This window comes from Heterocephalus glaber, unplaced genomic scaffold, assembly GCF_053883595.1.
Source record: "Heterocephalus glaber isolate CG9 unplaced genomic scaffold, H.glaber_assembly_v1.0 deba00000594, whole genome shotgun sequence".
NCBI lineage: Eukaryota > Metazoa > Chordata > Mammalia > Rodentia > Bathyergidae > Heterocephalus > Heterocephalus glaber.
Genome location: NW_028258151.1, coordinates 22,485,190 through 22,600,627, shown reverse-complemented (window position 1 = coordinate 22,600,627; position 115,438 = coordinate 22,485,190). Strand labels below are relative to the sequence as shown.

Below are 115,438 nucleotides of genomic sequence, written 5' to 3'. Positions count from 1 at the left end.
CCATGTCTGAAATGAGTTTTTCTTGAATTTTTGCTGGTCTCACTGCATTCAACGAAGCAGATCCATTTCCTGCTTCTGTCACTTTATTCCTTAAGATTGTAGCTGTGGTGGAAATGACTGGTGTGCAGTACCCATCAGTGATCTGCCAGCTTCATGGTCCTTCACCACTTTCAATTTCATTTCCAGGTCAATCACTTGATGTAGCCTCTTAATGGCAATATTAGCACTGGATTTTGTATGTTTATGCGCCGTGATGGGTAAAATAATAGGAGACTAAATCAAGCACAAGAGAAAATGATACATTCAAGACATGTGGTAACATGCAATGTACAAGGCTGCTGCTGGCCACTGTGGTATCCGTGGTCTGTTGTTGATTGCAACATCAGTCTGCAGTGCATGGCTGTACTGTGTTACATGAAAATAAACAAGAAAATGACTCTTTCAGAACATTCTGACATGCATCAGTAGGTAAGTGTGCCTTTATTTTCCCCCATGGCAGGCACTTAACCTGAAGACCACTCCCTCTGCCTGCTGCTCTATGAAAGAACTGCTCTGGGTGAAACGGAAGGTGGCGCACAGCTGAGGCTACAGTCAAAGCCAGGACAGGATCATGGGTCATGGGTGGGCCCACTGTGCTCTGGCTTCTCAACAATGAGTACCAATCCCATTTACCATCTGAAGAACCAAAGCCTCTTAACATTTACTTAGGGCAAATAGCCGACTACACAAAACACAGGATTAGAACCCAAATTTGTTTTTAAAGTTTTGACACTTGAAGGATTTCATTCCAAACTCTCAGTTACAGAATTACAAAATAAAAATCTATGTTTCTGGTAAACATCCTTAAGCCTAACATAAGATTCATGTCACTTATCACAAAGTTAAACAGTCAAGTGTATAAAGGAGAAACAAAACAGAAGCAGTATTTACAAGTTTAGACTCCATGAGACATTGTGAAGAATCTTTTGTTAATAAACTCCACATTGCATACTTGTATACACTACATTTCAATAATAATAATTTTTAAAAATAATGCAACTAAATAATGTGATAAAGGTCCTAGTGTGAGGATTTTAACTTCTATTCAAAGTCACCATGTAAAAGATTTTAAATTCAAGGTCTAAATGATAGTGTGTAAATTCAAGTTTAGATTGTCAAAGAGAGCATAAGCCATTTGCATTCAAGTTTAGTCAGTTCCCTGTGAGTAGCAAATATTAGGAATCACTAAATAGATTAGCCTATGATTTACAACTATAAGTCTTTCCATAGATCATTCAGCACATAGTATGGCTATCCACGTGGAGGTATTTCTGCTACTTTTTAAGCCTTTATTCAAAAGAATTTTCTTCTCATTTCTGTATTTTTAAGTGGTAAATATTTTAAAACAAGGAAGTATCTCTTCCTTAGCCAGAGAATGATTTCTGCACTAACTCCTGGGAGAGGAAAACAAAAAAACAAAGAAGAAAAGATTCGTTTCTTTCTCTACCTCCAAGCCACAAAGCAAACCAAACAATTCCACCTCCTAATGTAGTGTCACCCAGGGCTCAGAGCCAGAGACAGTATTCCATGCTAGTTGCCTGCTATATGCTGAGCACAGTGTAGTTATTTACATTAAGAAATCTCTTAAACAGGCTGAGTCATCCCAGTGCTTCCCTCAGCAGAAGACAGGCTAAAGCTGACGTGAGCAGGGGCATCTGCAAATGAGAACATTGAAGACTCTCCTCCACCCCTCCTCCTCTTCTTCTTCATCTGATTCATCCATGTCCACTGAATCATCATCGTCGTCTTCTTCCTCCTCCTCTTCTTCTTCCATCTCTTCGTACTCATCAGGACCCATCTCCTTGAAAGAGGAAACAATCTTTTGATAAGAAGAATGTCCAACAGGTTTTTATAGTAATTTAGGGCAAATTTTCATTGATCTAGAATACCAACAACCATACAAGCCATCTATCAGTTTTCATAGATTTCAACAGTGCAGTTTCATACTGCGGGTGCTGGTGCAAGGTTCTCAGATGTACACTGTATCACATGTTCAATAATGCTCAGTATGCTTCTAATGGTAAACATAGTTCATTATGACTGTACTTAGGTTTTGTTGTTTTGTTTTTGGTACTGGGGATCGAACTCAGGACCTTGTGCTTTCGAGGCAGGAGGCAGAAGCACTGAGCTAAATCCCCGGCCCTATACTTAGTTTTTATACAGTGGTTGTTCATTCAAGGTAGCAAGTAGACTCCTCATAAAAATCCAAGATAAAGTTTTGCTGAATTTATCATACTAATACATTAAATAACAATTCTTTTATCAACCTACATGCTTCCAGAAAAGAGGTGAAAATATTAGTCAGGTAGGACCTCTACTGGTAATTTTTATGTACTGTCAGCAAGAGGCCAGAAAGACTTTTACTAAACTCCTGTTACAAAGACATGTTTGAGTTCAAACATCAGTAGCTCTACTTAAAAAGAATTATTTGTATTGTTTCAGGGACCCCAAACAACAGTCATTTATTATCTCTCCTGGTTCTTGTGTGTTGGGTATTTGGGAAGTACTTGATGGGGCAGTTCTGGCTTGAGGTCTCATGATGTCATACTCAGGTGGCTGAACTGGCATCACCTCAAGGGACTCTTCATTCACACGTCTGGTACCAGGGCTGGGGTGATCTGTATATCTGGAGAAGGAAATAGCTGGGGCTCCTGTGCGACTCCTTTAGTCGATGCAGTGACTTTACATGCTTGGTCTAGCATGGTGGCTTCATGGTAGCTGGCCTTCTTACACATGAGCGAGCCCCTCTCCCCCTCACTTGCTGCACTCCAGCTATGCCAGCCTCCTGTTTCAAACCAAGCACAGTCTTATGTTAGGACCTCTTGTGTTAGGATCTAACTCTTGTGCTAGGACCTCTGTACTTGCTGCTTCCACTGAGCACTCTCCTTCCAGGCATCTATCTGGCTCCCTCCAACTCTTTTACATCTTAGCTTGCAGGGCACGGAAGCCTTTTCTAACACATCTTTATATCAGAACCAAACAGGCTCTGCTCTTCTCCTGTACTTTGATTTTTCTCCATCATACTTGTGACTGCTTCAAATAATAATAATAATAATAATAATAGTGGTTATTTGTCATAGTTTGGCTCTTCCAATTAGAACATAAATTCCAAGACACAGGTTTTGATTGTATTGTTACTACAGTACTCAGATATTTGTTGAAGGAACAAATAAATTAATGTCAGAGAAAAAAAATGTGTCACTTAGAATTTATTATAATGCAATAACAACAATCTGAATATACACACGTATGACATAAGATATTCCATTACTTGTGTCTTTGGTCATAAATATATATTTTTTAATCTAAGGAATGAAAACGTTAAGATTCAGTAAGAAGTCCAAAAACTGGGAAGGCCAAGATGTTGGAAATTCTAAAACATGATGTCCAGGTGGTATGACTATTAATTACATTAATGAGGTTAGAGGAATCAATGTGTTAAAAAACAAAGGTATAGAGATAAAAGTTTACATACACTAACAGCAGATGGAAAGAGGAACACAGACAAGAATGGAAATAAGCAGCAGAAGTCTCTACAAGGCCCTCAAACAAGCACAATTAACAACCCAGCTAGACCAGGAGAAGGCATAGGACTGACCAAAAAATGCACTTTGAAGTGGCAAAGCACAAAGACAAATAGTAAAGCATACTAATGAGACTGATAGACTCATCGCTTCAGTTTTTCAACACATGAGGCTCTCTCACTCTTATTTCCATCAAAGTACTCGAGCCCTTACCTCTAGCTTTAACCTTTTCAGATCATGGGAATGTCATATTGTACAGTCTTGTCTGACATGCCAAACTTTACCTACATCAGTCCCATCAGAAAGCTGTAATCCCTGAGGCCTTCAGGCAAGTGATCTATGGCGAATGGATATAACACATATATTCCAATTCAGCAGACGTCAGTATTGCACGTTAGTATAGATACTTATTCTCATTTTATGCATGCTACCTCCCTTACAGGTGAGACTGCAGGGCACATACAGCAACATTGTCTCTCGGTATTTGCAAAGATGGGAGTTCCTAAGAAAATAAAAATGGATAATGGCCTTGCCTATACAAGCAGGAGCTTTCAAAGATTTTTGCAGCAATCGGATGTTAGACATTCCACGGGAATTCCTTGTAATCTACAAGGACAAACTACTGTTGCACATGGACATAACATTGAAATGGCAATTGGAAAAACAAAAAGGAGGAATAATAAGTCACAATAAGCCACAAGATCACCTTGATTTTGCAACATTTACATTTAATTTTTTGAATCCTGTTGGTAATATAGATAGCACACTGGTAGAATTACTTTGGTCAAAAGTACAAGAGCATGAGATAAAGGAGAAGGCACAAGTTTTGTAGTCCCTGGGGATGGGAAGATGGGAGGGACTGGTTATTCTGCTGGCATAGGAGTGGAGATTTGATTTGCTTGTGTCATTGTAGGAAATGCACAGATGGTGTGGGTCCCTCTAGGACCTTATGACACATCCCTGAAGGATCTGGATTCCACTCTCAACAGTGAAAACCTTCCCTCAGATGACAACTGAAGAAAACTACTCAGGAGACAGAAAGACTTGTTCATTGTCAGCACCTACCCAAGACGAGAAGGTCTGGTATCTATCAAGAGGCCTTTGAATAGACCCTCTGGAGGGTATCTCTGACTGCTCATCACAACTATGCCGCTCCTCAGAAGGAAGTGGTTATAGCAGTCTGTGCCCAATACCCACTCTCAGCAGTTAAGGGATCCCTCTCCAGAGGTGGGGAGACACTTAAATTAGTCAGAGTAGAAGCAGTCGGTTAGGGTTAGGCCCTTGAAAAGAGCCAGAACAGATATATTACATCTGTAGATGGAGGTATAGTCATTACTTACACCTACAAACTTCCCATAGGGATAAACAGCAGTGATTGATATTGAAACTGCTGTTATTATAAAATAAAAAGGGGGAAATGTGAGAGATCAAATAGGAAGATTGAAGCCTAACTGGCTTCCTTGGTGAGCACTAAATAAAGAGGGCATGAAAGCCTGCTGACACACTGCAGGGAAAAGTAAAAACACCTGAGATCCTGTTGTTTACCTGGACAAGTACCGTGGAGGGTGGGAGACAGATGAATACTGTGTAACTCGAATTGCTTGTGCCTGTGTCTGAGTGAATAAAGCCAAGGTACAGCAATCACTAACATCTCTATGTCGAAGGGAGACAAGAGCCCCCTGGGCTTCTGTTTTCTAATCTGATACTGTGTCTTTTTACTTTTCATCCTCATCACCCTGTGGTCAGGTTGGAGCTTGTAGGCTGGTTCGCACAAGATGTTATACAGTGGACCCTTGATTTATGACCTTGATTGGTTCCTAAGGGCTGGTTGTAACTCAGTTTGGTGGTAAGTCAAGATAGCTGAAATCTGGATGTTTACCTGGGTAGATGCTATCGATAACAAGAGGCAGATGAATCTTCCATTAACCTAGTTAACCCAAGTTGTTCATATGTCAGGCCAGTCAACTTCAGGGTCCACTGTATATAATACAGTGGTAACTTGGTGATCATTAATTGGTTCTGGAAGACACAATAAGTACCACAAACGATGAATACTAAACAAATTGTTTTGGCTGGAAAGGGTAGTGAATCACAAGGCAATTGAAACTAAGTTCTAGCTTATGCATTGAGTACCAAACAAAAGATGAGTACCAGGACAAAATTTTCTCATCAAAATGCATAAGTACCACACTGAAGGAGTTTCAGAGCCATCAAGTACCAAGATTTGCAAAAGTTCTGAAAATGCAGGAAAGCGTAAAGAAGAAAATAAAGATCATTTATGTTTTTTCCAACCAGAAGCAATGAACCCCTTGCCAATGGTGTGAGCTCATGTTCCAGTCCATGGTCAGCTGGCTTCAAAGAAGAAACAGCATGGCAGAGGGGCCTGTCATAGAAGCTGCTCACGTCATGGTGGACAGGAAATAAAGAGAGTCAAGGGAGAAGCCAGGAAGGGAGATATAATCTTTCAGGTCATGCCCCCAGTGATGCACCTTTTCTAACAGGCCCCACTTCCTAAGAAGCAGTCCACTATAATGCTTCTATAATCCATCACCTTCCAAATTTCCACCTCTGATCTCATGAAGATTTGGAAGGACATCTAGATATAAACCATAATATGAGTCCATCTCCCACTTACTTTTATCTTGTGCCTCTGACCCTGCTATTTCATTAATCTTTCTCATTCCCAGCCAGTACTAGTATGGGAGTTCAACTGTGTCACCTACCTCTGAACACTCACACTCCCATAGAGCCAGGTCCAGATGCCTGCACCTGGTCCATGTGCAGACAAAAAGTTCTGTCCTGAGGAGGTCCCAGCCTATAAGAGGTAACCAGCTGTTATGGCTTGTATCTAGATATCCCCTCAAAGCCTCATGTACTCATAGGTGGAGCTTTTTGGAACTAGCCGATACTGGGATTAAGGGTGTATGGTACTAAATCTGTCCACTGATTGGTTTAGCATGGTTCTGGGTATGGAACCATAATGGGAAGGCCCACCCAGAGTGTGGGTGGTACCACCTAAAAGGTTTGTAGCCTAGATGAGATAAAAGGGAAAGAGAGGCTTTCTGCTTCCTGCTTGCCCTGCCATGGACTGTTTCTCCTCTGCAGTGCCCCTCTGGCATGCTACCCTGCCTTAAATCCAGCTGACAGTCGACTGAAACCTCTACAAACTGTGAGCCAAAACAAACCTTTCCTCCTTTAACTTGTGGGTGTCAGGTATTTTGTCCAAGTAACAAGAGAAATAATTAAAACACCAACAGATTAAGCAGAACCATCATGAAGTCTGCTTGGTACTTCAAAGCTGTACAAAGATTCATTCATTCATATCTTTATTCACTTACTGAGCATCTGTGTGGGGATGAGGGGTAGGTGCTTAGGATTATAAGTGATAATCACTCCTCCAGACTCCTAAGCTAACAAGAAATAGCTCCTCTTTGACAGTGGAATAAATTCTAGAGGATCGATCATCAAAGAAATAAGATCCAATCAGTGGAGTGAAGAGAGGAATTCAGTAGATATATCTTTTGGGCTGGCTTTTCATGGATACACTGGAACTCTTGAATTGGGTTCTGGGGAAAGGAATTCTTGGGCAATGGGAAGGCATCTATAAAGACTTAGAGGAATTAGAAGTGGTAACTATCTTGGGGTATAAGCTTTGGGAACAGAGGAGTGATTAAAATAAATTCTAGTCCAGTGATTCTCAAACCTGGCTACACATTAGGATCATCAGCGGTCCTTTAAAACATACTGATATTCAGACCCTGTCCCTGGCCAGTTAATAGGAACTGCAGAGGAAGGACAGGGCTCAGGCACGGGTGAATTTACTAGTGCTACCAAGGTTGAGATGTATTGCTCTTGGCATCCAGCCTTAGATGGTCAAGGCCATACCCTACCACCATGATTTCTCAATACCTGTCCTGCTATAGTTTGGTTCTAAAATGTCCTTCAAAGGCCTTTGTGTTAAAGGCTTGGTTGACAGCCCAGGGTGATTTTGCAAGGTGTTGGGGTCCAGTTGGAGAAAGTTAGGCCATTGGAGGGGATAGTGGAGGCACAACCTTTTCCTCTCTGTCTCTTCTTTGCTTGGTGACTGCTGTGAAATGGGAAGCTGGCTCCACTCTGCCCTCTTGCTACTGCCTCACCACAGGTGCAAAACAAATGAAACCCAGCAACTATGGACTGAAAGCTCCCAAACAGGGAACTGCTGTTCAGGAAGTAGTTGAATAATGTATCTCAATTTGTCCTATGCTGCAGAGAATCACATTTACACTCCAGTGTCTGAACTGTTGCATGGTCATACTTGTGTGTGTCATTTTCCTGGGATGCCAACAAGGTAGCAGATTAGTGCCAGAACAAACAGAGCAAACATGGTAGAATGTGTCAAAGTTCATAAAAACCCAGAGGGCATGCATAGAACACAGGATCCAAAATGACTCTATGGCTCTTGTACCCGAAACCAATTAGAAAGCCATATTTTTCAGTCTCTCATTGGATCTGGTGGTGTTTGCAGGATGAATCAAAAAAGTGCTATTTTCAATCCTTCATTTACATCTGGTGGGAAGCCGAGCAAGTCTTCCCATAGGACAGTTTAAATCTCGAGCAATACCAAGTGAGTTTTTAATAGGACAAATGTCCCAATACCTTATTTGCATGGGGAAAAGCCAACTCAGGAATTTTGGATACAAAAAAATCTCTCCTCTAATCCTTAGGGCTGCTGTGAGCCTTTTCACCAGGCCACTGTTGCCCTGTAGACCATAATTCTCTTCCACCATCAGTATATGTACACCTTTGCTACCTTTTCTGTGTGTCTTGTCTAATTCTTTGTTCAAGACATCAAAAACCTAGAATGAAACCCCACAGGACCTTCCATCTGGTAACATCAGGGAAATGAATTTGTAAGTCTTCTCTCCTGTTAATGTGTCTATTGTCATTGTCCTTCGGGAGACTTACCAAGGGAGGCCCAAGGAGTAGCTTTCCCCTGGCTTCTACAATGCCTACCCTCCACTTAGGAATCTTCTCATGGAGACATTCTGCTCCCAACCCCTCAGCATTAGCCCAGTCATCAACTTTCAAGGATTGAACCATTAATAAGTATAATCACATGCTTTAGAGTGTGAGTTCAGGGCTAGGAGTGTGGCTTATTGGTAGAACACTTGCCTGGCATGCTACTTACTGTCATTATTATTTTCAAAGTTCGTACTTTCTCCTTATAACTACTGTCAGTCCTAGTTCTGGTCATCCATCTCATACTGAGAGAGAGAAATAAGGGAGTATGATCTGATTGCCCGAGAAGAGATGAAGCTCTGTCAGGGGAAGTAGAAGGTGAGGGAATAGTGGCAACATGCTCAAGCTGGACAGTGCCATGCATGGGCCATGCTTTCTGTGAGGTTGGCAGGGCAGACATCAGATTCTCAAATTTGGGAGGAAGGGAGATACCTTCCATAGGCTCTGGAGAGGCAAAGGAGGCTGGGAATGGAGATGAGCCTGGGATTCATAGATGGGGCTGAGATGGCAAGAAAGAGCTAGAAGGCAATTGAGGGCACTCAGGGAAGATCACAGAGAAATGAGCACTTTCCACAGGAGAGGTATGTGGGAGCCACGGGGCCTGGGTATTAGTGCCTGTTTGGGGACATCAGGGAAAGGATTTGGAGCCAGTTGGGAACTGAAGCCTGATGGCCATGGTCTAAGGCAAGGAACTGGGAATGAAGAAGTGGAGAGACCATTCTCAGGCAGCACCCTTTCAGGAAGGAGTTGAATGATGTAGACTCAACTTGTCCTGTGCTTCAGAGAAATGGTGTTTGCTCTCCAGCACGCACTGTTGGTTCATTGAACTTGTGCGTGTGAACCTTCTAGACGTGCAGGTGCAGGGAGTGAGGCGGGGCCAGGTCAAGGATGGGTATGAAGAGGGTTATTCCCAAATGAAAGAATTATTGTAGTCAAAGTTGTCATTTGAGCTCATATTCAAAGAATTAAGTATATTTTACCCATTTCTAAAGAAGAAGGAGGATATGAAGCATGGTCATGTTGGGCTCAATGAAAATCAATTAGGAAAAGAAATTTACTTGAGTGTGGGTCTATTTTTATAATACGCATAATTAAAAAATAGTTCCTTCTTTTATTCACTATGGGCATTTTTTCACATATATTCTCATTTAGGAGAGGAGAGCTGTTCTGGGAGCAGTGGGTCTGGCAAGATATATATGAATTTTCTTAATTATAGAAATATAATTAGGCATAAGGACCTGAATTTTTATTTTGAAGTATTGTACATATCACTTATTCATTATTGCTCCAGGACATATTAGTTATGCCAGTATTGCTGAGGGTCATGTATATTTTGAATTTTGTAATCTGTGTGTATCATATATATTTAGCAAAAATCTATATTCAATCACATTCATATAAGTAAAACATTTTTCTCTCATTTAGGATTTAATAAAATCGAATCCCACTGAGAACCCAGTACTTCTGAGCAAGTATCATTTGATGATAAAATATGATTCTCTAATTTACTTTAAGAAAACATTATTATTTATAGCACTTACATATCATGCATGTACTTTTTCCTAGAAACACATTGAACGAATGACCCACAGACTTCTTTCCAGGGGACAGTTTTTATAATTAATTGGAATATAGAAAACATATTGTCATCAGTAATTTAATCTTTTACAAAAACATTAATTCAAGTAGGAGAAATATAGAACAGCATGACTTTTTCATGCAACTATGTAATACTTTAGACTTTTCTTTGATAATGATGCTCCTTCTGAATGTTATGAAATGAACACTTTTGAATGAAATGACAAACATAATTCCTGGGGGTTTTTTGGTAGTGGGGATCAAACTTGGGACCTTGCACTTGAGAGGCAGGGTGTAGCACCACTGAACTAAATCCCCAGCCCCATAATTCCTTTTAAGAGATGTTCTCCTATGTAAACATTAGGATCACACAGAAGTTCTTACCTATCCAACAAAGACTAAAGGTGGACCTGGAAGTAGTTTACCAGTGTGAATGGAAGCTGCTCTTGTATTTGAGATGAACAAAAAAGTTGACATGAAGTATTGGAGGAGCATGGTGTGGGTAAGGCAGGATGTTTTTCCTGGGTGATGTTTTATTTTTGCACCTTTCTTCTTGGTTTGATGGTTTTTTTCAATAATTTGTTTGTTTTCTATGTTGCAAAGAACTTCTTTGAACTTTGCCTTCAGAAAACCTAAATTTCAAGTGCAGCTGGACAGCTGTTTTACCTAGGGAGGCTAGACCATTGGTTCCATTAAGCCCTTTGTGGCATTCAAATAATACACACAAAATGTCAAAGGGATAGTTTTGAAAATGAGAATAAAAACATCTAACATGCTGGGTAGCTGGGTATGTAGTTCAGTGGTACAGCATCTACCTTGCATGGGCAAGGCCTTGGGTTCCATCATCAGCACAAGAAAAAAAATAAAATAAAATGCTGGATGTAGACATAATCTCTGAGGAGACTGGAACAACACACAGTCAAATATTTGCCTTCCTCAGACATGAAGGGCACGCCAGTAGCCAAATTGATGATGCTATTGATCATTTAATTTTCCCAAATCCATTAGAAGGAAGTTATTAGTGCCATGCAGTGTATATGGTTTGCTTTTCCTAAAGGCTGCTAAAGCTCTGGAGCCAGATCTCTTTAGAACTCTGTGAATGTTTCTCCATTGTTGTCACTTAGTAGGAGGAATCCAAGGCAGAATGCAGGCTGGCACATGAACTGCCTGCATTCTTACAGCTCTGATAGTTGTTGCTGATGAACTGCAAAAGCAAATCCCATTTCCAACTTTTTGCCTGTCAAGCACTTCTTTGAGAAATTTATGACAACTGAGAAGTCTCCTGTGTGCCAGAAGTTATTGCAAAATGAGAAATACAGATTGATGAGTGAACTAGAAGCTGAAATTACTTTGAAAGCATGCATTTTAACAACCTACCTAGATTAGCAGCAAGGATGTGTATCTCTTAGATATGATATTTCGAACATTTCAAAAATAATGCATTATATTCTCACATTTTATTTCCCTGTTTCTAAGTCAATTGTTTTGCTAAACTTGTAGTTTATTCCAAAGATAGTGCTGAGTTTCAGAATTAATCTGCAACCATTGCAAATGTGGACTGTTTGGTATTTTTTTCCTTAAAAGAAGTCCTTAATGTTTTTGAATTTTTTATTAAATTTTACAATGTTAGTGTCAAAGGAATAAAAACGTTTAAGTCACACGGAGCATTAAAAGTTAATGGAGGGAGTTGCTAACAAGGGATATTGGCCTTTCCTACTGGAAACATTTCAAAATAGTTTATGAAAAAAATTTATCATTTCATTTATTCTTATTCACTGTCCATGCTGTGGTTTTAGTTTCTATCAAGTGACTAAGTTAATTTTAAAAATTATTTTTATTATGTGGTCTGAGTATGTGCCATAGCTTACCTAGTGTAGAAGTCCATGTGGAGTTCATTTTGTCCACTTCTTTTTAGTTTGTTTTTTGGTTTATGTAAAGTTGAAAACACATTTTGATTCCAGTAAATTAAAATATAAGGCATGAGAGAGCCAACTGTCATGATCCGAGTTGCTTGATATTATTATAGTAATAATAATAGTCCCCTGTGGAAGCCCTTAGGATGGTCAGAGAGTTCCCTTAACCTCAAATGTGGACAGTCCTTTATGACTAGGGCTCTTCACTTGGTATCATGTGAAAATGCAGCTGGAGAAACATATGTAAAAGTAGGTGGTGATTTTCCCAAGTCACACACCAGGTCAGAGGTAGAGCATGGCCCAGGGCCCAGTCTGCTGTTAGCCCCTGGTATGTTCTTCCCATGGCCTGGGAGAGCCAGTGATCAGGATCTGAGAGGTTGGTTCTCAGCCCTTCCACCCTGAACAAGCCCTGGCTGGCAGACACATACAGATAATTAATCACAAGAAGCAAAGTAGAGCCTTGCCCCAAATGTGATTAATTTGCTAACACAGCTCACAGAACCCAGGAAAATGCTTTATGTGCATTTACTCATCTATTTATTAAAGGATAAAGATAAATGGGCAAATGAGGAGATACATAGGGCAAAGTCTGGAAAGATCCTGAACACAGCAGCTCCAGCCCCCATGGATGTGGGGCACACCACCCTCCTGGCACATGGTTGTGTTTTGTGTTTGCTCCGGAGGAAGCTCTTGGAACCCAGTCCTTTTGGGTTTTTATGGAAGCTTCATCTTGCACACATGATTGATTATATCATTGGCCACTAGTGGTCAGCTCAACTTTCAGTCTTTCTTCCCTTCCCAGAAGGTTAGGGAGGAAAAGTCCCAACCCTTTAATCCTACCTTGGTCTTTCCAAGACCATCAATGAGCCACCAATCAGCTCATTTCCTTACAGAATACTCTTATTTCTCTTTTCTGAGATTCCAAGGATTTTAGAAGCTGTTTGCAGAAAATGAGCAAATATATTAGACCTTCCAAAGGGTATGACACTTTCCTTCCTTCCTTCCTTTCTTTCTTTCTTTCTTTCTTTCTTTCTTTCTTTCTTTCTTTCTTTCTTTCTTTCCTTCTATTTTGTACCGAGGGATCAAACTCAGGACCTTATGCTTTGCAGGCAGGCACAGCACCACTGAGCTAAATCCCCGGCCCTGTATGACACTTTTTAAGACATGAAGGAATATTGCAATAAAATACAAAACAAATATTACCATCCATGATTTTCCTGTGGAATATACTTTTCTCCCTAAATGCCAGGAAGTGCCATAATGGAGACCTTCACACTGAGTTATATCCCAGCTCTTACTTATGTTTTATTTAGAGACACAGTCTTGCTAAATCGATAACTTGTCCAGGCTAGATTCAAACTTACAATTCTCCTTCCCGAGCCTCCCAGAATGCTGGAATTATAGGCATGTACTCCCATGCCCAGTGATTGACTCTATACTCAGGAAATTTAAGACACACTCACATACTAAAATTCGTCAGTAGATTTTGGGGGATTTTTCAAACTTGCATCTATATAACTTTCAACAGCTTTATTTCTTGTTTCCACAGTTTTATTTATTTTCCAATATGCTTTATCATGTATGTTATCATCTTGGCTTACTTTGCTGACTAAATTCTTCAATACAGTGGTGACATGGACATCCCTGTTTTCTTCACAATCTCTAAGGAAGTGTTTGCAATATTTCATCACCAAATACTCCAGACACCAAAGTCTACACACTAACTTCCATGTATAGGAAATTCTAGAAGAGACATAACCTATGTGCAGTGACAGAAAGCCAGTCAACAGGTGCTCGTAGTTAGAGCTTGAGGAGGGCGTGATAGCAGAGGCACAAGGGGCATCTCTGAGGGTGAGGAGAGTGGAGAATATTGTGATGATGGTTACACAGATTTACACATTTGTTAAATTCACTGAATTGATGGATAATGCTCTGTGAGAATTATACAATACAGTTGATTGAAGCACCATGCAAGGCTGTCTTCTCTCTGAGACCCTCCTGTATGTGAGCCAGTCTATTTCAGTCTCTTTGTTCTGTTCCACTGATTTGTCATTTTCTTCACACTGATACGGCGCAGTCTTGGTAGCTGTAGCTTTTAGTATATCTTAAAATTGAGTGTGTCCTCCAAGATTTTTTTCCCTTTGAAGATTATTCTGGCTATTCTAGATCTTTTGCCTTTCTGGCTAAATTTTAAACTGCATTTGTCAGTTTCTACATGTGAAATATATTTTTGTTTTCCAAATCAAATGGACTGTGGCTTTTCCCTGAGGAGGGTGGCTGACTCCTAGGACTTAGCTTCACCTTGTTTGCAGCAGAGAGGCAGCATGGGGGAACAGAAGGACCAAGTGCTGGGTAGGTAGACCCACATTTTATTTTCAGCCACAGCACCTCAACTTCATTAACTCTAACATTAACTTTAATATTTAATGAGTGTAGGGAGCTTTTCTGGGTTTTTTCCCCCTAAGGGTGTTGGATACTTTAGCTAGAGCTGCTTGGTTACTATTTCTTTCCATTATGTCTAGCATAGTCCTCTATCATTTCAGCTCTTGATAAAAAGCAAGTGTCAAATCAATTCTTTCTTTTTCCCTTTCTCTTTCCTGCAGCCACCTTGTCAGTTGATTGCTCCATTCACCAGTTACAGCCCTTGTCCCTTTCTCTGCATTCTGGTGCCATCTATGATACCCTGTTGAAGAAACTTCCTTCCACACACCAGTGAGACAGATGACAAGCACCTGACTTTCTCATTTTTCCAGTGCCTGTTTGAGAAGAGGGTGTGGCTTGGTCAACAGCGGTCCCGCCCCTTCTCCTCATCTTCCTTTGCTCCCCTGATCCCCCAGTGGATTGGGACAGTTTGCTTCAATGTCCTCCCTGGCTCTCTCCTAGTATCCTCCCTGGCTATCAAGCTCCTTCTCTCCACTCCAACCTGAGTGCAGCCAGACAGGCAGTGTGATACCCCTCCCTGGCTGCCCCCACTTCCGCCACTACTGATGCCTGTTTGAAGGCCAGAGTCTGGCCTGGCTACTGTCAGGAAGGGAGAGAGGTGGGACCCTTATTTGCATACCCAACCCTCACAGCAAGCCTTCCAGAAGATTCTCTGGTTTCAGCCCCGCCATTCACTGACACAGCCTTGCAGATGCTATGTAAGCAGCACTCCCCCAGCCACTTCCATAGTGGTTAGTCTAGGAGGGCCCCCTTTTGTGCCCTGCCACCCCTGAGCTGCAGCACAGGCCCTGTTTATTAAAGACTCACTTTGGTAGTCCTATAAATCTGCTCATGATTCATTTCTCAGGTAATGAGAGCTCCAAAAGTCCTGTAAATCTGGCATTTTTATTCTGGGTAGTGTGGACAGAGCATCTTTTCAAAAGAAAGCAATAAACACTCAGAGCTGTTAGCCCAAAGAGCTCCAGAGACCAGCAGCCACTGAAGATCAGCCGCAGAGACCAGCACCTGGTAGAGTTCACCTGTAGAGTCCAACACAAACTGGTACCACAAGGTAGCAGCTGGCAGCAGCAGTGGCCAACAGCTGGCTGTGTCAACAGTTGGGATCCAGCATTATCTGGTGTCATCTGGTGACATCAGGGCTGCTAATAGAACTGCACTTTACAGATTCATGATTTCTATTTGAATCTAGCAAAAGAACCCTAGGCTGATTGGCAACACTACCACTCTGGGAGGCTGAAGCAGGAGAATTGTAAGTTGAAGCCAAGCCTGGGCAACTTACTGAGATCCTGTCTCAAAAAGACAGGCCTGTACATGTAGCTTAGTGTGAAGACTCTAGATTCAATTCCTCTACCAGAAAGGAAGAAAGAAAAACAGAAAAACAGGAAGAAAGAGGAAAGCTGCATATTATAATTGTTTCTTTACTTCCATAGCAATTTTAGGTAGGGCCTTATACTATTTTGCAGTTTCATTTACAGTTCAGTTTGATGGATATACATATTTTCTGATCAGTCAGAATGGAAATGTCTTGTGATCAAGATCTCGTCCTCTACTTTCTTTGTTTCCTATATAACTCTTATGCTATTAAATAATTTCCATGTGAATGATATTTCTTTAGAGCCTTGGAGGTCATAAAAATGAATGAACAAGAGCCGTGAAGTTCAGGTACTTTACCAAACCCTTTTGGAGGTCCTAAATAAGACCTGCTGGAATAGACTACAATTTGGGATCACAGTGTTTTAGTACTGGAGGGACTTTTCATAATCAACCCCCTGCCCATATAGGAAGAAACTGATACCCAGAGCCAGGTGTGGTGGTGCACGCCTGTAATCCCAGGACTTGGGAGGTTGAGCCAGGAAGTGCTCCATAAGTTTGAGGCCAGCCTAAGCTATGTAGTGAGTTCAAGGCCAGTCTGCACTACATAGAGAGACCCTGTCCCAAACAAACAAACAACAATAATGACAGCAACAAAGAAATTGATGCCCAGAAAGGTAAGTGATTTTCCTGAGGTCATGGGTTATGAAGCATGCAAGTAGGACAAGATTCTAAATCTCTCAATTTCCTAGAAGGCAGAACCTGCTGCTGGTCTTGTTTAAAAACAACAACAACAACAACAACAACAACAACAAAAAGCCAGCCAACATAGTGCTAAAGGTGAACCTTTCAACAAGTTTGGCCATGAATAAGCTCTCAATGTAGCCAGTGCACTCTAGGATGGACACTAGCCCCAAAAGCCACCAACATATTCAGTAAACAGCAGTCTTCATGAGCCATAGCAGTCTAGTACTTAAAAAACTTTAATACTTCCTTCCAAATTATAAAATTACCAGTTATGATCATAACAAAGTAATACAAATATATAGGAAGAAATAAATGAATTGTGTCTCTTCATTCTATCTTAATTTCTTCACCTTTTCTAAAGCCTCCTCCAGTCTATTTCCTGGTAACTTATCAGCTGCCTTTTTATGTCTTCTACATTGTTTCCTATGCTTTTACATGCACATACGTGCACACATGCACACAGTGAAGGGATAACACTGTTTCTTCCCTTCTCGAATAAAATCATACTGAATTTAGAAGTTTGGTGTTTGAAACACTCATACCAATAAAAGCAATTAAAATATATACCTTTTTTGGAAAAAAGTTTTGTATACCTCATTCTTATTACACAATTATTATTTGAAATACTATAATAGGCTTGGAACATTCAACAGATAAATTCCTAAATGTTTAAAATTAATTGAAATATTTTCATTTGGTTTTATAGGCTCTCTATTCTTCAGCTACTTTCGGATCTATCCAGTACATCCTTGCCATAGTCTACAGAGTAGGTTCTGAATATATCTTTGCAGAATAATGTCATCAGCTAATCGCAGGTAAGAAATAAAATGGCATATTTAATTTCTAGAAAGTTATTTTCTGTTATAATTATTAACAAAACATGCTACTAAAAATAGATTACTTGAATCAAAGAGTTCAGCTCTAAAAGATAGCACATTAAAATTGACAAGGCTGAATAATTAGTGGTCCCATGGATGTCTAATCAGTCATAGGAAAAAAAAAATCCTAGCACCTTGAAAACAATTCCCTACTGTGACCACCACACCCAGAGTTTACTCATTCTCTACCAGCATTTTCCTTGGCAAATCCTTCCACCTTGCAGTGCTCAACTTGGCTGTCATATTCTATGCAAAGGTTTCCTTCACTGATCCACCTATCACTAAATTAATCGCTTCCACCTTTGTGCTTTCATGACACTCTACTGGCAATGATATTATCTCAGTTTGTCCCAGTTAATTCCACCATGTCAGTCAAGTTCAAGTTCCTCTTGTCTGCTGAACTGTCAGCAAAATGTGGGGTATTCCCTGTGCCTTTGAGCACACATGAATGCACACATCCATATATATTCCTGTGCATGCACACACATGTGCAAACACATAGTGCAAGATTTTTTAATGCTTGTTTTGAGGAGGTTGCGGATTGAACCCAGGATCTCACACAAGCTTGACAAGTGCTCTATCAAGATTCTGATATACTCCTCAATTGTGTGTTACTCCAAAAACAGAGTATGGGAGGAGAATGTGCCCTTCCTCCTGAAAGTGCATATATTCCTGGGCCTCAACTTCTGGGTGTCTGGTTGCATGGCCAAGGTAGAGGGCAGGATAGTGCTGTGTGACTTACGAAGAACTGAAGACACCTGAACCTGGAGGGCATGTAGAGGTCATCAGGCCACCTATGGACAAGCTGTCAGAGATGGCCAAACTTTTTCAGTAACAGTGGATTCTATGTGTATTGAATGAGTTTTTGGTTGGGTATCCTTGGTCCTTTGGGTGGTTCCATTACTGTGGTGGGTTCCAGTATAGATTCAATGGGCTGTTGTAGATAGACATGATGCCCATGTATCATGGGGAGTCTTTTCAGTCAACTGTTTTCCTCTAGCTTTTTTCTTACTACCTTTTCAAAAGCCGATGCCCCACATAGCTGTGCCTTTATTGATTCGGTCTTTGGAAAGCTCATGGCCTGAGAAAATATCTAGGCCTTTAGTGACGTTTCTGTGTATGATGACCATGGAAATGTGCTGCTCCAGTCTCCTGCTGCAGGTAGCATAGTCAAATTGCTTTCCATAGTGTTTCCATGTTAAAGCTACACTTTCCCTGGGCTGCTTCCAGGCAAAGACAGAGGATTGCAGAGTATTAGTGCAGGCCAATACTGGGGTCTCTGCACTTCTTCAACGGGCAGCTGTAGCTTCAGGACTCTCCCTCATTCTAATTGAGACATTCCAACAGCTACAGTCTAGTCTGACACTCATACTGCCAAATCCTCTTTCCTTTTTCTTTTCTTTTCCCAAGTGTCAGGCCTGTGGCATGATCTGAAGGCTCTCCTTGCTTACTCCGGTTCCCAGAGTTTTCTCACAATCTTTCCCACCCCTATACCAGTATATTTCTGATGAGCCTAATCCTATCTTGACATTTATTTCTTGGAGGATCCTAACTGACATGCTGCATGAAGGTTTTTTCCATCAATCCTCAAGTAGTTAAGTATGCTCTGGAGCCAAAAATAGCATCTGAAGTTTGGCTGATTATTCATATCAGCATGTCAGGTGTCATAAAGCCACAGCAGTTTGTGGGAGTGGCATTCTGTGGGATTTGCTAGTCTCAGAAGCAAGTTATTTCATCAGTGAACCATGCTTTCATGTCAGATGCAAGTCTTACCAAGGAGGACCCAGTGAGCCAACTGTTTAGGTTTCACAGTGAATGGATCCGTCCACGTTTTTGTTTTTGTTTTTTGGTACCGGAATCAAACTTGGGTCCTTGCGCTTGCGCAGCAGGCGGCGAAACCACTGAGCTAAATCCCCAGCCCACTCCACATTTAATGGGTGAGCAGTCACCTGTTAGTTTGTTTTTTGGTACTGGGGATCGAACTTAGGACCTTGAGCTTTTGAGGCAGGCATGGCGCCACTGAGCTATATCCCCAGCCCATCCACCTGTTCTTAAAGTTGGCTAAAATGTCAGGGATCAAACTTGGTCCCTGACTGGAGGCGCCACTTCCATATAGCTACAGAACTCTCTAGTATTTCCCATCAGACGGGCCCTAATGTGAAGTGAGAATGTGAGTGGCAGAGTGCTCATTTTCCAATTTTGGTGACATTCTCTTTTTCCAGAGAAAGGCTAGTTTCAGGCTTGGTAGCAAAAGGAAGTCCTTATGGGCTTGGCTAGTAAGATAGTGGAGTCTCACTTCCAAAGGTTTCCATGCACTGTGAGCTTGATCACTGATAGCTGTGATTCCAAGAGTCCACAGAAGACAGGAATCTCCAGGACACAGTTTGTTTTTCTGGTGACTAGCTTGCTTCCCAGGCTTCTGCCACAGGTGTCCCCTTGAATACAGTTGCTTATGTCATTGTATTCATTATTTTTCTATTGCTGAGACAAAACACCTGATACTGTATACACAACTGAAAGAAGGCAAGGATTATTTTGACTTGTGGTTTCAGAGGTTTCAGTCCATGGTTGGCTGGTTACAAGGCAGAAACAGGACATGGAGAGAAAAGCTGCTCAACTCATGACAACCAGGAAGCAGACAAAGAGGGAAAGAACCAGAGAGAAAGGGACCAGGGACCAGATATAGTCCCCAAGGTCATACCCCCCTGACCCATCTAGACACACCCAGAAATGTGTTTTACTAATCTCCTAGTTGTCTCTTGAGTCAATTAAGTTGACAATCAAGATTAACCATCATACTCACATATGAAGCCTGCAGTAAAATTCCCAGGTATTAAGAACAGGCAAATCAAAAGTAGGACTTCCATCCCTATAGCTAGCCAAAGGACTAGAACTCTGTAATAGAGAGTAGAATATCTCTTTGAAGAAATTCACATAAATTACAGAATTTTATCTTCTTCCTCAGAAACCCATCCATCTTCGGTAAACTTTTCTCACATGGGGTGCAGTGGGATGCACACAATATACCTGGTGAAGACATCGTCAATCAAGTGCAATGCTTGGCCCCAACCAGAAGTTCTCACTGAATCAGTGCTTGTTGCTCACTGACAATGTGCAAGGAGTTTGTTATAGTACTGCTTGCTTTGGTAGATGAAGGTAAATAATGTCCATCAGTCTTTTCAAAAAACAAAGCATTCAAAGGAACTTAGAATATAGAATTCATTCAACAAGGAGATTACTACAGAAATCTGACCTAGATAAAGGAAACTAAAGGATGGCAAAGTGCCCAGGGATTTGCACCAGAGGGGAGGTGGTACCAACCCTGAAAGGGCAATGGGAGGGATCAAGGTTATCAGAGACAGATGAGCTGAAGAAAGGACAGAGGGCACTGAGAGGAGCTCTCTCCACAGAGGAATACAGTCACCACCAAAGCCCCCATGGGTGGAGAGTAAATACTCTAAGATTTCTCTTTCTCTCCCTTTCCCCAATTTCCAACCAATGCTTCCCATTGGCGGAGCCCAACCAGAAGTCAGATAACAAGGGAGCCCAGGTGAAGAGGTTCGTAGTTATCAGCCTTGTGGGGCACACTGCAAAGTAGAGAAAGTCAGAGACTGATTTCTCTCTTTTTTCCTGGAGAATATTAAATAAAAAAAAAAGAAGGAAATAAATAAAAGGAAAGCACTAGCTCATCCAAGCCTGCATACCAAGTGTCATTGATGGCATATTTATAGTTCAGCCACTCTCGCGATATCAGCCACAAGATCAACAGTGGCTGCTTACCTGTTTAAATCTCAATGGTTACAGTAAGATTCCAGATGTTAGTGGGCTCCTCAGCCCTATAGGACTACAGATACTCCTTGTTTAATGACTTGAGTCATGTACCTGCGACTAGATCGTTAGATGAATTTGTTGCTAAATGAGGAATTGCATATGGTATATACATTACAATACTCAGAAAGAGAAAAATGGTCAAAGGAAACTCCAACTTGTTGGTTTTGGTTTTATTTGGCTAACTCTTACATGCAGTACTGTAATGTGTAACAGAATAAAAAACTATAGTATGGTACTGTACAATACAATCAGCAAAAATTATACTACTGTACAAAGTGTGCTATACAAAAAAGGCTTTGAGGTTCTATAAACAAGATGTACAGAACTGTAACAAAAAAAGGTTATAACTGTCAGGCTTGATCTGCTCATGAAATGGATAATGAATACTCTGCTTAATTCTAAGCTACAGTTTAACATATACAGCCCTCACTAAGACACGTCACCCGTCCCAGGTCAGATGCAGACTGTGCTGTCTCGGAGCAGACAGGACACAGGATGGGGTGTTACAGGAAAGATCACAAAGTACAGCACAAAGTATAGTACAGCACAACATCTCCCCTTTCTTGACCACTGCATGGACCCTGGCGACACATATTTGCATTGACTCCTGTATGTCACAGATGTGCCAGATCGCTCTCCCTCCTGATCCCCTATAAAAACCTCTACCTTTTGTTAGTCACTGATGGGCCTCTTGCCCTCAGTCCACCTCCACCCAAGTGAATAAAGTCTGTGCCTCTTTGCTTTCTACTAGCCTGCTCTGGTGGTTTCATTCCTCTCTGTCATTTGTTACATTTAAGTCCAAGGGCAAGTCGTAAGTCTGAACAGTAATGAAATAGATCATTAAACGAGGAATATCTGTATTAAACTGGGGGATGGTGGTGGTGTTCAGCACCCTGACCAGTACTACATGCAGGAGAATAGTGCATTTTCTCTTGGCCTAGTAGATGTTGTTCGAATGATGTGATCTTGGCAGGCTTTGGGCCATGCCTTCAGTCCACCATAGCCACTAACAAGGAGCACTTCAAATGTGTCCAGCCAGCAGGTCCACTTATCACACACCCTCCATGGGTACAAGAAAACAAGAGGCATGGTGCAGATAAAAACAAAATAACCTACATTTGTTTGGCAAATTCAGGAATTTTTAAAACCTCTGCCTAAGGGAAGGGCAGTAACCAAGTTCCAGAACCCAGCTGGAATAGTAGCCAGAACTGTGCCCATAAATCTCTTTCATCCCTTCCATGCTTCTCACTTGGCCGTGGGTTGGCTGTGGATTTGCTCATGGGAGCAGCCAAATCCTTTCCAGATTTTTCCATTACCCTGTCTACCTGGCTGCCTTTCTGAGCTCCAGTGCCACCCCCTAATCTTCACTCATCTTGTACTTTTGTCCTTCACTCTGCAGGAGCCTTGATTTTCCTGAGCTCTGCAGAAGTGGTTCTTCTACCAATCATCATCAGCCTTTTGGCCTAGGGCTTTGTGGGGGGCACCCTTGTTTGGGGGAGTTAGGGTACCATTGAGATCCTCCTTCCCCTCATCTCCTGGGCTGCCAGATGCACAGGCTGCCTCTTGGCAACTGGGATGGCCCCCAAAACACTTAGTACTGAAACAAAGTAGAGCATAGAATGTAACAATCGTGTAGTGGTATAGGAAAGAGGGAAAGGGGATGTTACTAGAATTCCTGCAGTGACTCCTAGTCTCCTGTGAGCCATGACAGCACAAGGCGAATTAATTAATAAAGACAGGAAACGAGACTTAGAGAAGAAGCTCAACTTTGGGCCTGATCAATGCTGCTCAGGGCAGCAAAGACGAAAGACCTCATGCTTGCCACATCTTCATTAGGTTCATCTGTTCATCCGGAGTAACAGATGACTCAGAGGGCTGCAGGGGCCATAATCCTAGAACAATGAGGAATTTATGCAGATGAAAATCCTAGGTCACAAAGAATTTATATTGATTAGGAATTTGTCCCTCCCTAGGTTGTCTTCAGCTGATGTAATCCTGCCCTGGAGCATCACAGCATCACAGGACCTTTGAGGTTTTAGTTGTGACTGGAGGCAAAAATGGAATTATGTCTGGACATATCATAGCTGGCCTTTAGGCAGGAAAATTAGGCCTAATCATAATTTAATTGTGAAATGATTTTTCCTCCAAAATTATATAGTAGAATTGTTCCCAACATAGTGGCAGTTCAAAGTCAAGGGCATACACTTCCAATGGCATATGGTACATATAAATTCATATTTGGGGGTTATAAGCAGAGAAAGAGGAGAGTAAAAACAACCCTCTTGCCCATTGTAGCTCCCAGCATTTTGGTCCCCCCAAGAGGTGCCCCATGTCTGGGCAAAGTAAGATAGGACACATCCCAGAAAGAGCTCAGGACAGCAGGACCCTAAACTGTGATGTTTCACATGGGAAGAAGGGTATATCTAGGCCATCGTTAGAAGTCTCTATGGTTCGGCATCTGGTGCCTGTCTGTCCTGCCTCCAGGCTAAGTCAAATCTGGTGAGGCTGCCAGTTCCTAAACCAGGAAAATGAGGGAGAAAAATAAATCTCCAGTGTCATTTGGAGTTGTTTTTCCCCAGCTGAACTGCTGGGAGTATGCCTCTCTCCTAAAGAGCAGCCCAGGACTGTGTTCATCTCTGTCCCTCACAGACCTGACAGGCAGGTGCTTCCATACAATAAAATATGAATTAATGTCTGAGGGAATTACCTGAATGGCCTGGGGGAACCTCAAAGACAATGAAGATATAATGTTATGGAAATCTCGGAAAGAAATACACAGAGACACAGAATATTTCTTCTCTTAAATGGAATGCCAGAAACCAGTCTGGTCAATATCTTCCCCCTTTGTTCAGCATTTCCCTTTTTATATCCTTTTTAGCCATTATCTCATCCCTAGTGGTCTTTGATATGTAAATACAATTCCAGTTCCTATTTACAAGTCACAGACACAAGATAGGTCATATACATTGTAAATTCACCCTGGCATAGTAACTTTGTTAGGTTAATGAAGTTACTGGTTAGAGTCAGATAATCCTCGCCTTAAACAAGGAGTTACAGGAAAAGCAAATCTTAAAAGAACACATTACTTATTTTGCTTCTACAACTACCTTAATATTCAATCTATTAAGTTATCTAAAACTTTTCTGTATCATTAATACCAAGAAGTAAGGTGTTGTCCGCTATTCATCATAGGGAAGGTGAAGCTGAGGTCCTAAAAGGCTTTTGCACATATATTCCTCAAGCAATGTCTATTCTACTTCTGGGAAAAGGAGAAATTTAAAAAATAATTCCAAGTCAGGCATGGTGGCACACACATGTAACCCCAGCACTCTGAGAGGCTGAGGCAGGAGGACTGCACCTTTGATCCCAGCCTGGGAGATTTAGTGACTTAGTGAGCTCCTATCTCAAAATTTTAAAACATTTAAAGGAACTGGGGAAGTAGCTCAGTGTGAAGGCCTTGGGTTTAATCCCCAGCCTGAAATAAACAAACAAATAAATAAATAAATAAATAAATAAATAGCTAGCTAGCTTCCACATATGAACTCTTCTTTCAGAAGCTTGTGCTATCTGACCATCCATACTAATTACAATGACAAGCCAATACTATTTTAGTGACATTCTTCAGTATCCTTTAGAGATCAGCTTCCTAAACAATTAGCAAACTTGAAAGGAGAGGTTTTTTTCCACCCAGGTCCACAGGCTCTGGAGCCCTGAGCCTACCCCTAGCCTAGGCTCACAGTGATGGTGAACTTTGCAGAGCGTTCAATGAGACAAACCTGCTGTGGCATGCATGCCATAAATTCACCACCACTGGCAAAAGAGCCAAATAACCAAATCCTGGGCTCTCTCTTCTACCCTTTTGTCCAGACATTATTGGAGTTGTGGTGCAACAGGAAGCCACTGCCCGGAAAGGAAGGGCTCTCCTGGGTCCCACCCACTTGAGTTTTCCCCTCAACCTCTTCCACCTGTCTTCTAGCATGGTGGGGAGAAAATTAATCCTTGATTGAGGCCACCTTCCTAGGCAGTTGGGGCATTCCCAAAGTGGAAAGTGGCAGAGGCTGGCAGCCTGTGGAAGAGGAGCTGAAGGCTCACTGAGTCCAGGCACATAGAGAAACAAGACTTCCACCTGAGCAACCCTTTTGGCCTTTGGATGGGGGATTACCCACAGAAAAATGAATAAAAACATGTATTCAGGGGTGCACATTTTTTTTCCTTTTAGTCCAGGTATCAATATGGCTTGGATAGATAGTGCTCTGTGATCTTGTTTTTATTTCAGATTTTGGTATTTTGTTCATCGTGGAATTTTTGGCTCATTTTTTGACTTCTACAATTATTGCATTAAATTATTTCTCTTGATTACAGGGCTTTTTGTTTCCTCTTGTTGTTTTATGGTGCTGGAATTGAACTCAGGCCCTTACAAATGCTAGGCACATACTCTATCACTGAGCCACATCCTGAGCCCCAATTTCTAAGGCTTTTTGGGGGGCATGCCTCTTAAATTTTGTGGCCTAGGCAAGTGCTTCTCTCACCTCACCTTTTTCCTGGCCCTGACAGTGGGGTAATTTCATGCTTTTGGTCTCCTGCATTAAGTCAGAACTTAGAGCCAAGGAAGCTCAAGTGCAATGGGATAGTAGAAGCAAATGTAGCATCCTCGAAACCCTTGCTAGTTTTTGGATTTAAAACAAGTAGTCTATCCTACAGTGAAATAAAGACAAGAAAAAATTAGGATCAAATGCCTTTTTAAGCATCTACCTGCATATACATATATAGTTTCCTTGAAAACAGAAATGATTGTTTTGTCTTCAGTCACCCTGAATTTAAACTTTGGACCTATTGAATGCCATACTGTTATCATGTAGCTCTTTCTAAAAGTGGCTTGCCAAATACTAAACGTTACAGGTTTCTGGGTTGCACGCCTCGCCTGGAGTTAGATTCCAGGTTCTTCTTATTGCCAACAAAGAATTGAACAAAACCAGCAAAAAGTAGTGGCAAAGCTTATTTGAAAAAGTAAAAGTGAAGAGTGAGGGAGAAACTGGCTTTGCAGAGCAAGCTTGGGTCAAGTAAATGAGGAAAAGGCAAGATAAAAGCACACTCTGGAGGAAGCAGGACAGGATATCATGGGGAAAGCTACAAGAGGCAGCTCTTCTTGGAGTCTGTGTGCTTTTATGCTTTCCAAATCTTGAGGAAACCTGCAAACTTCTACGTATGGGTCCTGAGAGGCAGTGCTGGGATCACACACCTCAGGCTGACTTCAGGTCTAGGCTAACCTATTGAAAACCTGCTCGATTTCTTGAGAGAAGTCCACATGCAGGCCTCTGGGAACTGTTCTGTGCATATGTCCTGGGATCTTGTAATTAACAGGTCATGCTTCCCCAGCCAGTTTTGCCACACCCTAATCTCCTATGTCAATACTATTCCTTGAGGTTACAAGAATGAATAAGACTGAGAGTTTACAGTTTGGAAAGACAGAGAGAACAACTAACCTGAAAACAATTCAATAAACACTCACATATACGCATAAGTAATTTATATAATTTATATTTATCTAGCCATGCACTGTATATGAACAACTTTAATCCTCAGTAGGAGGTGAGGTTTTTAGAGATGAGGAATGGGCTCATAGTACTGAGGTATGGTTAACTTATCCAGTGTCTCACTACTAGTAAAATAAATGACAGGTGTGTGAAATGCAGGTGTGCAGGACTCCCCAATTCCCCTACACCATACTGTCTCTGGAAAAGTGACAGAAAAGAAGAAATCAGACAAGTGATGTGTTGGCTCATGATTTGTTACTCTTCTCACCCATTTTTAATACCACTTTGGCAAAGCTGAAGAACAGCCATCTTCACGTAGAAAATAGTGTATTTTGCTAGCTTACAAGTAAGGCAGCTAGCTAGCAAAAGAGCCTGAAATACAGTTGGCATGACCCATTTTGATAAAAATTAAGAATAGGCAGTGAACCGACTTTAGACAAAGAATGAACTTCCTCAGGCAATATGAGATGCAGCCCACTCTGTACTAAAGAAACTTCCAGCTACTCCTTTCTAAACTCTTACGTTTTGAGAAATTCAAAGGTATTGAAAAGTCCCTCAGGCAGCACGGAATGCAGCACACTTCCTACTAAGGAGGGGTGTAGCCACTCCCTACTAAGTGCCTGAGTTCTGAGGAATTTAAAACAAAAAATAACCATTTTTTTCCTCCTAAAATCACAGTTTTCTTTAAACCCTACAAGTTGAAGAACTGGGTTAGAGAGCCTGAATTCTAATTGATCATTTTAAATCCAGAGCCACCCTTGATTTGTGGCCACTAAACAATTGAGCAATTCAGTTCTTGTGCTCTTATCTATAAGTAGCTCTGGATTGAGAAGCCTGATGGCCACCCATGCTAGACTCCTCCCAGAAATCCAGGAGCTATTCTTATTTTCAATAAAACTCTCTTAATCGCCTCCTTTAGTTCGTGACTTCATTCCTCCATATTGTGAGACCACGACCTAAGTATATCTGACATCTAAAACTCTGGGTATTATTTTCCCCATATCATCCATGCCTCAATCATTATGCTCTCCAGAGGTCTCAGTTCATCCCTTCACTGTTGGGTACTTAACTCTCCAGGATCTAATCCTTAGCCACAAACACATACACAGATAAACTCACTTAGTGTACACTTTGCATTGCCCTAATAGACTGAAAAACAGCCCAGGCAACGAAATTAAGTGAGAGCAGCTGACATTCAGACTGAGTGCATGTGTATGTTTTGCTTGGGGTGGTGGTGGTAAAATACTGTCCTATAGGATTATTTCCCAGCTGGCGAGAAGAGCCTTCTCCCACGCCTCCGGCAGATTCCCAGCCTGGCCCCTCCTGAGTGGACGGCTCAGAGCAGCCTTGCTGTCTGCTTGGGACACGCGGGGCCCGGACCACTGGGGAGGAATGAGAGTGGATTGGAAAAGGGAGAGAAATGGAGGATTTGCGGGTCAAGGGCAGAGAGGAATTAGCGTGAAGTTTGGGACGAGGATTTGAGGATATCGAGTGTAAAACTGAGCATGAGGACTTGGTGGGAAGGGACGACGGAAAAGACTTGGGAACAAAGCCCGAAAGAGCCTGGGAAGGTCTGGGAGACTGAACACCAGGACCAGGCGGGGCAGGTGCACCGCGCACTAGCGAGGAGCTGCGCTGGGCGGGGCTTTCGTGGTCCCCGCCCTCCGCCTGCCCTGGGGGCGGGAACCAGAAGTCGGTTACATAACAAACCTGAGCGCGCGCGCTGGGGAGCGGCCGGGGCGAGGCGGCCGGGGCGCGGCGGCGGGGGCGGGGCCGAGGCGGGGCCAGGCTGCACCGCGCCAGGCAAGATGGCGGCCATGGAGGCCGAGTTGCCGGTGATGACCCTGGAGTCGCTGCCTACCGATCCCTTGCTCCTCATTTTATCTTTTCTGGACTACCGGGACCTAATCAAGTAATGCGCGGCCCGCGTGTCAGGGGTGGGAGCACGTGGGAGGAGGCACTGAGGCACTAGGGAAGGAGGCCTGGAGGCCGGTGGACTCCGGATCCCGAGTCTCCAGAAGGTGACGCCTGGGTCGCCCTTATCCTGCAGAGCCACCTGGGGGCCGAGGGGCCGGGACGTAAGGACCCCGCCCTGAGGTTTTTCTCACAGGCAGCGCCCAAGACCCGGGAGGCGAGAGCGAGCCCTCTCTCCCAGGCCGCAGCGAGGCCCAGTTGCCTGGGACGAAGGTGGCTCCCCCCATGCTGCCCTGTCGCGCCCCCGGCTAGCTAAGGGCCCTGCCCTGTCTTTCCCAGCCCTGGACGCCGTAGATAAGCCCCGTCCCTGCCCACGCTCCTCCTTGTTGAGCTGAGGCCTGCGGTGTCCGCGCCGGCATGGACAGATAGAGTGCGCGGGGGAAGGCGACAGGCCACCCTGACACCCCAGGTATGACACCGACACTATGACCACTGGCAGGGCTCACTTTGGGACTTCTGTGTTTGAGAACTGTTTTGCTTTCAATCCTTTCCTCCTTACGATTGGATGTTGGATTTTGTGTTTTGGTACTGACTTCCGGTGGCGCGATACAGCTGATCGTCTTAAGCGCGCCTTGACTTTCCCACATTCAAGCCGTCAATCAAAGATAAATGTCGGTTGCTGGGAAGGGTGGTTAAGTGCCCAATTCTTTCAGAGATTGGCAGTGTTTGGGATGGTAGAAGAAATGGTGCGACCCGCTCCTTTTCCCGCCCCCCCCCCCCGTTGTCAGATTGTTTATATCCGTGACGAGCCTGGCTCTGAGTTTCTTGTACTATCATATATGTTTGAGAGGATGTCCTCTCAGGACAAATAGATGAGCTTTGCTGCTTTTGTGTGTCTGAGATTAACCATCGGATTCTAGACATTTGATTTTAGCTACTGTGTCCTGTGTTATTAGGGATTCTTTTAGGAATACATACTTCTTGGAGTTACAGATAGCTATTGGTTGGCCTAGCTAAGTGGTGACGGAGGGATATCTCAGGTTACTTGCTGCTTTTTCTAGAAAATACATTTTTCCTTGCTCAGGCTGTACCAATGCAGAAAAATAAAATTTTTCTTTACAAAGGGTTGTTCTGGCTCAGACTATTTTCATCTGAAATTTCTGTTGCTATGACCTCTTACTATCTAGAAACCCCCTCCTCCATCACCCTACCACCCACAGTTTTGATTGCTGCCATAGTGATTTTCCCAAGGCAGATCTGGCTGTCCTTGAAAACATATGATACCGGTGTTTACAGACTCTAACCTGAACTTCTGGACATTTAAGGCCTTTATCATCTAGCTTACTATTTAAGGCTTTTCAGGCCTTATTTCTCCTCCACTATCATATTTGCACAGTCCACCGTAATCAAATTAGACTTGTGCTAACTTGAGCTTTTTTATTGTGTAGCTTAGGCTCTTGACTGCCTGGAATATCTTCTTCCCCCCTTCTCAACCTGGCAAGTTGAAATTTGAGTCCCCTGTCTACCTTATTCCTTCCTCTCCAAAATATGGCATCTCAGATAGATTGTGCACTTCTCACATATAAGGACTGTCTTGTCTATCTTTGTAGTCATCATTTATTGGACAGATTTTTTGAGTACCTGGTATGTGCCAGCCCATTAAATGTCAAGGAGTACAGTAGTGAACAGAATAGATGAGGTTTCTCTCACGCAGCTTACAGACTCAAGGCAAGATGGAAAGATGCATAATTACAAGAGGTGCTAAGTACTGTGAAGGAAATAGATTGCTCTGTTAAGGAATGGGGAGGAAGAGGTGACCAATTCATAGTGGAAAGAGCTGCCATATCAGCACAGTGCAGTCCTGGGAGAGGGAACAGTGTATTCAGAGGCTGATGGGACTGTTCAACAGCATGGCCTATTGGAGGAGCTTAGTAGCCTGGCGTTGCTGGAAGTAGGGAGTGACTCACAAGCAGACTAGTGTGAGATGAAACTGGTGAGATCATGTAAGACATGAGCCAAGATTAGGAGAATAGATTTTATTTTAAATGTTTTAGGTGGTAATCAAACTTAAACAGAAGGGATATGACCCCTCCATTAATGTCTGTGGAAATCAGCTGAGGTGAATACCATTGACTGTTACTCAGATGTGTCCACTGTACTGCAGCTTCTTTCCAGCACCATACAGGCAAGCTTTGCCAAATGTTCAGCCATTGCCAAGTCCTGACAGTATTGGTACTCTTTTGCTCATCAGTATTGGTTTGGATTGGGTTAATTTGTGAGGATCTTGGCATAGGATAAGTTGCATAATTTGAATCTGAGATTATGTGCTACCTTTTCCATCCCAGTGATTCATCATATGCCATTCTCCACCTTCACTGTGCATCAAAATTAATACCCGTGGCACCTTTTAAACATAACCATGTCTGAGGTACAGTTCTCACTCCAGGCCACCTGAATCAGAGTCTCCATGTAGAACACTAGTTTTTAAACTTGATGTGCATCAAAATCACCTTTGGTGCTTCTTATAGTTGCTGGGGCAGTGGAGAGAGAGGAATCAAGAAAAAAGGAAATGAATCTTGAATTTATAAAACTGGAGGGGCTCCTGTGTTTACAGAAGTTAGTTTGAATGTTTTCTTTGCATGGCAGAAAAGGATGAGGATGGTATCTCTCTGTAAAACCTCTAAATCAAAGGCTAATAATTTATCATAGATGGATTTTTTGAACACCTTACTCATGGCCTTAAAAACTCCATGTGATTTAAAATTTAGTTAACTGTTGCCCAAATGAGATCTTTGAATACTTACTTTCTGTGCATTGTGATTTTTCTTCTGAAAGAATAGAAATCCAGGTTCATTCTTTTTGCAAATTAATTATGTATGGTAGCATTATAGGGTTGTAGCACTATTATATTCTAATATAATTAATCTCGATACAGTAGGAAAAGCATTTGCTTTTAACATTCCATGCTTTGGGGCAGCTGGTAACTTGTCATACATATTGAATCAGAACTATTATGATTTAAATGTCTTTTTAGGTGGATTTTCCAATGGTTGCTTTAATGAAAAGTGTTGGTGGCTGCAGTATTTTTTCCTTTAAAAAAATTGTAACAAAGCAAAGGATTTGTGCATTTGTAGTTTGTCTTATAAATCACGAAAAAAAAAGACCTGAAAACTATTTTCCTTATGCATAAGTAACATTTTTTATACATAGAGGTGATACTACTCTGATAATAATAATGTAGGAAAACTCTTTGATTTGAGATTAACTCTAATAGTACATATGTTTTATATATAGACTTTCTTATAAAAATTACAGTTGTAGAAGTTTCAGGATTTGTGAGTGAAAAGATTTTGGTAGTTATACTGGCTTAGCATGTTAAACAGAATCCTGTCTTAGAAAATAATGTTTTTGTTTTTGAGACAGGGTCTTGTTATTTAGTCTAGGCTGGTCTTAAACTTGCTAAGTTGCCCAAACTGGCCTAGAACTTGCTATCCTCCTGCCTCAGCCTCCCAAGTGTGCCTAGAAAATATTGGTTTGATTGGAAAATACGAAAAGTGAAAGGAATACAACAAAGTTTAGCAATGACTATTTTAATCTTTATTTTTAATATTTTTGCATTTTCTTTTACTCTTTCTATGAAATCTTGTTATTGCCAGTTGTTGTTATGTGAGTCGAAGACTTAGCCAACTATCAAGTCATGATCCACTGTGGAGAAGACATTGCAAAAAATATTGGCTGATATCTGAGTAAGTATTTGGGGACTGTTTTTTTTTGGTACCGAGCATGGAGCTCTGGACCTTGCTCTTGCAAGGCAGATGCGGTGCCGCTGAACCTAAATCCCTGGCCCTATGTGTATTCTTTTGTGTGTCTATGGAAAGGATTCATTAGAGTAAATTTTTAACTTTGAACTTTTAATTGATACATAATTAATGGAACATAATAATGGAACATATTTATGGCATACAGTGTGATAATTCAATAATGTGTACAACTGTAATGATCAAATCAGGCTAATTAGCATTTCTGTCTTTTTAAACAGTTAATCATTTCTTTGTTTTGGAATCTTTGAACTCCTCTCTTTTAGCTCTTTATGAAATATAAAATAAATTGCTGTTAACTCTACTCACCCAGCTGTGGTGTAGACCATTAGAACTTATTACTCCTATTTAACTGTACAGTATTTTAGTACTTGTCATTTAGTCTCCCTCTGACTCCCTTCCTCCTTCCCTTTCCCACCCTCTAGTGAAGAATATGTGTTTTTTTTGTTTTTTTTTTTTAAGGAATATGTATTCTTGAAACATGACTCTTGGGTACTGTAACACTAGTCTGTCCTGACTCTCTTCCCTAGACTTTGTCTCCTTTGATGGCTCTTCGTGGCCCTGCTGGGGAAACTTGGAGCTCTCCAAGATTCTGTTCTTGGTCCACTGCTCTTCTCCCTTTGTGACTTTTCAGCATGTATTGTTACAGTTCTTAGTGACTACCTAAGTTCCCCTAATTCCCAGACCTGAGTCTCTTCCCCCTTATATCCTTGCTGGACTCTAGCTTCAATGGCACAGTTGTCTGCTAGACTGTCATGCATGGAGTAACTGGGCTTACTCAGTTACAGTTTGACAGAACAGAAATGTAGATGACAAGACAGTGAGTTGGGAAAGGTGAAAGGAAAGGTAGGAATACTACTATCTTTTCTTAGACTGAGGGGAGGCAAGAAGTAGAAGTTTAAGTGTATTGTTTAAAGCTGCAAGGTTTAATTCTGCCAAACTAAACATTAATGATACAGCTATTAAAATTGGGAGGAGGAAGAACGGGGAAGGGGGAATTTTTATTAATTTGGATTTTAATTTTAAGTATTGCTATGTCCTCATCTTTCACTTTGGAGTATCAGCAGATATGTATAAAACTGATCAATAGAGAATCAGAGATTTAAACAATTAGAATTATAGAGATAACATTCTTAAATAATTTAAGCTCCTTTTGAGAAGTTGGACTTAGAACTAGTTTTTTATCACAAGTTCTTTGGTATTTTTTACATTTTTATTTTATTTTTTAAGGCATGAGGGACGCATGCTTGCTAGCCAGGTACTCTACCACTGAGCTGTACCCCTAGCCCAGTTCTCTGGTACTTTTTAGTTTTGATAATATATATATATATTGTTTAGATTAATTAAAAGATGCTCCCCTCCTGAAACCCCTGCCTTGATCTGCTCTTTCCTCGTCTCTAATCCCGTCCTTTGCATCCTTAGTCTTCATGGCAGCACCATCCATCCAGGAATCCGAGCCCGAGTGAGGAATCATCTTAGATCTCTCTCTTTCCCTACATTGACTTCATTGCCAACCCTTCTTAGTTTGAGCTTTTGTATATTTCTTAAGGCTTCCTATTCATTTCACCCAGCTTTCACAGCTTTAGTTCAGTTCATCATCTCTTAGCCAGCACCACTGGAAAATCTTTCTAATTCTTCTATGCCTCTAGTTCGCATCCGCAAACCAGAGCTGCACGTCTGCTCTTTTAACTTCCTGGTTAAAACTCTTCCATTGTTTTCATTTTCTACACAAGAAAGGCAAGCTCATCATCTTCAGGCTTTCTATAACTGCTTTATTCTCCATCACTTCTGAATCTTAAATTTACACTTTATTATTTCTTCCTGGTAAGACTATTTCTTTGAAGATTTGTTTTTAATTGTGCCGTATTTTTTGCCTTCAGTGGCAGCTAAGTGGACACTCAATAAATGTTTGCAGAATTATACCAGATGGAAATGTTGAGTCATATAATTTGCTGCTTTATGGTTCTCTGGGTAAAATAATGTATATGCGCTAGCTTAATATTATATCATTAGATTCTTTATTTTTGGCCTTTTATTTCTGCTTGCGTTTTTTGATACTGGGAATCAAACTCAGGGCCTCATGCTTGCCAGGCAGGCACTGCACTGCTGAGCTACATCCCTGGCCCTTTATATCATTAGAGTCTAAGTATTCTTTAAAATAGAACAACTATATATACCTTTTAAATTTTTACGGTTGATATATTGTTAGAAGTTGTAATTTCTACTCATATACTATTCACATTATATTTTATGAAGGATTAGAAAACCTAGAAAAAATTTGAGTAGAAAGTAAGAAAATAAGTGACTCATAATCCCACCATGCCAACAGTAGCTCCTGTTAACATTTTTGATATGTGTATCACTCTTTGCTACATAGTCTCCCTTGTAACTAAAATAATAAAATGTGTTGGTGTTGAAAATATATGCTAATATCTTTTCAAAAGATTTTTAATCTCATTTTAAAAATCTATTTAGGGAAGAGAAAACACAGAAGAATCAGTGCTGGAAATCTCTCTTCATAGATACTTACTCTGATGTAGGAAGATACATTGACCATTATGCTGCTATTAAAAAGGCCTGGGATGATCTCAAGAAATATTTGGAGCCCAGGTGTCCTCGGATGGTTTTATCTCTGAAAGGTACTGGGAATGCAGGGTCTTCCTTCTCCCATTTCGGTTATAAATAAATTAGTATGAATAAATTAGTTTAAATAACTTCGAATTTCTGTTGTTTGTGCACTTGTACTGACACAAGCTTATCTGTAGTCTACCATTCACAGCTGCCAAGGAAGTAGAACACCAGTAGAGTTAAAAGGACTTTTGCTCTGGAGTTTGCCCTGTTTTTGCTCAGCCTTGGAACCCACAAAGTTGTTTATTTGAAGAGAAAACTGAACTCCTTTTTTCTTTATATTTGTTTATATAAAGAAAATAGTACTGCTAAGATTGCTTGAGAATAACTATGGTGATTTATTATTTAAATTTTTTTTACATGCAAAAATTGAACCCAGGGCCTTTGGCAGCAAGCCATTCAACCCTGGAGTTTTTATTATGGGAAGGTTTTCAATTAAGGATTTAATTTCTTTATTAGATATTGGACTGTTCAGACTTTCTATTCTTATGTCAATTTTGAGAAATTGTGTTTAGGAAATTATCCCCTTTACACATTCAAATTAATTGGCATAAAACATTTTGTAATATAAAAAGAAAATGTATGTCTTTTTAATGTTTATTGAATCTGTAGTGATAGTTCTTCTATTCTAATATTAATTTTTTATACTGTCATGCCTTGATCAGTCTTGCTACGTAAGGGCTAATTTGTCTTTCAGAGAACTGGCTTCTTGATCATTTCTCTTTATTATGTTTATTTTTTATTTCATTAATTTCTTCATCTTCTGTTTGAGTTTTACTGTGATTTTTTTTTTTCTCTGACTTGAGATGATTCCTTGGACCATAGATTTTCAATCTTTCTTTTTTTTTTCTAATACATTTAGTGCTATAAATTTCTAAGCATATTAGCTTATCCCACAGTTAGTTATTAAACTCCCACAGAGTTTAATATATTATATTTTCATTACCATTATTTTCTGGTTTTAATTTCTTCTTTAACCCATGGACTAAATAGAAATTTATTGCTTAACTTCCAAATGTTCAGAGCTTTTCTTTAGTAATCTTTAAAAATATATTTTTAAAGAAAAATTTAAAATAAAATATATTTTAATTCATTGTGATCAGAGAACATATTCTGTGTGTTATCTCGGGGGTTTTTTTGTTGTTTTTTTTTTGGTACCAGAGATTGAACTTGGGTTGTGAGTTATCTCGTTTAAAATTGGTTGTGATTTGTGCTGTGGTCCATGAATAATCTGTTTTGTCTATTTGGGTAACTTCCATGTTCAACTGAAAAGAATGTAGCTTTGGTAATGTTTGGTTCAGTACTGTAGATATAATAAAGCAAAATTTGTTAATCTTTTTCAAATCTTCTGCACCACTTTTTCTTTTCTGCTTGTTTCTGTTAGTTACTGAGAGAAGTATGCTGAAATCTCTCACTGGGGAGGCAGACATCTGAGGTAGCCCCCAAGATCCCAATCCCTGGTGTACATACCTAAGGACAATCATCTCTTTTGAGTGTAGGCAAAACTGTGAATTGATTTCACTACTGTACTGTGATTAGGCCACATAATATGGAAAAGGTTGAGGGATTTTTGCAGATGTAATTTTGCAAATTAGTTGAATTTGAGATCTTTGTTAATCAAAAGAGAAATGATCTTGAGCGGGCTTGCCTCAATCAAGTGAGTCGTTGAAAGGGTCTGGGCCTTCCAGAAGCCTGTGAGATTCAAAGTGTCTCTCTCTGTTGACTTTGAATAAGCAAACTGGCACATTATGGGGAAGGTCACATTATAGGGAATGACATCCATCGTAGGGAATGTTCCTGTCAGAACAGAGGGCCTCCGTCCTGTAGCTGCAAGGAATTGAATTCAGTGAGCTTGGAAGAGGATCCCAATAGAGTGAGATTTTGGCCTTGTAGGACCTGAGTGGTAGGTTAGTTGAGTCACACCTGGACTTCTGACCTACACAAACTGAAATAATATGTGAGAGTCCTGACTCTGTTTCCTGGGAGGTAGACTCAGCCCCTCTACCTCCCCTCAGCTGAGCCTAGAGAAGAGGGGCTAACTGTCCTGTATGGGAGAGGCATTTAAGAAAGGAGCCTTGCCTGGGCGGTCACAGCCTTACATTTACTTGAAAAATAAATGAATGAGTGTTGTTGGTTTGGTGGTTTGTTTTGTGGTTCTAGGGATTTAATTCAGAGCCTCATGTGTGGTGGGCAAACACTTTACCCCGGAGCTACAGTCCCAGCTCATGAGTGTTATGTTAAGGTGCTGATATTGCAATAGTGGGAAACTATGCTTGTAGATAAAGTTTTTCCATTTCAGTTCATTTAAAAAATATATTTTGAAGCCCTATTATTAGGTGCATAAAATTAGAATTATAATATCTGTGTAGTGGATTTAACCTTTCTGTTATAATGAGAAATCTTCAATTAGCTATAGTAAAGATGTTTCCCTTAAAGTCTGTTTCCTGTGATTTTTAGTAAAACTGTTCTAGCTTTCTTGTCTGTATCTGTTATATAAAAGTATCTCTTGTATATAATTATGTGGTTTTTGATTTGGTTGATTTTTGTTTTTCTTTAAATGTTGCTGGCGATGGAACCTAGGGCTTTGTGCATGTTAGGCTAGTGCTGACCTCCATCCTCAGTCCTTGTTTTTCACCTCATGTGTCAATTTATCTTTTCACTAGATTATTTAGCCCATTCATATTTAGTGTATGTATTTGAATTTAAATATATTCACTGGGTTTTTTTGCATTCTTCTTATTTTTTTGCATTCTTCTAAATTGTTTTTTCCATTCCCTTACCCTTTCTTATATTTTTTTAGCAGTTACCATAGATATTAAACTGTACATCTTTGACTTAATAAGGCCTATAGTATTTTCATGACTTCCTGATGATGAAAGAAGCTTAGAATGCCTTAATTCCAAACACTTCCCTCCTGCCTTCCAGTTTTGAGGTTTTACTTGGGAGGGGAGTAGAGTACTAGAGATCAAACTCAGGTACTTGTGCATGTTAGGCAAGCCTGCTGTATGGCTGAGCTACACCCCCATCTCCTCTGTATCCTAGTTTGTGATTTTAGTTTTCAACATATTTAATATTCCTAAAAACATTATTATTGTATAGATACTCAACATTGATTTAGATTTACCTTTATATTTACCTTTTTTGGTTGTTCTTCCTTCCTACATCTTCATGCTTCTATTGAGGATCATTGTCTTTCTGTCTGAAGAATTTCTTTTAATGAGGAACTGCTGCTTCTGTCTTTCAGATTTTCTTAGTCTAAAAATGTATGATTTTCTTTTTAATTAGTTAATTTTCTTTTGGTGCTGGGGATTGATTCAAGGCCCCACATACATTAGGAAAGAGCTGTACCATTAAGCTGTGGTATCTATCTGAAAAATGTATTTATTTCATCTTCACTCTTTGGGAAGATATATTCACTAGATATGGAATTCTAGGGTTGGGGATTTAGCTCAGTGGTTCCGGCGCCTGCCTTGTGAGAGAAAGGTCCCGAGTTCGATCCCTGGTACCTGGGGCCGGGGGGGATTCTAATCAGCACTGATGTTTTCAATCACTATGAAGATGTCATTCTTCTGACTTCTTTGTTTCTGTTGAGAAGTCTGGTGTTAGTTTGACTATGTTTCCTTTGAAGGTAGTAATCATATGCTTTCTCTACCTCTGGCTGATTTTAAGATTTCTCTTTTATTTTCAGCAGTTTTTCCAGAGATTTGTGTATTCTTCATGAGGTTCATAATTGCTTCTTGACTCAAAGGTTCTTTATCTTGTCATTGAATTCATTGAATTTATCCATGTGTGGGTATTTTATGGGTACTTATGGCTTTTAAAGTCCATATTTACTGACTCCAGTAACTGGATATTTTGTGAATTTAGTTTTATTTTCAGTTAGTTTCTTTTTTCCTCTTGCTCTTTAGTCAGATCTTGTCTTTATATAGGCCTAGTTTTTAAAATTTATTTTTGATTGATTGCTAGACATCACTTGAGTTTTGGGGCAGTGTTACCTTCTTCTACAGATTTCTGTATGACTGGCAGCTAGTCAGTGGACAGATCACCTTAATCCAGTTAGGACTGCTGTGATGAGAAGCTGGGCTTTAGTCTTTGTAAGCACTATGCTAGTCTATTTTTAGTTTCCCCTGCTCCTGGGATGGACCCCTTCTGGGTTCTAGCCAGAAGATCTGGTTTTTATCAGGTCCATTTCTCCTTTGTGAACCCTGCACCTCACTTTTTTTTTTACCCTTCAGGCCTAAGGTAGTACCTAAATCTTTGCTCAGCTACCTGGCCTTTTGGCCTCATGTTTGCTTTTAGAATTGGCAATTGTTTCAAAGATGAGGTGACTCCAGAAGCCTGTCTAACCTCTCAGTTTACTTCTTCTGAACCTCCTCTTCTCCTTTGTGGTTTTTTTGGTAAGTCTTCAAACAGTAACCTGGTGGGCCATTACTGAAAGTGAACCTCTCCTCTCATATTGGTAGTTTCTTCTTGCTTTTTAAAGCTTAACTGTGTAGAAGTTTACAAATGTGCAAATTAGGATTCAAATCAGGGGCCTGCTCATAGCATGAACCTACACCTTACATCCTATCTTTATTTATCATAGAAAGACCACTTTAAAGCTGAGCAACAGTTGTGTACCTCTAGTCTCAGCAGTGGGAGTCTGAGGTAGGAAGATCACTTGAGCCTAGGAGTTTGAGACCAGGCTGGGCAACATAGCCAAGACCTCATCTCAAATTAAAAAGAGAGGGAGAGAGATTATGTTAAAATTCTAGAAACATCAGTTTAGGGAATATCTGGCTTTTAAAATAAAGCGGTATAGGGCTGGGGATTTAGCTCAGTGGTTTTGCCGTTTGCCTTGCAAGTGCAAGGTCCTGAGTTCGATCCCCAGTACCAAAAAAAAAATAATAATAAATTAAAAAAATAAAGAGGTATGAATGTATTCAATTTTTTAAAATGAGATATATCCTGTTTTCGTTATAATGTAGAAAAACTATTGTACGTCTCATTGGTGCCTTCTTTTCATGTTTTGCTGAGTGCCAGTGTTTTCTCTGCTGAGAGGAAACTAAGGACTTTGGCTTGCTCGGTAGCAACTCATTTGCCTTATGCTTTAGCAATTTATTTTTATTTTAGTTTAGCAACATATTTTAGAAAGAATTCTCTAAAATTGTTTCAGCAGTTAGCAGATAGATTCTTTTTCTGTTCGGATTGAAGTCTCATGCACAATTCCCTCTTTTGTGTGACTTGCAGAGGGCGCTCGCGAGGAAGACTTAGACGCAGTGGAGGCTCAGATTGGTTGCAAGCTTCCTGATGATTATCGGTGTTCGTACCGTATCCACAATGGACAGAAGCTAGTGGTTCCTGGGTAAGATATTCCATGGTTTGGTTATTTTTAATGATGCATATTTTTTTCTAGAATTAAAGTAATTGAATTGTTTCTGTAGTTACCCTTAACAAAGTAGTAATATAGATATTCCCTCTTCCCCCTGATAGCAGTCCATAAGACAAAATGTATAGCTTGAATTAGTTTTTATCAAAATTAAATGTCTCATAAAAACATTTCTACCAACATCCTTATAATAAGAGTGAAGTCTGTTCAGGGGTCAAGGGTATAGGGACAGAGGGCAGAGGTGCATGGAAGTATATTTTAACTAAACTCTGTGGAATTCTTATATGATTATCCTGTTACAGGCCAGGTAAACTCTTTAGGGAGCTTGTTTTGCTCAGAGCTACGTACACTAAAGAAAACATGAATTTTGTCATAGTCAAGAGTAGCTTGTAATCAAATGCCTATTTAAAACTGCTAAAAGATGACATAATTATTGTGAAAGTTTTGGTAAAAGCAGACTGTGTACTAGCCATCATTTTCCCTCACAGCTTTGACTAGGTCTGCTCTGTTTGTATGTTCATGACATTAAACCATCTCAGAGACTTTGGTATTGGAAGTGCTAATGAGGGCAAGGAGAACATTGCACGGTCCTCATTGACAGCTGGTGTTCTCTTATGCATGAAGACTCCTGTGAGACTCTGATCACAACTTCAGATGAAAGTTGAGTGTGTTCAGGGAATCTCAGAAGTGATCACACTGACATTGCAAAGCTTTTTTCACACATCAGCTATCAGGCACAAGTCAGAAATAGAAGTCAGTTAGGACTGGATAAACCTGTGCTGGTGATTTTTTTCCTTGTCAAACTGAAATGTGGCAAAGTTAAAAATTGTCATATGTTAAGAGCAAACAGGAGGAACTTTGTTTTAAGAATTGCCCTCTGAACCAAGTAAGTCATGAATTTGAACATACATGTATAGCCCAAGCAGGAGGCTTAGGATAGAAATCTTGTAGGAACCATTAGGTAGTCCTTGATACATGCATTATTACTAGTACACATATGGAGTGAGATTAATTAATTTATCCCATGTATTTCAAATTTGAACAAGATTTAGACTGACTTGCATTTAATTTCTGACTGGAAGGTAAGCTAAAGTTTGTATCTAAATAAAGGTTATCAGAGAATTTACCCCTTTAAACATTAAGTTAGCCATTTACATATATATACCAAAACATTGGCAAATCATTATATCATGGCAAGATACATTCCTTCCTTTTGCTTTTTTTTTCATACAGGGGTTGAACCCAGAGTATTCACACTGAGCTAAATCCCCGTCCCTTTCTAAAAATGTTTTTAGTCAGTCATTGTGGCTCACATCTCTAATTGCAGCACTCAGTAGGCTGCGGCAGGAGAATCGCCACTAATTCAAGGCCAGCTTGAACTACATAGCAATACCCTGTCTCAGAAAACAAATTTTTGTGGGCTGGGGGCTCGGTGTTTTCGCCGCCTGCTGCACAAGCACAAGGACCCGAGTTCGATCCCCGGTACCCCCCCCCCCCCAAAAAAAGAAAACAAATTTTTGAAGTAGGGTCTTGCTAAGTTGCCCAGTCTGGGCTCAAACTTCAAATCTTCCTGCCTCAGACTTGAAACTGTTAGGATTATAGGTGTACACCACTGAGTCTAACTAGAGGTAGATTGTTGAAAGCAACGTAAGTATATTTCTTTTTTAAAGACTGACATTTAGACTGTTTAAACACTTAACTCAATTTTTTTCATAATCTTTATGGTCACAAGTGAATTTAATATACTGAAACTTGTATTGATTTTGGTATTCCCGGTTTAGAATTACTAAATAGTCCTTCTAAAGTTGTCAGTGTGAAATGATTCATCAAGTAGATGAAGCATGGCTTCAGTTTGATGCTGCAGTCTTGTACATCTTCGAGCCTGTGTTCCCTTAGGTTGTTGGGAAGTATGGCACTGTCGAATCACTATCGTTCTGAAGATTTGTTAGATGTTGACACAGCCGCCGGAGGCTTCCAGCAGAGGCAGGGACTGAAATACTGCCTCCCTTTGACCTTTTGCATCCATACTGGTTTGAGTCAGTACATAGCTGTGGAAGCAGCAGAGGGCCGAAACAAAAATGAAGTTTTCTACCAGTGTCCAGTAAGTAGCAGTGTGTTTCAATGTGGCTTTATGGTGCCTTTTGAAGATTACATAAATGAGTGCATTAGTATTTTCAGGGTTGAAGAATAGGGATAGACTAACTAAAAAGCTAATATTGTGACATAATGGTGTGGAATGCCATAAAAAAGCTTTACCATTGGACAGAATGGTGTGGAATGCCATAAGAAAGCTTTAGCATTGGATAAACAGTGAACTCCTTTATATACAGAGGGAAAGCTGTGATTTGAAGTTTTAAGGGAACCTAATGAGGAACTCACTGAAGTACTTAATTATAACATGTTTCTAACTTGTTAAAAATTTAGCTTTTGATTGTACTAGAGTTATTTGGATCTCTTAACTTTCAACCTAAAGCTCTTTCTTCCAGGATATAACAAGGCATCTATCTTACTACCTCAACTTCCTAGCTGTGTTCTTGAAGAATAATTTCTTCATTCCTGCTAACAGTAGTAGCAGTACATAAGTGTTTATCTTCCTGAAGTGCCTGTACTCTTCCAAGGAGGTTATAGGAAGAGCCTAAACATAGGAATCCTAAGTGCAAGAACTCAAAAGTATGAGGAACACCTGAGTATTCATTGGAACACTTAAGTTATTTTTATCTGTTTTGCTTTGTTCTGGGAAGAGATCCAGATAATGAACAATGAGAAATGTATCAATTACATTCTTTTTCTCACCTAGGACCAAATGGCTCGGGATCCAGCTGCTATTGACATGTTTATCATAGGTAGGAGAAAAAGTTATTCTTTTCCCTTCTTCCTTCTGGTTAAAAAAAAGTTGATGAAACTTTCTAGGTCATGAGCAACTGGCTACTTTATACTTGGATTTCTTCATACGCATTTTTTTTTTTTTGGTACTAGGGATTGAATTTGGGTCCTCGCGCTTGCACAGCAGGCGGCGAAACCACTGAGCTAAATCCCCGGCTATACTTGGATTTCTTAAGGCTTTCTGGTTTATAAAGTACTACATCTAAGCTGTCATTAGAATAGCTCTTACATTTTCTTTGAATTTTGTTTCTATTTGGAAAAAAAGGTCACACCCTTTGCATTCTTGTGCCCTTACTGCTCTTCTATAGATTTGTGAGATGCATAGAATTGCTGTGCACATAGTTCTAACACATCTGCATTTTCTGTTGGTCATACTAGTGTATAATTGAACATATACAACTGACTTCACTCTGTCTCTTTGGTGCTAATGCCAGATACTGATGGGTCACATTAGACACTTCAGAAGCAGCGGTCTTTGAGACCAATGCAGATCATGTGCTTCATAAACCTCTTGGCACAACTAGTTTTCCTTGGTTATAAAAGCATATTTCTTATAGGTTTTTGAGAACCCATTAGTCAGTATTCAAGTGCATTCATTCAATCTCATATTGCTTAGATTTTGCCCACCTATCAGAAGCTTTGTGGCCATTCTGCTTTTTAAACGCATTGCTAACACATATTAAACATTCCCATGTATTAATAGGAAAGAGGGGGACTAGGCATGCAGCTCAGTGGTATAGCACATGCTTAGCATGCACAAGGCCTTGAGTTTAGTCCCGAGCAACACAAAAGAAAACAAAAAGGCTTTGCTAGCTGTTACATATTCTAATTGCAATCTTGAACAGGGAATAAATATCCATTTGTTCCATACCAGGGCACAGTCTGGGTTTGTGGTACACTTTGCAGTATCAAGAAGGTCTTAACTCCTACCTAGTAAGTGATGAAAGCTTTTAAATTTAGGCCCTTGCTCTCCACTCACTGACTCTTGTGGTCTCTGGTTTCTAAGTTAAGCACTCTCTGGAGGTCCTGCCCATGCTCCTTGCCCTCAGTGGCATCTCTGCATGACTTTTGGAGATGACCATTGCAGCTTGAGCCAGGCAGTGCTACTCAGCTTATAGACTGAAGGCTGCCCAAGCAATCAGGGAACCTGCTGTTAGGCTCTGAGTCTTACTCTTAGTTTAGTGCTTGTCTGCACAGTGTGGAAGAAACCACCATTACCTCAGAGGGCTAAGGCCTGATAATACTGTCCTAGAAGCTGGGAATTCTAGAGAGGTGAGCAGAGCAGGAGGTGTGAGATGCACTGAGAATAGCTGGGGTGTGCAGTGCATCCCATGGGGGAAGAATGAGAGAGCAGCTTCCTGACCTTGCGAAACACCAGCACTCTGTAAGAAACTCCCAAATGTGAGCTCGCTGGGAAACCACCTAAGATATAAATTGCGTCTTGGTTCAATTAGGTTTTGGTTTCATAGGATTTTTGATAACACAGAAGATGACATCTCCTGGTGTTCAGGGCACTATTAATAGATATTTAAGAAAACTGAAATCTGTCCTCAGATGAGTTTAGTAGTGAATGCTACCTACCTATTCTGTCCTCATCTTAAAGAACATACTTTGGTATATGTTACACTAAATGAAGGTATGCTTAAGTGTACCATGGCAATTTCTTTTATATGCACATCATTTATTTCATATATAATATTCTGTGAAGTATACAAAATGATTTTAAAAAATTCTTTAGTATGCATCTGTAATCCCAGCACTTGGGAGATTGAGGCAGGAGGATCACTGTGAGTTCAAGGCTAGTCTGGACTACATAGTGAGACCCTGTCTCAAAAACAACCAAGAAAGAAAGTACTAGTTATGAAACATAACCTGGAATAAAAATACATTAAAAGTGTAATATGTGAAAAAAGAAGTTACATTCAAGAAACATAAAAAATAAAATGATTCCTTTTGTGATGCCGGATCAAATCCAGATCCATCTATGAATTTTAATTTTCAGATAGCTCCTTCATGTCTTACTTGAAGTGGACTGAATAATGGGCAGTCTTTCAGTACATAACAAATAATGAGTCAAAATAGGCCATTAATAAACATTGAGGAAAAGAGCCAACTATTACAGTTTACCTTCTCTCAGTTGATGCTTTGAAACTGTTACAGCTTTGTACTCTCAGATACAAAACAAAGTGTATCTTCTATGATTCCTTAAATAATATAATTAGTAAATAACATAAAGTTAGCATCTGACATTTAGTGTGGCAGAGTGCAGAACTCAGTTAATTGAAAGCAGACTACAAAATATTTATTGAACACTAAGGAACTAATATGTGCCAGGCCTTGAGCTATGTTAAGAAATGGCATGGTCCGATAGCATCATGCTGTGCTACCTAGAAGTGTCAACATAATTCATGTACATAGCTGCCATTGATTCAGCCACTGCATCATTGATGTGGTCTGCACTGGACTGTTCGAGTCTTTCTTTCCTGCCTTGAGCTGGTCACTGAGAAGACGGAGGGCCACTCTGCAGCACTTTGGGGTTGGATGCTCAGAAGTCTACAATGCCATGCTTTTGCTGGACATCCAGACTGAGCTTGGCTTCTGCCAGAATTTTGTGTATAAGTCAGCACATCCCTGGGCCACAGTGTGCCCTAGTCATCTGAGAATAGATGCTGACATTTTTTTGGGTAGTTTCTTCCTAGACATAGCTAAATCTCCTTTGTTCTGCTTGCTTTAGAAATTATGAACAGGAAGTTTTTCATTATTTCCAGAACCAATGGTTATGTTTAAGAAAAGGTTGAAGGTAGCTGAAGGAGTCCCTCTCACAAGGTTTGGAAAGAGACAGAATCACAAGGAAGTGAGTGGAATTGAGAATAGAAATTGACATGATAGAGGACTAGTAGAATTGCCTCTGTAAATGTTTCCAGTTTTGGTATCACATCTTAAGCTTAAAGAAATAATAATTGTTTATTTCCTATGTATATTTTATAAAACTGTGTGTTGTTTTTCCCTCTTCCTGGTTCATAGGTGCTACTTTTACTGACTGGTTTACCTCTTATGTCAGCAATGTTGTATCAGGTGGCTTCCCCATCATCAGAGACCAAATTTTCAGGTATTTCATTTTGGGCTTTCAGAATTGAAATGATTATAGATCAGAGAAAACCGTATGTCACAGATCATGAGCTAAAATTCCCAAAGTTAGTAACAGAACCTCTCATTATCTTAAATCTCACTATTCTCACTGCAAAAGCAAAACATTTGAACACTTAATGAGTAGTTTGCTGACATGAACAATCAAGAGTAAAAACTCACTTTTTAATTTAGAAGCTATCGCTTGATAGAAACTACATAGTTTGTCTTTGAACAAAACAAAAGGCTGTTTGATAATAGAATTAGTATGAATAGCAAGTCAGAAACTATTTCCTCCTGCCAAGTATTATATATTATCTCTAAATGGAACATTCAGGTATTATGATTAGTATTAGAGATGCTATTAGTTCACAGTAGCCTTTGTGGCAGAAACAGAATAATTATACATTATGGGCTTCTAGATTAAAGGCAGGAACAGCAGACTAATTATACATTAGACTTAATATACTTACATATTTTTATAGATTTTTATTATCAGAGCCACCATTTAGCGGATGTAGCTGCGTTTTCAGATGTCTCTAAAATTTTCTTAGCTCTGAAAACTAAGATAAGCCCTTTTTAAACTTAACGATGCATTATTTGAGCCACTCTCATTGATCCTTAATTGTCATTACTGAGCCAAGGTTTTCTAGTACATTTCTAATTTTTTTCTAAATTCAATAGGACTATACCCAAATATGATTTATATTTTTGATTTTAAAGTATAAATAAACTATTGTGCATTGTAGTTTTAAACCTTTAGTCTTACGGAATTAAAGTTACTTTACTTTAGAATGTTTAATTTTTTAAACTTCCAGATATGTTCATGATCCAGAGTGTGTAGCAACAACTGGGGATATTACAGTTTCTGTTTCCACATCGTTTCTGCCAGAACTCAGTTCTGTACACCCACCCCACTATTTCTTCACATACCGAATCAGGTGAGAACTTTAAACCGGTCTGCCTTTCAGTTGATAGTGATATATTCTGTGGATGTGTTGCTTTTGTCCCACTTGATATGCATAAAATACATTTGGAGGGGGTTTTTTTTGTTTCCATTTTTTGTTTTGTTTTGCAGTGGTAGGGATCAAAATCAGCCTCATGCATTCAGGCCAGCACTCTACCACTGAATAAAATGTATTTTAAAAGATAGGTTCTTGCTGAAGTTTGGAGGAAAGTAGATACATTTTGTACACTATAGTGTTTGTAAAGGACTTTAACTTTCTATTAATCTCTATGTTACTTATCTGGTGCACATGAACTAGATAGAAAGTATTGTGCCAGGTACGGTAGGAAGCATACTAAAGTCGTAATCATCGAAGATCTGTACTAGAGTTGAAATGTATTTTAGAAATTATCAAATTGACAAACATGAAGCCTTGCATTTTAAATTTCATCTGACCCATCTATATTCAATTAAAAATCTAAAGTTTATTGAGTGTTCCATGTATGTCATACGTGGTGTGAGGCATTGGATTTGATTAAATAGAAACAAATATTTTACATTCTCTTTGCTTAGAAGTATTTTGTTGTATGACATAAGGACTACTCATGGCTCCAAGGGATTACAGATACTTTGTTTCAAAATTCATATTTATATATTTTATAATGTGGCATATGTGTACAGTATGCATGTATACATCCTGGAAATATTTTAGTAATATATACTTGCCAAGAAGCATCGTGGGATTTGGGCATTGTATGTAGCCTTTGATATGTCCAAGAACAGGTAAAAAATGTTTGTTGTTTAATTGTTCATTTTAGATCTTGCCTAGGATTGAGTCATGCTTAAAATGAGTCACATGTGCTATAGGAGAGAGTACTCAACATGAAAATAAGAGAGCAGATTTCTAGAGAAAAGAAGTGATAGTATGAGGAAACACAGTCAAAGTATAAACCCAGTAATTTGTGTCATTTTACTTTGAGCTTTTTAAAATCTAAGGGAAAAAAGAAATGGGTCAAATAGTTGTGTTGCGAATAAAAGACTTCTTTAGAAGTTTTTCATGATACTGTGTTCTAAAAAGGATTTGCCATACAGGATTGTCACTGTATTTGCACATATTTCTGTTGCCCTTTCTATTTTGCTCCTTACTGAAAGTCCATAACCGAAAGCATTTCTGTGACTAATTAAGGCAGTATCTTTGAGAACTTAGAAAAATAAATGTCTAACAGTTTGATGGGTTTTGGAAATTTTCTTTCATAGTGTTAACCCTAATTTTGTAGCTCTTAAACAAAAGAAAACCAAGCACATAGGGCAGATTTGTGTCTTTACTACACCACTCCTTCCTCCAGGATTGAAATGTCAAAGGATGCACTTCCTGAGAAGGCTTGTCAGCTGGACAGTCGCTACTGGAGAATAACAAATGCTAAAGGAGATGTAGAAGAAGTTCAAGGACCTGGAGTTGTTGGTATGTAACCCACAATTTAGGTTTGTACATCAATCACCTCAAAGAAATTTTAAAATTTACATCCATAAATGCAAAGTATAGAGGTTGTTAGGCTAAGGACTTTTTTGTTGCTTTGTCCCTTAAATGTTAATTTTCTAAAGTTATAGCAAACTCAATTATTCAGGGATTAATTTCCTTTTCTGTGGATTACCTAGAGTGTCTTATCCTTTTTCTGTTATTTTTTTAAAACTGGTTAACTATTCATCATTATGTTCTGTGGGTTAGATGCATAGGATGGAAATAAATTTCATCTTCAGCAGATTTTTAAAATTTTGGGGTAAGATTTTGAAATTAAAATCACAGATTTTTACATTTCGCTTTTATTTACTTTAAGTCCAATTATCAATGACTTTAAAAAAAAGGAAGCCTGATTATCCTGTTTCTGAACCATCATATTCTTCAGGGTTGAAAATGTGCTTCAGGAAAATAACATGTACTTCAATTATCAGTCCTAAGCATCTGCAGAATTTACTTTAAATAGTTTTCTAATTTATTGGCACGCATAGATTAGCATTCTGCATGTTTAGCTAATGAATTTGACTGAGACTTACATGAAAATCTGGTGCTAAAGAATTTTATTGAAATCATAATTGTTTTTTGTCATTTGGTGCATTGGTGGGAAGACCCTCCCCTGCGACTGACATTTTATCTGGTCCAAATTTTTAGCATGCATCTTCATAACCTGATGTTACAGTCTCTTGCTACTGTTAGACAGTTAAGATTACCCTTATCTCTGCTTGAGCTGCTATCTGTAACATCTTATTACTCATGTCTTAGAGATTATATGTTCAAGGCCTGAAAGCTCTTTGAAAAGCAAATGTACCTTTTTTTGTTTTATTTTACTAGATGTTACTCATCCACTACTCTGTAAAGAATTTGGGAAGTGAGAAAACATGTCAAGAGGAATTAAGTCATTGCTTATAATTCCATCCCTGTTAGCATATTGTTTTATCTCTTTTTGGTTCTTTTTTCTAACGGTACATTTACTTTTACAAAATTTACATAGTGTCATAGACAACATAACATTTCCTGTAATGAGCTGAATTTATACTTTGGTTTATTGTTATTGGTTACTCTGCAGGTGAATTTCCAATCATCAGCCCAGGTCGAGTATATGAATATACAAGCTGTACCACATTCTCTACAACATCAGGATACATGGAAGGATATTATACGTTCCATTTCCTTTACTTTAAAGACAAGATTTTTAATGTTGCCATTCCTCGATTTCATATGGCTTGTCCAACATTCAGGGTGTCTATAGCCCGATTGGTAAGTTAAGTTTTTCCTTTAGTGCTGATATGTGTGACTTTGTAGAATTAACTCTACAGAAGATCTTTGTTCAGGCAGATAAGTGGTTTATGAATGATATACCAGAGAACTTTGGACCTTCTGAGAAAGTATTTTGGGGGTCATGTGAATATGTTGGGAGAGGTGAACAACAGGTAAACTATGCTCCCTACTCTTCAACTAGAGAAACTCCACTATTACCTGTTTGAAAGATTCAACTTCTGCACTGTTTCCAAAACCAGTTCTGTGGCCTAGATATACTAGAATATGAGACGTACCACATTAGAATTGGCTTTCTTTTATTGCATTAAGACTAGCAAACCAATTTTCTACTTCATTTTTGCTAAAACACCCAGTTTAGTAAAATAAACAGACACCCTGTATAGAACATTACAGAGAGGATTTAATGGTTAGGCGTATACTTTTAGCAGACTCTTCCTGGGATCATTTCTCAAGTCAACTAGGTATATTTTTAACCTATTTTAGGATTACTTTTGAAAGGTATAACAATAACCCCAATCTTATGAACTAGGAAATGGTTAAAGGAAATTATGAAGCTCTTTTTACACAGTAGGAATAAATTATGAATTGTATATTCTGAACACGACTGAGTTGAAGGCATTGACTATTCAGAAAATGGTCTTTAACTCCAGGATGGTCCTAATAGGTGGGTCTGAAATAAGTGTGGGAAGATGGACATGATATTAACCTGATCCTGAGAGGACACATTCTCAAGTCCAATTTGGGAAGAAAACGATGGTGATGAGCCTCTAGACCTTTATACTGTGGGACAGTAAAAAGGGCTTACAATGTGGATTTGTAAGTGAAGTTGTAGCTCTCTTCCCCAATGGAGGAAAATTAGAAATTATATTTTTAGTTCTAGGAGTTTGCTACCTCCTGTAACAGACTTCAGTGTGCTATTTTTTTTTTTTGTAATGGGGATCGAACTCAGGTCCTTGCACTTGCAAGGCAGGCATGGTGCCATTGAGCTAAATCCCGGCCCAGACTTTTGAGCAGTCCAATATTTGTGTGAAACTGGTATCAACTTACCCTTAAGTGGTTAGTAATCTTCTAGAAAGCTATCTGGAACTGCAGTTTTCTTCGTGGGAAAAAAACCGAATTTAATTTCTTTAATATTCATATTTTCTGTTTTTTCTTGTTTCAGTTTTGATAATTTGTGCCTTTCATGGAATTTGTCCATTTCATCTAAATGTTGAATTCATTGGCGTTATTCACAGTATTCCCTTGATATCCTTTTAATGGCTATAAGAGCTATAGTCACATGTCCTCTTTTGTTCTTAATATTGGTAACATATCTTCTCTATTGTTCATCATAAGATTATTATCACTTGTTGATCACTTAAACGAACAACTTTAGATTTCACTGATTTTTCTCTATTGTTTGCTCTTTCCATTTCATTGAGTTCTGCAATTGTCTTTATTTCTCTTCTACTTACTTTGGGTTTAATTTGTTTTTCTTCTAGCTTCATAAAGTAGATGTTACTAGACTTTTCATCTCTAAGCAATGTTTTAGCTGTATCTCACAAATTTTGATATTTTTTTTGTTAACATTTAGTTCAAAATAGATTTCCTTTGTAATTTAAGTGTGGTCTATGACTTTTCTAGAAATGTATTAATTTCCAAATATTTGGAAGCTTTTCAGTTATCTTTTGGTTATTGATTTCTAATTTTATTGTGACTAAAGAACTTACTCTGTATTTTCATTATTTTTATATGTCTGTGGCTCAACATGTGAAGAATTTACATATCTTGGTAAATGATTTTTGTATACTTGAATGTATATTCTGCCATTGGGGGAATATTATTCTATAAATACAGGTCAAAGTGATTGGTTGGTTGACAGTGTTTTTCAGGTCATCTGTATATTTATGGTATTTTCAGTCTTTGTTCTGTCAACTACTGAAAAGATGATTGTTGAAATTTCCAAATGATGGCTTTGTCAGATTTAGTTCTGTCAGATTTACCTCATGTATTTTAAAGCTTTATAATTGTGTGTAAATGTGCTTAGGATTATTATGTCTTTCCAAGGAAGTAGTTCTTTTATCATTATGAATCTCTTTCTTCATCTCTGATAATATTCCTTATCCTAAAGTTTAAGAGGACTGAGGTTTGTTTAGGCAGGAAGTGGAACTCCTATTGGGTCAGCTTGATCCTTTTGAGGCTTGCTTTTATATTAGGGACAGTGGTTCTCAAGCATTCCAGCCTCATGGCCCCCTTAGGTGCTGACACTTACTAAGGAATCCAAACAATTCTTGTTTACATGGGCTATATCAGTATTGACCATATTAGAAATTAAAACTGAAAAGTTGGATAATATTCATTTACCAATTCCTTTTAAAATTACAATAAATAAACCTGTTACATGTTCATCTCTCTCTTAATTTTGTACGTGTTAGAGTTTTAGTTTTCTCCTAAACACAAGTAAACATATAAAATCTTGACCTTCTCAAAATGTCTTCTCTCAAGATGAGAAATCAATAAACAGAAATGAGAATTCTGGACTTTTAAGCAACATAAAGAAGACAATGGGGGTTGTATTTGTTAATTTATTACCTGTTCCTATATTAGTTTTCTTGATATAGAAGTTGAATTGTTCTTCTTTTTGTCTTCTATCAGTCTAATTAGTATGCTTTAATATTTCCTTTGTCTTTGTGCTTTGCCACTTCAAAGTGGACTTTTTGGTTAGTCCTATTGCCTTCTCCGGGTCTAGCTGGGTTGGTAATTGTGCTTGTTTGAGGGCCTTGTAGAGACTTCTGCTGCTTACTTATTTCCATTCTTGTCTGTGTTCCTCTTTCCATGTGACGTTAGTGTATGTAAACTTTTATCTCTTTATCCTTGATTTTTGACATGTTGATTCCTCTAACCTTATTAAATAATTAATACTCATACCACCTGAACATCATGTTTTAGAAATTCCAAAGTCTTTGCCTTCCTAGTTTTTGGACCTCTTACTGAATCTTAAAGCCTTCATTCCTTAGATTAAAAAAATATATATATTTATTTCCAAAGATACAAGTAATGGAATATCTTATGTTACCTGTTTTATAGTCTCTAATTGTTATTGTTGTGTTATAATAAATTCTAAGTAACACAGTTTTTTTTCTCTTACATCAGTTCATTTTTTCCTTCAACAAATATCTGAGTACTGTAGTAACAATACAATAAAAACCTATGTCTTGGAATTTACGTTCTAATTAGAAGAGCCAAACTATAACAGATACACACTATTTACTTGTTCCAAGCAGTTACAAGTATGATGGAAAAAAATGAAAGTGCAGGAGAAGAGCAGAGCCCTGTTTGGTTCTGATACAAAGATGTGTTAGAAAAGGCTTCCGTGCCCTGCAAGCTAAGATGTAAAAGCGTTGGAGGGAGCCAGATAGATGCCTGGAAGGAGAGTGCTCAGTGGAAGCAGCAAGTACAGAGGTCCTAACACAAGAGTTAGATCCTAACACAAGAGGTCCTAACATAAGACTGTGCTTGGCTTGAAACAGGAGGCTGGCATAGCTGGAGTGCAGCAAGTGAAGGGGAGAGGGGCTGGAGATGAGATTGGAGGGATGGTGGGCTGTTGGGTCATGAGATGTCATAAAAGCCTTAGTAGGAGGATTTTTGTTGATAAAATGCTCCCAAGTTTCCCAGTGCTTCTCAGATTACCAACTGGCTCCAATGTAGCAACTCTTCTCATTGAGTCTTCACTTGTTCCGGAGAGAAAATTGGCAGCCAGTTAAGGGAAAGCTTGATTACAGACAGTGCTTAAGCAGAATTAAAGTTTCTAGGAAATACTCAGAGATCTGGTGTTCAGCACTACTACTTCCTCTTCTAGAGCCTTCAACAAGTGACTTGAAATAAGGCTACCCTTTCCCTACAGTGTGAACTGACTGATGTTAGAGATATGCTTCTAATGAACTGGCTAAGTGACACTGATTTCTGAGGCTTAGAAAAAGGCGATACACCCTTAGCCTAGCTCTCCCTCCTGGAATATGCCTTTGGTGTCCTGAGCCTCCTACCTTGGATGAAGTCCAGCCACCATGAAGCTGCTCTATTGGAGAGAACATATAGAGCTGCTGCCTGAAGCCAAAGGAGTCACACAGGAGCCCCAGCTATTTCCTTCTCCAGATATACAGATCACCCCAGCCCTGGTACCAGACATGTGAGTGAAGAGTCCCTCGAGGTGATGCCAGTTCAGCCACCTGAGTACGACATCATGAGACCTCAAGCCAGAACTGCCCCATTAAGTACTTCCCAAATACCCAACCCACAAGAACCAGGAGAGATAATAAATGACTGTTGTTGGAGCCCCTGAAACAATAAAAATAATTCTTTTTAAAGTAGAGGCTACTGATGTTTGAGTTAAAACATGTCTTTATGGTAGGAGTTGAATAAATGTTTTCCAGGCCTCTTGCTGATAGTACATAAAAGTGACCAGTAGAGGTCCTACCTAACTGATATTTTCACCTCTTTTCTGTAAGTGTGTAGATTATTGAAAGAATCGTTATTTAATGTATCAGTATGATAAGTTCAGCAAAACTTCATCTTGGATTTTTGTGAGTCTACTTGCTACCTTGAATGAACAACCACCATATAAAACCTAAGTACAGTCATAATGAACTATGTTTACCATTAGAAGCATACTGAGCATTATTGAACATGTGATACAGTGTACATCTGAGAACCTTGCACCAGCACCCGCAGTATGAAACTGCACTGTTGAAATCTATGAAAACTGATAGATGGCTTGTATGGTTGTTGGTATTCTAGATCAATGAAAATTTGCCCTAAATTACTATAAAAACCTGTTGGATGTTCTTCTTATCAAAAGATTGTTTTGTCTTTCAAGGAGATGGGTCCTGATGAGTACGAAGAGATGGAAGAGGAAGAAGAGGAGGAGGAAGAAGAAGATGAAGATGATGACTCAGCGGACATGGATGAATCAGATGAAGAAGAAGAGGAAGAGAGGCGGAGGAGAGTCTTCGATGTTCCCATTCGCAGACGCCGCTGCTCACGTCTGCTTTAGCCTGTCTTCTGCTGAGGGAAGCACTGGGATGACTCAGCCTGTTTGAGAGATTTCTTAATGTAAATAACTACACTGTGCTCAGCATATAGCAGGGAACTAGCATGGAATACTGTCTCTGGCTCTGGGTGAAACTATATTAGGAGCTGGAATTGTTTGGTTTGCTTTATCGCTTTGAGGTAGAAGAGGAAACAGGAATCTTTTCTTTTTTCCTCTTCTGGGAATCAATGCAGAAACCATTCTCTGGCTAAGGAAGAGATATTCTTTGTTTTAAAATATTTTCTACTTAAAAATACAGAAATGGGAAGAAAATTGTTTTGAATAAGAACTTAAAATGTAGCAGAAATTCTACACAAGGATAGAGGTACTGTGACTGAATGATCTATGGAAAGACTTCATATAGTTGCGAGTCAGTGAGAAATGAACAAAATTTCTAATTAGGCTAATCTGTTTAGTGATTCCTAATTTTGTACTTACAGGGAACTAACTTGAATGCTAATTGTTTGTCCTTTCTTAGACAATCTGTCCTTGAGTTTAAAGTCTATCATTTAGACCTTGAATTTAAAGTCTTCAATGTGGTGACTTTGAATAGAAGTTAAAATCCTCACACTAGGACCTTTATCACATTATTTACAGTCACATTCGTTTTATTATTTTTGAAACGTAGTGTATAGAAGTATGTAATGTGGGGTTTATTAACAAAAGATTCTTCACAATGTCTCACGGAGTCTAAACTTGTAAATACTGCTTCTGTTTTGTTTCTCCTTTATACACTTGACTGTCTAACTTTGTGATAAGTGACATGAATCTTATGTTAGGCTTAAGGATGTTTACCAGAAACATGGATTTTTATTTTGTAATTCTGTAACTGAGAGTTTGGAATGAAATCCTTCAAGTGTCAAAAACAAACTTTAAAAACAAATTTGGGTTCTAATCCTGTGTTTTGTGTAGTCGGCTATTTGCCCTAAGTAAATGTTAAGAGGCTTTGGTTCTTCAGATGGTAAATGGGATTGGTACTCATTGTTGAGAAGCCAGAGCACAGTGGGCCCACCCATGACCCATGATCCTGTCCTGGCTTTGACTGTAGCCTCAGCTGTGCGCCACCTTCCGTTTCACCCAGAGCAGTTCTTTCATAGAGCAGCAGGCAGAGGGAGTGGTCTTCAGGTTAAGCGCCTGCCATGGGGGAAAATAAAGGCACACTTACCTACTGATGCATGTCAGAATGTTCTGAAAGAGTCATTTTCTTGTTTATTTTCATGTAAGTACAGCCATGCACTGCAGACTGATGTTGCAATCAACAACAGACCACGGATACCACAGTGGCCAGCAGCAGCCTTGTACATTGCATGTTACCACATGTCTTGAATGCATCATTTTCTCTTGTGCTTGATTTAGTCTCCTATTATTTTACCCATCACGGCGCATAAACATACAAAATCCAGTGCTAATATTGCCATTAAGAGGCTACATCAAGTGATTGACCTGGAAATGAAATTGAAAGTGGTGAAGGACCATGAAGCTGGCAGATCACTGATGGGTACTGCACACCAGTCATTTCCACCACAGCTACAATCTTAAGGAATAAAGTGACAGAAGCAGGAAATGGATCTGCTTCGTTGAATGCAGTGAGACCAGCAAAAATTCAAGAAAAACTCATTTCAGACATGGAGAAACTTCTAGTGACGCGAATTGAAGACCAGACACCGAAGTACATCTTCAGCATCCTGAAGATCATGACTAAAGCAAAGTGTTTATTTGCACTGTTGGAAGAAAAGGCTGGAAGAGACTAGGATGTTGAATTTACTGCTCACTATGGCTTTATAGGATTCGTGAATGATTCATAACAATGTGAAATTGAGCGTTGAGTCTGAGTGCAGATATAAAGCCAACTGAAGAACTTTGGGAAGAGAGAAGATTAGTGGAGGGAAATTATTGCCAAAGCAAATCCTTAATCCCACAGAGGTTTGTAGAAATATACTGCTGTTTGCACAGGGGTGAGATCACCTGACAGTGCAGTCACCTAATGGCATGTCTCAGAAAGTTTCCCCTCCACTAAGTCAGACATGGTTGCTTCATCAGGCTACCAAATCCTATTATGTCCTATTTTTCCCTGAGTCAACTGGCTTCTCCATTTAGGCTGCCATAATAAAACACCGTAGCCTGTGTAATAGCCAAACAGTAGAAATTAATCGCTCACAGTTCTGGAGAATGGAAAGTCCAAGATCAAGGCACCAGCAGATTCGGAGTCTGGTGTCTACACTGTTCCCTAAGATGGAGCCTTCTTGCTGTGCCCTCACATGGTGGAAGGGGCAAATGAGCTCTGCGGTCTCTCTTCTAAGTGCACTAATCCTATTCATGAGGGCCAACTCCTCAGGACCTGATAACCGCCTAAAAGTCCATCTCATACTCTTGCTTTGGGATTTGGATTCAACATTCAAGTTGTGATTGAGAAATACAATGTGTATGTAAATAAAACATTATGATAAAAGTGACATCACCATTCATCCCTCTCAGAAACTCCCCTCTCAGATTAAACACACATTTCTTGCCACTTCCTGAAGCAGTTTTGGACTCTTTCATGAGTATCTAGTTGCCCTGTCATATCCGTCTTGATGTCCCGAATTCATTCAAAATGTTTCCATTTCATGGTCACTTTGACTTGAGGGAGGAGCCTGAAGTTGCACAGTGCCAGATCCAGTGAGTAAGTTGCATGAGGACACTAATGTTTTTATGAGTCTGTCTTTCTACTGTATGTGACTCGGCACTGTATTCCCTATACTTCTGATCACACTTCATAAAGACACTTAGGAAAGAGGACATTGATAACTGCTTAAGAAAATAGCAAGAATGATGGGACAGGTATATTTGGAATGGGGGCCAGGGGAGGTTTTTTGATGAAAATCAATAGCAATGTGTCTTACTGAAAACTTTTAATGTAAACATTCACTCTTTTTCAACAACGCTTTGGGAGAAGCACACATTCAGACCCCAGTATCACCCAGTTATTTAAGAAACTAAACTTTAGAGTTAAACTAAACCAGAGACCTTGTTATTCTTTGCATCCTTTTTTCTGGATGACTTCCTGTTTCTAAAGTACCCCAAATCACCCCTGAATCTCTATCTGATCCTTGCATCCTTAGAATGCTCGCTGCTTGTTCTATCAAAATTCATAGTATTGGGCCAGGGATTTAGCTCACTGGTTCCACAGCCTGCCTTGAAAGTGCAAGGTCCTGAGTTTGATTCCCGGTACTGAAAAAAAAATTCAATGTCATGGTTACGTTGAATGAATGATCACTGGTTCACAGCAAGGTCTTGTTGGTTAATAAGCCTCTGTGTTTAATTTCATGGCACAAATGCTTATTCATACAGAAATGGAATTTTAACAGCATTAACATTGCTCAAAGCAGACTAAACGGCCATTTCTGGTTCTCAGACCTCTTGAGAACTACCCATGCTTTACTTGTTCATCTAAAGCTCAGGGTAAGACAGATAAGTAAATTAAAGGTGGCTTAAATAGTGTTCTGGGGTTTTTTGAGACCAGGTCTTATTATGTAGTTGAGGCTGGCCTTGAACTCACTATGTATCCCAGCTGGCCTCAAACTCAGGATGATCCTCCTACCTCAGCCTCCCAGGAGCTAGGATTACAGGCATGCTGCACAACGCCTGGCTAGTTTAAATAGTTCAGGAGTGTTATGATTTACCTTTACATGTCCCGCCACAAGCCTCATGTGCTCAAAGGTAGGGTTTTTGGAAAGTGATTAGATCATGTAGGGGCTTACAGCTGACTTGCCATTAGGAGGGAGAGTCTGGTCAGAAGGGGGAGGGTCTATCTCCCTCCCTTCTCCCTTGATGTCACTCTGTGTCCTGTCTGTGATACCTGGAGCATCTCCTTTGCCCGATGTCTCTGCCATGATCGTCCTGTCTCGGGGCCAGCCAGCTGTGGGCTGAAAATTTTATAAACCATCAAACAAAGGAAACCTTTCCTCCTTTGAATCGTGGCTGTCATGTATTGTGTCCCAGCAGCAGCGTTGAGGACTGTGACTAAGAGAAGGGGTTATTTTCTTGTGACAAGGCAGAGGTAACAAGGACTGACACCATGGCACAATGGTGTCATCAATGTTCCAGACGTGTTTCCATTGCCATCCTAGCACTAGACTTTCCTCTGAAAGGTCTCCCCTTGCAAACTGGCAGTTACAGCCACTGCACTCAAGGAAGTACGACGAGAAAAGGGCAAAGTCAAGTTCAGGGAATCCAGAGGTCATGTGGAAGATAAGGGGAGATGGCCCAGGGATGCAGGAATTAACACAGGCAGCACAGGGACCTGGTACAAAGGAACCGGAATGACCCAGACAAACTACAGGCCTGAATTCGGCAGTAACAATGGGGCAGAGTGAAGTGGAGTCGAAATTGAGGTATCTAAAAGGTAAAGCAGGTACGACTGGAGTGGACCTGAGGGAAGGGAAGAAATCAAAATTGGTTTCCAGGTAGATTGTAGGAAAAGCAGTTGGAATGGAGATAGATGTACAGAACATCTGCAGCCAGCTCAGGTTGGAGGTAAAGATGTGCAAACTGTCTGCAAAGGTATAAACCCCCAAGATGCGTAAAGCAGAGTGTTTATCCTATAGCTATAGCTTCTGGGAGAGTGCAGAGAGCAATAATTCTCAGTCCAATCCTGGAAAGAAGAAATTATTCAGGAAGAGAAGAAGAGAAAGATAAAGAAAGAGGGAAGGAGAGAAAGGAGGGAAAAGGTAGGAAAGAATGAAGGAAAAAGAAAGAGGCCTGCAAAGCTTTGTTTTCCTGCCTCCACTTGTGCCCTACCTCAAGCTCAGCAAAACTTGTTTAAGCATAAGAGAACTTTGTCTTGGGTCAAGATAAGACCTAGGTGCAGCTGGAAGTTATTTGGAGACAGTGTCACACCTAGGAATTGATGCTGGCCTCTGCTTTGGGAAGGCTATGGATTGCCCCTGGGCATGACCAGTGGGCTCCAGTCTGATTCAGGAGATAGAAGCAGGCAGGGCTGCCCCGGAACCCAGGGCTCCCAGGTGAGTTCCGAGGCCTGTGGTTAGCCAAGCCTGGGGCTGCTGGGTCTGCAGGCTCAGGTGCCTGGACAGCAGGCTCTGGCTCAGGGTCCACAGTGTCTCCCTGGGGCACCCAGCTTCTCCCTGATCACGCTGGGTGACCTAGCTGGGTGTCCCCACAAGGGGGTAGCATTTCAGGCTGGCTAAGCCCCAGGCTCTGAGCTCCAGGAGAGATCAGAAGGATGGGGTTGGGTGGGGGTGTTTAGCACTAAGGAGGGTGTGGAATGGGCCTCTCCCCAAAACACCAGCATCCTGGGGCGCCCTTGACATTCCCTCAGGCCTCAGGCCTGTGCTCCCCCGACCAACTCCCCTCACTTGCAGCTCCTGCAGTTTAAAGAAAGAGATTACATCAGAAACGAAGGGGTTGACTCCGGCCTGGATGTGGTCCCAACCTTCCTTTCCCCAAGATCCATTTGTGGAATTGCCCTAGCAGACATCTTTGTTCTCCTGCATGGGATTGGGCCACACTCTTCTTAGAGTCAGGGCCGATTGATTTCAATCTTTAGATAGTGCTTTTTACTGTCATTTCATGAGGCACAGGTGCCCCTGTTGGTAATTGCAGCAAGCTGTTTAACCTCATTTTCTCATCAGTGAAATGCTAGGCCTTACTTCCTCGGGTGGTGGTAAGGACTACAGATCTGTCATCCAGGGAATGGCACAGCCTGGAACCTGGTACCAGGAACAACAGGTGATTTTTCAGGCCTCCCTGTCCTCCCTCTGTTATAGTTCTTCATTATAGGTAATTTACTCACAGTTCCTAGGAGGCACACAGACCTCAGAATGTCAGTGTTGGGAGGTGGTTGTTTACTGTGCTTGGGTAATTTATCATTGGAAGAAAAAGAGTGAATTTTCTGTGACAAGCTGAACATACCAGTAACTTGGGACATAGGTTCTCAGTAGAAAGTGGAAACTGCTCTAAGGAAAACACCCCATTATGCTTAGTGGTTTGGAAAGGAAACTTCAAAGGAGGCCTAGTGGTTCAGAAGATAAAAGTCCAGTAAGAAAGACCCGGGTTTGAGGTCCAGGAACAGATCACAGAGAAGCCCTTGTAGGCAAAGGGCAGATATCTGAGCTCTCAAAGTTTCTGGGGTGGTTGTCTGTAGCAGCAGAACTCTGGGGGATTGGGAGGGGCTCTTCCATTGTGATGGTAATTTGCTCTTTGTCTCTCTCCTTGGGTCAGTAATTACTGCTTTGAGTGAGTGACTGATATGTGGGTTCCTGGACAGGATTGGCTACACCATGTTCAGGGTCAGAAGGACACAAACTCCAGGTCCCTGACATTGCTGCCAAGGGGCTACATTACACCACTTGGGAATTACCAGCCCCTGATAGATAGAAGTAACATAGACCTTTTTACAACAATCCTTTCACCTTGGAACAGGTAATTTCATCCCTTGGGCCTCCATTCATTTCCTATGAAATGAGAACAGTGGGTTTAATTTGTGAGGCTATATCTAGAGTTGAAGTTCATGAGCCCCAGGTCATTGGAGCAGCGATTGTATTTATGGTGAATCCTATGTAACTGTTGGTCTTAAAATCTCTTCTCAGAATGGCAGTGTTAGTGGTTAGTGCTGTATATTCCCCTCCCTAGGTTCCATTGAGAGAGAGAGAGAGAGAGAGAGAGAGAGAGAGAGAGAGAGAGACGGGGAGAGGGAGAAGAGAAGAGAGACAGAGACAGAGACAGAGAATTCACTTCTTTCTTGGCCTCCTCAGGTGAATGTATTTTGGAAGCTTAATTCACAAGAAGTTTCCCTACTGGGGAGTTCATGGTTCAGACCTGAGACCTGAGTTTAAATCCTGTTTAACCACTTCCTAATAATGAGGTTCCTATGTTAGCTTTTTCTTGTTTTGAGTTGGGGTCTTGCTGTGTTGTCCTGGTGGGTCTGGATTCCTAAGTTCAAATGATCCTCCTGCCTCAGACTCCAAAGTTACTGGGACCAAAGGCCCAGGCCACCAGGCCCAGTTTATGTTTTTCGTTGCTGCAGAAACCAATCACAAGTTTAGCAGCTTAAAACAACACAAATTTACTGCTCTGTCATCCATCTGGGGTCTGACACGGTGGCACTGGGTGAACAATCCAGGTGGCAGGCTGAGGTCTCCGGGACAGGGTGTGTCCATGTCCTTGCTCATCCAGGTTATTGGCAGAATGCAGTCCTGTGACTGGGAGACAGATCGAGTTTTCTTTGAGGGTGTTGGGTGAGGACTACTCTTAGCTTCTAGAGCCCACCTGTGTGCCTTGGCTCACAGGATCCTTCTTGTCTTTGAAGTCACCAATGGTGAGTTGAGTTCATCTCACTCTTCAGATTTTGCCCCTTTTTCTGATGTCACATCTTTCTGGCAGATTCTACTGCTTTCCTGTCCCCCTGTGAACAAGCTGGTGATCATGCTGGGTCTGTTGGATATTCAGGATAATCTCTCTAACCACAATCCCGTGTGGAGGTTGCTTGCCACATGAGGACGACTATATTCCGAGGTTCCTGAAGTTAGGATGTGGACATCACTGGGAGTAAGGGCCAACTAGCTAGATCCCTCTACCTCTTGCTTCTTATATTTGGAGGCAGAGATTACATTTCCTATCTAGTATTGTGAGGATTAGCTTGTACCTTAATATGTCAAAATCACCTACCATAGCAGTTGACTCATAATATTTGCTCACTAAATAGAAGTTAACTTGGCAACAAGGACTTGCCTAATGTCTTGCATTTATAAGCTAGTCCATTTAGCAGTGTAATCACAGGAGCCCTGAAGGGCAGAAGAAACTCATTATTTCATCAGCACTAGCTGGTCCTTTGACAGCCCAGCTGGGGAGACCCTTTCAACCCCATGCCTGGCCCTTGTGCTGAGTCAGTGTAAGCCAGTTGTTCCCGGTGTGGTCACTGGTCAGCAGCAGGGCTAGCACCTGGGAACTGGCTGAAGTGCACTTTCTGGGGCCTGCATTAGACCTGGGAATTCCAGCCTCAGGAGGATAGGGTTGGGTGATGTGTTCCACAGCCTCCAGGTGACTCAGGTGCCCAGTGAAATGGAAAAGCATTGTTGCAATTCCCCTTTCTTCCCCTCTCTTTGGCACTAGTTGGTGTCCACCCCAGTAGCTCTAAGATTCTTTCCTGTTCAGCAGTCAGTGTAGCCTGTTGCCTGGCACACACCTGCTCATGGTTGGTATCTGCTTAGAAGTTGCTATCTGAGGGATGGTGGCAGTGGAGTGGACAGTTAACCTTCTTAGGGTTAAATCCACCCACCAGGGAATTCCTACACACTTTGTCATTAAATAATTGTTTCATATGGTAAGTGCTTTCTGCTCAAGTTTCTCTGGGGTGCACATACATATAGTATGTAATATATATATTTCTTTCTTTTTTTTTAAAGTAGGAAAAATTTATTGAGACAAAGATAGCTTCTGTCTAGGAGAGACAGAAGGGGGACCAGAAAAAAAATGATTTTTTTTTTTTTTGGTACCAGGGATCGAACTCAGGTCCTTGTGCTTGCAAGGCAGGCGACAGAACCACTGAGCTAAATCCCTGGGTGTAATATATATATTTCTTTATATTTGGGAGACTTGGAGTTTTTGGATGAATGATACCATGTTTTTGTTTTCCTATTTAAAACAATGAAATATAGGTTCACACTATTTCTATGCAAATACCAAAACACTTATTTCTTTTTTTTTTTTGTATTAAATTCTTTTATTGGTACATTGTAGCTATACAACACGATTACATTTCTCATTGGGAATTGTACCTTTATATAATGCATCTTGGTTCTTAGTTTTTCCCCATTCCTAGCCCTCCCTTCACGCCCTCCACCCTTCCCTATTTACAAAGACTTTATTTCCATTTTTTCCATTTCTCATCATTTTTTTCCTTTCCCTTCTTTCCTTTCCCGTGCCTCCCACTACCCCTACCCCTTTGGACCTTTTATTCCTATTTTACATTATCGATTATTCATTCTAATAATTGGTACATTTTAGGTATACAATATAATGACATTCATCATTGGAAATTTGCGCCTTTACATAGTCTCTCTTGGTTCTTCTTTTTCACCTTTGCCCAGCCCTCCCTTCAACCCCTCCAGCCCTCCCTATTTACAAAGATTTTGTTGCTATTTTTCCATTTTCTCATATTAATCCCATTCCCTTCTATCCTTTCCCTTAGCCCTCCCATTTCCTTCCCCTTTGCCCCTTTTCTTCCTATTTCACATGACCTATTATACATTTAGTCCTTATTTACACTTTCAGTTTCTCACACCAGAGAAACTATTCGGTATTTACACATGTGTGTCCTATTTATTTCACTTAAGAGTATTGCCTCAATGTGCATCCACTTAGCTATAAATGTCTCTAATTTCTCATTTTTTATGGCTGAGTAGTACTCCATTTTATTAAAAAACCACATTTTCTTTATCCAGTCTCCAGTTGATGGGCATTTGGGCTGTTTCCAAGTTTTAGCTATTACAAACTGCACTGCTATGAACATGGGTGCACATATATCACTGTGGTATGATTCTTTTAATTCTTTGGGGAAGATCCCCAGCAGTGGAATAGCGGGGTCAAATGGGACTTCCAGTCCTAGTTCTTTGAGGTATCTCCATACTGATTTCCACAGTGCTTGCACCAATCTACACTCCCACCAGCAGTGGAGCAGGGTTCCTCTTTCCCCACAGCCCCACCAGCATTTGTTATTGGTGAATTTCATGATAGCAGCCATTCTTTCTGGGGTGAGGTGGAATCTCAGCATTGTTTTCATTTGCATCTCTCGAATGACCAGTGATGTTGAACATTTTTTTATGTATTTATTTGCTATTTCTACTTCTTTGTCTGAGAAATGTCTATTCATTTCAGCTGCCCATTTTTGGATTGCGTCTTTAAATTTGGGAGGTCTGATCTTTTTAAGTTCTTTATAGATTCGAGATAGTAGACCTTTGTCCGAGGAAGAGCAGGTGAAGATTTTTTCCCACATTGTGGGTTGTCTCTTCACACTGCTGGTGGCTTCTCTTGCTGTGCAGAAGCTTTTTAATAAGAAGAGATCCCATTTGTTGATTGTTTGTGCTAGTTCACGGGCAACTGAGGTTTTGTTCATAAAATCTTTTCCTACACTGATGTCTTCAATGGTTTTACCTAACCTCTGTTCCAACTGGTTCAGAGTTTCTATTTTATTATTTAGATCTTTAATCCATTTTGATTTTAGTTTAGTGCACGGTGAGAGATACAGATCTAGTTTTAATCTTTGGCAAGTTGAAGCCCAATTTTTCCAGCACCCTTTATTAAAGAGGCTATCTTTCCTCCAGTGAGGGTGTTTGGCTCCTTTGTCGAAGATGAGATGGCTGAGTGTGTCTGGCGTTGTTTCTGCATCTTCTAATCTGTTCCACTGGTCCTCAAGCCTGTTTCTTTGCCAGTACCATGCTGTTTTTATCACAGTAGCTTTGTAGTATAGTTGCAGGTTGAGGATTGTGATATCCCCTGCCATGTCTCTGTTACCTAGAACTGCTTTTGCTATTCTGGGTCTCTTCTTATTCCAAATGAATTTTTGGATTGTTTTCTCGAGGTCTATGAAGTATGCTGCTGGGATCTCAATTGGAATTGCATTAAATCTATATAGCAGTTTTGGAAGTATGGCCATTTTCACTATATTAATCCTTTCTACCCAGGAGCAGGGAATGTCTGTCCATTTTCTGATATCATCTTCAATCTGTCTTTTCAGAGTGCCATAGTTTTCAGAGAAGAGGTCTTTGATTTCTTTTGTTAGGATGATTCCTAGGTATTTCAGTTTTTTGGATGCTATTGTGAAAGGAATTATTTGCCCTATTTCTCTCTCAGTGAGTCTGTTGTTCATGTAGAGGAAAGCTATTGATTTTTGTGTGTTGACCTTGTAACCAGCTACTTGACTGAATTTGGTTATTAAGTCTAGAAGACTTTTGGTGGAGTTCTTGGGGTCTTCTATATAGAGTATCATGTCATCTGCAAATAATGACAATTTGACTTCTTCATTTCCTATCTTTATTCCTTTTATTTCTTTCTCTTGTCTAATTGTAATGGCTAATGTTTCCAGAACTATATTGAACAAGAGTGGTGATAGTGGACATCCTTGTCTTGTTCCTGATTTTAGTGTGAAGGATTTCAGTTTTTGACCATTTAGTATGATATTGGCTGTTGGTTTTTCATAGATGGCTTCTATCAGTTTGAGGTAGAGACCATCTATTCCAATTTTTTGTAGGGTTTTTATCATAAATGTGTGTTGGATTTTGTCAAATGCTTTTTCTGTGTCTATGGAGATAATCATATGGTTTTTGTCCTTGGCTCTGTTGATATAGTGTATTACATTAATTGATTTTCGTATATTGAACCATCCCTGCATCCCTGGGATGAATCCCACTTGATCAGGGTGTATGATCTTCTTGATGATCTTCTGCATTCTGTTTGCCAGTATCTTATTAAGGATTTTTGCATCTATGTTCATTAGTGAGATTGTCTTATAGTTCTCTTTTTCAGTTAGGTCTTTCTCTGCTTTGGGGATCAAGGTGATGCTTGCTTCCAGGAATGAATTTGGGAGTATTGCTTCCCTTTCAATTTCATTGAAGAGTTTAAACAGTAGCGGCAGCAGTTCCTCTCTAAATGTCTTGTAGAATTCAGCAGTGAAGCCATCAGGGCCCGGGCTTTTCTTAGGTGATAAGTTTTTAATTACGTTTTCAATTTCATTGGTTGATACTGGGTTGTTCAGAATTTTTAGGTCTTCTTCATTCAACTTTGGTAATTCATATGTATCTAGGAATCTGTCCATTTCTTCTGTGTTGTCCATCTTATTGGCGTATAGGTTCTGGAAGTAGGTATTGATGATCATCTGGATTTCTGCTGGGTCTGTTGTAGTTTCACCCTTTTCATTCCTAATTGCACAAAACACTTATTTCTTAATATTTTTAGCAATTTGATAAGAGATGTCATAAGTTGGTAAATCACCTTGCTGGCTTTTAGCTTCTGCTTGCATCCCAGGTGGCTGGACATTAATAAATATTTGTCAGGTTGGTTTCACTATGAAATGAGAATCTTTAGTGCTTCACCCGTCTTTTGATCTTTCCTCTTGGTGTTTTCTGTAGTACTTCTGATCTGTGACCTCTGCTATCTGTTTTAACATTGCCAACTGATGGGGAACTTTTTACGTATATTGGGGACTTGTTTTCCCTTTTGCACCACATCCAGAATGTGGCAGGGCAGATAAGGGGTGGAAAATAGTCATGGTTTAGGGCAGCAGTGGCGAACCCATGGCACTTGTGGCATAGCAGGCTGTTTGTATCATTGAAAGCTGTAAAAGATTCGCCATCACCCATTTAGGAAATCCCAAATGCCTCCCTTATTGATCCTAATTCTGCCTTTGTAAATTACACAACCTGTGCCTCCCTTCCTCAGCTGCCCTTCATTTATTTGAAGATAGAAAATGTCTCTGGGACACTTTATTAAATAGAACAGCCCTTGTTTCTTCAACATTTTCTCTTGGCCTCCAGAGCTGTTAATTATGCTATCCTGATAAGCCAAAAGCAACTCATACATGTGGCACCTTGGCTAAAAATAGTATTTCCAGCTCAGCTCTGAGTCCAGGAGAGAGTAAATTCTAGGACTGTGCATGTTTTTGTCTACTTCTTTGTCTCTTAAATTGATGACATTCTAGTGTGTATTGAGCTTTAAAACCCTGATGTTTTATTTTTAAGTTTGTCCTCATGTAAAATATTAACTTCTTTACAAATGTTTCAGGGCTATGTCAATTGGAGTTGACTGTTTCAAGGTTATGAGAATCTCAGGCAAAGTGGATTGGAATATACATGTCACCTTTAGCACTACTAAAAAAATTCCCCAGCCTCAGTTTTTAGAAATACACAATGTGACTAATATAACTGTAGGCAAACATAAAAAAATAAATACACAAACACAAACACACACCCAACAGTTTAAACTCAAATAGCCAACTTTGAGAGAATATATATATATATATATATATATTTTTTTTTATACCTCATTGGGCGGGTAGAATTTTTTAAATTTGTGAGTGATATGATATATAAGTGGGCTGGGGATTTAGCTCAGTGGTTCTACCACCTGCCTTGCAAGCTCAAGGTCCTGAGTTCGATCCCTGGTACCAACAACAACAACAAAAAAAGACATATAAGTAGCTTAAAATAATTCTTTTATCATGTTGAGATTTTTCTATAAAAATATTTAAGCAAATATGTAAGCATAAACAACCTTCTCATAATTCTACCACTAAGTTAAATACATGTTCTAAAGTGTACATAAAGATTGATAAGATATCCCAAACAATTTCCATGCAGGTGTGAGTATGTATATATGTGTCTCGTCACCAGTTCAGACTGGGGAGGTTCACTTGAGATTTGGGCAGCCTGAAGTAGAGACACGGAGTCGTGGAAACCTCTGAACATGGCTCTATTCTCAGTCACTCAGCTCAGCCACATGCATTTGCCTTTAAGGCCTCAGCCGCTTTGTCTCCTGCCATCCCTTGAAGTAGCAGTCTACATTTATGCCAATATACCCAGTAGTGGCCATGTGCCCATAACGACCTTGGTTATACACTATTTATACTGGCCACCTCCAACCTTGGTTATATCAGGTATTTACACTGAGATCCGGGGTGGGGGGGCCTGTGATGAAATATTGCTGACCTAGCTCCATGTCTACTGGAAATCACCCATATGCAGCCTGGACCACAGTGTAGACATCTTAAGCTTCATTTTGCCCCTACAATATGTATATATATATTTAAAAGAAAAGGTAATAAAACTGTAGCTATTATAATCAGGTTTTTTTTCTTAGTACCTTGTGAGCAGCCTTCTATGCTTGTTATGCTGTGTAGTTTCCAGGGTGGAACTCTATTGTAAACTGTTCATCACCTTGTTGGATGGACATGTATGTTATGTCACTAAACTTTTGGGATTTTTTTTTTTTGAGACAGGGTTTCATTGTGTAGTTCAAGCTAGCCTTGAACTAACTCTGTAGCGCAGGCTGGCCTTGAACTTGTGGTGCTTTGGACTTCCAAGTTCTGGTGCCGCTATGCCTGGCTAACTTTTGCTCATTAAGCAATGCTTGTATCACCTTATGAATTTCCTTATTCCTGTGATGAAAGGCTTATTTGGAATTCTCTTTAGGGAATTCACTATAGAGTTAGCCAACCACTGAGAAAAATCTGTCCTTACCATCTAAAGCTGACTTAAAGTGTGTTGTACAACCCCCAAATGGTATTTTCCAATGGGCTCATCCATCTTACTCTGAGGACCTTATTCAGAATGACTTTGGGCTTTTTCCAATAAGTAAACCCACCCTCAGAGGAGATTCATCACTATTTATCTTCTCTGGGAATTACCAGGAGCACATTCTTTGGAAGAAGTGAAAACCCTTAGGGACAATAGCAGTACTATTAGACTAATCCTTAAGAATAATCCTCTTGTGACTAGTGAGTGGTGATATGTTTTAAAAAAATAGTTGTTGATGTCTTTTCGGTGTATAAGTTGTGCTTGATTTTGGGTAGACTGGCAGTACTTCCACTTTATCCATGACCATCTTAACTATACTTAAGGACAGTTTTTTTTCTTTTGGTCCTAGGGATTGAACCCAGGGTCTTTGCACTGAGCTATATATAACCCCATGCCATTTTTAATTCTTGTTTTGAGACAGGGTCTCACTAAGTCACTAATTTTCTCAGGCTGTGTTCCAATGTGTAATCCTCTTGCCTCAGCCTCCCAGAGTGCTGGGATTACTGGCATGTACCACCATGCTCCCTGCAGACATCATTTTTTAAATTCATTATAGAATATTTGGAGGAAGGGTGGCAACAGTTGAAGACTTAGGAATAAAAAAAGTTATAAATCTGTTTAGCATTAATACTGTCAACATCTCAGGACAATTGTAAAATGGCTCTAGAACAATCAGCCGTCCCTTTTTCTGTACCCCTCCCCCAACACATTGCTGTTGGAAGCTCATGTGTTACTAGTGGTTCACAAAGGCCCAGTCTGTTGATCTGAACAACCACACTGGTCACTTCCTTTCTGCACTCTCTTGGCCCTCCTGCAGCCTGTCATGGAGGCAGCTCTAGTGACTAACAGCCTCTTCTTGCCATGGGGATGCCTGTCACAGCAGCTGTTCTTTGTTTTTTTTTCTGGTACCAGGGATTGAACTTGGGTCCTTGCGCTTGCAAGGCAAGCGACGGAACCACTGAGCTAAATCCCCGGCCCTAGCTGTTCTTAACTCTTAGAAAAGTGTTCAGTAGGCTGGGCATGGTGGTACAGGATTGTAGTCCTAGCATTCAGGAGGCTGAAGCAGAAGGATCCTTTTGAGTTTAAGGCCAGCCTGAGCTACATAGTGAGTTTAAGGCCAGTGTGAACTAACAGCAAGACCCTGTCTCAAAATAGCCCCTTCCAAAAAAAAAAAAACAAACAAACTATCTGATGCTCCATGCCTTGCTGGTTCCTGTGTAACCTCAGATCAATACCCTCTTCTCCTTCCTTCCTTGCAGCAGTTTTTTGTGGGCCCCAGCCCTGTCTAACCCAAGTGTATAAATCATCTTCTCTACCCAGGAACCCATAACATGGGGAACCCAGTGGGAAGCTGGCAGTGTGCTGAGTGAAGTGGTGAGTGTCACTTGTAAGGAAAAGCCAGGCCCTGTTTCTCCTTGATACCTTTCCCTAGCAGGACTCCATGTTTTTCCCTCTGGAAAATTCCAAAGGCCTGGATGGCCTGAATTGTCAGTTCCTGTGGGGCAAATGACCTGCAAAAGTGTGAGAGGTAATGCCCTGATAGCCTTAGGGACTTCTGCATTCTGGACCCAGTGGATGGCAGATGAGGACCATCTGTCCACAAGCCCTGAGTCCTACCCTGTGTGGCTCAGGAAGCAGCATGTGGAGCAGCCTGGCTTACAAGGTTGGGAGACTTTTTTTTTTTAAGATAAGGTATTGCTAGGTAGTTTAGGCTTAGGCTTGTTTTGAACTCACTGTATAGCCCAGGCTCAGTTTGAACTTGACCTAGTCCTCCTGCCTCAGCCTCCTGGGTGCTCCCTTGTCCACGGGGAACCCGAGCAGGCGTGGGCGGTGATGTTATCCAGCCTGGTCTCCACACCCCACTCCTCTCTCAGTTCTTCCCCACAGGGTGTTTCTTGTTCTCATGGCGGCAGCCACAGCCCACCTCCAGCAGTCTGCATCTGTCTGTGGGGCAAACTGGGGTTTGGGGCCATCAGGTGCAGGTCTGGGGCACCCTTAAGCCCCCGCTCAGAGAAGTGGGCTCTGAAGCTCACAACACACATATGGACCTGCTCACACAACACACACACACAGACACACACACACACACACGCGCACACACATGAGAGACTGCCTTTGTTGCTGTCCAAAACACTGAGGAGCCCTCTGGGGAACCTTCAGGCCAACATGTTGTAGGCAGAAACATCCCATTGGCAGAAAATGACACTGGGTCCTCACAGTGATGCAAATCAAATAGCATGACGAGTTCCCAACATTGCAGAGGTGGAGATGCAGGATGACTTCCAGTGGGAAGCAGGGGGAAGAACAGCCCAGAAACTGGTTTTCCAGAGGGTCCATTCCCTGCCACCCTGGCTAAGTAGCTAAACTATCAGAACCATGCACTGACTCATTGCTTGTCTTGAACCTCGGTGCCCTCGGTCCCAAATCTGTCCTGTTTCCTTCTCTTCTACTCAGGAGAGTTAGAGGAATGCCTGGTTAATCCCAGCTTGAGTTTTATGTATGTTTATTAGTACATATTTTGCATACAGAATGATCACATTCACCCTGGGGAATTTGTACCTGTGCATAACACATCTGAATTCTTCTCTTTTCCCCATTCCCCTGCCCTCCCTTCAACTCTTCCCCCTTCCCATTTACAAAAGCTTTGTTTCCATTTTTCCCTTCCATTTTCATTTTTTAAAGTCCCCTTTCCCTTCCTTCTCTCCCCCTCCCTTGCTCCCCTTCCCATTTGAACAAGCTCCTCCTACTTCCCAACATCTGTCCTCCATTATGCTCCTTGTTCACCCTTTGGGTTTCTCACACAAGAGAAACTGCAATATTTAAATATGTGTGTTTGATTTACTTAAAAGTGTGGTCTCGAGGTGCATGCATTTTATATCAACTGTGGAGCTATAAACATAGCTATGCATATATCACTGTGGTATGATATTTTTAAATGTTTTAGAAAGATACCTAAGACAGGCATAGAAGGGTCAAATGGAACCTCTCGTTTTAGTTTCTGGAGGAACCTCTATCCTGATTTCCATAGTGGTTGTACCAGTTTACACTCCCAGCAGCAATGGAGAAGGCTTTCATTTCCCCCACAACCTCCCCAGCATTTGTTGTTGATTGATTTCTTGATGATAGCCATTCTTTCTGGAGTGAGGTGGAATCTCAGCATTGTTTCAATTTAGATTTCTTGAATGACCAGTGATATTGCACATTTATACCAGCTTGGGCTTTAGAACTGATGGCCTGGGTTCCAGTCTCATGCCGTCATTTGGTAGCTGTGTGACTTTGGACAAGCTCGTTAATATCTTAGTCTTAGTTTTCTCTTGCAAACTGGGGATGAAGCTACTTGAGCCTGTCTCTTCTAACAGTTCTATGAAGAGCTTAGCATAGAGTGCTTAGATGTTTGAGCATTAGATGAATGTGCTAGCCCTCAGTATTTCTGCCCCAAAGAAGTTTCAGACAAGGCCCTTGATCCCTCCAGAGATGGTCAAGAGGCCAAGTGAGCTCTGGCTTTGCCTAGTAAAGTCCCTTCTATGGGTGATCTTTTGAAGGTAGCCCTCAAATACCCAGGCTTGCCCGACACCCTCCCTCTTCCATTCTTTTCTTCTCCTGCCTGTGACACACATCCGGCACAAGGAAGGGACTGAAGAGAACTGGCATCTTCATGCATCTTCCCTGTGGGTCCCCTCTTGCCCAGGTGTGACAAACGGTGACACTGGGGGAGAACAAGCGGAGCAGTGTGACAGAGCCCTGCCCACAGGCTCCGGAGCTGTCACTTTGTAGCTGGTGGCCTTGGGTAAGTCATTTCCCCTCTCGAGACACCTGTCTTCCTGGGGGAGAAAAGAGGTTTTTTGAGTGATATTTCAAGGGGTTAACCTGGAAGCTTCCCAAATCAAGAGGTCCGGTGTGATTGGGATTTCACACCTGGAAAGCCAAGTTTGGCCATTAAGCCTATACAGAGCCTGGCTCCTGACTGTGCTCAGGTAGTGAGGACCGGCTCTGCCCTGGACCTCTGGAAACATCTCCATATCCCCTGGTGATAAACTGAGGCTTCAGCCTCACAGCTAGAAGTCAGCTCTTGAAGTCTAAAACCCACACTTGGTTTAACCATGACATTCTTCTATGAGATTCTACATGCTGCTTCTTTGAAATGTCTTTGTACCTGCAGGTGCTGCCAGATATTCCATCATGGTGGAAGCCATGTGTTAGGAAGGTCATTTCTCTCTGAGAAAGGCATGGCCACATGAATCAGGAAGATTTTCTTCTGAATCTTGGCACCTCTGCCTGTCCACATCACAAATGTTGACCATGACTCATCTTTTTCTTGTTATCATCCTTGTAAAAAATGGTGAAGGAAACTGGGTGTGGTGGTGGCCACCTGTGATCCCAGTACTCCTGGAAGGTGACTCAGGAAGTTGCAAGTTCAATCCTCACCTGTGCAACTTAGCAACTTAGCAAACCCTGTCTTAGAACATTAAACAAGGGTTACTAAGTGCTGGGGATATAGCTCAGTTCAAAGGCCCTGGGTTGAGTCCCCATTATCACAAAAAGAAAAAAAAAAAAGGAAAAAGAATCTAGGAAAACCTGAAGTTTAGCTAGGAAATATGAATCTTAGGAACATGAGTGGGAGCACTAGTTGGTTCTCAAATGAGACAACTGAGGGCAGTTTGCCTCTGGTGTAAACTGTTCCTCATGTCCAGTGACTCTGCTGTGACTGAGCTGTCCCACCCACAAGGGCTTAGAGCTCAGCTGCTTTCTTGCCCGCGGCTGTGTACACTGCTGGCCCTGGGTCAGTCTCTTAGCAGGGAAAAGTTTGGTGAGGACTCCATATCCCAGAGGTCATTAAACTTTTCAAATAAAGGGCTAGACAGTGAGTATTTTAGGCTTTGCAGGCCAGGAGACAAAGTCAAGGATATTATGTAAGTTCTTATGTAAATAACAAGAGAGAAACAAATTTCCACTTTTTTTTTCTCTTGCAGTACTGGGAATTTGACCCAGGGCCCTGCTAGGCAAGCACTGTACCACTGAGCTTTCGCCCCGGCCCCAGCCCTTTTCACTTTTATTATTTTGAGACGGAGTCTTACTAAGTCTCCCAGGCTGCCCTGTAATCTGAGATCCTCCTTCCTCAGAATTCCAAGTAGCTAGAATTACAGGTGTGCACCACAACACCTGGCTTCCACCAAATTCTGACTGTCAAAGTTCACAATGTAATAATTAACTATAAATATATAATATACATTTGCTAATGGGGGTAATACCTTTTTTCTCGGGAGGATAACATTTTGCTTCATTTGGGTTAAAAATTAACGTTCCTATCACCAAATGGGTTGCAAATGTTTATCTGTGAATATTGATTGGCAAAATGATTTTACATATCTTATCTTTGAAAAGGTCGTTTCACACAAATAGGGAATTATCAATCCATCGGAGTGTGACCTCACTGAGCTTATTTTTGCCTGGAAGACACTTGCGGGACTCTGTGCTCTCAATGTTTTCTGCTTCATAAGTCATTTCATTGCACACGAGTCATCTGCCAGGTGAAGGATGGGAAAAGCTTCTCAGCTGCAGTTAAATGGATTTAGGAATGGGGATATTCCCTTTGCACTTGCTCCAGGGCCCCAAAGACATTACTGGAACTGTGGGTGGAGCTTGGAAATGTATAACTACTGTGCATCTGGGAGGGAGTAGAAACGCAACATGAATCTCTGACTTGCCTCCAATTAAAAAAGTTTTTACAGGTTATTAATCCTACTGTGAAAAATCCATTCAATGCGCAGATAAAACCACCACCGAATATTTACTCCAGCCTTTTGCAGCACCAAAATTGCCTCTGCAGTGCCTCTGACTTTCTTTTTCTGTTCTTGTGCTCCCCTCACTAATTTCTCTGTGGTCTTTGTCTTCTCAGTGAGACCATGTCTGGCAAGCCTAGGTTTATGTTCATTTTTCTTTGTGTAATCCAAGGAATCATAAACCATGCTAAAGCCACTTGTCTTGCCACCATCAAAATGGGTTCTGAATCCAAATACAAAGATGACCTCCGGTGTGGTCTTGAATGTTCTGCGTAGTTTTCCCCAAATTTCTGCCTTAGGTACTGTTGTGTTCCCAGGGTAAAGGACATCAATGACCATTTGTATCCTTTTAGGTAATCAGGTGCTCAAGAACTTCCTGGTTTGAATAGCTTTTGCTTTTATTTTGGTGTGGTTTAGTTTTCTGAGACAGGGCTTCTTTATGTAGTTCAGGCTGGTCTTGAACTGACTTTGTACCCTGTGTTGGTCTTGAGATCACGGCAGTCCTCCCTCCTCCGACACCAGAGGGCTGAGATTACAGGTGTGCGCCACCATGTTGGTTGGTATACTTACTGTGTTCTTCATAGGAGTGGGTGATCTTCAGGCAGTCAAGAGGGTCGGGGAAAGAGCTAACCCCATCCTATACTACTGCAGCAGGAGAGCTCTGTTCTACTGGCAAGGGGTCAATTAGTGCTGCTTTATCATGCTTTATTCCCGATTCTAGGTTTCAGCCTGACGTGCTACCAGTGCCCTAACACAACACCTAAATGCATTGAAACTAAATTGTGCACACCAAACCTCGATGCATGCCTTGCTGCTAAATCTGGTAAGATTCCCCCCCATTCCTTATCTCCTGCAGGTAATGGGGTGATGACAGCCTGGGGAACATGTGCCTCTCCCATTCTCATTCCACTTGTGCCCATAAGTAATATCCACTTATCATTAGTACCAGCTGTGTGTTAGGCGCTATGCCCTTTCCATAAAGTATTCAAAGATCATAAAGATCCATAAAGATCACCCTCTCAGGCTGATCTTTTATTCCTGTTTAACATGTGAGGAAATAGAATTTCAGATTAACAAACAGGATAAGGTCAGTTAACTAATTTAAAATTTGAATGTGGAAATTCATCTGATTCCAGAACTTTTGCTTTTAAATGAATATACTGTGCTGTCTCCCAAACTTTGGAGAGCCTTTTGAGTGCCAGGGCCTGAGCTAAGGTCCAAGAATGATGGCTCCTGCTGTAATACCAGCTCCTCAGGAAGCAGTTGGGGGGATCAATTTTTTTTTTTGGTACCAGGGATTGAACTCGAGTCCTTGTCCTTGTGCAGCAGGTGGAGAAACCACTGAGCTAAATCCCTGGCCCAGAGAGGATCAGTTTTGAGGGCAGCCTAGCCAATTTAGAGAGACCCTGTCTTAAAATAAAACAACAACAACAACAACATCAATTTTTTAAGTGATGGAGATGCAGCTCCATGGTAGAGAACTTGCCTAGCAAGTACGAGGCCATGGACTGAATCCCCTGTACTGGGGCTGGAGATGATGGGGAAGGTATTTACAAAAATGATGACAAAGACCCCATTGGCTTTCCCAGTAACTTTATTTATACCTTCGTCTCATTCCATGAGGGATGTAGTACATACAGATCTCCAAGGGGACACAAGCCAAGCTCAGAGGACAAATAGGAATTAGGAGGGCTAAGACAGCAAAGGTGTTCCTGGGATCAGCAACAGCAGGTTCCCATCGAAATGGCAGTGCTCATGAGTGTCAGTACAAACAAGTCTTGTTCAATCTGCATGTTCCAGTTGGCTACACTGTAGAATCTCCACCTCCATAAAGCCTATTAAAGCAGAATATAGGGAATGGTAGATAGAGGATAGAAACTGCAAAGCCATGGACTCTTTACGGGGTGTGATTCATGCTTGACTAGATGTGTGTAATTTATGTACTGGTGAGGAATGGCAGTTCCAGGATGGTCTTGTTGTGGAAGATAAAATTCCCAAGCTTCCATTTTGAAGAGATAAAAATATCATTCTTCAAGATTATTTTCACTCTTATGGTCCCTACCAAAGACTCTTCCCATTGTCAATATCAAGGAATGGTGAACATGTCTGGTAAACTCATGAAAGCCTTGGGCAACCCACAGGTTCAGAAACACCTCTAAGAGTGAAGATTAGATTCCTCGGAAAAAGCAATCCTTCCAGAAGGAAGAACTAATTAGAGTGATTGCATCTAAAAACTAGATGTATCAGCCAGATCTGGTGATCCGCACCTGTAATCCCTGCATTCCAGGAGGCTGAGGCAGGAAGATTGCAAATTCAAACCCAGCCTGGGCCACTTAGCAGTTCAGTGAGATCCTGACTCCAATGAAAGAAATAAAAAAAGGGGTTGAGCTATAGCAGAGAGTCCCACAGCTTGTTCCTATCTCTTGCTCAGTGTTATAATGCATGGTGAGAAGGAAGACTTAGAGGCAAAGTTAAAGCGACAGAGATCTGAAGAGCCAGGATGACCAATGCTTGGGCAAGCAAGGCTGAACAAACAAAGGCCCTGAACTCCCAGAGCTGTCCATATGTACTGGTGACATCATAGTCAGGCTGAGGTAAAGGCACTATTTGGAGGGACTATGTGGAATTGATATGGATATGTTGCTGATGCAGGCAAGGCTTGTAAAAGAAGAAACACGACATTCTTGTATTAGGAATAGAACAGACAAAATGTAAGTTGTGGTTAATAATCAACCTTGTGTTTTGGGTAAAGAAGGTCTTAGCTCTGAGAACAGAATTTGGGTAACAGTCACTCTGACCTCTGCATGGAGGCTTCAGTCAGATGTACTTCTGTAAGCAGGCTAATTGCAGAGTTAACTCTTTACTGCCTGCACAGTGTACAGCCTGCTTTGGTCATACTCAATATAGGGATATCAGTGTGAAGGTCCTAGATTCTATCTCCACTACCATAAAAGAAAGTATCTGATACTTTTGATATAAATTCCTTGAATGCAGCTAAAAACCCAAGCCCTACATCCAAAGTTCTGGATTCTGTAGGAGGACAGTTCTACTGCCTTCATTGGAGAACATGTTAACTCACTGTTAATGTAGAAAATGTACTAAGGCCTCTGGAGAGAATGTAATCATTCCCTCTACAACTGTCTCATCACCAGTTTTAATTTCCAAATGAGAAAATAATTTTTTTGAATAAAAATTGGATGCCAATTAGGAGCTCTGACCTTTGACCTTCTACTGCTCATTTATTTCCACCTATATGTTTTTAATCCATGAAATATGTTTTGGATAGTAGAGGTGGGAAGGATAGATACATAGACTAGAGCCCCAATCTTTTGTTCAACTCTCAAATCCCATAGTTTCTTATCTAGATTGTTAAGATTTTCAAAATGGTTAATATAAATAATGAGAATGGCTAAAATTTAAAACAGATAGCATCACATGTTATTGAGCTAGTATGGCAACAGAAATTCTCAACATTACTAGTGGGAATGTGTAATGATACAGGTGACACTTCAGCAGTTTTCTACAAAATTAAATGTCTTAATTACTTTTCTCTCATTGCTGAGACAAAATACCTGGCACCCAAAGTTGAAGAGGGGAAGATTTATTTAGCTCACAGTTTGTAGAGGGTTCAGTCCAAAATCGGCTGGTTCCATGGCAGAGTGGATGGCAAACAGGCATCACAGAAGAGAAGCAACGTGGGGCATACAAAGTAGCAACAGCAACAAGGAACCTTGACATCGTCTTTCTGCCCCTTTTATCTTATCCAGAGTACTGGAATTATGGTGTGCCAAACCAATCAGTATACCAGCTCAGTATAAACATGCTCTTAATCCCAGCATCACACACTCTAGATTCAGCCACCTCTGAAGAAGTTCTATGACTGCATGAGGCTTTTGGGGCCATCTAGACACAAACATAACATTAAACATACTCTTTCCCTATGATTTAGAGGTTGCATTCTTTGACATTTACCCAAAAGATTTGAAAACTTATTTATTTTTTAAAGAGTAGGAAAAATTTATTGAGAGAAAGCTTCTAAGAGACACAGAAGGGGGAGTAGAAAGTGGATTCCCCACCCACCCCACTTTTCAAAGATGTGAAAACTTATTTATATCACATAAAAACCTGGAGGTTAATAACAGCTCAATCGAGAATTGCCAAAACTTGGAAGCAGCCAAGATGTCTTTCAGTAGATGAATGGATAAACTGTGGAACATCAAAGAAATATTACTCAACACTGAAAAGGAATGAGCTGTCAAGCCATAGAAACCCATAGAGGAAATTTAAACACATATTAGTCAGTGAAAGAAGCCAATATGAAAAGGGCACATATTGTATGATGCCACTTACATGACATTCTGGAAAAGACAAAACTATGGAGCCAATTAAAAGGTCATTAGCTGCCAGATGTCAAGGTGAAATGAGGGATGAATAAGAAGAACTCGGAGGCCAACAAAGGCACTCTGTGTGATGGGACCAGCGTGTCTTTTCTATATTTGGTAACTACCCCAGAATGTGCGCAATGGTTTCAGTGCTGTTTTTCCTCTTAAAGTTCCATGTGTTGGAGGCTGGGCCTTCACTGTGATGATATCGGGAAATAGACTTTTTAGGACATGAGACCTAGTGGGGGTTCTTTGGTCAATTGAGGACAAGCCCTCGAAAGGAATTAAGCTAGTTCTTGTGCAACCTCTTAGTAGTTCATGGGAGAAGATTGCTATAAATAAGTCTAAGCCTGGCTCTATCTAACTCCCTCTTCCTTCCTGTTTTGAGCTATGACTTTTCTGTCTTTTGCAGGGATATGATCTTTGCTCCCACACATGCCCCTATTAGGATATGACATCATCCACCTTTAAGCCCTGACCAGGGGCCCCAAAAATAGTGCTGCCCAAACTTGGACTTTGAATCTGCAGAACTGAGCTAAATGAACTCCTTTCCTTTATAAAGTTAGCCTGTGCCAGGCATTTTTAATAATGAAAAACAGAACTATTGCAACATACAATAGCAGAAATGAACCCTAATATAACCTGTGGGTGACAATGATGAATCCATGTGTGTTTAGCAGTTATAATAAATGGTATCATACTGATTGGGTTGATGGTGGGAAGGGTTTTTTGGGAGACAGGGGTTTCATACTTTCTGCTCCATTTTACTATGAACCTAAATCTGGTTAAAGAAATATGTGTATGTGTGTGTGTGTGTATAATTTTTTATAAAACTAATGTGAATCTCAAAAATTTTTCCTTTTAAACTAGACCTTCATATCTGTAGGTTTTATATCTAGGGATTCAACCAACTATAGATCAAAAATCTTTGAAAAAAACTGTGTCCTAAACATACAATCTATCCTCCTTTTCATTGTAGTAACACACTATTCTCAGAGCATTTCCATCATATTAGGTATTATAATCCAGACATTAATGTGTACAGGAAGATCTGTGTAGGTTCTATGCAAATACTACACCATTTTATGTAAGGGACTTGGACACACTCAGATTATGGTGTCCTGAGAGGTCCCGGAAGCAGTCCCTTTTGGGTACCAGGGGATGATTCTACAGGTGTTCTGGCCTTATGGAAAGGTAGATGTATCTAAGTCCCCATCCATCTCTGATTGACATTAGCCTGGGAGAAGCAGAGCACTCTGTCATAAACACGAGTCAAAGGCCAGGCACTAGAGAGGAAATCACTTCTCCAGTCACAGTTTTCCCCCCAGCTGAAGAATGAGAGTGTTACCCCCAGGTCAGTCATTGGCATAGTTTGAAGACAATGAGTCTAATGGTGTTGCAAAAAGTTTCGAAGAGAGATAGCTATTTAGTTGCTACTAACTTAGCCATTATGTACTACCACTTGGCAATGTAACCCATGCCATATAAACCATGTTCAAAGTATTTAGAGTCTCCAAGGAGCCTCTGATGACAGTACCAAGTGGCCGCTGCTGTGATTGTATTGTGAATAACATTTAGAGGTGTCTAGGACCATTGGAAGCTGTTCTTTAGTTGGACTTGAGCCAACTCTTTAAAAAGAGTGGGGAGGATGTACCAGGCAGTGATAACCTCTAATGCTCCCATGACACCAATAGAAACCATTTTCTTTGGGATAGTCACATCCCAATTTGGGAGAAGGTCGCCATCATAAGGTGGTTGTTCAAATGTGATAATTCAAGTAAAGTTCTTGGCACACTGCAAGATGCATAGTACGTGATTGACTGGCAGCGATTATTAATAAATGAGTCACTGTTCTCCCCAAGCTTATAGACTTCCTTAATAAAAATTATGGTAGGTTTAATGCTTTTGAAGTTCCAATACTATTGAATTGCAGCACCCTTCAATATAATATTAGAAACATCTGAGAGCTGCCCCCAGCAGCAAGAAGGTGAGCATTTTGGGCTGCCATACTAACACTCCCAGTGCCAAGGAGCAGAGCTGCCCCCAGTGCTGAGGAGGAGTCTTTTGGACCACCATACCACCGCCCCCAGCACCGAAGAGGTGAGCTGCGTGGGCATCAGCAGCACACACACACACCCGCCCCTCCCACCATTGAAATAAGAAGACATGTAAACAAAGCTCAAAAGCAGACTCCCAGATCACCTAAAGCAACCCCAAAAGGAAAGGAGATGCAACAATCTGGTACTCAACCACCTGGACTCCCTGAACTGGTAACAAAAGAGGATCTGGAACAAATGAAATCAGAAATAATTTCTCAGATAACAACAGAGATTGTGCCCATAGTGCAAGACATGATTAATAAATCTAGACAGGACACAGATAAAAAATAGAGGAGCTGAGGAAGTTGATAGAATCCCAACATAGGAAACAAATGGAATCTATAAAACAGATGCAAAAAGAATTCCAGGAGATTAAAAAGTCCAGTGAAAGTTTACACAGCAGAATGAGCCAATGTGAGGACAGAATTTCAGATATACAAGATAAGATTGCAATTAGTGATGAGGAAAAGAAAAATTTCTTTAAAATGGTAAGGGATCATGAGAAATCAATCCAGCATCTGCTAGATGATGAAAAGAAGAAGAACATAAGACTGATCGGAGTCATGGAAGAAACAGTAGAGAGTGCAGATGACATAAAAAAACTGTACACAGAAGTGATGGCAGAAAACTTCCCAAGCAGGGGAAAATAAATTGACATACCCATAGGGAGGCATATAGGACTCCAACTAGCCTGAATCAAAAAATAAAAATCTACACATAGGCATATAACAGTTAAGATTCCAGATACCCAACAGAAGAACAAAATTCTATAAGCAGTTAGAGAAAAGAAACAAATCACATACAAAGCAAAGCCTATCAGAATCACAGGATACTTCTCAATGTAAACCCTCAAGGCAAGAAGAGCTTGGAGTGATGTACTTCAAGCCATAAAGGAAAACAGCCTCCAACCCAGATTGATGTACCCTGCAAAACTATCTTTCAAAATTGATGGAGAAATAAGATATTTTCATGACAAAGAGCACCTTAGGAGCTTCATGAATACCAAACCAGAACTCCAAAACATTTTAGACAATATCCTAGGAAAAGACAATGAGGATCACAACCCCAGGAAGCCCAGTAGAATCAATCCATTGGGCATGACAGGAAATTAAATGCAAAGGGGGAGAAACCAACAAAAAGAAAAAGTCATGACAATGATAAGTCAATATGTGTCAGTTATAACTATCAATGTTAATGCTCTCAATTCACCAATCAAAAGAAATAGACTCACAGAATGGGTCAAGAATGAAGATCCAACAATATGCTACATACAAGAAACACACTTAATTCAAAAAGAAACTCATAGACTGAAAGTTAAAGGGTGGAAAACAATACTCCATGCAACAGGAACCTGAAAAATAGCAGGGGTAGCTATCCTCTTTGCAGATCAAGTGGGTTTAAAAATCTGAAACATTTCTATTCCCAAGTATTTCAGATAAGGGACAGTCAACCTGAACGTACAAATCTATTGTGATCATGTGTTTTCATTTCTTTTAAGTAAAAAATACCTTAAGAACAGAACTGTTGGTTCTTAACAGTAGTACAAGAAATTTCTATATTGTTTTCCAAAATGGTTTTATCATTTTACATTCACATTAGCAGTGTTAGAAAGTTCTAACTGGTTCATACCTAAGCTGACATTTGTTCTTTTAAAACCTTTACCTTCATCTCCCTAATGAATGTATAATATGATCTTGTTATTGTACTGATTAGTATTTTTCTGATTCTAGTTTTGTACACTTTGCCTTGTGCTGTACTATTTATCATCATCTTGTGTCTACTTTTTAATTGGGTTGTCTATTAATGAGCTGTAAGAGTTCTTTATGTATTCTGGTCATAGGTTATATGTATTATAAATATGTTCTGGTTAAGGACTACTTTTCACTTTCTTAACCATGTCTTTTTAAGTTCTAAATTTTGATGGAATCTCATTTATCAGTTTTTTTCTTTTATACATCATGTTTTTTCTATCCTAGCAAGTTCTTGCCTAACCTAAATTCATGAACATTTTCCCTTATAATTTCTGCTTAAAGTTTTATAGTTTTAGTCTTTCATATTTAGGTTCGTAGATGCTTTCAAGTTATTTTTATGCATGGAAATAAAGGGTTGAGGTTAATTTTTTACATATGGATGCCAGGTGTTCTAGTACCATTTCTTGAAAACATTATCTTTTCTTCTGCTCTTGAGTTGAGTTTATGTTCTATAAAATGTTAATGTTAAATAATCTTTCAAAAATCAGTGGACCATACATGTGTGGTTCTATTTCTAGATTCTCTGTTTTATTCCATTGATATATGTATGTCCTTCTTTACACCAATATTGCCTCGATCACTGGAGCTTTAGAAGAAGTCTTAAAATTAGGTAATAAATGTCTTCTAACACTGTTTTTTTTTTCTTTTTGCTTTTCCAGGTCCTTTTCACTTGTACATAACTTTTAAATTTCAATATCCAATTCTTCATTTATAGCCAGTATACATAGATCTGAATTTTTATATATACCTTGTGTTTTCTAATCCTGCTCAGTTCAAATACAAGTTCTAGGGGCTCCTAGAGATTTCTTAGTATTTTCTCTGTAGATGATCATTTCACTTACATATAAAGGTTTTACTTATACCTTGCCAATCCTATGCTATTAATTTTTTTTTTATTGCCAGACTACTTTGATTTGGGCTTATGTTTCAAAGTTTAATGGACAGATGAAGAGCAGGCATATCCGCCCTTGTTCCCCACCTTAGGGAGAAAGCAGTGTATCTTTTCCATTCAAATAAAGTGTTTTTTCTGGAAGTATGGAGTACATGTCTTTTATCTGTTGAAAAGGTTCTGTTTTACTTCTAGTCTCCTGAGAGCTTTTACCATGAACAGCTGTAGAATTTAGTCTAATACTTTTTCTGCAACTACTGATAGGATCATATGATTTTTTCCTTTGTTAAAATGATGACTTATGGGGGTGGATCTTCCAATACTAAACCAACACTGCCATCCCTATAATAAAACCACTTACTACACACTGCCAGATCAGACTTCTAATAGTTGGTTTTGTTGAACAAATTTTTATTTATGTTCATACTTTTATCTTCTATTATCTTTATCCAGTTTTAGTATTAGCACAATGTTGATTTCCTAAAATGAGGGGAGATGTGTTCCTTCTTTTTTCTGCTTTAAATGTTTGATATAATTTATCAGTTAAAATGTATATGAGCCTGTTGTTTTCATATAGATAGGTTTTCAAGCTAGGAATATACTCTCTTTAATAGGTGCTATTCAAATTTTATATTTCTTCCAGAGTCACTTTCATTAATTTGTCTTCCAAGGTACTTCATAGAAGTTGTCAAATTTATTTCAAAAAATATTTTTGTAATATGCTTTCTATATCCTTTTAAATTCTGTAAAATCAATGGTAATGTCCTCTAAATCTTGATATTATAATTTTTTAAAATGTATAATTGATATTGTATAATAGGAAGAAAAGGTCTAAAGGAGTAGGGGAAGTGGGAGGGGTAGGAGAAAGGAAAGAAGGGAAAAGAAAAAATATGAGAAAAGGAAAAAAATGGAAGCAAAGTCTTTGTAAATAGGGAGGGGTGGAGGGGGTGTAGGGAGGGCAGGAGAATGGGGAAAAAATAAGAACCAAGATACATGATGTAAAGGTACAAGATCCCAATGGTGAATGTAACTGTATTTTATACCTAAAATGTACCAATAAACTTAAGGGGGAAAAAATGTGGTTTTTTAATAAAATGGAGTACTACTCAGCCATAAAAAATGAGAAATTAGAGACCTTTATAGCTAAATGGATGCACATTGAGGTGATATCTTAAGTGAAATAAATAGAACACACATGTGTAAATACCAAATAGTTTCTCTAGTGTGAGAAACTGAAAGTGTAAATAAGAACTAAAAGGTATCACAGAGAATGTGAAATAGGAACAAAAGGGGCAAAGGGGAAGGGGAAATGGGAGGGGTAGGGGAAAAGGAAAGAAGGGAATGGAATTAATATGAAAAAATGGAAACAAAGCTTTTGTAAATAGAGAGGGATGAAGAGGTTGAAGGGAGGGCAGGAGAATGGGGAAAAAATAAAAACCAAGAGAGGTTATGTAAAGGTGCAAATTTCCAATGATGCATGTCATTATATTGTATACCTAAAATGTACCAATAAAATTCATTTTTCAAAAAAGAAGCATCTACTTACATAATTTTTCTAAAAATGGGCCCATAATGGCATATTTTTAAAGAAATTTCCTGTATTACTGAATCACCTAATGATTGTTAAATCAAGTTTGAAATATTTTTAAAATTTAAAAACGTCATCTATGTGACAAGTAGAAAAATGTCAACCCCTATAGAAAAATATAAATGAACAGTATTCTCTCATGAACGTAACATAGAATTCTCCCAGAGAAAAAGTATCCATTTATCTCTGTCCATAAACATTTTATTTACAAAAATGGGCCACTTTTTAAGTTCTTTTTTGAGATGTAATTCACATACCAGAAACTATAGCTCCTAGAATATTTATGTGGTTGTAAAACTATCATCACTATCTAATTCCAGAACAATTTTTCCTCCCAATTGTTTATCTGTAAATAATTTTTCTACATTCCATTCTTCCGCATTTCCTTGGAAGACACTATTCTCCTTTTTTGTCTCTGTAGTCTTGCCTATCCTGGGCACATCATATAAATGGAGCCGTACAGTATTGTGGTCCTTTGTAACTGGCTTCTTTCCCTAAACTAAATGTTTTCAAGATTCACTATGCTGTAGCAGATATCACCCTCTTTCCCTGAAAATAAGATCTCACCAGGAAAATAACCACCCTTGAAAACTAGAGATCAAAAATGCCAGCCCCAATCAGCTTATCTCTGCCTTAACTGTCATCACTATTCTCTTGTTCTGTGGCTGCTCTATAAAGTGGATAAGGCAGATAATCAGGTGGACTGAGGCAGGCATTTTGACCTCTACTTTTTAAGGCTGATTATTTACCAGCTAAGTGTTATTTTTGGGTGAATATGGTAGTACTTCATTCCTTGTTATGGTCAAATACTAATCCAGTATATAAATGTACCACATTTTGTTTACCTGTTTACCATGTACTGGACTTTGGGGTTATTTATACTTTTTAGCCATCTTGAATAATGCTGTTGTGAACATTTGTGTACAAGCTCTTGTTAGTATAGATTTCCATTTTCTTGATTAGGCCGACCAAGGGGAAGAATTGCTTGGTTGTATGGTGACTCTATTTTAACTCTTTGAGGACTCCCACCATTTTACATTCCCACCAGCAATGTTTGAGTGTCCCACTTTCTCTAATTTCTTGCCATCACTTGGTATTTTCTAGTTTCTTCATCTTAGCCTTTCTAAAGGGTGTAAAGTAATATCTCATTTTGATTTTAACTTTCCTAGTGACTATGTTGTGCATCTTTTCATGACCTATTTCTGATTTGTATATTTTCTTTGCAGAAATATCTATTGAAATCCTTTCCTCATATTTTAATTGGAATATTTATCATTTTATTATTTTTTCAAAAATGTCCTTTGAAGCAAAAGTTTTAAATTTTGACAGAGTCCAATTTATTTTTTTGCATTTTTCTTTTAAGGATTCTTTATTTTTATACGACCTACATGGCATTTTTTCCCTTAAAAAGCAATGCTGCCATTGTTTTCTAAGTAAATTACAAGAGGACATCAGTCCCCTGTATCTTAAGTACTGGTGTTGTGTGAATCACAGGCAGAAGCCAGTTATGATGATGGATCCAAAGAGTTCTACAAATTGGTTAACATTTTTCCATTCCTAAACCATCCTTAAAGAAAATCCCATTCTCATCATAGCCCAGAAGAGTAATTATGATACTTAACTGGTTGTGTCAACTTGAGTAAGAAATGCCCAACTATATTGGGTCAGCATAGTTCCAGGAGGGGCTGAGGGGATTTACTGAGGACAGGAGACCCACCCTGGGTAGGCTTGTCACTTGAATGGTGTAAAGAAAAATGAAGAAGGAAGGCTCACTTCCGTTTCTTCAGAGGACCTCTACTCTTCTTGGATGTCGTTGCCTGATTTCCTTTGCAGAATCTTCAGCCTCCACCACAGACCCTTCAGCCTTCCCTTGCCTCTTGATATGGACTCGCTCATGAAACTACAGTGAGCGCCAGGCCTTCACCTGGATCCTTCAGATCTCCAGTGTACAGAGGGCCATTGTGCACTCTTCCACACCTGACTCTGGGGGTGGCCATTGTAAGCTAATCTTGTAAATTCTTATATATTTTTATATTTTGCATTAAATGTGTTTCTCCAGTGAGCACTGACTGACATGGCATCCATGCCATCTAAATTGTCTAAATTCATGCTTTCCACCAATGAATCCCTGGGTAGTATTTTGAAATTAAAAAGGATCCCTAATATAAAAGGTTTTATTCTTTCCACTCTATTCTTCAAATTTGCCTTTGACGGATTTCAGATAATCTTTGATGTACTTTCTTGGAGGCTTTTTCTGTAAAGCTGGTTTCCTACAAGTGCTGGCTCATGACACCAGTGATTAGTGGGCCTGCCTTCACCTTTGGGGCTTCAGCAGAGGTGTTTCCACATGAGCAGAACATCACGGTGACCTCTCTCCTACTGACCATCTTCCCCTCCACCTCCAGCCACAGCCCATCTTGGTTTCCCAAATCTTGCAAATTTCAGAGACTGTCTCCTCATGGCTGATGAGGTCCCTGGAGATACTCATGCTGGTGGCTGGAGGGAGACTGGGTGACACCAACTTTTACCAGGAGCCAAGTGCAAGATGCAGACCAGGGGAGGAGGGGCGTAGCTTCTGGTTTTGTTATTTTAACTCTGGCTCTTTCTGTGCCTGAATATACATGCCCAGGTCATTCCTCAGCTGCATGGAAGTCTGTTGTATGGAATCTCTCCATAATTTCTTCACCTCTTAATGAACAGACTGCTTGTTTTCAGCTTCCTGCTATGTAGATATTATTACAGTGATCATTGTTGAGCATAATCTTTTCAACAAATACCTTCATAGAGTCAAATCTGAAAGTAAAATTGTTGTGTTGAAAAATCATGTTTTTAAAATACAGGTAGATAATACCAGACCTCCCTCTTGAACAATAGTATAAGTACCTGTCACATGCCCTACTTCACTGCCCCCACTCACAAAGTATAAAAGAAAAATTATAGTAGCTCTTATAAAGCTTCAGTTGTGTTTTTATTTTGTTTTATTTTTGGATTTTGGTACTGGAGATTGAACCTGGGCCTTCCCACTGAGCCACATCCCTGGCCCCTTTTTTCATTTTTATTTTTTGAGACCACCTTGCTAAGTCTCACAGGCTGGGTTGGAACTTGTGATCCTCCTGTTTTAGTTTGCCAGTGTTCCAGGATTGCAGATGTGTGCCACCCCACCTAGTTGAAACTTCAGTTTTGTAGAAAAGTTCTATTTTGAGATATACTGTCATGTACTAAATTGTTCCCATCCACAACCCTGCCAGGATGACTTTTCTTGCCTACATCTTGTTTTTCCACAGGATAAGTTTCAAGAAGCAGAAAGAAGGATTCAGTGGCAGAAACAGAATTTCAGCTAGTTGACTTCTCACTCCATGTGTGTCTCCCCACAGGGGATTGAGTACATCGCCAATGCTGGAGGTATGCTAACTGCCACTTGCAATTCCTTAAAGAGAGATTGGAAGAGACCCAGGTATTGTACAGATGTTGCCAGAAGGATCTGTGTAACACAGAACTGGAGGATGAAGAAGAGGATGGAACAGCTGCCTTATCAGGGAAGACAGTGCTGCTGGTGACTCCATTTCTGACCTCAGTCTGGAATCTTTGGTTCTAAGTCAGCTCCAGGAAGGATTCGCTTAAGTTCTTCCATTCTTTTTGCAATTCCTTGTTGCTGTTCTCCAAAGCCTTTATTGTTTTCCAGCTGAAACCTGTTAGGCAAGAATAAAATAAGCTTGAACACCATGAATGAGAGATGAGAAGCCCAGTGCTGTGCAGAGAGGGGCCCTTTGAGGGAAAAGCTGGAGGGAGAAGCGTGTGTAACTAGTAGGTTACGTACTTCTTTCTCTCCTCTTTGGAGGACCCATTTTGCAGTGGCAGCTTAAGTGGGTCCTTGGCAACCTGCAGGTATTTCCCTCTGGTTCCTTGGGTGGAGTTAACTGGTATGACCAGTACTTAATTGAGAAAAGTGCTGACAGATTGTTTTTCAATATCCTCTGTCACAAGGAACACTTTCCTAAACGTCCTGGCTTGTGCTTCTGTGTAGGCACACTCCGTGTGCTGGATGTGGGCTGTCAGTCAGGAGAAATCTCCCTTCTTTTTTTGTTTGCAGTGCTGTGGTTGGAAGCCAGAGCTCATGCATGGTAGACAAGCGCTCTACCATTGAGCCACACCCCCAGCCTGAGCAGTGATGTTCTTAAAGCAGAGTGATCGGGATCAGTATTCTGTCTCAGTTAGAGGATGTGTGCAGGGAAGGGTAGGCTTTCCTGATGGCAGGGCACAGAAACTCGAGGTCTATCTGCAGAGTTGCTGAAATTCCCCATGTCTCTAAATTGCATGTGGGGGATGTACAAAGCCCTGGGTTTGATCCTTAGCACCACAGAGAAAGCAAGCAAGCAAGAAAGCCAGAAAGCAAGAAAGCATGAAAGAAAGGAAGAAAGAAAGAAAGAGAAAGAAAGGAAGAAAAAGAAGAGAAAAAGAGAAAGAAGAAAAAATGAAGGAAGGAGAAAGAGATGGAGGTAGATAGAAAGGAAAGAAGGAAGGAAGGGAGGAAAAAAAGAAAAGGCTTTGCTGACTTTCAATACAAACGTTTGATTCCCTAAAATAATAATATATTTCTATCTCCTTTTTTTCTGGAAAAGGAGGATTATCTTGATATCTTGATTTTGCCACACATAATTAAAGAACATTCTGCACCACGTGACAGGAAGTATTGAACGTGCTTTTAAACGTTACACTTCGTGCATGTGCCCATAAAATGCATGTAGTGGGAACAGCCTTTGGGGCTGCCATTTCAGCTTCCAAATGTCATCATTAATAGTGACAGATTGCAAGCATATTTTACTTGCTTGCATTCAGTTTATTGGCTCTTAGCTGACTCAGCACAGATTATACGAAATGTGTTTGCAAGGGGTTTTACACTAGCCACAAATATGGAAGGTTTTGGAAGCTGTATTTCCAAAAAATAAAATGCTGAGTCCTCTTTAGGAGGCTGAGGTTGTTGGACATTGATTTTTGTCAAAATCCAGGAGACTTAAAGGACACTTATATTCTTGTGATTTTGGTGGTATTTAACAACATAGCTGGATTTTGCAAATAAAGAATTTCTTGATAAACATTACGAAAAAATAATCCTAGGTTATATGCTCTGCTAGATTAATGCATTATGTAATCTTTTAGATAACAATGCAGTAATGTCACTTTGCTAGAAATAAAATCTAATCAAATGGATGAGTGTGGTTACTGGTCCAGAAGGATAACAATGCACACAATATGCTCAATGGTAGCAATGGAAAGAAGAAATCTTGGGCTGTACCAATTTTCATCTGATGATGACATTCATTACCTGGAGAGAGAAAAATAGAGACTTTTCTCATCACAACCTAGTCCTGCTTGGTGTTCTGTGTTCTCTGTTGGCTCCATGTTTTTCCTGACACCCTTTTTAATTCTCTGTTCCAAGACAAATTGATACACATGACTCTTTCCTCAGTAGGATATTCTTCTGCCTGAGAAAGTGCTAATCATGCCCACAACCACTGGCTGAGAAAAGCAACTCACTTTATACAAGTGTTAAGCAACAAGAACTCATTTTTGACTCACTTAGGCAGGAAATGATTTCTTTGGAACTTTGTGGAGAAATGCATCCAGAGCCCCCAAAAGTCAGGAATTGGACAGTTCCAAAAGTCTTTCAAAGAATTCAGATTCCAGTATGAGACTCTGACTGCTGTCTTGAGTCATGTATCTGCTTCCCGGCCAGAGTGCATTGGGGAAAGGGTAGTTCTTTAAGCAGAATCTGAGTGGTAGTAGATGGGAAGAGGGCTGCTGATCAGCTGAAGTTGGCAAGGGTCACGTGAATGACCTTAAGCCCGAGGTTTCTTTCTGCAAAAAGTTGCTGTGGCTCATGTCATAGAATAAGGATTGAGTTCACACACCCAAAGGTAACACAAAAAAGGCCAGATGAATGGAGGGCCAGTAACATTTGCTTGCATGGCTTCAGAGAAACTTTTGTAGTTCACAATACTGGGTAGTGACAACCCCACTAGGTCTTCTTTAGGGGATAAGCTGTGGGTACAAGGAACAACCAATGGGTAGGTCAGTGGAATTTACAGTACGTCCTGAAGGATGCTGACTATCGTCCAGCTTAATTGGAGTTACTGGGCTTCAAGGTATGGGCATATTCCTCTTGCATCTCACAGTCAACCCCATGACTTAACATTGCACTGTGTCTTAGTTACTTTTCTTATTGCTAAGACAAATTCCAGACATCCAAAGTTAAAGGAGGAAAGGTTTGTTTTGGCTCCGAGTTTATAGAAGTTTCAGTCCATAAACGGCTAGCTCTTAGGCAGCATGACTTGGCAGAGGGCCATCACAGAGGAGAAAGAGTTCATGGGCAGAAGGCAGTGAAGTAGCTAAGAAGCATCAAGTGATGACAGCAGCTGCCTCTCTGTCCCTTTTATTCTATCCAGGCTACACAGCCTAGGACAGGTAGCACTCACACCCAGGGTGGGCCTTCCCATTATCCACACCCAGAACTATGGTAAACCAATCACTGGACTAATTTAGTAATCATACACCCTTGATCCCAGCATCACACACTTAATTCCAGCATCACACACACTAGATCAGCCACCTCTGAAAAGTCCCACCTATGACCCCATGAGGCTTTTGGGGAGGACAGCTAGACACAAGCAATAACATGCTATGTGTGTACTGATAAAATATGAACCTGCCTGACTGATAGATTTTGGAGTTTGGGCCTCCTGAGAAAATGAACCAGCTTTATATATGTTCATCCACTTATTAGCTGTGCCTCTGGATATAAACATAGGGTTGGTTTGTTTTCACTTTTGTGAGATTTGGTTTTCTGCATTACCTTAAGAATTATTGTGAAGCGTGAAGGAATGCATTTGGAAAGGGTCTAGCAAATAGGGAGTTGCTATAACAGTTGCTAGTTATGTGGATATTGTGGTTTGGATGTCCCCCCCCCCCCAAGCTCGTGTGTTGAAGGCTTGGGCCCCAGCCAATAGTGCTATAGGGAGGTTCTGGAATCATTAGGGGGTGGGCATGGGGGAAGGAATTGGGGTCATTAAATGTGTGCGGGGAATGGGACACTGGGACCCTGGCCCCTTCCTCTATCTCTGCTTCCTGGCTGCCATGAAGTAAGCAGATTAGCAGATTTTTGCTTTTAATCAGGAACCTGAGTTTACATGTGTAGTTGTTGGAGCAAACATTTTTTGGTCAACTTTTTATTTAATCCAACAGCTATAACTTTATGAATTATTTTTTAACTAAACTGCATAGTATAAAATCTATGTAGATTATTGTGTAGTTGAGGGGGATCTGTAAGGTTTTTTTTTATCCTCAAATGGATGTAGTCAAGTAAAAATGAAATTCTGTTGGGTCATTTAAAGCATATAATGCAAAAACCTCTGTCCTTCTAGGTCTGCTTTACTTAGAATGCCTCTTCTCTTCTCTTCTCTTCTTTCTTTCTTTCGGGGATTGAACTCAGGACCTTGCACTTGTGAGGCAGGTGCCGAAACCACTCAGCTAAATACCCAGGCCTTAGAATGCCACATTTAATCTTGACAATCCAAATGAGTGAGTGCCATTACTCTTCCCATTATATACATTTCTAAAATAGGTACAGAAAGGTTCACACACACAATCAAGAACATGTGAATCCAGGGCTTGTCCCAGGTTTGAGCCCAGAATTCTGGTTCTTACCTTCACTACAGTTCTTTAAGGATAGAAAAAAACTTTTCCTCTACACTTTTAGTTCCTATAACCAGGGCCTCTGAATTAAATTGACAAAAGCAGATTAACAGAAGGACAGGTTCATTACTCATGCACATGGGGGCTTCACAGAAAGAAAGTGATTATCCTCAGACTTGGTTATGCTTGTGAGCTTATATATCATTTTAACAAAGAGTGATGCACACAGAAGTGACAAGTCAAAGGAAAAGGATTTGGGTTTCTAGGGGCAATGGAGTGTGGGAATAGCAAAAAATGGTGAAACTAATGGAAGCTGCAGGCTGTTTACTAAGGTTCATTAAAGAGACTCAAGTCAGCATCCCCTCCAGTGATGAGCCTGTCCCCTGGCATGAGACAGGTAAGAGGAGACAGTTTCACAAAGGAAAATCGATGTTACCTTTACAGAGGGAAGTTTATGTCCTCCTTGGAAGCAGAAAAGGGAGAACATAGAGTTCTTCTTGTTCACCTCCTTTCATGCCAAAAGAATTCTGATATCATAGTGGCATATTTTAGGGTAGTATATTCTGATCTCCATGGTTCCCATACACATGACACTATTTTAAAAGTTCCCAAATCTTTATCCAGCCTTATTATATGCTCAGAATTACAGGACACTTGAGATGGCTTCTTGCTCTCAAGAAGTTTACAGGTCAGTGTGAAGTTTCAGATAAGCCCTCAGTGGGTGTGCTGCCCCTTACATTTGGACAGTTTCCAAATTTTCAAGTGCCTCATACACACTCTTCTGCCTTCTACTTGATAATCCCAAACAACCCTATGGGGAAGCCTGACTTTCTTATTTCTGCTACATAGAAAATTGACTCAGATGTACAGCACTGATTAAGGTTACTCAGCTTGGATATCCTTACTTTACTTTGCAGTTACACAGATACACACATGAATATGTATATAAATATGCATATAAACATATTTTCATAAATATATGAATATCTATCTATCTATCTATCTATATATATTCTAAAATGTCTCCCAAAGCCTCGTGCACCCCCATGTGGGGCTTTTGGGGATGGATGGATCATGGGTGTGTGATACCCATGATATCAGTGGATTAATCCACTGATAGGTTAACATAGTTCTGGATGTGGATAATGGAAGGCCTACCCTGGGTGTGGGTGGCACCATCCAATAGGCCTGTAGCAAGAAAGGCTTGCCGCTGGCTGCCTCCTGTCTGCCCTGCCATGGACTGTTTCTTCTCTGTCATGCTGCCCTGCCTTGGAACCAGGCAACTATGGACTGAAGCCTCTATATACTGTGAGCTGAAATGAACCTTTCTTCCTTTAACTTGTGGGTGGCAGGTATTTTGTTTCAGCCATGGGAAAGTAAGACACACACATACAGTTCACTTGTGGAGCTAGTGCTACATGTGATCTTAAGTAACCCCCACCCATCCTTGTGTATCACCCAATAATAATTGCTTCCTATCAATCCAACGCTAATACAGGCTATGCATAAATGAGCTGGTGACGTCCCTTGGACACAGTGCCAAGGGCTCAAGAACAAAGTGTGAGGGGTTTGAGGTGGGCCCAGGAGGATTTCCTTTTGGTGGTTAATTTGTTGTCTGTCAGCTCCAGATAACTTACGCGTTTGAGAGAGAACTGCACTTCACTGAAAACATTCTTTGCTTCCAGGCCATTGCAAGTCCAGATGAGGTTCCCATTTTCCAGATATTCCACGATACTGCTAAGTTTGGCAGAAACATAAGTTGGCTCTAATAGCCATTCCCTAGCAATCCTCTTCTCCTTTGCCTCCCAGTGTAGGGAATGAAAAATTAGCACTCACTTTCTCTGGGCGGTCAGTGAGGCCAGGAAGAAGCCAGCTGGGAGGGCCAGGGAAGGCTGTTAGGAAATATGCTCTCCCTCATAAAGGGAGAGGAAGGCTGAGCAAAGTTTACTCCTGCAGCCTTGGCCAACTCCCCGCTTCCTGCTTTTGGGTACAGATTAGGATGTGACAGCAGGAGGCTTGGGGACCCAAGAGGCAGAGGGAGGAGCCTCGGGGCCAGGCCGGGCCGGGGGCGGGGCTACGGGGCCTCTGCCAGCAAAGTGGAAGCCAAGGGCCTGCCTTGAGGAGAGGCTTTGCCCCAACAGCAGCGAGGCCATGCTTTCAATGGACAGCCCAGGTTCTGGGGCGTGGCCTCCGAACTTCAGTTCCCCGCCCACTCGGGGCGGGGCGGGGGCGAAGGAGTGGGCCCGCTCCTTCGGGGCGTGGCCTGTGGAACGTGGGACGCCAGTGAGTCAGAGCCTTGGCGCGAGTCTCCCGGCGCGGGGTTCCTCCCACGCACACTCATTCAAAAGATGCCGAAGGTGCGGCGCGGCAGCCGGAGTCCCAGGATGAGCCAGCGGCCGGCACCGCCCCGCTATTTCCCGTCCCTCTACGACGGTGGCATCTCCTCCTCTCCGTTCAAAGAGTTCAACATCTGGGAGAAGCTCTTCGAGCCGCTGAAGGCGGGCGGGGCGCCGGCGGGCGAGGAGGCGGGGGACGGACCCCTGCCCCAGGTGCCCTTCGCCCTGGAGCCCGGGCCGCCGCCTGGCGTGGGTCCCCCCGGCGAGTGCCCCTGGCCCCAGCCCCGGCCCTCAGGCCTGGCCTCCATCCCCTATGAACCTCTGTGCTTCTACTCGCCGCCGCCGGGCCCTGAGGTGGCTCCCTCGCCCACGACTCCCAGCCCCGCGGGCTCCCCGCTCGCCTCTGCCCTCCACCCCGAGGAGTTGTGCGAGCTGGAGATCCAGATTAAGGAGCTGGAGTTGCTCGACATCATTGGGGACGGCTTCGACTCCCAGCGCTGTGGGTGACTTCGCCAGGGCCACCTGAGCCCACCCTCCCTGGTTGGCCCCACAAGGTGGCTATAGGCGCACACTCCAGCCCTCAGGAGTCCCTGATCCAAAATCTGTTCCCCAGAACCCAGGCTCCGCCCCCATCCTGGGTTCCCGCTGACTTCTTCCTCTACCCCAAGTCTGAAGTGCAGACAATCTTTAGCTTCAGACTCCATACTAAGCGATATCTGTAATCTGGACTCAGCCCCACACCTAGGTCTCCACCCACCCCTCCCCATCTTGACATTTAACTGCACAGTAATATTCAGGCCCCTGGGGACTGGACTTCCAACCACCAGAGCCAGCCTTTATATAAAGACCTTGAAGGTTTCCTGTCCAAGCAAAGTGGGGCCTTCAGGTGGGAGGAGGGGGAAGTAGGTGAGGGTCAATTGGAGTGTCTGTAGAGGGAGGCAGGAATTGTGCAGGACCCAGAAAGCCCAAGGACTTTAACGGAGAGGCTTTGGGACACTCCACGTCTCAGTGCTGGAGGCTGGAGGGCAGCCTCCCTGCGATTCTGTGGCCCCACACCGGGGTCCTATACTCTGCCATCTGATCTCAGGGTGAAGTCTGAGGGATCTGGAACAGGCCAGGTGCTGATGTGGGTAGGGGTCCTCTGGTGTGTAGGCTGATTCGTGCTGGAGGGCGAGGGAGCTAAGTCCATTTGTACTCCCAGAAAGATCTATCGCACAGTCTTCAGGAGCTGTCCCTTCCCATCACCTGTCTGGTTAAACTTGCGCTTGCCCATTGGAGGAGGGAGGATGGTTCTAGAAAGACTGTGCCGACTGTTGGATACTGTCAGCAGGAAGCCAGGCCCTGATGCAGAGAGGAACCAGCTGCTCACTTTGCTCTTTGGTTCTTTGTGCCCTTGATGAAAGAATGAAGCCAAGGCACATAGGTGGCCACACAGAAGTCTAGGTAGAATTTATTGTAAAGCAGATGGATATATAGCGAGTTAGGCCTTCCAGAGAGCAGGCCAGCAATGCCATGAAGGCATCTGCCCCAAGTGGGAGTTTGGATGCCTTTTTATGCACACAAAAGTTACTCCTGAGTTTTTGGGAAGTATGATGATTATCCCTTCTATTTACATACTGTATTTTCCTATCAACATTTTTTTGTACGGGTTACTCTGAAATGTTGATATCTCAAAAATGTCTCCCTTGTTCCTTTCAGGTGGTCAGTCTAGGAAGTAGACCACGTCTCAGCTCAAGAAGGGAGGGTCTTTAAAGAACGCTCCCCTATATAATATCATTGAGCATAGGCCGTAGCACCCAGGAATGCTGCCTGCCTTACTTTGGAAATACAGTGCTACTTCAGTTCACAAACTTGATTCTTCCCACGAGTCTGATCCCAAACTGAGTTGGATAAGAATGGAATCAAATTCAGTGGTTGTGTTCAATGTTGACCTGTGGGGAAATTTGATTCGGTTCTCATCCAATTCAGAGAGAATTGAGTTTCTGAACTGAGGCACAGCCAGGTGGCAGATAGCAAAAGGCATGCATGCAACATATGACCTTAAAATGCCATCGTGTTTGGCGGGATCCCTTTATCTGTAATCTGGACTCAGCCCCATAGGCCGAAGACCTAAGAAATTATCATATAGTATACATTGAATTCTTCATTTCTTTCCTTAAGTGTAACTGGCAAAGCATGCTATTTTGGACACATACACCCCTTCTTCCTCAGGCCCACTAATGTCTAACCTGCCTAACATATACAACAGGTTAAATGGGAGCCCACGCCACACAAAGAGGAAAAGTGCGAAATAACCTGCATGCCTAGCATGACCCCAGTTCATCATGCACCCTGGAACATACCCTTTCTCATAGCCATGAAAGGAAAACAATTCCCTGGAAGACTTGGGCCTCCCTAAGGCCAGAATTTCTAACTATCTGTTCACCGGGTCAGATGTGTTTTGGCTGCTAGGACTTTTTCCTCTCATCTTGGATCACAAGTGGGTTTTAGGCTTCTGTAGAAAACACCTTTGGTTTCCCAGAAGCTTACTCTGGAAGAGATTTTTAGAGCCCTTTTCTCTATAGCTAAGCCCTTTTCTCTACAGCTGAGTTTGCTTTCTCTCCTGCAGATAAATTCCTGAAGGCGCTGAAAGATGAGAAGTTACAAGGACTGAAGACCAGGCCACTCGGAAAGAAGCTGGCCTTGCTGTCCTGAGGAGCTGCTCTCCAGAGCCGGGAACCCCCACTTAGGTTTTAGTGCTTAGATAACAAGTCCCATTTACTGTGATTGCAAAGATGGTTATTTTCTGTCCATATTTACTGCTGTCATTGCTCCCAGCATGTGCTCCACATGGAGTACCTGCGGTGTGGTCCATCGCAGGTCTCTCCCCTCTGTGCTGCTGCTGGGGGAGCTCCCTGCGGGGTCTGGAAGCTGCTACTGCACTGGCTTTCAGGGTCTCAAGACTCCAGAGGAGGGGACACCCAAACTGCTACAGCACGAAAACCACCAGGATGGATGTGTAGGAGGGAGGTGGGAGAAACCAAGGGGATGAGGTTTTAGGAAGATCAATTTAGTTTGGAATAAATGAGCCTGGAGTTTAGAGGAAGGCCTGGACTGCAGTATAAATTTAGGGAGTTGCTGACGTGTGGATGTATTTAAAGGGTGAGATTAAATGAGTCCCTTTGGGTGCCCGGAGGAAGAAATAGAACCATTTACATTTGGATATTCCTTTACACAAAACTCAAAACCAAAAATGTAAAACTTTCTGAGCACCAACATTTCCACCGTAAGTGGAGAATTCTATATCATGGAACTTTGTTTTGCGCACAAAATTATTTTAAATAGTGCATAAAATTACCTGTAGGCTGCTATATGTGGTATAAAGAAAACATCAATGAAAGTCGTGTTTAGACTTGGGTCCTATCCCCAAGATAGCTCATTATGTATAATACTTAAAGATACTACTCCAAATCTGAAAAAAATGTCCGTAAGTCAAAACACTTTTCAAGCATTTTAGATAAGGGATATTCAGCCTGTATTGAACTTCATGGTGCTCAAGAGTTTGGGGAAAGAGGAGGAACCTCCAAAGAGAATGAAAAGGAGTGGCCAGTGAGGTAGGCATCTTAGACATCAAGTGAAGAACGTTACCAAGGAGGAGAGAGCAGTCAGCTCGGATGAATAGCGCTGGCAGGCCAGTGAGTCTGAGAAGTCACTCAGAGTTAGTGACACAAATTTAGCATTGGTGATAGTGTCGAGAACAGTTTTGCTTGAGTGATGGGGTTAATGCCTGAGTGGCATAGTTTTCAGAGAGAATGGGAAGAGCTGAATTGGAGACGATGGGCGCATATCATCCCTTAGAGCATTTGCCTGCACAAGAGGGCAACCAGGAGGCTGGAGCTGCCTGGGCCAAGGGCACAGTAAGAGAGGCTTTCATTAAGACAGAGGAGAAACTGCGTACTTGTGTTCTGAGGAATGATCTGGGAGAGAGAAATCATGATGATGGTGGAGAGAATGGAAGTCGCTGGAATGGCATCCTTGAGTCGGTAAGAGGCCTGATGCCTTAGTCTGTTTGCATAGTCCTGGAAACACACCAAGGCTGGGAAATTTATAAAGCACAGAAATTGATTTCTCCTAGTTCTGGAGGCCGGGAAGTCCAAGATCATGGCGCAGGAAGCATGGGAGCCTTGTCTCTCTGCTTCCAAGATACTCCCTTAAGGGCTGTGCCCATGGAATGTGTCCTTATGTGGCAGAAGGACAGTAGAGGAGATGAAGCCCAAGTTACAAGCCTCTTTTGAAACTCTGTGCATTCATTCATGAGAGAGGAGCCTGCATGACCTGCACACCTCCCAAAGGGCTTGCTGTCCATCACTGTTGCACTGAGGATGAAATTCCCAGCATGAAGTTTGAAGGCGACAGAACTGTTCAAACCATAGCAAGGGGGGATCCAGTTCACAGTAAAGAGATTGGCTTGGGAGGGGAGGACAGACTGTTCATTTGTAGAAATAGAAGTTACCCCTGCGGTATGAGGGTGCAGATGCTGGCAAGTGAGTAAAAGGTGTAGCAGGAATGCTGGAAGTTGTATACACTGCCCAAACCCTTATACAGCAATCTCCAGCTTGAGGACAGGAATGTGCATGTGTACAAGGCTGGAAACAGAACTGAATGCAGGGAGCCACACGGAGGCTGGAAAGCTGCAGAGTTCATGCCCCACTATGGCGACAGTGGATATCCAGTCCCAGCTGGATGTTGCCAAGGCAGGAGCGTGGGTACAGACCAGGTGAAAGCTCCTGGTTTCTAAACCACGGCAGTGAATCCACATGTTTCCAAAGCACTGTGCAGGCCAAAGGAAAAAGGCGGACTTCTCCCAGAGGTGGCAATCTGCCTACCCATTCCGGTCCTTCTCCCCGCCCTAGAAAGATACCCTAGGCGGTTGCTGCCAATGAAATTAGCTTGTTTTCCCAGAACACTTCAGGCTGCTCACACCATTGGTGGGCAGAGGCTGGAGAATCTTAATGAGAACAAATAATAAACCAAGTATGGGGGAAAACCCAGCCCAGAACTCAAATGGAGATAAGAGTATGTAGGGAGGCCTTGTTTCCATTCCCTCACCAAAGTCCAGGTCATGGTTATAAGAGGAGGCCACCTGGAAACTGCTCCCACTGACAGTGGTCTGGTGGAATGGGAATCACGTGATTGTCTGCTTCTGCAGAACACAGGGGAAGGAAATCCTATCTGGATACCATTCTGGCATCCTGTCTGGTCACCTTCTGAACTCCAGGTGCTCTGGTATCAACACCTTGGATGTGCAGATGCCACTCCCTGGATACCACACAGCACACAGAGGAATGAGATTAGATAGGAATCCAGAAAACTCTATGACATGAAGCTGGGGAATCACCTAACCTAGGGGCTCTTTTGGTTGGGGGAAGCAGAAGGCCACTCGTATAAGCATGGCAGACATCCTTTGTCAGGGTTGCCCGGACATGGAGAAGGAAAGGATGTGGGCCCACTGCTGCACACATCAGCTCTAACTGCCACTTTTTGGAGAGAAAGTACAACTGGCACAACATGAGTCACGCTGCCATCTCTGTTCTTGGTTGAAAATGGGATGGTCAGGGATCTATGGTTGCAGCTCCCCAGAAGTAGCTGGAGTGTGAGAGCAGCTGCTTCTCGAAAGGAGTCTAGGTGGACAATGACAGCACCTATCCCTCTCTGGACCTCACTTGGATTGGGCCCTGCCCAGAAGCCTCCTGTCTCTTTCTGCCACGTCTTCATGCCTTTTGGAGTCAGATTCCCCACACCTTCGCTCCTAGGGAGCTCACGGGAGTCAGGTCGGGTCCAAGTGCACATGAGTGTGAGCAGGCTGGTCTCTCTAAAGAGAAGGAAAGGCACCATGTGGATGTGGATGCCCCATTTTTTCAACCCTAGTTAGGAATCACAGAACTGCCTCTCCATTTCTGGACACTGAGGAAATAAATAGGCAGAGACAGGCCAAGGTGGCTATACTAAAGGAGCCACTGTCGCTGGGAGGGAGCAGAAACTGAAAGGGCTCCCCTCCCAATAGCCCAGGTGTCACTTCCTCCTATAAGTCTTCTCTGATTCTTCTCCCTGGGCTCTGAGTGACCTGTCCCTTCTCTGAGCTCCCACAGTGTGCCGAGCATCCCTTTCCTGGCATTTACCACCTGGAGTATAATGTCATCTCTTTAGCTCCACAGTGATTTCCCTGGGGGAAGGGCTAGGTCATCGTCACCACCACCCTGAGCAGGGCGGTTTGCACATAGCACACACTGCTGTGCCCACTGAGCAACTAATGGCTGTGGACCTGAGAGGAAAGAGTACTCCTGGTCTTACAGTCTGACTTAGGGTTCAGCTTGCTGAAGCATCGATTTCCATTAAATCCTAAGAAAGAATGAGCCAGTGTCGCGCTATTTCGGGAAATGTCTGTTTGTGACAGCATGGAGACTGCAGTGCCTGAGTTCTTTACTGGGACATGAGGACCGGCCTTAGATGGCCTTCTTACCTAGGATGTGGTACGGAGTGTAGTGGTTGAGGTTGCTGGCTCTGATGTCCAGCTGCCCATGCTGCAGCCCCAGCACATACCAGCCGGGTGACTTTGAATAAACTACTTAACCTTTCTGTATCCTTTTTCCTCATGTGTAAAATGAAGAAATTAGTAGGGCCCAACTTCACATACTGCTATGGGGTTTAAGTAAATAAATGTGTGGGAAGTACTCAGAATAACCCAAAGCAAGCACTTGATAAATATTAGCTCTTCTGTCTATCCATTCACAACTCACCTGGGATTATTCTTCTCACCTCAGAGTTTAGGTAAATCCAGCACAATCCGTAACTCTAAAAACAATGCACATAAATGAAGGCCTCATTCTTTACTCATTTACTCATGACCTTGTTCTTTCAATAAAACAGATTTATAACTTCTTGGAACCCCTTTTCTTATATGGAAAATATGTAGTTCACCCTGCCCAGGGCTGTTGCTCTGTGAACTGAGGTAATGTACATAAGCTGCTCACCTCAGGACACAGCCAATGCACACAATTATCTTTGCCTCTTTGGGTTTTTTGGACATTTGCATCCTTACCAAATGCCTCACATTCTTCTTGGGGTGGAATCCACTAGGTGGCAGCATAGATTTAGAGGTGCATTGTGTTATCTCCCAACTCTAAATCCTCTCACATCCAGAGCTGACATTTATCCTCCTGTTCATTATTGCTTGGGAAAAAACCCAATTGGAAAACCTTAGGGGAGGAGGAGACATTGCAGCCTTTGCATGCATTCATTGCAAAAATAAACACAGGTGCAACACCTGGCCTTTCCCAGAGGCTGCAGGTACCTTTGGGCTAAGAGCCATGTCTTACTCGACCCAGGGAAATGTACTCTTTTCAAACTGGTGAAGACCAAAGGTATAGTTTACATGAATAAAATAAGCTGGACACAACTCTTTGACTTATTTCTGCAGGTTGGAAGTTGGAGATCAAGGCGTCTGCCAATTGGCTACTGGAGAGGCTGTTCTTCCTGGCTTGCTGATGGCCATCTACTTCTATGTCTTTACGTGGCAGAAGGAGAGAAAGAGAGAGAGGGAGAGGGAGAGAGAAGAGCGAGGGGGAGGGAGAGAGATGGGGAGGGAGAGAGAGAGAAACACAGATGTCTCTTACTTCTAGTCCTTAGAAGACCACTAATCCCATTACGGGGGCAATGGGACCCTTACAATCTCATTTAAATATAATTGTTGGTCTGGAGATGTGGCTAGTGCTAAACTGCTCCCCTAGCATGTGTGAACCCTTGAGTTTAATTCCTAGTATAAAAAAATCCTTATGTGTCCATCTCCAAATCCAATCACATTAGAAATGGTTAGAGTATCAATACATGACTTTTGGGCAGATACAATCAGCACCTGGCCTTATTTACAGTGTGTTCCTAATTATTGTGTGCTTTTTAAAAAATGAATTTTATTGGTACATTTTAGGTATACAATATAATGACATTCACCATTGGAAATTTGCACCTTTACATAATCCATCTTAGTTCTTATTTTTTACCCATTCCCCTGCCCTTTCTTTAACCCCACCATCCCTCCCTATTTACAAAGACTTTGTTTCCATTTTTTCATATTAATTCCATTCCCTTCTTTCCTTTTCCCTACCCCTCCTACTTACCTTCCCCTGTCCCTTTTCTTCCTATTTCACATTATCTACTATAGCTTTAAGTCCTTATTTACACTTTCAGTTTCTCAGAGTAGAGAAACTATTCCATACTTACACGTGTGTGCTATTTATTTCACTTAAGGGTATCACCTCAATGTGCATCCATTTAGCTATCAATGTCTCTAATTTCTCATTTTTGATGGCTGAGTAGTGCTCTATTTTATATATTAAAAAAAAAAAAGCCCACATCTTCTTTATCCAGTCTCCAGTTGATGGGCTATTGGGCTGCTTCCAACTTTTAGCTATTAAAAATTGTGCTGCTACGAACATGGGTGCACATATATCACTGTGGTATGATTCTTTTAATTCTTTGAGGAAGATACCCAGCAGGGGAATAGCCGGGTCAAATGAGACTTCCAATCCTAGTTCTTTGAGGTATCTCCATATTGATTTCCACAGTGGTTGCACCAGTCTACACTCCCACCAGCAGTGGAGCAGGGTTCCTCTTTCCCCACAGCCCCGCCAGCATGTTATTGGTTGATTTCATTATGGCAGCCATTCCTTCTTGGGTGAGGTGGAATCTCAACCTTGTTTTCATTTGCATCTCTCGAATGACCTGTGATGTTGAACATTTTTGCATACGTTTATTTGGTATTTCTATTTTTTGTCTGAGAAATGTCTATTCATTTCAGCTGCCCATTTTTGGATTGGGTCCTTAAATTTGGGAGGTCTGATTTTTTTAAGTTCTTTTTAGATTCTAGACAGTAGACCATTGTCTGAAGAACAGCAGGTGAAAATTTTTTCCCACATTGTGGGTTGTCTCTTGACACTGCTGGTGGTTTCTCTTGCTGTGCAGAAGCCTTTTAATAAGAAGAGATCCCACTTGTTGATTGTTTGTGCTAGTTCACGGGCAACTGAGGTTTTGTTCATAAAATCTTTTCCTACACAATGTCTTCACGAGTTCGACCTAAACTCTGTTCCAGCTGGTTCCGCATTTCTGTTTTAATATTTAGATCTTTAATCCATTTCAATTTTAGTTTAGTGCATCATAAGAGATATAGGTCTAGTTTTAATCTTTGGCAAGTTGAAGCCCAATTTTTCCACCACCATTTACTAAAGAGGCTCTTTTCTCTCGTGAGGGTGTTTGACTCCTTTGTCGAAGTTGAGGTGGCTAAGTTTCTTTGGAGTTGTTTCTGCATCTTCTAATTTGTTCCACTGGTTCTCAGCTGTTTCTCTGCCAGTACCATCCTGCTTATATCATAGTAGCTTTGTAGTATAGTTTCAAGTGGGGGATTGTGATACCCCCTGCCATGTCTCTATTGCCTAGGATTGCTTTTGCTATCTAGGTCTCTTATTGGCCCAAATGAAATTTTGGATTGTTTTCTCCAGGTCTGTGAAGCATACTGCTGGGATTTCAATGGGGATTGTATTGAATCTATATAGCAATTTTGGAGATATGGCCATTTTCACTATGTTGACTCTTCCTTCCCAGCAGCAAGGGATGTCTTTCCATTTTCTGATATCATCTTCAATATATCTTTTCAGAGTGCTATAATTTTCAGAGAAGAGGTCTTTGATTTCTTTTTTTAGGTTGATTCCTAGGTATTTCAGTTTTTTGGATGCCATTGTGAAAGGAATTGTTTGCCCTATTTCTCTCTCAGTGAGTCTGTTGTTTGTGTAGAGGAAAGCTATTGATTTTTGTGTGTTGACCTTGCATCCAGCTACTTTACTGACTTTGGTTATTAAGTCTAGAAGACTTTTGGAGCAGTTCTTGGGGTCTTCTATATATAGAGTATCATGTCATCTGCAAATCATGACAATTTGACTTCATTGTGTCCTGTGTTTATTCCTTTTATTTCTTTCTCTTGTCTAATTGCTGTGGCTAATGTTTCCAGAACTATATTGAACAGGAGTAATGATAGTGGACATCCTTGCCTTGGTCCTAATTTTAGTGTGAAGGATTTTATCAGTTTTGGACCATTTAGAATGATATTGGCTGTTGGTTTTTCATAGGTGGGTTTTATCAGATTGAGGTAGAGACCGTCTATTCCAATTTTATGTAGTGTTTTTTTTTAATCATAAATGAGTGTTGGATTTTGTCAAATGCTTTTTCTGCATCTATTGAGAGGATTATATGGTTTTTGTCCTTGGCTCTATTGATATAGTGTATTAAATTGATTGATTTGCATACATTGAGCCATCCCTACATCCCTGGGATGAATTCCACTTGGTGAGGGTGTATAATGTTCTTGATGATCTTCTGCATTCTATTTGCCATTACCTTATTAAGAATTTTTGCATCTATGTTCATTAGTGAGATTGGCCTATAGTTCTCTTTTTTGGTTGGGTCTTTCTCTGCTTTGGGGATCAAGGTGATGCTTGCTTCCAGGAATGAATTCAGTAGCATTGTTTCCCTTTCAATTTCATTGAAGAGTTTAAACAGTAGTGGCAGTAGTTCCTCTCTAAATGTCTTGTAGAATTCAGTGTGAAGCCATCAGGACCCGAGCTTTTCTTAGTTGTTAAGTTTTTAATTACATTTTCAATTTCATTGATTGATATTGGGTTGTTTAGAATTTTTAGGTCTTTGTTCAACTTCGGTAATTCATCCATATCAAGGAATCTGTTCATTTCTTCTGTGTTTTCCATGTTATTGATATATAGGTTCTTGAAATAGATATTGATGATCTTCTGGATTTCTTCTGAGTCCATTGCAATTTCATCCTTTTCATTCCTAATTGCATGGATTTGGGCCTTTTCTTTCCTTGTTTTGATAAGACTGGCTAAGGGTTTGTCGATTTTGTTTATTCTGTCAAAGAACCAACTCTTGGCTTCATTGATTTTTATGGTATCATTCTCTTAGCCTCCATTGCATTGATTTCTGCTTTGATCTTTATAATTTCCTCCCTTCTATGGGCTTTGGGTTTGTCCTGCTGTTCTTTTTCTAGAAGCTTGAGGTTCAGTATCACGTTGTTTAATTGGGCTTGTTCAGTTTTCCTAATATGAGTGTTCTATGCTATGAATTTCCCTCATAAGACTGCTTTCATTGTGTCCCATAGATTCCAATACATTGTATTGTCATTGTCATTTAATTGTAGGAACTGCCTGATTTCTTCTTTAATTTCCTCTGTGACCTACTGGTTATTCAGAAGTGTGTTGTTCAATTTCCATGTGTTTATGAAATTCTTGTGGTTTCTTTTGCTATTGATCTCCAATTTCATCACGCTATGGTCTGATAATATACAGGGGATAACTTCAATTCCTTTCCACTTACTTAAACATGTTCTATGAGTGAGTATGTGGTCTATTTTGGAGACCGACCCATGTGCAGCTTAAAAGAATGTGTAGTCTGGTTTTGTGGGGGTGGAACGTTCTGTAAAGAACTGTTAAGCTTATTTGTTTAAGAGTTTAATTGAGTTCTAGTGTTTCATTGCTTATTTTTTGTCTAGCTGATCTATCTATGTGTGACAGTAAGGTATTGAGGTCCCCCACTTACTATTGTATTAGTGCTTATTTCATTTTTCATGTCCGTTCGTATTTGTTTATGTAGTTGGTCTCACTAGTGTTTGGTGCATATATATTTATGATTGTCACCTCTTCTTCTTGGGTTGTTCCCATTACAAGGATGTAGTGTCCTTCTTTGTCTCTGTTATTCAGTGTTGGTTTGAAATCCATTTGATCTGCAAAGTGTATAGCTACTCGTGCTTTGGGGGGTGGGGTTCCTGTTGCATTGAGTATTGTTTTCCACCCTTTAAATTTCAGTCTATGAGTTTCTGTTTTAATTGTGTTTCTTGTATGCAGCATATTGTTGGATCTTGCTTCTTGACCCATTCTGCCAGTCTATCTTTTGATTGGTGAATTGAGACCATTAACATTGATGGTTATAACTGATACATATTGACCTATCATTGTCATGACCTTTTCTTTCTGTTGGATTCTCCCCCTTTCTGTCTAATTTCTTGTCGTTCCCGATGGTTTCATTCTGCTTGGCTTCCTAGGGTTGAGATACTCATTGTCTTTTCCTAGGATATTGTCTAAAATTTTTTGGAGTGCTGGTTTGGTATTCATGAAGTTCCTCAGGTGCTCTTTTTCATGAAAGTATCTTATTCCTCCTTCAATTTTTTTTTTCTATTGGGGATCTAACTTGGGACCTTGCGCTTGTGAGGAAGGCTGCGGAACCATTGAGCTAAATCCCTGGCCCTCTCCATCAATTTTGAGAGATAGTTTTGCAGGGCACATCAGTCTGGGTTGGAGGCTGTTTTCCTTTAGGGCTTGAAATAGGTCACTCCAAGCCCTTCTTGCTTTGAGGGTTTGTGTTGAGAAGTCTGCTGTGATTCTGATGGGCTTTCCTTTGTATGTGATTTGTTTCTTTTCTCTACTTGCTTGTAGAATTTTATTCTTCTGTTGGGTTTCTGGAGTCCTAACTATTATATGCCTATGTAGATTTTTTTGATCATGGCTAGTTGGAGTCCTATATGCCTAACTTATCTGTATGTTAAGTTCTTTTCCCCTGCTTGGGAAGTTTTCTGCCATCACTTCTGTGAACAGTTTTTTTTTTCATGTAATCTGCAGTCTCTCCTGTTTCTTCATTGACTCCAAGCAGTCTTATGTTATTCCTCTTTGCATTGGCTAGGAACTGCTGTATTGATTTCTTGTGGTCCCTCACTATTTTAAAGCAATTTTTCTTTTCCTGGTCACTAATTGCAATCTTATCTTGTATATCTGAAATTCTGTCCTCACATTGGCTCATTCTGCTGTGTAAACTTTCAATGGAGTTTTTAATCTGCTGGAATTCTGTTTGCGTCTGTTTTGTGGATTCCATTTGTTTCCTATGTTGGGATTCCATCATATTCCTCAACTCCTCTATTTTTTTAATCTGTGTCCTCTCTAGATTTATTAATTATGTCTTCCTCTATGGGCATAATCTGTGCTGTTATCTGAAAAATTATTTCTGAATTCATTTTTTCCAGATCCTCTTTTGTTACTAGTTCAGGGAGTCCAGGTGTTTGAGTATCAGATTGTTCCATTTTGTTTCCCTTTGGGGTCGCTTGAAGTGATCTGGAAGTGTGCTTTTGAGACTTGTTTGTGTGTCTTCTCATTTCAATGGGGGGTGGTGTATGTGGTGCTGGCACCTGCGTGGCTGACCTCCTCAGCACTGGGGGCAGCTTTGGTCCTTGGTGCTGGCAATTGTGTGCTTTTTATCTATTGATTTCCTGTTGTTCAGGTTGACATTTATCTATTTGGATGACTGCCAATGTACTTATTATCTGTTGCTATGATTATCTATTAATGATTGGATGGTCTAAATAGGTGCTGTCCAGTGAAACTTCCTGCAATGACAAAAAGTTCTATATCTGTGTTTAATATGGTAGCTATTGAGATTTCACATGTGGCCAGTCACAGATTTTTTTAACTTTATTTAATTTTAACTACTTAAAGACTAAATAGCCACATTGGCTTAATAGCTATCATCATGAATGCCTTAGATCTAGAGAGAGGCATAGACACATTCTCTGCTTTTATTTAATTCTTTAGATGGTGCTGTGTCTGGAAAGAGAAAATATGAGGTTTAATGCAGGTTTGATTTTCAGAGTTAACTGTCATAGGGGCAGGTAAAAATGGCACTCTGATGTACAGAGATGTGAAGCCACTGCCTAGGTAACACAGTGAGCCAATCCCTAAGCCTGCCTTCCCATGCCAAAGCTTTGGATGATAGCTTCTTTTACCAACTAAGCCTCCTGAAATCCTAGTTCTTTTTATCTTCTTTCTGGAAGTAACTTGGGAGGAATTACATGATCATTAGGAGGATTACTTGTTTAACGTGTGCTCTGTGAATGTGTGTGCATGTGTGTGTGTGTCTGTGTCTGTGTATGAACAGGCCTTCGGCAGAGGTCATGTGGAGTATTACATAGGAATGAGGGTGGTGCACAAATCTGAATTGTCCACCATACCCTCCCTCATTCAACTACAAATAACAATTTAGTTTGAGTGCAATTCAAGAACTAATATCATTTTAGGAATAGAGCAAAGATGCTTAATGCAACCATTTCAATAAAGTCAGTCAGCATTGGGAAAGACGTCTTGGGATCTCAACGTAGGAGAGGCCAGTGCAGCTACAGACATTCTTGGATTTCTCCCAAGCTCTGACATATCACCACAACTGATAAGGAAAAAAATTCACAACAGTGCAGGCCTTTGTTTATTGCCAAGCCCCCCCGCCCCTTTTGCCATAGGATATTCTGTTCCATGTAACTGTTCATACTGTAAGATGCTCCTGCCCAGTGTATCAAAATGATCTGTTCAAGCAGTGTAACTTTGCTACAAAGCAATGTAACTGTTTGTGCTGCATGATGCTTGTACCTAAGATTTTAAGAATGTTCTGTTGACCTGGCACCATTACACAAGAGGGCCTGGGGCCATAAAGGTCATGGTTAAGAGTTCCAGAAGATAGAGCAGAAGTGAACAACAGAGAGAGGGCCTCTCTGAGGCTCATTGAGGATAATTGAAGCCCACTGGGAAAGTGAAGGAAATCTCTGCAATAAAGGTGCACTGGACCACCATGGTTGGTAAGTTGGTGGGATCAGCACTTCCTATCAGAACCCAGACTCACTCTGGGGGAAGGGCAGCAGAAACCTGCAGTAGAATCTTGCAAAGTTCAATCCTGCAGGAGGTCAGAGAGCCCAACTTGGGCCTTGCAGCCAGAAATCAGCTTGAATCTCAGTGGACTATGGCTGGTTTGCTGAGACTAATCGACTTAGATCTGCACACTGCTGGCCATATTGTCTATTGTGACAGCAGAGACATACCCTGAAGGAGGCCCCATTTTTGTTTTCTTCTTTTTCTCTCTCTCCCTTGTTGTTCTTCATTTCTGTCCCTTTTTGTTCTTGTTCCTGTCCTATTTCATATTTTTTTCTCTCTCTTTCCTTTGCTTGATTGTCATTATTTTTATAGGAAGGTGAATACAGCTGCTAGCTTTCCTATTGGTATTAGTTTCTTCTGTTCGTGTCTTTGTTCCTTCACTCTGTCTTTTCCTCTTGTCTTCAACAGCTTCCCAAAGTTTGTGTGATTTTCCTGTGCCCTCTAACCTCATTTCTCACCTTTCCCTATCCTTCTCTCTATCCCTCCCTCCCCAACTCCTTCTATATCCTCATCCCAAAGGGTAAATTTACTATATTGAAGGGTTTATTTACTACAGACATATTTTGGGCTGGTTCTCAATTTTGATCTAGTTCACATGGTGAAAGTGACAGATTAATAGCTACTACAAATTGTCATTTTCTAAGCTGTGTTTGATGCTACTGTTGATGCTGATTGTATCACTGGGCTAAGTTGTCATGACTGATGTAAACAGTTGTGCTTCCTGGTATACTGAAAATGAGATTGCTAAAGAGTCATTAGAGACTCAAAACCTAAAGACCACCTATATCTGGAAGACACCTTTGAGAAGCAAGCATTCCATAAGAGTTCTAAATACAAGCCATAAAGATACTCACAATAAGCAATATTGAAGTATCAACCCATGAATTAAACCGAAAACAGCACCAGTAACAAAAACAGAAATGAGAAAACACATAAACAAGGTGCAAACCCAGACTCCAGCTCACCAAAGGTAAATTCTGGGGACAGCAAGGTGGAAAAATCTGAGAAACCACCTGGACACCCTGAATGGTTAGCACAGGAAGTAACAAAACAGATGAACAAGGTTCTAGAAAAATTCAAAACAAAAATAATTTCCCAGATAACTTGAGAGATGGTGAGCAGAATGAAAGACATGATTAGAGACTCTAGAACAGAAACAGATAAAAAGATAGATGAGTTTAGGACCATGATGGAAGCCATAAATGCCCAGCATAGGAAAGAAATGGAAACCATGAATGACCAACATAGGAAAGAAGTAGAATTCATGAAACAGATTCAAACAGATATCCAGGAGATTAAAAACTCTACTGAAAGTATTCATAGCAGAATGAGGCAATGAGAAGACAGAATATCAGATCTAGAAGACAGGATTGCAGTTAGTGACCATGAAAAGAGAGATTTCTTGAAAATAGTAAGGGACCATGAGAAATCTACCCAGCAGCTGCTAGATGACACAAGAATAACATAAGATTGACAGGAGTCCACAAAAAAGCAGGAGAAAGTACAAATGATATAAAAAACTGTTCAAAGAATTAATGACAGAAAACTTCCCAAACAGAGCAAAAAATTTTGACATACATATAAATGAGGCATAAAGGATTCCAACTAGCCATGATCAAAAAAATCTACACCTAGATATATAATAATCAAGATTCCAGAATCCCAACAGAAGAACAAAATACTACAAGCAGTGAGAGAGAAGAAAAAAATCACATACACAGGAAAGCCCATCAGAATCACAGCAGACTTTTTAACACTAAACCCTTAAGTCAAGGAGAGCCTGCAGTGAAGTATTTCAAGCCCTAAAAGAAAACAACCTCCAACCTAGATTGATGTGTCCTGCAAAACTATCTTTCAAAATCGAGGGGGAAATAAGATACTTCCACAATAAAGCAAACCTGAGAAACTTCATGAATACCAAACGTGTACTCCAAACAATTCTAAATGATATCCTAGAAAAAAACAATGAGCATCACAACTCCATGAGGTCCAACAGAGTGAAGCCATCACACAAGGCAAGAAATTAAAGCAAAAGGGGGTAAAAATAAAAAATAAAAAGGTCAACAACAGGAAAATATCATGGCAAGGATAAATCAATACATATCAGTTATAACCATAAATGTTAATGGCCTCAATTCACAAATCAAAAGGAATAGACTGCCAGAATGGATTATGAAGTGAAATCCAACAATATGCTGTATACAAGAAACACAATTAAAAAAAAATTCATAGACTGAAAATAAAAGAATGGAAAACAGTTCTCCATGTGGCAGAAACCTAGAAAAAAGGAAGGGGTAGCTATCTTATTTGCAGACAAAGTAGATTTGAAACCAAAACTAATTAAGAGAGACAAAGAAGGTCACTAAATTCTTGTAAAGGGAACAATCCAAGAGGAAGAGATGGTAATCATAAATATATATACACCAGATACTAGTGCACCCAACTATATAAAACAAATATTAAGGGACATGAAAAACCAAATAGGCACTATTGTAAGTGTAGTGGGAGACCTCAATACCCCACTGTCACAAACTGACAGATCATCTAGACAGAAAATCAACAACAAAACATTAGAACTGAACCAAACTTTTGAACAAATGGACTTAATAGATGTCTACAGAGTACTGTGCCCCACAAAATCAGAATATACATTCTTTTCAGCTGCACATGGGTCATTCTCCAAAATAGACCACATGCTAGCTCATAGAATATGTTTAAGTAAATGCAAAGGAATTGAAGTTATCCCCTGTATATTATCAGATGACAGTGCAATTAAATTGCAGATCAATAGTGTAAGAAACCACAAGAACTTCACAAACACATGGAAATTGAATAACACTCTTCTGAACAACCAATGGGTCACAGAGGTAATTAAAGAAGAAATTAGACCACTTCTATAATTAAATGATAATGCCAATACAACATACAGGAATCTATGGGACAAAATGAAAGCAGTTCTATGAGGGAAATTCATAGCAGTGAATTCCCTTACTAGGAAAACAGAATGAGCTCAAATAAACAACCTAATGCTGAACCTCAAGATCCTAGTAAAAAAAGAGAAGCACAAGCTCAAAGCTCATACAAGGAAGGAAATTATAAAGATCAGAGCAGAAATCAATGCAATGGAGACTAAGAGAACGATACAAAAAATCAACAAATTGAAGAGTTGCTTCTTCAAAAGAATAAATAAAATCAACAAACCCTTAGCCAACCTTATCAACAGAAGGAAAGAAAAGGCTCAAAACCATGCAATTAGGAACAAAAAGGGTGAAATCACAACAGATCCAGTAGAAATCCAGAGGATCATCAATACTTACTTTGAGAACCTGTACCCCAATAAAATGTAAAACACAGACAAAATGGACAGATTTCTAGATACATATAAATTGCCAAAGTTGAACAAAGAAGGTATCAAAACTCTAAACACCCCAATTTCAATCAGTGAAATTGAAAACATAATTAAAACTACACTTGATCTTAGCCAAAAGGCCGAGAAGCAATCACATAATTAAAACTTTACCAACAAAGAAGGTGCAGGTCCTGATGGCTTCACTGCTGAAATTTTTTTTTTTTTTTTTTTTTTTTTTTGGTACCAGGGATTGAATTCGGGTCCTTGGGCTTATGCAGCAGGCAACGAAACCACTGAGCTAAATCCCCGGCCCCTTCACTGCTGAATTCTACAAGGAATTTAGGGAAGAGCTAATGCTACTACTTCTCAAACTCTTTAATGAAATTGAAAGGGAAGCAATACTCCCAAATTCATTCCTGGAAGCAAGCATTAATTTGATTCCAAAAACAGAGAAAAGACTCAACTGAAAAAGAGATCTACAGGCCAATCTCCCTAATGAACATAGATACAAAATCCTCAATAAGATACTGGCAAAGAGAGTACAGAGGATGCATGAAGAAGATCATACCCCCTGACTATGTGGGATTCATCCCAGGGATGCAGGGATGGTTCAACATATGCAAATCAATAAATGTAATATACTATATTAATAGAGTCAAGGACAAAAACCGTATCATCATCTCAGTAGATGCAGAAAAGCATTCAACAAAATCCAACACCCATTCATGATAAAAACACTACAGAAAATTGGAATAGACAGTCTCTATCTCAACCTGATAAGGGTTATCTATGAAAAAGCAATAGCCAACATCATACTAAATGGTCAAAACCTAAAATCTTTCATGCCAAAATCAGGAACAAGACAAGAATGTCCACTATCACTACTCCTGTTCAATATAGTTCTGGAAACATTAGCCACAGCAATTAGACAAGAGAAAGAAATAAAAGGAATAAAGATAGGAAATGAAGAAGTTAAACTGTCATTATTTGCTGTCAACATGAAACTCTACATCGGAGATCCAAAAAACTCTGCTGAAAGACTTCTAGACTTAATTGACAGATTCAGCAGAGTATCTGGATACAAGGTCAACACTCAAAAATCAATAGCCTTCTTGTACACAAATAACAGACTCAATGAGAGAGAAATTGGGGAAACAATCCCTTTCACAATTGCAT

At 40.8% G+C, this 115,438-nt stretch overlaps 2 protein-coding genes, 1 long non-coding RNA gene, 1 other non-coding gene and 1 pseudogene across 7 annotated transcripts; 4 read left to right on the top strand and 1 right to left on the bottom strand.

Moving 5' to 3' along the window:
- Positions 1–28,551: 28,551 nt before the first annotated feature.
- On the top strand, positions 28,552–56,220 carry Fbxo3 (F-box protein 3). Of its 4 annotated transcripts, none has more exons than XM_004852068.4 (11): positions 28,552–28,707; positions 32,366–32,455; positions 35,003–35,166; positions 40,385–40,499; positions 42,420–42,624; positions 43,321–43,366; positions 46,431–46,515; positions 47,351–47,473; positions 48,825–48,940; positions 50,061–50,251; positions 55,125–56,220. In XM_004852068.4, exons 1-11 carry the CDS (start codon positions 28,604–28,606, stop codon positions 55,299–55,301), a joined length of 1,416 nt encoding a protein of 471 aa, XP_004852125.1. In that variant the 5' UTR covers positions 28,552–28,603; the 3' UTR covers positions 55,302–56,220. The 4 variants fall into 4 exon arrangements, with proteins under 4 accessions (XP_004852125.1, XP_021120039.1, XP_087061678.1 ...); XM_021264380.2 differs by lacking the exon at positions 55,125–56,220 and adding an exon at positions 51,435–54,071; XM_087205553.1 differs by lacking the exon at positions 28,552–28,707 and adding an exon at positions 29,103–29,178.
- Positions 37,123–37,258, top strand: LOC147829547 (small Cajal body-specific RNA 21). Its single transcript, XR_015449051.1, has one exon.
- Positions 56,221–61,266: 5,046 nt separating the features above from the next.
- Positions 61,267–89,690, top strand: LOC147829546 (uncharacterized). The gene is made up of 3 exons (XR_015448973.1): positions 61,267–61,757; positions 76,124–76,225; positions 89,396–89,690. It is a non-coding gene; the product is annotated as an uncharacterized LOC147829546 (long non-coding RNA).
- A 5,466-nt stretch (positions 89,691–95,156) lies between these two features.
- LOC147829545 (uncharacterized protein C11orf91 homolog) lies at positions 95,157–99,420 on the top strand. Its single transcript, XM_087205551.1, has 2 exons — positions 95,157–96,635; positions 98,745–99,420. The coding sequence occupies exons 1-2, from the start codon at positions 96,149–96,151 to the stop codon at positions 98,828–98,830; spliced, it is 573 nt and encodes a 190-aa protein (XP_087061677.1). The 5' UTR covers positions 95,157–96,148; the 3' UTR covers positions 98,831–99,420.
- Positions 99,421–114,316: 14,896 nt separating this feature from the next.
- On the bottom strand, positions 114,317–114,414 carry LOC147829544 (U2 spliceosomal RNA; annotated as a pseudogene).
- Positions 114,415–115,438: the final 1,024 nt, after the last annotated feature.

Bases quoted from the DNA above. Each gene is read 5' to 3' on its own strand.
- Fbxo3 (XM_004852068.4), top strand. From the start codon at position 28,604: ATGGCGGCCATGGAGGCCGAGTTGCCGGTGATGACCCTGGAGTCGCTG. The intron at 28,708-32,365 runs GTAATGCGCGGC...TGTTATTGCCAG, and splicing joins GACTACCGGGACCTAATCAA to TTGTTGTTATGTGAGTCGAA. The intron at 43,367-46,430 runs GTAGGAGAAAAA...CCTGGTTCATAG, and splicing joins TATTGACATGTTTATCATAG to GTGCTACTTTTACTGACTGG.
- LOC147829545 (XM_087205551.1), top strand. From the start codon at position 96,149: ATGCCGAAGGTGCGGCGCGGCAGCCGGAGTCCCAGGATGAGCCAGCGG. The intron at 96,636-98,744 runs GTGGGTGACTTC...TCTCTCCTGCAG, and splicing joins CGGCTTCGACTCCCAGCGCT to ATAAATTCCTGAAGGCGCTG.